The following is a 127,983-nucleotide window of genomic DNA, read 5'->3' on the forward strand; positions in this document are numbered from 1 at the left end:
ATTGATGGAACTCATGTTCGAATAAAGGCGCCATCAGAAGATGAAGCAGTGTATGTGAATCGAAAAGGTTTTCACAGTATAAATGTTCAAATTGTCATTGATGCTTTTGACAAAATAACAAATATTGTTGCACGTTGGCCTGGAAGTGTGCATGACAGTAGAATTCTTAATAACAGTGGTCTACGCCAGATGTTTGCGGACGGGCATATTCCCTTTAGAGGCAGATATCACATTCTGGGCGACAGTGGATATGCATGTTCAGAATGGCTGCTTACACCATATCTGAATCCACAGCCAGGTAGTCAGAGTGCCTACAACAGGTATCCATTTATAAAAAAATAATTAAAAAAAAAATGTTTGTCTAAAAATTTAACTTATATAAACAGTTTATAGCATGAATGACGAACACATTATAACAATATAATTAATTTAAGTGTGCATACAATTTATTGACAAAACAGTTAGTTCTAACACATCTGCATGAATAATTTTATATATCGCAATAAAAAGCAGATGAATTTTCTTAGCAATGTGAAGATTGAAAGTTTAAATTAATTAGTGCTTCAATGTGTAAATATTAAATCAAATCAATAGGTTGTAATGGTAAAGTATCTTGATGAAGAAAAAAACAGTACCTACCAATAAAGGAGTTTAATTAGTTTTTTTTACATATGTATTTTGCTCTGTTTACAAAAACATAAGTTTTATAACCATGTTAAGCAGATTTATAGTACATTTGTAACTTGCTTCTTTACATGTGTACATACAGATTAATTTATATTACTTTCTAGACATACATAAGTTAAGTAATTAAAACTATTTTATTTTCAATATTATGTTGAAACAGATCATTGAAGATTACACGGGCAAAAGTAGAAAGAGGAATCGGACAACTGAAAAGAAGGTGGGGTGTGTTACATGGTGAAGTTAGAATGAAACCAGAAAGAGTCTGCAGGTAAGAAGCTGTGAAATGAACTAAAATAAATATTGTATAGCCAAAAGCTAGAAGAAAACATTTAAAATAAGTTTTGTAACTTAAGTAAATACTGCTAATACATAATATACTTAGTGCTGGATATGTGACAACAACACTGTTCACATGTTAAAAATGCAAGGAAAAAATAAATACATCAGTTAAATATCTTTTTGTATACACAGCCAACAAGTTTGTAATGCACACACTGTGCTTACTGTAAACTATTGCAACATGGCAAATAATCAGTTGTTTTTTTAATTAATTTAAGGATTATCATCTCCTGTGCAGTGTTGCATAACATCTGCAAAGACCTGAACATTCCGATACCTGATGATTATCCAGTAATACAGGAAGATGATCAGAACGATGATAACAACAATATGAATGCAGGAGTTGCACAAAATGGACTGCGTTACCGGGATCAAATTGCTAATACATACTTTTAGATATTATTTGAAGTTTCATGTGAGGCTTAGAAAACTAGACACACAAGCCTTGGCCACTATTAAATAAAAATATAACAGGTTCTTGGTAACAAATATACAGCAGCAAATAATAACATAATGGTAACATCTTAAACAGTTTATTTTTTTATGCTGTATTAAAGGGGCATATCTTCAGTATTTTTCTTTATAGTTAAATTTTTAAGTTCCTTTTTTAATGATTATAAATCGTGAGGAACAATACTTGCTTGGTGAAATTGTTAAGAAAAAATATAGCTACAGAAACTTATAACTCACAAGCTTGGATGAGTTTTTTCTACTCTGACGTACTGTGAAATGTCTATTATTGTAATTGAGCATGCACATTTCATAATACTTATGTACATGGTTTTATCATAAATATTAAACTACTACAATTTTCCAGCAATTTTGAAAAGTGTCCTGGGGAAAACTGGTTACAATTATTAAAATACATAGAGAATATGTGTTACTGCAGGCTCAATGTTGTAAGAAATAAGTTTTTGTTATGTATCAATTTATTTCCGAATATGAAATACTGTTCTGGCCATTGATATGCCCCTTTAAATATCAAATTGTTCAAAACACAGTTAAAGGGGCCGTCCAACAGATTTTGACATGTATTGAAGCATGTAATTAAATGCTTTATATTGATAAATTTAAACAGTTGACCTGGAGTAAAAAGTCTCCCACCCATACCACTCCACCATCCATGCTCATGCTTAGAGCGCATGTAGTTTTTACCTATATTATAAGCAATCCTCGTAATTACCCAAAATATAACTACAACAACAGAACTTTCCAAATTATTCAATTGTTTCGCGTCGCACAACACTTTATAATTTTCAGGTTTTCAAATAGTCAAAAGATGCATATAATGGATATTTAAGAGCATGGTAAATGGTTAGTATTACTATTTCCTCCAAAAATATTACAACAAAAACGAAAATGTGCGAATCTGAAACAACTTTTTAAATTTTGTCAAATTACCAATCTGTTGGACGGCCCCTTTAATAAATTCAACTTCATTCCTCATAATTTAACTGCCTCTTTAGAAGTTTTATTTGGAGTGTTAGCTTTTCTTCTTTGAGTTTTTGAACTCTAGTATGGCAACCGCAACTGCAGCAGACAGTTTCTATTGTTGCATTACTGTAATTAAAATCAGAACAAGTGCCTGAGGGATTTCATTAAATTTTAACGAGGAGAACAATTTCACAATGTTTTGTTGTTTTCAAATATAGGGGACAAAATTAAAATATCTATGGTAAAGTTATTGTGTCTTAGAGCTTGATTAATGTTTTGGAATAGTTTGTTAAGCATAATAATTGTTAAAACTAGTTTTAAAAAGCATTATTACTAGCAATTAATAGGTGTGACAGACTTATAGAACTTGTCATTCCAAACACATCTTTGTCAGACTGGCTAAGCAAAAAGAAAGAATTGCCAAACACTATAATATTGAGAAGCTATAAAGATGTATTGTATTGTTCATTTAGTGAATTATGTTTTGTTTATGCACATTTACATTAATACAACAACTGATATAATGGCATCATATCAGCTTTCAGTCAATCAAAGGACATATGAAAACATCCCTGTCAATCACACTGATAATCTCTCTGCTTGTCAGTCATGCACATAATTTGTCAGTCATGATAGAATGAATGACCATTTTTGTGAACACTGGTAGAATAACTTATCATTTATCTCTTGACATTTCAAAGTTTGGTTATGCAAAACATATGTTAAACTAATTCAAGGCTATTTTATTGCTGGAATTTATTATAGACATTTTATGCCCCAGGATCGATAGATTGGGGGTATATTGTTGTTGTCCTGTCTTTCCTGCCTGCCTGCCTGCCTGTCTGTCATTCTGTCCCCAAACTTTAACCTTGGTTAAAGTTTGATAACTTTTGCAATATTGAAGATAGCCACTTCATATTTGGCATGCATATCTATCTCATGGAGCTGCACATTTTGAGTGGTGAAAAGTAAAGGTCAAGGTCATCCTTTAAGGTCAAAGTTCAAATATCAATGCATTTTTACGCCCCCAGTAGGGTGGTATATAGCAGTTGAACTGTCTGTCAGTCAGTAGTCCGTCTGAAAACTTTAATGGCCATAACTTTTTCAATATTGAACATAGCAACTTGATATTTGGCATGCATTTGCATCTCATGGAGTTGCACATTTTTAGTGGTGAAAGGTCAAGGTAATCCTTCAAGGTCAAAGGTCAAATATATGGCTTCAAAGCTGTGCAATAGGGGGCATTGTGTTTCTGACAAAAACATATCTTGTTTATTTGATGTCATCAAAATGAATGAGTGTGTTTTAATTGAAACCTGTTAAATTTAAATTATGTTTAATTAAAGTACATGTATCCATTTTGTTTGGTTGATCATTATTTTATATATTTTTTTAAAACAATTCTTGTGCACCAATTTATACCCATAATGTGATAAGTACCTTGCGGCATCATTGGCAATTGCAGCCGGTCCACTACCAGTAACTGGCAAAGCACGATTGAACCTGTTTGGTGCTGCAGTCGGCAGATGGATTGCAGTAGCTGTTTGAAGTCCTTGTGATGCCCCAGGGCTTTGATTGACCAATTTAAAAAAAATAATTATAATTAATTGCTTTGTCAACATACTGCATATAAAAAATTAGGCATTTTTTTCTCTGTTGGGGGGAAAAAGAACATAGGTGCATAAGGGATTTTTAATGCTATTCAATTTGTTTTGTATACTAGGGTAATTGTATAGTAAATATAATTATGTATTACACATTAATAGATATGATCTCAGAATTTATCTGTTTAATCTTTTTGGATATGATAGAGACTGAAGAATAGTGTTGTTTATGACTTGTGTGCTATTATTCTAGAATTGGGATTTTTTAAACAAGTTGGAAATAAATGGGAATGGGTTAGATATTCTAACATGCAAAAACTGTAGAAAAACGTCTGACAAAATGAAATTGTATAACTGTTACCCCCCCCCCCCCCCTCAATTTTTAAAGAAATAAATTACCTATCGCTAAATGCATCAAATGCATCAAGCTGTAGAAACCCGCTGTCAAATGTTGTTTCAACTATTCCGACAGTGTTGGAAGAACTTCTACCAACCACGTCCATAATTGCCTCTGTAATTGGCCCTAGCACAGTGGTGACAGCTCCACCACCTGCAGTATAGCAATTTTTTTGGATATTGGGTGACAAATTGAGGGTTTTATGGCATATTTTATATATGTTTAATATTTTTGTACAAATATTTGATATTTTATCAATTACACTGAAACAAAAAATGTTGAATAATATAATGGTTACTTAATAAAAAAACAATTGAATAATTGCTCATAAGACAGATATTTTAGGTAGACAATAAGGACCAAACAATTTTTCCGTTAAACAAAAAATAATAATTTAACCCATTATATTACATTAACCAATCTTGAGGATTGGAAGCTTTCATTCAGTTTATTTAAATTCATTATTAATACAAGTGCAAACCTGTTTTGTTTTGCGCAAATAGGTGGTCCTGATATTTTGACCTGTGGGTTTGGATCAGGTTGTCCCACTTTTTCTGTAGGACCACAACATCTCTAGGGTACTCTGCCCTCATGTTGAAAAGTGTACCTACTTTTTCCCACATCAACTTTTTTGAAGTTGAAGTAATTGCTGAAAATATGATATTTGCATATCAAACTGTAATAGAGTTTTATTTCAAATATATGTATGTATTTAAACAAAATCAAACATGACAGTTGTACCGATACATAATTTCCTTAGTGACATAATTTCAGGTAAATGCCACTTTCGACTTTGTGTGCTACAATATAGTCCAACTGACTTAAGCTGTACAAATATTAAACTACTTTTTATATTGGTAGTATTAAGAGCCAAAGAATTAAGCCCTATATATTGGTAGTATTAAGAGCCAAAGAATTAAGCCCTAACTCCAAATTCTTTGCTGGTCTTATGAATAAGACTATCGTCAAGTGCCCTAAAGTGACGCTGTCCTATTTTGACGCCTTGTATCTTGTATCTTCTTTTCACTCCTTCGTAGGAGAACCATGCAGGTGCACGTAGAGTTGTGATATCGTTAACACCGTCCACCAATACTTTGTACACAATGAATGAGTAAGCACAATATTCGCACTAAATTAACACTTATGTTATTTTTGCAGACATCTATTTACACTTTTTCTGTTCAGCTTATTTTCTGAGTAATTTTCTGCTTAGAGGAAGATCTACTGGTATGGTACTTGTTTGTTATTCATTTTTTTCAGATACAGAGCATGAACATAGATATCATTCTTATATCTATTACATCAAACACACAAAAAAATGGCTTACAAGACATAAACTTGAGGTTAGGCTAGAGAATATAAAATTAAACTAACTTAACCAGGAATAAATATACTTTAGTCATGCTAAAAAATAGCTGACATTTGTCAACTCATTTATTCCACAATATGCCTGTAAGCAAAACTGGTTTGTGTCTGTTTGTCATAAAAATATTTACTATCATCTGTCAAATAACCTTATTGTAACATATTTTAGTTAACCAGTTTAAAAATCAATTTTTATTTGTGTATATTTAATAAAAAAAGTAAGTGTAAATGCATGATCGTGTCAAATTTATTAACTATGTCGACTTGAAAAAAAATATATGTACAAAACAAGAGCGCAAATATGTCAAACTACTTCACACTATGATAGCTACACCGTAACGAATAATGATATATAACGTTTGTTAATACTTACATGGGTTGAATCTGCTTTTCAGGTAAGCATAGCGCGTCAAAATAGATCCTTCTTGAGCTGGCTCATTCATAATATGAGCCAGCAACAAGCAGTCATTAGGACTGAAATTTGCCGATCGCTTTTTATCGATGTCGGCCATATTTGTTGACATTATCGTCTGGCAACAAATGTTTACGCTTGCGCATATGAAACTTCCGTTACTTTATTTAGAACGGTAAAAACCGAAAATTTATGCAAATTAGCATTCGTTCCGCTTGAGGATAAAAATAGATTAAGGCAAATCTTAATAAAGATTAACTTAAGATTTTCCTCGGAATACCACTTAAGAAATATCTCAATTTTATCCTTAGTTAAGAAAAAAAATAAGATAAGATTATTTCTTATCCTCATCTTTTAAGAAGCTACTGGAATACCACCCCTGATGCATTTGTTAATAAATAAATTAATGTAATGCAAAGCACGCTTAATAAGGATGTGTTTTGAAAAAAAGGAATACTGTTTTAAGAATTAATTCAAAAATGGCTTATTATGCGAAATAAAATGATTGATGGCTAATTCCTGATTGTAAATTATTATTCAACCTGTCAAGAAGTAAACCTGAAGCTTATAATTCCTATTTGTGTGGAGTATAGCTCAGTTCATTTATTATTTTAGACTGAAACGAGCTGTGTTTGTGAAACACAATGCCCCTATTGCGCGGCTTTGAAGCCATATATTTTACCATAGACCTTGAAGGATAACATTGACCTTTCACCACTCAAAATGTGCAGCTCCATGAGATACACATGCATGCCAAAAATAAGTTGATATCTTCAATATTGCAAAAGTTGTGACCAAGGTTAAGTTTTTGAACAGACACACACATTGACAGACAGACAGACGGACGGACGGACGGACAGACAGACCAAAACAATATACCCCCGATCATTCAATCCTGGGGCATAAAAATGAGGTAATATGCCACTTGTTTAAATTTGAACAAGTGCATAAAGTGAGTTAATCAGTCAAGTATTGTTTCTTTGTCTCTTTAACATGAATAAAAGACTTTGAAGAGATGAGTAAATTAGTCATGTTCTTGCGTAAGTGTGAATGCCATCAAAACCCATATGTCTGCTGTGTTATTGCAGGTCCGTCTGTGTCCAATGTTGCTTGCCAAGGTTCTAAACATGCGTTTAGGGCGATGCTGATCTTCTTAAATGTTAAACCAAGGCCCTGGTGTCGTTTAGGGGGCTCCATCCAGCAATCACTCCAATGGTGGATTCAGGACACCCTTTATGACCAAGGTGAGTGCATATCTTGTATGTTTGTTTGTTTTTAAAGTTTATGAGGTTTTGTCATGACAATGCGGCATTGAGTGATGATAACCTAAGTACGCATTCAATATACCACTGCAATATCAGAACATCCGCATCCAGCTATTCTTGTGAAAACAATAATGTTAAAATGCATCTATAGACTAGCCCTTAAATATTACGAACGATTCCTCTACTATAAGTGCATCTGATTTTGAATTTCTTGTAGTTTTTTGGTTTATTTTCCCTTTAATAGTATATTTTACCACATTTCAAACAAGTTATAAACAATATAAACCAGCTTGTTATCTTTTAGATTTTGATCACAAAAATGTCTAAAGGACAAATTTACTTCAGAAACTCATGCAAAAATGGGTCTTATGACATATCAGCGAGGTGCTGCAGATATGCCTCTGCCATCCGTACACTCTGATAAGGAGTCATAATGTCCCCTTATGAGACCACGAAACCTTGCGTGACTTTATGACAGACAGGTAGGCAGATGCACAGGCTGGTCTGCAGTGTTTCTGGTAGCATCTGTTGAAGTTAGATTATAAGATCCATTTGCACGACAAGGCTCATAAACATTCATGTTCAACATTGTAGGACCTGGATCTTGCTCAAAACGCAGTGATGGCAGTGAAGTGACCGACACCATATGAGTCTCTTTTTCATCAGATTTACCGCATCATGACTAATCACGGGTTTGGTGGAAAAGACCTCTCGTCTGCTTTTATATATTGCTTGATTAGAAAAGAAAAATACAAAACAAATAACATCATTATGAATTTTTATTAATTCCTAAATGTATATACTAAAAATCATGTAAATACATGAATGAGCGTTATTAGAAAACTATTGTTAATGATTCAAGAAATTTGAAAAATGTATTTTAAAATGAATTTGTTTTATAGATTGTACAAGATTTTTTTACACTGTAGGTAATGATTTGTAAAAAACAACAACATTTTCTAAGATATAACTTAAAATATAATTGTTGATATTTACCTGGTGAAATATGTTTTGTTAAGCCAGAAATGTCTTAGATAAAAGATTATTTTAATGTAATTTTCAACTGTATAAAGTGTGTTTCAGCTGATAAACAAACTGCGTGTCATTAGAATGAGTTTGTGTTTATTTTGTATGTACCAATATATTTTGAAGGAGTCGAACTGGTACTGTAATTTTCTATCTTGATGACTAAAAAAGTGCATTTTAAGAAAGAGCTTTATATGACAGTGCCTCTTCAAGTCTACATTTTGTTTCCAAGATAGGTTGTGTTTTGAAATAGCATTTAAAATACTTGTACCTTTAAAAGATGCAAATGGGATGTTGTTTATGTAGCTGTTCTTGAATGCAATATGAATTGTTATGAATAGAATAGTGAGAACTGTATGTGCTTCTTTAGTATGGTATTGTTTAATAAATACCAGTTAAATTTATCATATAGTGTGTACAGCCTTTTAAAGTTTACATGAAATGCCAATTGTGTTGTTGTTTTGGAAAGATAATTGCATCGTAGTGTAAATAATAATTAATCTTTTTATTTGATACAATTATTAGATTTTCAATAAATTGCAAACCAATATTGCTGCCTTCATTGGACATATTCTTAATAGTGCATTGCTTAAACATTTGAGTCTGGCTCTGGGAAAATTGGACTCAATGCATGTGCTCAACATGTTTTCTCAGATTAGCCTGTACCGTCAGCACAGGCTTATCAGGGACAACACTTTCTGCCAGAGACTTTTGTATCGAAAAAATTACATTTAGGTAAAATTTCATCGCTGATTTGCCCTGATTAACACTTGACACACATGCATTAAGACCCATTTTCCCAGACCATGGCTCAATTATGTTGTTGCTGTGTGTTTTGTAATGACTGTGGATGAAGCATCCATCATGAAATAGCGTGTCAACATAATCTTTATACTGAATAACCTTTTTTACAATTTTATTAGGAAATATATGTATTACATGGTATACTGGTTAAATAAATATTAGGATGAAACACACATTACATAAACATAATCTGAAAACAAATGATCTCTCTGGTCCTGTTGCTAGTGTATCCCACACATACTGCTTATGGCTAGACATATGCAACTTTTAACAATTATCATACAAATATTTTCAAAACAATCTATACAGTGGTGCAATATAAGTTAACAAGAGGCCCATGAGGGCCTGAATCGCTCTACTGGCTATTTGAGTCCTCATTGATACAAAGACACTGTGCAAGTTTGCCAAGAATTGGATGAAAATTATGGACTTAATCACATACAAAAACTGAATTTTCGCTTTTTTTTCAAATTCAAGGGGAGATAATGATGGACTTATAAGTCCGATATTGCTCATTTTCAATAGGGTTTGACTCATCATTCAGATAAAGACACTGTGAAAGTTGGGTAATGATCTTGATGAAAACTGTGGAATTTATTGCGTAATCAAGCCTTATTCCACAATTTTCTCTAATTCAAGGGGAGATAATTCTGGACTTTTTACTCTGATGTAACCCATTTTCAATAGGGTTCGAGTCCTCATTAATATAAAGACACTGAACAAGTTTGAAAGAATCAGATGAAAACTGTGGACTTTATCGCCGTAAACAAAAAAAAACTAACGCACGGACGGACGGACGACGGAAACCATGCCATGATATAAGCTCTTCAGGCCTTCTGCCAGTTGGGCTAAAAAACCTACTATACATGTGAGATTGCACTACTGTCTGGTTATATGTAAATGCCTGGATGCACATATAAATACCTGATTTATATGTGTTCATTAATATACTCATCATGGTTTATCAATTTGGTGTAAAATAAATGCATAAAACCACACACAATTAATACCCGTCATTTTGTTTGCTAACTTTTTTTTACACAGGTTAACTTCATTACATGTAAAAGAAGTAATATATTTGGAAAACATTTTTGGTAGCAAAGTATATTGTTGCTAGTGTACACCTTCTACTTATAAAAGACATAGAATAAGTGTGGAAAAGCACATAACCTCATTAAATGCTAGAATTCAGGGTCCTGTTTTAACAAAAATCTTATGACACTTTTTGGTTATGACTAAATATTCAGCTTACAATAAATAGGCATTTAGAATCTGTATGATCCTAAAATAAGTGCATGTGAATATTGAAGGAAATAAATACAATGACCCTTGCTATGGGAAAATGGGGTTAATGCATGTTCCTTAAGTGTTGTCGCAGATTAACTTGTACGGTCCCGCACAGGCTAATCAGGAAAGACACTTTCTGGTTTTATGAGATTTTGAAAAAAAAAAATCCAGTCTAGGCCGAAAGTGTTGTCCAAGATAAGCATGTGTGGACCACATAAGCTTATCTGGGACGACACTCCACCACAATTGCATAAAGCCATTTCCCCAGAACGCGGCTCAATTTGATTAATGCATGTACCAGGTCTACTTAACCTAGGCTGTTCACTGCAAACAAATTAAAATTTATGTCTAAATGTCAGCACAACAAAATAGAAAGGTAAGAAATTTTTACTAAAAACTACACCATTGAAATCTAGCAAGAACATATCTGCTTACCAATCTTCAAGATGTGTGAAACGATGCTTGTAAAATCATTGCAAGATAAGTAAAATAATGTGAAATAAATCAATTTCTCTAATACTATGTTGAGCTTAAGCATGCCAAATGCTCAAATGGTAAACAACAAAATGCTGCATGATTGAATAAACAGTTCAATATGTTCCAACTAGCAGAATATTTCTTATTAAGATTGGCCTTATTTTTTTCTTAATCTTAATAAAATACCACCTTAGATATTGGATACAGAGTAGCAAAAATTCTTAGCAATAAAACACATAACACACTCTATTATCATTATCAGAACATTTAGACTGGTCCCTGAAGGTTTTTCTTAAGCTGCTTGTAGCTCCAGTTAGTTTGATTCACCTTTGTGCTAGTGTTTCTTCCTGGTAACGTCCAGCTCTTTCAAACAGGTGGTCATTAGTTGTAACCAGGAGCCTGAAGTTACAGTAGGAAGTGAATGCAACACATTTGTCTTGTCAAGGTTGAAATCATTTAATATTTAGCTTGATTTATGCAAGAGCTTAGGCCGTATTAAGAAACATTAAGAATATGCAATTGTATAACTGATAACTTATTATGGTTATTACCTTGGATTTAAGGCAAAAAACACATTTTAATTCTATAACTGATACCAGCAGAGTTACCGGTATAACCTGTGCAGTTTGAACCTGACTCAACTTGATACACATGTTAATTTGTATACAATACTTATAAGTTGCTGTGTTGTGGAATCTGATTTTCTGTATTGCAGCGATGTCTTCGCCAAATTGGAAAAAGGACGGGTACACTTGGGAATTATTTTTTTTTAATTCAAAAGTGTTTGAAATATCCTAAGCTATGGACATCATTCCACAAACCTTTTTAGAGTTAGATACTAAAAGCATTTTTCCTCTCATAAATTATGCAAATTGAAAGTTATTTATACAGGAAGGTCTTGTAAACAATATTTAGGAAGTTTTCAATAATGAATGACTTCTTTAAGTTTGCACAGTAAAATAAGATGTATATGCATTAATATTATGAAACAATAGAAATCTTTACATTAAAAAAGAATTAGTGTGGTATTGATTGTTCCAAAATATCTAGCACAGGCCTCTTTAGTGATGCCTACCTGATAACACCTGGTGTAACAGTCCAGTGCTGACACTGCCACAGTTCCTGTATTTGCATGTCCATGCCTCCTTCTTTTACTGTCGGGTGCAAAAATTGCCTTTGCAGCACCAGTGCTACTGACAGAGGTTACTGGTGTTGGTATTGTGTACTCCTGTCACATGTGTTGACATTCAACAAATCTGCTTCCTGCCTTAAAAGAGCAGCTGCTCTTTGTTGTTGGCTCATATCTGCAAATGTATTCATGTACATTATTTTTTATTTATAAAAAGTAGTCACCATTATGTAGTATAATCATAGATTCGAGAGATAATAACTGTTACGTAGTCAGATATTACGCTTGCTGATCTAAGTTTCCATACATTTTTCACAGAAATATGATCTTATCTGCTTTGCTCATCCAGGGCATGACGTAATTGTGCATACTTTTTTTCTCACATTGCTTTCCATTTTAATTAGCTCTTTGTATGAATTCCCATGCCGTATTGGGGATAAACTAGTAAAAAAACAATTACAAATAATCATTTGAATAATATACAATTTTGCCAACCTAGGTATCAACCGATTTGATTAGATAAATGACAGTCTTACGAAGATATGCGATGAAACCGGAATGTAATTAATAGTTAAATTCAAACAAGCCAACAGTTAGACTTTTTGATCATCGTAACCCACTTTCGTTACAATTATACGTTTGACGTGTTTACAAATGAAAACAAGATTACGTCCATTAACTTCAAATAGACCTTAATCACAAACCAAACGACAACTCAACGTTCGAAATGGGGAATACAATCGTATGCAATTAACATAATAAACACGTACAATAAACAAGTAACCTTTACCTAAATAAGAACAGTGGAGAATACGTTCGAAACGACGCGGTAGAGTAGTTAATCTGATAGATATATAATACAACACCGTTCTAATATTAACCTTTTACGAAAACTACCGTAAACGACCGCAACTCTGGTTCTCCGTGTGTGTATGAATTCAGTATTACTAACGCATTCGTCTAAATGCTTTCGGCATTCGGCTTACTTCATGTGAGCTGCTGCCTTGTGCTTATTCGTTTCGCTTAGTAGAACTTACAAGAAAATGCCATTTTCTAGAAATACTAAGTATTGAAATGATAATATTTCATCGACAAGAAGATAGCCACACGAACAATTTAACAGAAATAATTATTTTGTCAATTTACTCGAGAGAATACATGATTAACATACATCGAGTAAACATTAAAAGAAGTATGCAAGCACTATTTCACTTACTGATAGAACAAGCATACAGGCGCAAGGAAGTCGCAGTTATTTTGTAACAAATAAAATAAAGCAAATGCAATTGTAATTTAGCAGTATGCAATTGTCATTTAGGATGATTTAGCAGTATGCAATTGTCATATAGCAATATGTAATTGTCATTTGGCAACATGATGGACTGGCGGATATTCCCTTCCATAGTAGAAATGGTTGTCGTGTTTCATGCACTGATCCAGTTGGTAGGAACTTAAACATAATTTTGGTTTTGTTATAAACTCCTAACAAAGAAAACAGCAATTATATCGCATCGCGTAGTATTAAAATAGCATTACCACTTCAAAAGAAAACATGGAATATCGATTATTCAATAATTAATTATCTGATCAATAAATATTTCTTACCCTAATATAGTAAAAACATGTGCTCAAATGTGTTACTTATCCACGCTTATTACGAGTCACAATTCAAATGAACTGCTTTTGTATGTTGACATGTAAAGAATAACTCTGTTATTCTTTTGTATTAACAACGTAGTATAAACAGACTTCAAGCAAAAATTAACTCATCTTGGAACAATTTAAATTATGATAAAATTATTTGGGTGTTAGTTGTTCACAAATGGCTTTCTGGTCATGTGTATTATATGTTTAATAAACACAATACTATTTGCCTTTCTGGGGTTTCCCTTTTGTGCAGTTGCAGTTTGAATGGGCGTGTTTTTGTTGATATACAATTGGTTTGATACATAAAATGTATGGTGTTTTCAGTCCAAACGATCTAGGATTATATGTTCATGGCTTACACAGCTGACCTCAAAATATATTTTCATAATAATTGATGCTTTCTTTTACCTTTACTGGTAAAGAAAAACGTTAATAAAATGGCGCATATTACTATCTAAATTAATCCAAAAATGTGTTTCATTTTAGGTATATAATTATATATATTTCTAAATAAGTATTTCGCGTTCTGTGGTGTGTGTCATATATTAGCAGATGTTACATAAAATAATTGTGTTAAGGAAATCTTTAGTTCATGTGAGTAACGCGGCATTTTATCTGCGCTTTTGCATTTAAAGTGGAATTGTTTAGAATAAGATCCAACGATGAGTGAAAATATGTGTTATAAAAACAGCAATTGCTTAAAAAGAGAACTTTTACGGATTTAATGTCAGCAAAGTGGAAAATTCGAATGTCATCTGTTCGTCTGGTGATCGGCAGCATTTCCGTAACGGGAAGTAAAGCATAACCTTTGTTAATCAGCAGCTATATTCAATTAAATAGGGTCGATAAAAAGATACATGTAAAATCGTCATTTGATATAAATAAGTTAAGTATGGTTAATAACATAACCTAATTGCATATACACCATGAGCAGAAGGATTAGAAATATTCTTTCTTATAGTCATTTTCTGCATTCTTCTAAATAAGTTTGTGCTTTAACTTTCGTATATTTGGTCATATTATCTTTCAGAAGATTCTTTGACATAATTTAACCTGGGCTTTTAAACGGACATTTCACAGAGCATTGCGGTTAATGATATGTTTCAGAATATAACTTATAAATCGTATCTTTAAAATATTAGCAAAAGAAAAACCAGGTGAGTGCCCAGCTCTGCAACCGCACATGGCAGGGATTTGCCTTATGGGGTGTGTATCAGACTATGCCTGTCCTGGGGACGAAAATGCTGCACCAACAGATGCGGGTACAGTTGCACAAGGCCCAAGGTTACAGGTAAATATGTCATGGCAAATGGTGCATAACAGAAACCAAAAGTGACCTTATAGTAAAATGTCGATACTTTAAATCAGCATGACGTATAATTTCGATCATTGATATACTGACGCATTAATATGATTCGCTGCGTTTAGCATGGTCAACGGGCTATGGTTTGATTGAAAGAACTGTTCAAGTATGGGACACATATCTAAATATAAAATGATTTGTAATAAAGGTTGAAGCATCCGCATGTACTTATAAAGGAAATGTTTCCACAAAATGTGACAGCTTTACAGATAAGTGTAATACCTGAAGGTGTTCAAAAGGAAACGCTTATCTTATGTCGAGATAAACTATGTATTTGATGATACGTATGTTGTCTGTTCGTCTTTTCATTGTATTATGTATGGCAATTTTTAATATTGTCCTTTGTATTGGTATTACAAGTTATGTTTGCAAACATAACTTTTTTTTAATTAATGGTCCAGTATATAATAGTTTACCAACGTACACGTGGGCTGTGTTTATCTGTTCCATTTAAAGTTTCCATAGATTTTCATAATAATAGTATTTTTTTACAGGAAAGCCGTGTGTTTACAATGGAACGACACATCGAAATGGGTAAAGCTTCAAAGTTAACTGCAACACGTGCACGTGCAATAATGGGACAGTTGGCTGCACACGAATGGCCTGCACAAGTAAATTTATGTTTTATCAGCTCAAAATAAAATTTCCCATAAATATTTTGTCATGCAAGTATTTCAATTTTTTTTACTCCTGCTAATTTAATTACAAATTATTTTCGTTTGAAATATTGCCTTAATAAAATAAGTATTATTTGTGAAAGTCTTGTATAAATAATTCATTTTGGTGATGTATGCGATATTTTACTTTAATAAAATGAGAAAGTTTAACACAATTTAAGTGTCTTTTCAAAAAAAAATATAAGATTATTGATTGCTATTAACATTTTAAAAACTGTTACCGTCTTTAAAATTGTATGGCAGCGGTCAGACCGCTCTGTAGTTCGCGCCATGTATGTTTGACTCAATCGGTTCTTCAACATCAGCCATTCTGTTTTATTAAACTAATTGCCGTCCTCTGTCTCTATTTAAGGCGCTGTCAGACCAAAACATGTGGATAACAGCGTTGATCTATAACGAAATAGATTTATATCACTCAAATTATTGTTAATTATTTTTGCGAGTATAACGATTGTAATGTAATCCTTTTTGTTGAATATTCTAGAAGCAATTTTAAATCCTTTTCATACAAGTGTTGTCCTTTTTCCCAATATTACAATGACTAAGCTTATACCAATAAACAAGTTTCGCAGATATTTGGAAGTTTTTATATGTCTTTGTTGGTGGCAGCGTTAGGTTCGAATCAGCAATGCTCATTGAAGGCTCAAATTAAAAAAAAATGAAGTCAAAAATCCCCTGTAAGTTTTTAAGTAGTTTTTCTCAAAGTGATAACCATGAGACAAAGGGTTACATGGTAAAGAAAGAAAAAAGCAAAAAATGTATTATGCCTACAAAAGATATGTTTAGATATTATAATAGACAAGAGACTACAGAGCAGCACATTCTAAACAGAAAAGTAAGATAAGCATATTACACATTTTAAAAATAACATAAAGCTCTGAAAAACTGCTTGTGTAAATTAATTAATATATATCTATAAACGTGCCCCATGCAATTTTAATGAAATCGTGCTATACGATAACATTAATCCTTAAATGTATGTGTATATTTTATTGCATATCAGAAGCACTTATCACGTAAAAGATAAACTATTACTGCGCATTAATACGTATGTGTATTCTCGTTTCGGTTAGCTTTATTAGTTTTGTTTTGAAATTGTTAACCCTTACATTTAATTTAGTAGTATAGTTATAAAATGTGTTATTTCCAGTAAAAGTAAAAACATCGCATATATGAGGCAATTGTACAATGATTTGTTACCAAGGTCTTTGAAATCGCAATATAAATTTACATTTATTAGGATTAAATAGTGGCGACCGTCAGGTAGTGATTGCGTCCGTTCCCCGAACAGTTTGTTAAATGGATCTTTTGAAACGTACTTAATACGTCTTATATGTTCACAGCAGGGAATCCTGGTCGATGCCCTCCATCAGACCCGAACGCTATCACGATCTGTCTAGTAGAGTGTGGTGATGAAAATGGTTGTCCAGAAAACCAATTATGCTGTACCAACTGATGTCGTGCTTCGTGCACTAATCCTGTTGGTAGGAAATTAAACATTGATAATATAAAAATTAACTATATGATAATATATTCTAAAATATTTTTTTCTGAAAGAAGGGATATAGTTGACACGTGTTCGTAATTTCATTTCATCGTTCCTCAAACAGTTGTAATCCTGTTGCTCTGGTCTCTTTCCTGCCATTGAGTAATTAAATGGTAATTAAATTGAATGCGTTTTAATTCCCTTATAAGTTATATTATTGTTAAATTTGAGTTGCAATAATCTGAGGTTAAATTTACACTTATATGTATCATGAACATTGCTGGGCCAAGTTTGATGTTGAGCGCTCTAACACCGATTTAAACCCCCATGCTTTGCATTGACCGTTCCAAGGCGGTGACCCCAGCCTTATTCTTCTATGTATGTATGTTGTTTCGTATTGTGCTATTTTGTACTGTTTTGGCAATTGGTCACTTCCCTTAAATAAAAGACCAACTCATTGTTTATAATGAGAATGCAATACTGCTCAAGCAGCTGGAGTTTCTCGTTATATTGTTAAAGCATGCTACCATGGAACACAGCAATCACATATATTACAATAAAATTATCATCACCATATAAGCAGGGTCAATGAATGGCATATAAATGTGTTAAGATGTATGGACCTAATCGAATATTTTACCCATACATATATCTGACCCAAAATTATCAAAACATCTTCAAAATTGTATAAGTAACTTACCAACGCTCCTAAAAACATGTCCCGTTTTAATCAGTTTATTATTTGTCGGTAGAATAATATCGAATAGTTGTCGTATACACATGTATAAGCAGTATTGTATCGAAACAACATATTTACGCATTCTTGTTAAATTAAAATGTGCGATGAAAATTTATTTGTGGAGTAAGAGAATGACGATTGACTGTTTGGTCTGTATTTATCACATTTTTCTTAACGCGGTTTTTCTTTTGTGAATGTATGTGGGATAGGGCAGCCGTGTGTAGCAAATGGCAAAATATACCAAGATGGTGAAACGTTCAATATCGATTGCAATGGCTGTTCATGTCAGAATGGTTCAGCAGTTTGCATTCTTATATTATGTGAAGGTAGGGATAATTCGATCACACAATACTCTGTATCATAACTATGAAAGTATAGATTAGTGCTCTATAATATGCTCTAATGTAAGTCGCACATGCACGGATCATATTATGTGAATACCGTAAACCTGTCGATGCTGTTTAAATGGAATCACTGCGAAGCTATAACATTTACTTCAGGTTGTCGATATTGATATCACCTCTATAAATTATACTTTAATCATAACATTATGTAATAAAATGATTAAGGAGTCTGGAAAAAAGCAGTACTGAACGGTGTAGTTTTAAATATGTTCACTCAGCAGTACAAGTACTAAATTGTCTTAATAATTATGCAGAGACACGTTTTTCAAAAATCCTATATGTATTATTTGATAATTCATTTTTATTTTTTCTAAAGCTGTAATATATGCAGAAAAGTTTGATAACTCCAGATAACAGAGGTCTGTGAGAAAACGCGAGATCACCCACACTCTTAAGTTTCATTCATGTTTCAAATCTTTGTATAGCTCTTACTGCTGATATGTCATACTTTTCATGATTCTAGTAATTTAATTCTGGTATTAAACAATGCGTTGTCATTGCATGAAATTTCAATATACCGTTGTTGTTGGAAATATTGTCATGATTTTATATGTTCATTAAATTTCAATAAAATGTGCCTTAATACAAACCTATTGCACACAAAGGCCACACTCGATATTTTGGATGATACCATTTCTTGGTATTGTGTAAAATGTGCATGTACACTTAGTCAATAAATATGTATTTATTTTTCAGAAAAATCATGCAATTATAAAGGACAAGTGTACAAAGAAGGAGAAAGCTTCAAAGACGACTGTAATACATGTAAATGTTCGAATGGCAATGCTGCCTGCACACGCATTGCATGTCCACGTAAGTGCATTCGCATATCGGGCTGGGTAATAAAAAAGTGAAAACCAATAACTAATTAAGGATTGTATATGTGCAGTTCCTTTTAAAAGTGATTGTGTACCTTGTAGTACAACGGCGATAGGTCAAGTGTATCCTGTTTGTCAACCAGATAATGATTCATATATAAAGGTGTTCATAAAGAAAGAACATATGAACGATCCTTCCAAAATTATGTCGTTTACTGTACGTATAGAAAAAAACTAAAATTTGATTTGCTACTAAGACTCAAAACGGTCATTTTCAAAGGTTTATTCATCGTTTTATTACATGTATACCTGTTCATATTGATTCTGTATTTTTTTAACAATTATAAGACAAATATGAATTGTTGGTTTTGATGCATTGTGTGCACCATTTCGATTTAGTTCCTGACAAATGTGCTAGTATAGCGTGTCTTGCAATCTTCTGCGAGGGTCAGTATAAACCACCAGGGGAGTGCTGCTTCGTATGTCCTTGCTTTTATAAGGGGAAAAATTACAAAGAGGGTATAAGCTTCATGGAAGATTGTAACAACTGCACATGCGGTTTTAATGGAGAAGTTACCTGTACTAAGAAAGTCTGTGGTGGCTCTAGTAAGAAATGGCTTGTTATATATCTGCCGACTGTTATGCACTTTATTGTTACTGTTTTTATTTATTTGCATGATTAAAAAGAATATAATTGACGTATTTGTCAAGAATTGTTTGATAAACGCCTGTGGTGTTTTAGAGTGGTCGGCATTGAAAAGGATTACATTTAAATCTTACTATTTTTTTATCCTCTTGTGACATTGTCAAATGGTAAAAATCTTTTGTTCCTGAAACAAAAACTGTTTATTTAAGACCATAATTTTGACTGTATTGAATTTACTAAATAAGTGAAGGTTAACTGACTATTATTATTTTTTATTTTGTACTTCAAATTGCTACTTTATTTTGAATTAAAATCAGTTTAGGCAATACATAAAATGCCGGCACGGTTTAAGTTAAAATCAAGTTCATAGGTACAGGTATTAACTGAAATACATATTAAAGGCGATGGAAGAAAATTCGATGAAAACGTCTGTTTTTCCTGAATTGTTTTTGAAATGTCGGTAATGAATATCTCCGGAACCGTTTCTGTTAAAGTCACAACATGTATCTGCGGGTTTAGCTTTTTATATAAACTTGTTATGAAAAAATGTTATAAAAACAGAACAGCGGTGAAATATTTGGTGGCAATGTTATAGACGACGATATATAGTGTTTTTATGAATTCCGACAAGCTTCAATGTTGTGTTGAAGATCCAATCAAAACAATACATATTTAACAATATTGAGATTGCACAATAGCTCCAAAACCGTTAAATGAAAACCAAAATATCAAAACAAACTAGAACACATATATTTTTTAATATTATTGTATGAATTATTTGATATTATAAAAAGCCATGTTAACACATTTTAGTGTTGTGGGTTATTTCCAATTGAGTTTTGAGATTTAGTTTCCTTGTAACTATATGCTCATGCTATTGGTGTTTGTCGAATTTACAATTTCAAAACAATGCATTTACAGGCGGAAAACCTTGTATTTCTAATGGCAGAACATACCAAGATGGAGAGAGCTTCACAGGTGACTGCAATACGTGCACATGCAGAAATGGAATACCACTATGTACTCTTATTGCCTGTCAAGGTTGTTTGAATTGTACTCTTAATATATTGTTTACTAATTTATTTATTTAATCTAAATTACGCTTCCTTTCACTATCCTTCCTTTGCGGTTTTCTTTTATGAAACATAGTAAGTGCCAGTGTCCTACATTGGTGTTGACAGATAAGCCAGGAACATGCCCAAAATATCCTTCCGGAAACCTGTTGCCATGCGTTACATTGTGCGATTCAGACTTTGATTGCCCTGGGCAGGAGAAATGTTGCTCAACCGGATGTGGCCGCAGCTGTTCTATTCCAGACGTTAAGACGGGGCTTTAATCCAATCAATTTCATAGTTGGAACTCTCTGTAAGCTACCTATCATATAATATTTACATGAATGCGTTATGTAAATATTTATTTAAAAAGAGATAAATTTAAGTAATAAATACATTTATTATTCCAGGTAGCTTCGCTGGTTGTGTAATTGACGGCAAAAAGTACAAATAAGGTAATGTAAACGTTATTATGCAAGTATTCGATGCAGAAATACATATATTGACGACTAATATAATTTCTTACATTCATATCCTTTTTTGCCGAAAATGATAAGTATGTCACAAGAACTCGCTGATGATGCTAATAATTTAATACTTAAGTACTAAGGATGACTATATCTCGTCGTACAATATAACCATTGTCAATTGAATTTTCGATTAACAACGATAAACCCTATCAATAATGGTATTCTTCAAACAATCTACTTATCGAATGCGTTATCATTTACAATGTGTGAAGACTTAACGTAACTGTAGTTATACAAGCGATTCTGTCGTGCAAAACACATATTTCACTTATGTATATTACAGCAAAACGTACGGACGATCCCTTTATCAATACAGTATACATTAAAATAATGATAGCTTGAAATTTCTGATTGCTGTTAAAGTAATATGCACATTTAGAAAACAGTATTGCTTAATAAGCAATAAGCACATATAAAATGCATACATGAGTTAAGGATCTAGTATTTCTGTATAAAAATAGGTCGAGGAACTGGTATGACTAGGTTTATGATAAGCCGCCAGAAAAATAGTTTATTTAGAATAGAATATGTATAATTTTTATAACTGTTCGTTATGAGGTAAGCAAAACCTATGTTAAACTTTTTCCAACAGGATAAGATCCACGAAACATACACGGACCTCCAGATCCCTGTAAGCGCTGCACTTGTACAAGCGGACAAGTGAAATGTGACTCGACCGTATGTCCAGCCTGCGCGGGTTTCAGGCCGCTAGGTGCATGCTGTAATATTTCTGGCGCCAAACCGCCGTACTAATTATTTATACGGATAAAAAATCCATCTCCTGAAAACCGAATCCTCATCTGTTCGACTGACCTATAACAAACGAGTTATTCAACAAAGGCTGAATGACATTTCATGATACAAAATCCAACTGTTAGCATGCCGTGTGTGCAAATAAAATTACATGCTTAAATGGGATGACCTTCCTGTATATTCTGGCGAATAGCTTCATACATTAATGTAGAAATGTATTCAATTTTCTGTTTTATTGAAGGTATTAAACTGCAAAGACATTATTGCGTTGTTTACTTTTTGAAAATTTTAAGTTTACGTGCTTTAGAAAAAATGCGAATACTTAATGTTCATTGACAGGTTAACATCGAGCATATTACAAAATTGCAGTGAAACATATATTTCTTCATTAAGCAACAATAGAGTCATCAATTCCAGTATCTTTTGTACCAAACAGTTTGTATGTTGTTGTTAAATGAAAAAACCTTAAACATGAAAAGTAGAGCTTGCTATATTAAATTATTAACAAAAAACAACAACTGGAAAATGTTTGTTTAATGATAAAATTGACTCAACACAATACAGCACACAATCGGATGTGTCAGCATGTCGATGCCACTTAATTAGTAACATTTTGGACAAACGTGCCAATATGCATTGACCGTCACATACAGGACACAACATTATCTAGCACGTGGGGGAACTCTGTCTACAGTCGCAATTCTTGCATGGCTGACAGAAACTCGTTTACCTGTTAAACAAACACGGACTTGACTTTGTTTATAGTTTTATAGCTTTCTAAGCTATAACGACACGATCTAAGCATGCATTTACATCGACATACACATACTAGAACCATTACTTAAAAAATGTTTTAAACATAAATACCACACTAACCATTTAGTTATAGGAACACAATTTTTCACCTTTAGTTCATTCATCAATTCATTATGAGTTTTTTCTTCAACAATGAAAATACAAAATGTATACATAAAAATAAAATATGATTTTGCCTTTTGTAAGCCACAGATTTTAAATCCAGCATAAATATAATTATTGTGCATATTGAGACACATTTTAGAATTGTATAGTGGTATATTCCATTACATTCCATTTATGTTGCAAGCGATGTCTCGGTCTGCAAACAAATGAAAATTATGGTATAAAATGTTCTTGCCTATTGCTTAAATTGTTTCAACGATGTTGTGAATCTGAATTAAATTTTAGTATAATAGCTTATGCTGAAGCACGAAAATTATAATTGATGGGATTAATTAACATATCTTAAAGTATACAATATAATAATGAAACTTCATAAATGGTAATCAGAAATAATAATGCGAGTAATTGTCAAATAATGATGAGAAATTGGGTGAACTATTTGGGTTTTCTTTATGTACGAAATATTGACAAGTATATCAGTAGCGAGTATGCATGACGGTCAAAAGTTTAAATATTTGGATCTGGTGTGTGTTTAACAACAAAGGGGTTACAATGCTGTTGACACAAGCCTTAGGCTGTATTTGCATTATTTATTATTTGTACCACAACGCTCATTAACGTGTACATACTTGAATAGTGACTTCTCCTGTAGGTTGAAATTCAGCCAATCAGGAACAAGCACGTATAGAACACTGACCAATGGGATTCATAACTGAGTTTCACGGGCCAGATGTTAGAGGGAAACAAGGTAGTTAGCGTTTAGACTTGGAGACGTACGGATCGAAAGACACAATCATGTAGCAATCACAACGTATTTGTATAACTGAAAATATTAAGTATGTTAGACATTAAATTGGACTAGAAACTGATATGTGGTGTTGTTGAATATTTTATCTTATATTATGCAGAGAAATTAACATAAATAGAGAGGGACCGACTTGTCCCATGCGCGGCACGATAAAATGGTAGTTAATGCAAAACTCGTCATCTTGGCATTATGCGCATGACGAGATATCGAATGATAGGCTACACACTGGTAATTTAAAAGATTGAACATTGTTAGTAACGATGTGTCGTCAATGAACTATGAACGATTACGCGACACAGGACGTTAAATGCTGCTCGTGAAACAAGGATTCGAACAAAGAAATACTACCACTTACGATTACGAAGCCATGAAAAACAACGCGACGAAACTCCGTTTCGGCAACTTCTGTAACCAGTAGCAACGACCGTGAGCCGGGAACAACGACATCATACCGCACATATTCTGCAACTTCCGGTGAGTGACTGTTTTATTTCCTAACGCTTGTATCAAAATGGCAAATCAAATAATCCCTGAATTATTTCAAAATTTAAATGAACAAATTAAAGATGTTAAAACGGCCATAAGCACTCAGACTATTTCAAAGGTTGTACAATCATTTGATGGAAATTCAAAAGAATTTAAAAATTGGATTTAAAATGTAGACAAATATGGAACGCTTACCAATTTAGATGAGAATAAATTTAAATTTGTTGCTAACCAATCTATTAAAGGGCTTGTTAGTGATTACATACATCGTTTTTTGACTGATGATCCGACAGGGACGTGGACAGATTTAAAGAAACAGCTTAAATTAAGATTTGCAGAAATTCAAGACCCACAATACGCTTTCTCATTATTAAAGACGACTAAACAAAAGACCTACGAAAATGTTCAAATATAATCTGAGCGACTTTTATCTCTTGCGACTGATGCATACGGAAATATTGAAGGTAATTCAGACATTATAGAAAAACAGTTAGTAGAAATTTTTATCGACGGATTATCGCACGATTATTTGAGACTTAAATTAATGCGCGAAGATCATGCAACACTATCAAATGCTTTAAAAAAGCGCTATACATGAGCAAAGTGTCAGAGCTAGATTTGAGTTGCGATCACAGGTAAATAGACTTAATAACATTACGACCGATAATATTCAGACAGATATCGATTATATTAGGTAATCTATTGTTTGCACATATTGCAAGAAACACGGTCATTCTATTGAAATCTGTCGCCGTAGGCAACGCGAGATAAGTGCATATACGGTAGGGCGAAACAGTCATACGATAGATCAAAACGGTATCAGGCGCAAGAACGAATATGACAAAAATTGGAAAGATAAAATTGATTGTTGGAATTGTGGTAAATTAGAACACTTTAGTAGAGAATTTACTCAAAGAAAAACGTACATTAATCGAAAAAACTAGGAAATTCTTACCAAAAAGGGGTCTATGGTAAGAATGAAAAAGTCGAGACATATAATATCGCTTTGTGTGGTAGTCCAAATTCTTGTGTTATTTCAACAGGTGGGTTTCAATTTAGAAGACTCCGGCGCTGAAGTTTCCTTGATAAATAAACGTACTTATGATATGTTAAAACAAAAACCAGCACTGATAATTAAAAAAGTAAATCTTAAGTCGGTAAATGGAAATTCATTACATGTCCACGGAAGTGTAAAATTGAGATTCAAAATAGGGAGCATATATAAAGAGCACATGTTTTTTGTAGTAAGTAACGTTAATAGAAATGTTATTTTAGGAAGAGACTTTTTACAAGATAATGGTGTCCGTTTATACTTTGATTTAGGATGTTTGAGGATTGATAACTGTTATGTACCTCTAGAAGAAGATGTACACCTTTCAACGATAGCGAGATTAACTAGACATACTGTGTTAAAACCACAAACTGCATATAGACTCTTTGCTCAAGCTAAAAGAAACTGCATACGTTCAAATACAAATTATGAATACAATGGAATAAGCAATTCCTTCTTTGATAATGAACCTGGTTTAACAATTGTTAATTCAGTAGTCAAGACAACGCGTGATAGACAATTTCCCATTTTAGTTATAAACAATACACACAAAACAATAAGGCTTAGACGACACTGTGCCATAGAGCGAATAAAATCGGTAAATGATAATGAAATATGCTCAGTACAAGAAGTTATCAAAAATAATCAGCCGAAATCAGGTTTATCTAATGATGAAATCTTATCAGATTTACGTGTAGATGAAAATCAAAAAGAAAATAATCTACCGATAATCTTAAAACACAGAACTCTCTTCGCAAGAAATAATTTAGAATTAACACCAACTTCAGCGATAGAATTTACCATAGATACAGGGGATCATCCACCCATTAAATTAAGGCCGTATCGAACACCATTAAACAATAAGGTATTCATAGATAAAGCCATCGACGAAATGCTAGACGCAAACATAATAAGTCCATCAAGAAGTCCGTGGAGCTTCCCTATTGTTTTAGTAGATAAAAAGAAAAATAACCATGACTCAAACAAAGATAATAAAGACGAGAAAAGGTTTTGTGTTGATTTTAGACATTAAACAAAATTACAAAACCAATTGCCTATCCATTACCATTAATAGTTGATATATTGGCATTATTAGGTAAAAGTAAATATTTCACCAGTTTAGATTTGATATCGGGATATTGGCAAATACCTATAAAAGAAGAAGACAGAGAAAAAACGGCTTTTGCTTCAGGGTTCAGGGGTCTATTTCACTTAAACGTCATGCCATTCGGTGCGTCTGGGGCGGGATCAATATTTCAAGAATTAGCTAATAAAGTACTTAAGGGTTGTGAAGGATTCGCCGTAGCATATTTGGATGATATTCTAATATTTTCACCTGACTTACAATCTCATCTATCACACGTAGATACATTACTGCAAAGTCTCAGTAAGCATAACCTAAAGCTTAAACTATCGAAATGTTAATAATTGTTTTTTTTTTTTTTTTTTTTTTTTTTTTTTAACTTTATTTTTTTTTTTTTTTTTTTTAAATATATATATTTATTCATCAATACACAATACACTTACACGCATGGAGTTATAACAGAAAAAAAAACAAAGAAAAAACAATACTACAAACATCTGTCGAGAGTCTTACAAGAGACTGTAGCAAAAAATAATTTAATACAATTCGACAAAATATATCGAAGCATAAAGATGCATATTCAGACTACAATTTTAAATGAATTATCTTAAAAAACTATTCCAAGTTGTTCTAAAAGTTTCTTTTTGATTTTTATTGAAAGCAATTATCTCCTCAATTTTGAGCCTATTCTGAAGAAATGTTATAAAATGATTAATATTGGGTATATTGTTCTGGCACTTACTTCTAAAAATATATAATTTTGCCAACAATGTGATAAAATTAACAATCTGTGACATGTTCGAATGACCTGTTGAAACGTAACAGAAGCTTATATGTTCATAATCAAAATATGAAATAAACGGCAAGTTCGCTGTTTGTTCGATATACACTTTAACACCGTTCCAAAAATGTTGAATTACAGGACATTCCCAAAACATATGCACATTCGAATCTACTGACATACTACAAAAATCACAAATATTGGATTGTGTTAAACCACATAACAATAGATAGCTATTGTTTGGAATAATTTGCATAATATATTTATACTGGAATGATCTTAGCTTGGTATCATGTGTCAGTCTAAATGGTTGAATAAACAATTTATTCGTTTGCATTTCTTTGTTAAAATATAGTTCCCATTTAGCAATTGCCTTAATTGGATTGATCTGCTTTGACAGTACGAGTTTTTGATATACTAATTTACAAATTTTAGTTGACTCTGAAATTGATGAGAGAAAATATTCTTGCGGTTGATTACTAATGTTTTCAGATTTCAGCTTTTCTTTCCATTCTAGTGGCACACTTTTTATAAGACTAAAGTATTTTAGAAAATCTCTGGTACTTAACCCGTACAAGTTTTGTAATTGCTCAAAACTATAAAATTGCCTTGTTCCATAGTCGTATATTTGTTCTATATGGTTGATTCCTTTAATATGCCATTCTTTATAGAAAAATAAACCGTTTGAATTTTTTATAAATGAATTATTCCAAATAATTTCTTTTCCGATTTGTGCGATTTTATTTTGTGCGTTAACCTTATTCCGGACCTTTAATATGTCCTTTAAAAATACTGAACGAATGTTTAGTGTGTTTATATCGTCAGGTTTGATGCGATTCTTTAAAATAAAGTAATTACCATAATTTTCTAGAAAAATACTGTATAATTTGGTTATTTTTGATTCAGGTTGATGTATAAATCGTTTAATCCAAGTAGATTTGAGACCATCCACAAAGCTATCTATATCAATCATTTTCAAACCGCCGTTTTCATATTCCTGTATAATTTGATCACGTTTTATTCTGTCGGGTTTATCATTCCACAAAAATGTGAACATATTTGTTTTTAAGGTTTTCATTTTATTTTCGTCTGGTCTTTCTAAAACTGTAAATGGATATATTAGTTTTGGTAATGCAAAAGTTTTGATTACTGTGATTTTTCCTATCAGTGAAAGATTCCACTTTCTCCATTTATGTAAACAGTTTTCAAATTCTTGAATTTTATTACATATATTGTGTTCAGCCGTTAAATAAGTATTATTGTATATTGTTATTCCCAGTGTGGTCGCGCTTTCACAGTTCCAATCAAATTTTGTATGTGGACAAAATGTTACATTTTTGTTTATAAGTGCACCTAATTTCATTACAGAGCATTTATTGTTATTTAATTTTAAGCCGGATATAGCGGAGAATTTGTCAAGGGTAATAATTAAAAATTCAAATGACCTTTGACTGCCATCGAGAAGAAAACAGGCATCATCTGCGAATAATGTTTGTTTGAGTTCGATGTTACCAATGTGAATTCCTTTTATATTTGTATTATGTCGTATATAGTTAGCTAGTAATTCAATGCATATGATAAAACGATAAGGTGAGAGGGGACAACCTTGCCGTACTCCCTTTTTTATGTCGAAGAATTCAGAGAAATATCCATTATTAATTACACAAGATTTTGCATTATTATAAAACAGTTTCACCCACTGTATTAAAGACTGGCTAAAGCCCATGCCATCTAAACATTTGTACATAAAATTATGGTCTAAGCTATCAAAAGCTTTCTGAAAATCGGAGAAAAATATCAATCCTGTTTCATTTAAATCGTTCACTTTATCAATTACTTCATTCAAAATTCTTATGTTTTCTCCAATATATCTCCCTTTTATGAATCCTGTTTGATCTGAGTTAATAAGTGTTTGAAGAAAAGGTTTAATTCTATTAGCTATAGATTTACTTGCAATTTTATAGTCAACGTTTAACAAAGAGACTGGTCGCCAATTATTGATAGATAGAATATCTTTATCTTTTTTTGGCAAAAGTGAAATAAGCCCTTGTGTTTGTAGTTCAGTTAAATGTCCGGTATCAAAAGAATAATTTATCGAGCTGATTAAGTATTTTTTATGTCAGTCCAAAAGAGTTTATAAAATTCTGTTGTTAGTCCATCTGAGCCTGGGCTTTTGTTATTTTTCATGTCTTTTAGTGCCTGGAAGCATTCGTTTTCGGATAAATGGTCGGGGTATTGTTCTCTATCTTCGTTTGATAATTTCGTAAGATCTTGAAAAAATGGGTCACTGTTTTCTTGATCCAGAGTTACGTCTATTTTATAGAGTGAGGCGAAATATTGCTTAACGTGTTCTAAAATTTTTGCATGATCATGTTCTATTTCATCATTAATTTTAAGCTGTTTAAGTACTTTTTGTTCCGATCTTTTTGATTCCAAATTGGAGAAATATTTAGTATTTTTCTCGGCTCCCTCAATACCGTCTGCTTTTGCCCTTATTAGAATGCCTTTGATTTTCTCTTCATTTATAGCATTAAAATTATCTTTTTCTGTTTGATATGTTTGTTGTAATATTACGTCATTAGGGTTCTTTTTTAATTGTTCTTCAATATCATGTAATTTTGCTTCGATTTCTGATTCTTTTTTTAAACTAAGTTTCTTTTTATATGTTGAGTATTTTATGCTCTCATCCCTTATCCTACCCTTAATTAATTCCCATAAAATATTAGGAGTCGTTTCTTTATTAAAATCAACTACCTCTTTTATTGAATTTTTAATTGAAGTTTTATAATCTTGATCAAATAGAAGTGAGCTATTTAGCTTAAAATAACCTGGGCCTCGTGTTAGCGTATCAAATAGAATGCTGAGTAAAACAATTGAGTGATCCGATTTGAAGCCAGGATTGATAGTGCATTTTTTCGCATTACTAACCAGTGAAGATGCAAACAGAAAATAATCGAGTCTGCAAAATATTGGCGGGTCTGAATTCGAATGCCATGTATATTCCTTTGCATTTGGGTTAACATATTTCTGTAAATATCCACTAAATCGTGTATTTCCTTTATATCATTAATTTTATCAGAACTTTTTTTATTGGTGTCATTTCTACCATTTAATTTGTCTTTTAAAAGGTTTTGCACGGCATTGAAGTCACCACCCACTATCGGCAAGAATTCATCTAGGTCAGCAATAGTATTTTCAAGTGTATTAAAAAACGTAATGTCATCATTATTTGGTGCATAAAGGTTTATTATAGCTATTTTGTTATTGTTGACCAATAGTTTTAACACCTGGAGTCTTCCTACTATAATTTCATTATGTTCTATAAATTGTATTTCACTTTTTCTATTTATCAAAATTCCTACTCCTAAACTGTTGGTACTTTGGCCACTTAAAAACGTATCCCCTGCCCAATCTTTGCCCCAGGCCGAATTATCGAGTTTGTTATCATAATGAATTTCTTGCAGCAGTGCTATGTCAATTGATTTTGATTTTATATAAGTTATAACTTGTTCACGTTTATTTTTACAATTAAGACCCTTGACATTAAAGGTGCACATATTAAGACTCGTCATGTTTTCCAGTGAAATAATTGGACTATGTTCTCATTATATTTATCATTGTGTTCGCGATACAATATCCTGATTTTTAGTTTTAAATATGCTTTCTTACATGAAGTAGATGAATTATATGTAGACCCGTATGCATTTTTTGTAAGAAATGTAAATAATAAAGTTTTGCATTTTGTATGTAGAAAAAAAAAGGTGAAGTGTCAAGGTTATTTGAGATGTACTCACAACAGCAATTTGACGTTAACAGAAATTCATATAAGTCAAAATATTATTTACATAGGGTTTGACAAAAACGCACGTATTTACATTCGTTATGTAAATAAAGGAAAATATAACTTATTATAAAAAAATTTGAGGGATACAAAGTTCTCCAACAATAAAAAATTCATTATTGTAAAAACAAAAATTTACAATTGTTCTTAGACAGATAGACCGCCAAAAAAAACACTTTGTAATATGTGTTAAAAGTGTTGTTGTATTGCATTTCTGAAGCATTTAAAAGAGACGTCGTCTCTTACTACAGTATCATACAATATATAAGGGGAAACACATATGCATATAGACACGCATACAAATACATCTTAAAAAACATATGTACACATACATACACAGACATTAACGGCAGTTGCATGAAAGATGCAACAATGTTTTCTTTAATTGTTTAAAAAGTAAATGTGTTAATATTATCTACGTTTCATTTTTTTTTACTAAAATTGTCCTTATTAATTAAACCTCCTACATTACCTAAACCTCATACTATATGTAGAAATAATCATTTGGGTCTATTATTTGTGCTTTTAAATTCCATCTCGCAAAGTCACTTTTAAACATGCGAAAACGAAATTACAGATCATAATTTTGCATAATTTTTTTTAGCAATTATTGTTGTGTACCTTGATGAAGTTAAGGGCAATATATTAAATGTTAAAACGTGTTTGAATATAACAGTTTGTAACCATATTACTTATATTGCATACTTTACACGCCGTCCAATAGCTATGAATACATTATAAGTACGTAATAATGTTGTATCGCAATAAATTCTAAAACTTTATTTTGTATCTATATTGTATGAAAAACCTATGTGTTGATCTCACTTAACCCCATACTATAATCTTACATGGATATAAGAAAAACGATGGGGTCGGCGACTTTAAGCTGTACATTTCAATAATGCTAAGTAATCTTAGATTTGCGAAAGCGAAATTTTCTAAGATTATTTTAGGCATTCATTCTTAGTTCCTTTTTGATCGAATGTTAACATAAAAATATGCTTTCTTAACAATATATTTTATATTTAAATGTTTATTTCTGAATGTGTCTATCTAAGTAACTCTTTGTATTCCTGTGCTCATATAACATATCGCGTAATATTTTGTTTTTAAAAGCACACACGTATAACCATCCTATTGCAAAAACCAATACACTAGAACCTTATTTTAAAACACATAATGTGTACACAATTCGTCCTACTGTTATTCATACAAGACAGAGATATCTTTTTTCACATACTATAAACAAAATATTGCCATAATTTCAATTAAAAAGGCCTGCACACATATCACCGCTTATAAACATACTTATAGCACACACTAATATATATAATAGACAAAAAAGCAACTGTGATGCTATAAAGATAAAGAATAAGATAAAGATAATCGCATCAACCTCGGGAGCATGTCATGCATCATTAATTTTATTCAATAGATTGTCCGATTTACATTGTAACGTGTTGTGAATATCACCGTTAGAAAATGGCTGCATTACAAGATTCAATGACTTATCATCATTTCGGGCTTTACAGTGTATAACAAAGAATAACGTTTTTGAATACAACAGTTTGTAGCCATATTACTCCTATTGCATACTTTACACACCGTCCAATAGCTATGAATACATTATAAGTACGTAATAATGTTATATCGCAATAAATTCTAAAACTTTATTTTGTATCTATATTGTATGAAAAACCTATGTGTTGATCTCACTTAACCCCATACTATAATCTTACATGGATATAAGAAAACGATGGGGTCTGCGACTTTTAGCTGTAAATTTCAATAATGCTAAGTAATCTTAAATTTGCAAAAGCGAAATTATCTAAGATTATTTTAGGCATTCATTCTTAGTTCCTTTTTGATCGAATGTTAACATAAAAATATGCTTTCCTAACAATAGTTTTTATATTTGAATGTTTATTGCTGAATGTATCTATCTAAGTAACTCTTTGTATTCCTGTGCTCATATAACATATCGCGTAATATTTTGTTTTTAGAAACACACACGTATAACCATCCTATTGCAAAACCAATAGACTACATTATTATTTTAAAGCACATAATGTGTACACAATTCGTCCTACTGTTATTCATACAAGACAGAGATATCTTTTTTTATATACTATAAACAAAATATTGCCATAATTTCAGTTAAAAGGGCCTGCACATATATCACCGCTTATAAACATACTTATAGCACACACTAATATATATAATACACAAAAAGGCAACTGTGATGCTATCGTCGCATCAACCTCGGGAGCATGTCATGCATCATTAATTTTATTCAATAGATTGTCCGATTTACATTGTAACGTGTTGTGAATATCACCGTTAGAAAATGGCTTCATTACAAGATTCAATGACTTATCATCATTTCGGGCTTTACAGTGTATAACAAAGAATAACGTTTTTGAATACAACAGTTTGTAACCATATTACTCATATTGCATACTTTACACACCGTCCAATAGCTATGAATACATTATAAGTACGTAATAATGTTATATCGCAATAAATTCTAAAACTTTATTTTGTATCTATATTGTATGAAAAACCTATATGTTGATCTAACTTAACCCTATACTATAATCTTATATGGATATAAGAAAACGATGGAGTCGGCGACTTTTAGCTGTAAATTTCAATAATGCTAAGTAATCTTAAATTTGCGAAAGCGAAATTATCTAAGATTATTTTAGGCATTCATTCTTAGTTCCTTTTTGATCGAGTGTTAACTTAAAAATATGCTTTCCTAACAATAGTTTTTATATTTGAATGTTTATTGCTCAATGTATCTATCTAAGAAACTCTTTGTATTCCTGTGCTCATATAACATATCGCGTAATATTTTGTTTTTAGAAACACACAGGTGTAACCATCCTATTGCAAAACCAATAGACTAGATTCTTATTTTTAAGCACATAATGTGTACACAATTCGTCCTACTGATATTCATACAAGACAGAGACATATTTTTTTACATAGTATAAACCAAATTTTTACATAATTTCAATTAAAAAGGCCTGCACATATATCACCGCTTATAAACATACTTATAGCACACATAAATATATATAATAGACAAAAAAGCAACTGTGATGCTATCATCGCATCGACCTCGGGAGCATGTCATGCATCATTAATTTTATTCAATAGATTGTACGATTTACATTATAACGTGTTGTGAATATCACCGTTAGAAAATGATTGCATTACAAGTTTCAATGACTTATAATCATTGCGGACTTTACAGTGTATAACAAAGAAAAGGCGGTTTATTTTTTTAAATACTATTAATATGTGTACGAGCATTTAATATAGTATAACAGTAGTGTTCGTAGTACATGTAAATAATTCTGTATCTATAACAACATTTTTATTTTTTATCTAGAAATTTACATTTTTATTTATTTATGTAGATCTATTTATTTATTTATTTATTAACTTATTTTTTGTTTACACGTGTGAACTTTTATGATTATTCCCGATGTCTAGGATATTTATGGCCATGGTAAATCAATCCATTCTTGGTAATCTTCATACCGAACCACTATGATCTTTCCGGCCTTGTCTTTATAACGAATAGAGCCGTTGACCGTCCAGGCATCTTGAACCTCGTCCTTCATTTTTTTCTTAATGCACATCAAGACGTGGAGATTGATGCGCGTTAAGTCTTCATTTATAAAAATGAAATGTTAATTCTTACAAAGAGAGTCTAGATACCTAGGCTTCATTATAGATCAAAACGGTATAAGGCCAGATTCGTTAAAAGTAGAAGCGATCCGACAAATCCCAAGGCCAAAGTGCGTACGCGATGTACGATCTATCTTAGGTGCAGCGGGATTTTATAGGAGATTCTGTCCTTCGTATTCAGAAGTAGTCGAGCCTCTCATTAATCTCACGAGAAAGAATGTCCCATTTACATGGTCAAAACAATGTGAAGATTGTTTCATACAATTAAAAGACTCATTTACGCAAATTCCTTACCTTTCTTATCCGGACCCAAATAAAGGTTATATTCTGTATACTGATGCATCTGATAAATGCATAGGAGCCTGTTTTACTCAAAAATGCGACAATAACGAGACCGGGGATTATGTGGGCGAAAAGCCGATATTTTTCATATCGCTCAGATTAAGCCCCACGCAATGCAAATATAGTACCATTGAAAAAGAATGTTATAGCATATTTTACAGTCTTAGTAAATTGCACCATTATTTACACAACGCCGAATTTGTTATCAAGACGGATCATAGGCCGTTGAAATTTCTTTTGGAAAGTCCGATGCAAAACAAGAAAATACAATTATGGGCCTTAAGCATAGCGGGTTACAACTGCAAAATTGAATATATACCGGGAAAAAAGAATATTATTGCCGACTTTCTAAGCCGACCTCCAAAAACCAAAATAAAGAATAATCAATGCGATCAGACAGAACTAGAATTAGATATTAACGATAAACATTTTACGATCAATTCGCAAATAAATAAACAAGACCAAACACGCGAAATTAACGTAATCGACTCTACAAACATTGACAACAAGCAAATAATTGATAATATTATTACCCCGCAGCCACTCCCAGTTGACGACACAGCGTCGAATGATAACATATCAGGGCTTAATATGCAAATAGAACAAGAAAAAGACCCTCATATATCTGAGATTAAAGCGAGATTAAGATTAGGGAAACAGAACAAGCGTGAAGATGATAGATATTTAACGGTTGATGGCATACTGTACTACATATCAAACGTAGATGAGGAACCTACTCTCAGGCTTTTTGTACCTAAACACCTGACTGGTTCAGTTGTCAAACAATATCATGATGAAAACGGGCATCCTGGGTCACAAAGGCTTTTTCAGACACTAAAAGAGAAATATTACTGGCCTAAAATGTTCAAAGAATTAAATGATTATGTATCTAAGTGCATTATATGTCAAAGTAGAAACTTAAAAGCAATCAAAGCTCCCATATCGTCGGATACCTCAATACCGCCGTTTCCGTTTTCAGTTGTTTCCATGGATATATGCGGGCCATATCCGAAAACGCTTTCCGGAAATAGATATATAATATGTTTCGTAGATCAATACTCCGGATACATAGAAGGGTTTCCATCGCCAGATAAATCTTCCGATAGCGTAATACACCTGTTAGTGAACGAGATTTATTGCCGTCATAGTTGTCCTATAAGAATTATAACTGATAACGGAAAAGAATTCACAAGCACAGCTTTCACTGAAACATTAAAATCAATGAACATTGCCCACGTAAAGACGACAATATATCATCCCGCAGCTAATGGCATGAACGAACGTTCACATGGGACTATGAACAATATACTATCAAAACGGGTTCAAGAAAATGTACAACAATGGGACGTACATTTAAACATGTCTTTAGCGGCAATGAGATTTAGTACATCCGAGACTTCGAAGCACACACCGTTCTTCTTACTTTTTAATAGAGACCCTATTCTTCCAATAGACAACTTGTTAAAACCTAGACGTAAATATCACGGTGAAGATTATCATAAAATAATATTAGAAGAACAACACAAATCATTTAAAAAGGTATGTGCCCAAATTCAAAAATCGAAACGTAGACAAGCTGATTATGCGAATAAAAATACGAAAGATATTAAATTCGAAATCAATGACCCCGTTTACTACAAAAACTTTCAACGTACGAATAAATTAGACAGTAAATGGAGGCCATATTATCGTATCATCGAACAAAAGTCGCCGTTAACATACGTAATAAAGAATCAGTTAGACAACTCAACTATTAAAGTTCACGCTGATCAAATAAGGCACGCAAATATCGATGAATGGCCAGTGATAAATCAACCTTTCGCGCGCCCGATTAGAAAAGCAAATTTAGCCTTTGCGGACGACACATTATCTTCTGATAGCGATTCAAATACGTCAGTACATGGGTTACCTGTAATTACGCAACAGACCCGACAGATTAGAGATAACACGGATGACGAGAAAAACATTCCGCTTGCTGAATTGCAGAAACATTTGAGAAACAAACAATTCGCGGATATACAGTCAAGCTCCAGTGAATCAGATACGATGCATTCCGATAACAGTAATTCACAAAACTCACCTGTACGTAGAGTTGAAAATGATTCTTCAGATGATCAGATGCAAATTGACGCGGTAGCGTTAAGAAACAAAAAACGAAAATTAACTAAAAAGACTTCACGTTTAAATAACGTCATGAAGAAAGCAATTTTCACTTGCCTTCAGACAATGGCTGAACACATGTGAATGAATGGACTACCGTGCCTTCAGACAATGGCTGAACACATGTGAATGAATGGACTACAAAATAAAGCGAGATAGATGTCGAGACTTAAAGACCCCAGATTTTTGTATATAGAGAAATATGTTTTGAATGTATATGTAGTAAATATGTAAAAACAGGATTATAGAAGACGGTATCGTCCGATTTTGATAATGTATCGTCATTAGCATTGATTTACGGGTTTAGAATGAAATGAAAATGTCATATTTAAGTCTACGGGTGATATATTAGATATATTTCAGTAATATGGAACGAACAGAAAATATAAGAATCGTGACTCGCAAAATGCACATAAACAATTAGTAGGTACATTAAGAGGGAAGAAACGCGACATTCCGATGCGTAACATATAAGAATCGTGACTCGCCAAATGCATATAAACAATTAGTAAGTACATTAAGCGGGAAAGAGCGACATTCCGATACGTTTTTCAGGTGTGAATACAAATTGGCTTGTCAAATTAAATGGAGACCCGCGAGTACAGAGGGCGTACAATCCGTAGGAATGGTATGTCATCTTTCTATGAACGCCAAGATACACACGTTCGACGCCCATTACTTGATGACAGGCGTGGGTCACGAATTAGGCGAGTACGTAACGAAATTGGTATAAATTATGACAACGCACTTGACAACGACATTAACCAACGCTAGCTTATGCCCTACAGCGCTCAGGTAAACACCATTTTAGGCATAAATAACATTTTAATACAGTTTGTAAATATCCTTAAAAGCAAAGCAGTGGACCTTTTATTAGTACAATGTAAAAGATACAACTATATTGCTATGATTCATTAAAAATTTGATACTGTTCGAATATGTAGTTTATTCTTTTTCGTTTCTTTATAAGAATAACTACATTAAGACAAGGGATTTTGTTTGTAAATTTTTGTTCTCAAAGTAAATAAAACATAATAAAGCACAATGCATTTCATTGAATAGACAAACGCGTATAGTTTTTCCTTTAGCACATTAATTTTATTTGGGTATATCTTATCATAGGTGTGAATAGTAATCCGAGTGCTTCTATAGCAAATTCCTTTAATATGTAAATAAAAGGCCCGTTTATCATTTCATGTAAATTGACCCTATAAGATTTGCCAATGCGATACAAGTTAAGGAGAAAAGCAGCGCTCCTGACATCGTTGGCGTGGGTTGCCTGTAGCAACATGCGTTCATAACGCATTTGAGATCGTGATCAGATCTTAACACCCCGACAAAGATAAAGAATATGTCATCGACATACAGATATCTTCGACGACGATGTATCCGTCGAGAATCAGATGACGTAACAGACGACTTCAATTAGGATCAACATTGTCGACATTGATCCAAATTGTGAACCAGCATCAGTACCATACAACGAGTGGACTGTTAATGGACATTTCACGCGTCGTCGAAAATGATTTTTAAAGATACGATGATATGAAAGGACTTGATGTTTTAAATCGCGCGTACGTTGTACATATATTAGGTGAACATTTTATCGTCTATGAACTTATATATATATATATGTGTATTACCTTAATTACGTGTACATAAACAATTAGTATAATACTACAGTCATGAGCGCAGTCATTCTGCAGAACTCTTTATAATAAACGTTTGAAGTATTCTAAATCGTGCAACAGCCGAGGACCAACAGCTTCTTCGACCGACCATAATCGTCTTCATTCGGAAGCCGACGTCTTCAATCGACTGCATGTTACCATCTACAACCAGATGTCACATACTCTCCAACCGGACGTCTCATCTCTTCACCTAGACGCCACATCGCCTCCAGCAAAGATGTCAAAAATGGACACTATTCGTATCGGATTTCCCAAATCAGTGACGCATTCCACGTCATTGTGATTGACATTGACTATTTAAATATTCCGACGTTTTATTATTTCAGCAGAAACATTCGATAAAAATTTCATTAATAATATGCAGATTTTCATCATATATATGTTTTAGTCACTTATGTTTTCATGTTTGCGTGTTTGATTTTCTACATCGTATGTATTAATATGTTTTCGTTTACTTCCATACTTACATTCTTAAAGATTTTTCTGTATCCTAAAATACATAAAAATCCAATTGAGAGGATAAGTTGTGTCAAATAATGATGAGAAATTGGGTGAAATATTTGGGTTTTCTTTATGTACGAAATATTGACAAGTATATCAGTAGCGAGTATGCATGACGGTCAAAAGATTAAATATTTGGATCTGGTGTGTGTTTAACAACAAAGGGGTTACAATGCTGTTGACACAAGCCTTAGGCTGTATTTGCATTATTTATTATTTGTACCACAACGCTCATTAACGTGTGCATACTTGAATAGTGGCTTCTCCAGTAGGTTGAAATTCAGCCAATCAGGAACAAGCACGTATAGAACACTGACCAATGGGATTCATAACTGAGTTTCACGGGCCAGATGTTAGAGGGAAATAAGGTAGTTAGCGTTTAGACTTGGAGACGTACGGATCGAGAAAGACACAATCATGTAGCAATCACAACGTATTTGTATAACTGAAAATATTAAGTATGTTAGACATTAAATTGGACTAGAAACTGATATGTGGTGTTGTTGAATATTTTATCTTATATTATGCAGAGAAATTAACATAAATAGAGATGGACCGACTTGTCCCATGCGCGGCACGAGAAAATGGTAGTTAATGCAAAACTCGTCATCTTGGCATTATGCGCATGACGAGATATCGAATGATAGGCTACACACTGGTAATTTAAAAGATTGAACATTGTTAGTAACGATGTGTCGTCAATGAACTATGAACGATTACGCGACATAATTAGTGTTACCATTAGATAATAATATAACACACAGGACCTTACAAAAACAACAGGCTTGGTGACCACTTCGAAACAGTGACATGTATTCCAGTTGGGGTCCTATGTTAGATGACTATGTTTGGACTAGTGTTTGGTGAACCCTTGGGGAATTGAACAGACATGCCCACTGCCAATTGTAATCTTTAAACACAGGTCCACGCACTTTCTGATGGTCGTACTAAAGCGCAATCCTGTCTTGTCTACACATGTCAAGCATTGTGATTTTTCTATAGAGGCACTACTCTCTATATGGAGGCAACCACGCCGGGAACTTTGTTTCGTAACTTCAGTTGTTTTTGTTTAAATAATAATAGTGTTTATCGAATACCTGGGATTTTTCAGTATTAAGGAATATGTCTTAGCCTTCCAATTAGGTGAAAATAAGGTATCGATTAAACTGCAAAATGGATTTATCTATTCATCCGTTGATAATGGCGTAGTGAAAGCACATTATATAAGCAGGCTTACGCATACGTATACAGATGACAGTAACGAAGTAAAAAGTAGTGACGTCACAGTTTGTATACCAATAGAAAGAATGTTAAGTTTCATGTTAGATTTATAACAAGGGAAGCCACCATTGCTTTCAATATTTAAAGTATTGCGGTGCTTAACTCTCTTTTTTAAATTCGAACACAAACATCTTATTCTACAGATCTAGAAAGAAATATATTCGGGTTATTGTAACTGTATCATTATAATGTTTCTGGTTACGTAGTTACATACTTGTTTTATCACAGTATGTCCGTTATGTAAACCTATAGTAAACAAACTTCTATCACTTGTACTAATACACTAAGGAACGCCGTGGAGTTAGCTATGCTTATTTTTTTCTTTTGTAAGTGCGCTCGACATTCGAACCGCTCGTCAGGTTTTAAATTTGTATTGAAAGAAGGAGACATAAGAGACGATATGACTGCTTGTCATCTTTTGCATTTTACGTCTAGTCAATAATGCTTATTACTCGTTTTAATCAATAGTATTCGCTTGCACCTTTGTCTTACTGTGACGATAATATTTGCCGAGTTAAAAATACGAAATAATAGTGTTTTTTTGTTAAGTTTATTGTCCAAGAACTCAACGTAAGGAGTAAAAATGCGATGGAATTAAAACAAAGACGTATTATCACGTCAGTTTAATCGAAATACCACACTGACGGTAAAATGCTTATAACAACAGTTGTATTAAGTTGAACAGAACAGAACAGAAAAGAACTAATCGTTTATTTCACCTAATTATAAAAAATATATAATAAGGACAATATAACAAAGCAAGATTATTTAGTAAATTGTAAACTTCCGGGTAATATTTACAATAGGGATTTGCAAAAACATAATGAATGAAATGTGGAGATGGTTGGGGGTTGAATAGGTTGATAGTAGTAGTAGTACACAAATCTACGATAATAAGTGGCAAGTGGCCGGAGATGTGCGGTGTAGCAATGTGTTTTGCACACGGCGTTTATGCAGAGTATTTTCCAGAAAGACAGTCGTTTACTTTAGAATATCGATAACTATTTTAATTCACTAAATTCATGAAGAAAGAATAGCTGCGTATCGATGTGAACCATATGTCTATTGTTTTGGATATTTATATCCATAAACAATCATTTTTCGAGCGTGGTTGACGCATCAGTGCACCAGCACAGCAACGCATACGTACTTCATTAATATAACATTACAAAGTATAAGATTATATTGCGTTTTTGTTACACCTTGATGTACTGAAACGGGAAGTTTGTAACGATTTAATATAGAGCGTTAATGCACGTCTATTTCATTTTTCAATTTTCAGACATTTTACAAGAACTATTTTCAGAACAATTGATTCACAAAATAACTCACACCTGCTTTTGCCTATTTATAAATAAGAATTATCCCATGAACTTGAAGAATTATACTTCTTCACGATCTATATACATTTCATATTAACGAGTAATATACATGTTGCTTTTTTCGGCAAATTATTTTAATATATTTGTTTAAAGAACGCGCGCGTATAAATATTTAAAATATATATTTCGATGATTCACGATTGGCTGTTTTTGTTGCATTTTCCACATACAATTTTTGCATTTTATCTATGAATAAATAATCATTTTAAAATATAACAACGAGAAATAAATAATCAAATCTTGCTCAACACCTTGTATAAATATGGGAGTGATTCAGCTTACATTTAGAAAGGAAAAAACATCCGCGACATAAGTCAACATGATTCACTTTGATGTCCTTGATTTAAATTACTGATATATTCACCATCAAAAACGATCAATGCCGAAATTGCTTTTAATTCTTTAAAGATAAAAAACAAACAAAATAAATGAGACCCACTGTTTGAACGCTAAATATCTTAAAGCTTATAAACAACTGTGCAGCCGGATGTAACGGTTCTAATTCACATGCCCAAACAGTTTAACCTTCGCATATGTCCTGAATCGAACGCATGCAGTCGTGTCAACAGTATGCGCAACAGTCTAAAATAAATTAAACGCTGTAATGAAATTCCAACATCTACATTTGAATCTATACAGTCACTGGCGTTTAAATCTGTTAAAAATTTCATTATGGATGACTTTACCATTAGACAAATATTATTATGTTTATGTGATGCCTTAAACTGGACTACAATCTAGGCAACAAACGTCTCTAATATTTGTGCGACAATTTGACGGTAATGCACTAGTTTAACTCTTCAGCACACTTGTGTATTGTTTTCGAACTGAATATGCAATGTCTCTACCACACGCGACTTATAATGTCCACATATGTGCATGGTCGCACACTTTAAGATAATCAAGTCCAACATCATATCATGCACACGAAAAGGCTTGTTTACTTTATATAGGATTCCTTCGCTCGGTCTTTATATCCGTCGGGCAGTGTAGTTGTCTATCTCGATCATTGCCAACAATTCATATCGCGCTAAGATGAATTATTTCGAAATAATTTGATATATTTATATATCCTAACGGATACTTTATGTCGCTCAAAATATCAGATGGCGATTGTCAAGGACAAGTCATTAGGTTTGATAGAATGCATATTGTAATCGTTTAATATTCTTCTTCGTTCCTTTTAAATGCTCGATATTATTTAAACCATAAATATAAAACATTAGTTCACAAGACTTGCAATTGACATGCGCACAATCCCGATACAAAAAAACATCATCACCGAAAATCAAATGCATGAACATGTCACTAAGACAATTTTAATGTAATTAGTTTCAACACATAAACATCAAATGTTTACCGTCCTAGTTTAAAATTAAATGTTTTACATCCTAGTTTATTGAAGATGAAAAAAATCCTCAGCCAAAAATGAATTCAATTATCAGATAACATGCACGTGAAGTCCCAATCAAATTAAAATCAAATCCTAGCATCCACTCAATTATGTCTGGTTGTCAGACGGATATTATATCAGCATCAGACTTCAGCTGATTTGGAAAAGAATTGATAAATACCTTTATAACCATGGATTCGTCGAAAACAAATTATCAAAGTAAAATATTGTATCGATTATAAAATGATTGCATGTATATTTATGTAGCACATTTCTGGTTACACTTGATTTTGTTATTAGTAATTTAATGATTAGAACATATTTCCGAGAATATAATGCACTTCATACTCATCTGGCTTTTATTGATAAAAGTACGTGCACAACCAATTTTCTGACAATAAACGATGAATAAAAAAACAATAACACATAATAATTCACATCAAGTTTACTACAGGTAACTTAAATACGTGTTTCCAAAATACAGTGAAATCAATGATGATTTAATTTGAAGGCTATATATGAAACTATCAAATTTTAAATATTTGGAAATTTCGGTACCAAATGAAATTGACAAACGTTGTCCTTGCACAACTAGCTACAACTATCCGTTCCTTATTGTTGTGTTTATGATCTAATGCTTTTCAAGTTTAAAAAAACAACAACAAAGAAACCTGAACCACATATACATACATATTTAATTGACTTATGAACACATCGGCAACATATCCGCTAGTAGATTTATATCCTGTGTTGTTGTTGTTGTTTTTAATTTTGTTGTTGTTAAATGCCTTTGAAGCAGATGTTTAATATTTGGAAAATGCAAACGCTAAACAACATAAAGCTCATACTATTGCTGATCTGTATGGTGTAAATTTCCCAAATTGTTTAGAATTAGCGGGTGAAATAAATAAATCAAAGATATATAGCCACCTCTCTAGAACTAAACAAACCTAAGCACACTTTTGCTCATGATATACTGTCATTAGAATTTGATGGGTGTTCATATAATTAAATCATTCGTTTATTTGGCCAATATAATCAAGGTACAAATAAAAATGACGAGAGTAGCTCAACTCATTAAGTTGATAATCATAAAACTTCTTACACAAGAAGCTAATTATTGACTTTCAGCAGTGTAAACATTTTGTTGTTTCTCTTTAATAATACTTGTATTATGACTAATGCGTTTTTGCACGCATTAATAAGCGAACAAACAATCATACACCCTATATTTTAAGTGAATGGGGAAGTAAACATGTATTAATAACCGTGAATTATAATATTTTGTTTGGATTTGAGGTTGCATTCTAGTTGCGTTGTTTTAAGAATTAGGCCGTAATTGCACATCTTCTATCAACTTCTTCAGTCAATATTGTTTAATTTAAGCAGATCATGCAGGAGACTCTTCATGACGACCACACCTCTATCCCCATCAGTGGAAGACTCATCTCCAACCTGAGAATCGCTGATGACATTCACCTCATGGGAAGCACCAGTAAGGTCAGCATGGAGAAGTCAAATATCAGGGTGAACAGCACGACTATCACCACTGTAGACATCACCATGATCGGTGGAAAGCTAGATTAAGTGACCAGCTTGAAGTACTTGGGCGCAACCCTGTCCAAGGATGGTAAAAATACCGCTGAGGTGCAAGTAAGAATTACCCTGGCGACCGCAGCGATGGCCTGACTGAGCAGGTTGTGGACAAGCAGTTCAATCATATTCCACAGGCAACTCTGTAAGTCTACTTGGGTCGAATGCTTTCATTAGTATTGCCTTTCTGTTGAGAGGTACGATGCCATAGGCTTGAAAGCCATTCTGTATATTTACATAGTTTGCCGCGTTGTCCCATACTCGTGAAAATAGACTAGGGAAGGTATACTTCGTTACCTGATGTAATGGGTTCTCCGTTAAAAATGTTGAACATGCATCGTTGTACGCACGTGTGAGCGGACCAAATACGGTGCGGTCAAGTGGTTGAAGATAATGTGTGCAATGCGGGGGAAGGTCAAAAGGATGATGTTTTCTTCAATTGCCCTTTCAATGATAGAGAGGGTTTCATTTGAGCCATGACCATCCAGAAGGAGAAGTTGTGGTCTGTCGGGTCTACAATGTTTGAGAAAGACCCGGTTAAACCATTTTACACCGATGTCATCCGATATCCATCCATTGTTCTGCTACGTCCAGACTGAACCCTCTCGTGCATCCACTGTCCGGTATATCAGCAGGGAGAGCGAAGTATATCCTTTGGTTATAAACATAGGCGTCATTCGAGTCGCAGCAGCGTTGACACAGTCCATTACCGTCAAGTTTGACGATTTGGCGCTTACTTTGCTGACAACAGATCGTTCTCCTTTGTTAACATACACCTTGACAGGGTTATGCTCTATGTTGAACCCCGTTTCATCGCAGTTCCAGATTTGTTACGGATGCGCCAAATTAAGTTTCTCTGGTTTACGAAGAACTTAATCCGAATACCGCCGCTTTAAACCCTCAGTTCTTTTCTCCATGAACATTTGTATAGCTGGTTGTGAGCTGTGTTCTTGTGAAGAGCACATGCGTACGTCGAATTATTTGTCGCCGGCTAAGTCAAACGCCTTATTAAGCCGCCATCTTTATGCTATTGACTATTTTGGTTTCGACATGTACTGGTAAAGCGAGGATCCGACCATGTGTAGTTATGAGTGCAATCTTTCCAGATACACGATCGGCAATTGTAGACTTAGGTTCTTTGAATTGACTAGAAGCTTGTCGCACCGATAGGCCATTTTCGACTGCTTTGACTGACTTTTCTAGCGACTCCGAGAGTATCCTATAGTCTGGCCTCTCTTAGTATGCAGATACCGCTTAGGCATAGCTGTAAAGGACTGTCACTGTAGTATATAGAGTATAATATGTATTGTCCTCCTTGTGTCCAGGGGTTGCAATTATTCCTTGTGTCCAGGGGTTGCAATTATTTGACAAAGGTGCTTGACAAACATCCTTCAGGAAATCTTAATTCAGATGAAGCTGCCATATACATATAGCCTATTTAAAACGTCACCTTAAGATTATTTTGCAAGGAATATTTCTGTGCATTGATAATAAACATTGATTCAATTTGAGAAGCGTTATGTTATATTATGAGGGTAATAAGTTATTATTTTATTATTATTATTATGTTACAAAATGCACTTAGCTGTGGAATAAAATTAGTCCAATATAGTATGTCCGTGTTTTAACTACTTTGTGTATTGCAGTATGGTATACTGGGACGATTTTATTTGGATAATTGTATTTTACTTTGCAATATATATTTTTTCATAGAAAACAACATTCAATAATAGTTTCGCGCGTTTTAAACAATATTTCAGTCACAGGTATACCTTCTATCCACCGCAGATCCACGATCGTTAAAAAGTGTGATGTTTGAATGTTCGTATATGACGCAAAGAAAGTACAATGATTGTTTGATTTTTATGATGACGATTGAAGAGGCGTTTTAATAGCTTTTTACCTTCAGAACATATTGAATCGTTGATGAAAGCAAACCACAATAAATTATATCTTCAACATCGCGATTGTTGGGTAAACTGGTTATATTTTTATAGGAACAAGTTAAACAGGATATAATTTAATCAGTGTTAAGAAAATCAAATCACAACAAACTGTTTTTTTTTATTGGCGGAGAGCCTACCACGATTTATATAAAATCAGAGCTGCTGCTTATACTTGCAAAACTGAACTAAAAGATCAATATTGTGTGCTAGTTCTACCGGTTAAAAAAAGTGTGTTTTGTAAGTCAAACACATGTTTGTGTTGTTATCTTAAAGGAAAACAAACTTAAACTAAAATTACTTATACCAAAACTAATGCAGATTAATATTTATTAAGATTTTGTTGTAAACAAATACTAGTACTTCTTCATCATAAACATCAAAACAGTATATTTTAAGCATGAGTATAATGATAGAGTGATGTATTTGTTCGGTTTGCTCGAAAGTGTCCAAAGATATACTTCGTTTATGTAAATGGTTTTAATGCAACCGCGATTGAGGAAAAAAGAAAAGTTCTACAATACCGTAGTTTTCACAATTATTAGTTTATACTGATTAAAATATCACGGCTGGTATATTACTTGTCTTGAAAAAAGTTATTAAGTTTTCATGTTTTCAGTATATTGGGTAATCAATTTTCATCTCCAATATCACGTGCACTGGTGCAATCATTTTATAATTGACGTCATTTTTATCACCATATTCAACATTGCCATGATCAAAGAACAAAGCTTTGTTCTTGTTTGTTTTAAGATGAATATGCTTCTGCAACTAACCCTGGCGTATGTGTTCCTTGTGAGCTGTTTCACAAAGGTCTCTCTCATTCCTGATTGCTGCTTGGTGAAATGTATGTCACCAGCGTGCACCGATCCACACACGCAACCTTGACAGTGTTGCCCTAGTTTAAAATAATTAAAAACAAACGAGCGATGACACATGTTTATTTGATTCATAAACGCAATTTCAACAAATAGTAGTAATCAGTTCGTTCAACCGGTTTATTCCCTGTTCTCGAGTTGCTGCTTAAATGCCTTTGAAGCGCACGTCCAATGCCCAGAAAATGCGAGGATCAATTGCTAAACATTAACTAAAACTGCTTCATGTTTTCCTGATGTATATGTTCACGATTATTTAATCATTTTGATTAAAATTAGACTTTGTTAAACAATATTTAAGATGAAACAAACCGTTAGAAAAAAATATTTGCATGGCTAAACATTGTTTTGTAAAATGTACATTTCGATTTCTTCAGTTATTTAAAATAAAGAATTATAAAAAATTAAGGTAAAAGCGAATCGTACTGAATACTTAAAGGTCCGCAATCAAAAAAATTGGTGCGTCAAAATGTTTTATTATTAACCACACATCATTTACACTGCGCTAGGCCTGTATACAAAAAAAGCAACAAAATAAAAGAAAATCTTTTGAATGGACTACTGTTCATTAATGAACTACACATTGTTCCTCAAAATCAAATTGATCGCATCATCTACTGTTTCTGAACGTCGGGGACAATCCGCCAGGACTTTGTTGTCCCATAGCTGATTGATTACAGAAAATGATTCCGATGGTCGTACGACAACCACACAATACCATTGAACTTAGAATTTTAAGAAAATTTAAATTGATGGTCACATATTGTCTAAAATAAATTAAAATATACCAAATAAATACATTTAATAACAATCTTTATATATTTCCAAGTAAAATTAAACATATGCCGATGCATTTACTTAAGACAGTATATAGCCAAATGTATTGGTGCCTAGATTTGTTCTTTTTCAAAAATGATTGTTTTAATCTTATTCTATTTCTTTCGAAATTGGATACGACGGGAAACACACCAACTAAATAAACTTAAAACATTAAGTAAACATATTTCTGCTGATTAGAATGGCTATTGTATCGTACTTTTGTATTTTCCATACACAATTTGATATAGATATATATTCCGATGTATGCTAAGTTCCTTGGTGCTAAATGCATTAACAGAAACTTTAAATTAAAATTTAAAACGCTATAGTTTGCTTTCACATATCGCATTACATTCATTATTGTGTCAAAATTAAAACAGCAAATTGCACCCATGTGTCTTTCCATTGATTGCCTGGTTGGGAGTGTGTGCAGTAGATTTGTATTGAGAAAACCGGGATTCTGCTATATGGATACGACCAAATACAGCTTTATAAATGTGTCACGTGGATTTTGCGAGATACATGACACGCCCCGATCCAGAAACGCTCTGGTGTCATTCAGTGCCCGATATTAAGCACCTTGTTTTGCATATCGGGATGCTGTCTCTGTGACTCCATGCTGTTGTTTTGCCACAGGACGAGTTATCCTCTAATTCGTTGTGGGGCTGAACCTAACACTGCAATAATTAAATATACTTGTCCATAAATTGTACCTTTCCCCCGAATCTGTTGCCAATCAGTTTACAAATCAATTAAAAGTGCATGCACACATTTAAACATAAAATAGCATTTTCTTTATTGGTAATTATCATGTGAAATGGAAAGTATTATCAATCGTTTTGTAAATAAATGTGGACTTCTGTGGTGGTCAAGGCATTTTTATTGCAAATGTCCTTGGTTAAAAACTCTTTTTAAACACCCTTTCTTGCTATATGATCGTGTGCGTATTATGTCGAATAAAGTGTAAGGTATACATAATGAGCTAATTGAAATTAAAAAAGCATGTTTGCAAGTTTGTATAAGAGAGAGACTGTTAATTTTCAATTCATCTTTCAAAGTATGTAACTTAAAAAAGGCCTCATCAAATTATTTAAACACGCCTAAAGTAATGGTTTCGTAAAACAAATTACGTCAACGATGTGTATCTTTACACACTTTGTAGCAAACCGGAAAAATGAATAAACATTTCGTGATACTCATTCTGATTCCATTTTAAGATGAAGGCCGTAAAATAAAATTATATGTAAAGGCGTTTTAATGGCTTGTAGTTTTCAAATATTGATTACATCTATACAATTAGTTGATCAAAGCTTTTTCTAGATGTTGCTTGTTCTTAGATGACATTTTGCTTTTGCACAAGTTGGGTAAATTAGCTCAGGCTGGGTTGTATTTGCATGCAAAAAAGGTTAAACAGGATACAATTTAATGAGTTTTATGCAAAGCTTATCACAACACAATGTTTTATATTGGCGTAAAGCCTATCACTATTCATATAAAATCAGAACTACTGCTTATATTTGCATAACCGAAGTTATCGCGCAATATTGTGTGATAGTTATACCGGGTAGTCATCATCATCATCATCATCATCATCATTATCATCATCATCATCATCATCATCATCATCATCATCATCATCATCATCATCATCATCATCATCATCATCATCATCATCATCATCATCATCATCATCATCATCATCATCATCATCATCATCATCATCATCATCATCATCATCATCATCATCATCATCATCATCATCATCATCATCATCATCATCATCATCATCATCATCATCATCATCATCATCATCATCATCATCATCATCATCATCATCATCATCATCATCATCATCATCATCATCATCATCATCAATATCATCATCATCATCATCATCATCATCATCATCATCATCATCATCATCATCATCATAATTAGCATCAGCATCAGCATCAAAGTCATCAGCATCAGCATCATCATAAAGAATACTTTAATACTCTACGTTTGCAATGGCGGTACATACTTTAAATACTAATCCATATAATAATTTCGTGTTTGTTTAATATAGCAATTTCGCGAAGTGTAATGATATCATCTGTGTTTCCATGTATTGATAGGGCGTCATTTTGGCCAATTTTCCTTGTTAACTTGCCCATTTAATGCAAAATAATGCAACGATTAATGATGTGATATAATTATAAGTGCAAAATAACTTTATTCCCCCCCCCCCCTCGAAAAATCAGAACCACTCGCAAAGTTACGTTGTTTACAAGCAATACTTACACGCTATATGTGCTTATTACTTTTGTTTATTTATCATTAGTTGTTTAGCGAGATCAGGTAACATCGACCAAAGCCTATTTAATTGTTCAGTTAACGAGCGCTTAATCTTGAACCTGATCTTTTACTAAGACATGCTTGGTTCGATATCCATTAATCTCAGTTAAGATTCTTTAATAAACTATTAGCGTCAAATTGAGATAAATGGTACTATAAGGTTTGCAATCCATGCTGTTGTTTTTAATATACAGTTTATTACACACAATCGCTCTATGACTTTAAAGATAATAGTCAATACATTTAAAATAAATCTGCGTTGATGGTTTCTAAGTTTAGTAATTGAATTTTTTTTTTAATCGCGACGATATTTATGAATGTAACATAGCTGGTGATTCAACAGGACTTAACTTATGTGTACATCCGTGTTTACATTTGTTTTCTTCTTGTATCATTTGGTTAAGACCAAATGAATATACATGAATATTGCGTTCATTCCGCGTTTAAACTCAAATTGATTGGTTAGTTGATCAGCCAATCAGGAATTTTACTTGTGTTATTGCTGTGTTCATTTCGCAATACCCTAACCACACATGTAAACCGCACGTTTTGCATCGTTAGGTTTGAACTAGTTACGGTTGCTCTAGTATAACAAGCTTATAGCGCAGTATGTAAACATTTAAGCCGATGCGTTTGAATTTAAATGTCATCGGAAATAAGATAAATACGTTTGAGCAATTTATAGAAATACATTTTGTCATTGTTTAAATATTCACTCAAATTGTTTCTATACATTTTTTTATTGCATTTATATTCGTAAATTGTCAAACAATGGATACCGTTCATTATTTTGCATTTATTTGCTGTGCGATTTGTGTTGTTTCGGCGGTAGAAAATGTAAAAAGCGTGCTTCCACTGGATTGTGCCCTAGTTCTATGCGCTGCACCCGAATGCGATGACTCATTCATCCCACCAGGAGAATGCTGTCCGGCTTGCAAAGGCAGTAAGTATCGTTAAATATATTGAGATAGTCCGGGTTTATATTTGTAAAGTTGTTTTGTTAGTTTGTCGTAATGAACCTGATTGGCTCATGATTATGGTTTAAAGGTAGATAAACATTCGAACAACCTTATACAATGTTTCGTCATTTATTGCTATTTTCAAAGATACTAAAATATATTTCAACTAATTACTTGCTATAGTTTTGTTTATAAATTCGATATACTATAACGATGGTAAATCCTTTATATAAAGGCGCATACGAGACAGTTGTTAACTATCAATGTGTATTGTTTATGCAACGTGTCGGTAATGAATATCGCCGGAACCGTTTCTGTTAAAGTCACAACATGTATCTCCGGGTTTAGCTTTTTATATAAACTTGTTATGAAAAAATGTTATAAAAACATAACAGCGGTGAAATATTTGGCGGTTATGTTATAGACGACGATATATAGTGTTTTTATGAATTCCGACAAGCTTCAATGTAGTGTTGAAGATCCAATCAAAACAATACATATTTAACAATATTCAGATTGCACAATAGCTCCAAAATCGTTGAATGAAAACCAACATATCAAAACAAACTAGAACACATATATTTTTTAATATTATTGTATGAAAAATTTGATAATATAATAAGCCATGTTAATACATTTGAGTGTTGTCGTTTATTTCCGATTTAGTTTTAAGATTTAGTTTCCTTGTAACTATATGCTCATGCTATTGGTGTTTGTCGAATTTACAATTTCAAAACAATGCATTTACAGGCGGAAAACCTTGTATTTCTAATGGCAGAACATACCAAGATGGAGAGAGCTTCACAGGTGACTGCAATACGTGCACATGCAGAAATGGAATACCACTATGTACTCTTATTGCCTGTCAAGGTTGTTTGAATTGTACTCTTTATATATTGTTTACTAAATTATTTATTAAATGTAAATTACGCTTCCTTTTGCTATCCTTCCTGTGCGGTTTTCTTTTATGAAACATAGTAAGTGCCAGTGTCCTACATTCGTGTTGACAGATAAGCCAGGAACGTGCCCAAAATATCCTCCCGGAAACTTCTTGCCATGCGTTACATTGTGCGATTCAGACTTTGATTGCCCTGGGCAAGAGAAATGTTGCTCAACCGGATGTGGCCGCAGCTGTTCTGTTCCAGACGGTAAAATGGGGCTTTAATCCAATCAATTTCTTAGTTTGAACTCTCTGTAAGCTACCAATCATATAATATTTACATGAATGCATTATGTACATATTTATTTAAAAAGAGATAAATTTAAGTAATAAATACATTTACTATTCCAGGTAGCTTCGCTGGTTGTGTAGTTAACGGCAAAAAGTACAAAGCAGGTAATGTAAACGTTATTATGCAAGTATTCGATGCAGAAATACATATATTGACGACTAATGTAATTTGTTACATTCATATCCTTTTTTGCCGAAAATGATAAGTGTGTCACAAGAACTCGCTGGTGATGCTAATAATTTAATACTGAAGTACTAAGTATGACTATATCTCGTCGTACAATATAACCATAGTCAATTGACTTTTCGATTAACAACGATAAACCCTATCAATAATGGTATTTTTTAAACAATCTACTTATCAAATGCGTAATCATTCACAGTGTGTGAAGACTTAACGTTACTGAAGTTATACAAGCGATTCTGTCGTGCAAAACACATATTTTATTTATGTATATTACAGCGAAACGTACGGACGATCCCTTTATGAATACAGTATACATTAAAATAATGATAGCTGGAAACTTCTGATTGCTGTTAAAGTAATATGCATATTTAGAAAACATTATTGCTTAATAAGCAATAAGTACATATAAAATGCATACATGAGTTAAGGATCTAGTATTTCTGTATAAAAATAGGTCGACGAACTGGTATGACTAGGTTTATGATAAGCCACCAGAAAAATAGTTGTATTTAGAATAGAATATGTATAACTTTTATAACTGTTCGTTATGAGGTAAGCAAAACCTATTTTAAACTTTTTCCAACAGGAGAAGAACTACCAACCGACCCTAAAGATCCCTGTAAGCGATGCACTTGTACGGGCGGAAAAGAGACATGTGACTCGATCGTATGTCCAGCCTGCGAAGGTTACAGGCCGCCAGGTGCATGCTGTAATATTTGTGGCGCCAAACCACCTTACTAATTATATAAACGGATACAATCCATTACCGAATCCTTCTCTTGCAATATGTCAGACTGACCTATAACAGACGATTTACCCAACAAAGGCTGAATGGCATTTTATTATATCAAAACCAACTGTTAACAATTTCGTGTGTGCAAATAAAATAAATATTTTAATGGAATGACTAAACTGAAATTAATGGCGAATAGCTTCATTTGATTTATGTAGAAATGTATTCATTTTTCTGTTAAATTAAAGATATTAAATTGCAAAGACAATATTGCGTTGTTTACTTCTTGCAAAATGATAAATGTACGTGCATTAGAAAAAATGCGAATACTTTATGTTCATTGACAGGTTAACATAGAGCATATTACACAATTGCAGTAATACATATATTTCTTTATTCTAGCCAAAAAAGAATCATCAATTTAAGAAACTTTTTTTACCAAACAATCTGCATGTTGATATCAAATATCCATTGACATTAAAAAGTAGCAGATGTTTTTGTAATGATAAATTTGACTTCAGCACAAATTCAGATGTGTCAGCATGTGGGTGCTATTTAATTAGTAGCATCTTTGCCATACGTGCCAATATGCAGTTGACCGTCACATACAAGACACAACATCATCTAAAACGTGGAGGATACCTGTCTACGGTCGCAAACCTCGCATGGAGGACAGAAACTCTTTCACCTGTTTAACAAAAAAGGACTTGCCTTTCTTTATCGTTCTATATCTTTCTAAGCCATAACCACACGACCTAAGCATGCGTTAAAATCGACATACACATACTAGAATATTGCTTAAATAAACTGTTTTAAACATAAATAATTACTACACTAATTCTTAAGTTATTGGAAAAAAGATATATTTTACTCGCAACCCATACTTCAATAAATTATGCTCCATATCAACATCAATGAAAATTCCAATTTTTATACAAGCCACGCATTTAAAATTTAGCATTAATTTAATATAATTCGTGTGCATTGAAACACATATAAGATATGCATAGTTGTGTATTCCTTTCAATTACATTTGTGTTGCATTCGGTGTCTCGGTCTGCAAACAAATGAAAATTATGTTATGAAAGGTTCTTGTCTATAGCTTAAATTGTTTCGACGCTGTTTTGAATCTGAATTTATTTTAATTGAATATAATGGCTAATGCTGACGCGCGAAATAATATTGAATGGACATTAATTAACATGGCTGAATCCTTACAATGTAATAATTAAACTTCATAAATGGTTATCAGAAATAATCAGGCGAGAAATGAGTGTTACCATCAGGTAATAATACAACACACAGGGCCTTACATAAACAATTTAGGCTTTGTCACCACTTCGAAACAGTGACATGTATTCCACCAGTGGTCCTATGTTAGATGACACTGTTTGTGCAATGGTTTGGTGAACCCTTGGAAAATCGAACAGACGTGCCCACAGCCCCTTGAGCATCGCGTTTCTTCGCATTGTAAACCTTAAATACGTGCCCATGCACTTTCTTATGGTCGGACTGGAGCGCAATCCTGTCTTGTCTACACATGTCAATCATTGCGATTTCAAAGCCTAATAGTGTTTTTTTCTATAGAGGCACTACTCTCTATATGGAGGCAACCACGCCGGGAATTTTGTTTCGTAACTTTGGTTGTCCTTTTTTTTAAATTGTTATAGTGTTTATCGAATACCTGGGTTATGTCAGTATCTGTGATTATGTCTTAGCCTTCCATTTAGGTGAAAATAAGGTATCGACTTAACTGCGCAATGGATTTATGTTTTCTTCCTTTTATAATGGCGTGGTGAATGTACATTAGATTAGTGCGCTTAGGCATCCGTATACAGATGACAGTAACGTAATAAAACGTAGTGACGTCACGTTATGTATACCAATAGAAGGCATGTTAAGTTTAATGATAGAACGAAAGACAAGGGAAGCCACCATTGCTTTCAATGATTAAAATATTGCGGTGCTTAACTCCCTTTGTTAACTTTGAACAAAAACATCTTATTCTACTGATCTAGAAAGAAATAATTTCGGGTAATTGTTACTTTATCAGTATAATATTTAAAAAATATTCTGGTTATGTAGTTACATACTTGTTGTATCACAGTTTATCCGTTCTGTAAATCTATAGTAAACAACTCCTATCACTTGTGCTGATACACTAAGGAACGCCGTGGAGTTAGATATGTTTATTTTATATAGTCATTTGATTCTTTTGTAAGTGCGCTCGACCTTTGAACCCTCGCCTGGTTTAACATTTGTAATGAAAGCAGTAGACATAAAGGACGATACGACTGCTTGTCAACTTTTGCTTTTTACGTCAATAATGATCCTTTAAATCAGAAGTATTTGCTTGAACCTTTGTCTTACTGTAATGATAGCTGTATCATATTCTCCGAGTTGAAGACACGAAATAATATTGTTATATTGTTACGTTTATAGTCGAAGAACTCAATGTCAGGAGTATAGACGCGATAGAATAAAAACAAAGATGTATTATGGCGTCAGTGTAATTGATATACCGCAATAACAGTAACATGATTATATAAAACTTAATTAAAGTTTAACAACGTACACGTTTTGCATTAAAATACTTATATATAGTATAAGAATAAATTGCGTTTTTGTTACATCATTTGGTAATGAAACGGGAAGTTTGTAACGATTTTAAGATTTATGCACGTCCATTTCATTATTAAATTCCCGACATTTTACAGGACATTTTGTCCGCACTTTTTGCTCCGCAAAATAACCCATACCTGGTTTGCCTCTTTATATATAGAAGACACATTATCGACAGATAAAACGCTCATTGTGGAAATGGGTAAGTTGGTGAAAAAAAACAACAACATTTTTGTTATTTTGTGTTGTATTTATTCATATTGTTCAATGCATGTCCACGTTTCTGCGTCAAAATCGAAGTATCTGAAATTACAAAGCAACATCTATTAAAGTCAATCGTAGAGAAGATTGTCACAAAACACAAACAATAATTGTTTAAAAAACAAACAAACTATTAAACAGTTTTATTCAGCGTAAATACATTCTTCAAGTTTCTGAAATACGCATATTTTTCATCAATACTTATCAGTTCTATTAAACAATTGTAAGGTTAAATCTTCATTGCATAGGGTTGTAAACAAGCCTGTGTCAATATGTACTGATACATGCACAACGCGATCTTTTTACCGCTCAATCATTTTACGTATCAGGAAATGCCGACATTATTAATGAACACATCTGACATGATATACGTGATCTGCCTTAAGCGAAATAAGTTGGGTTGAGTTTGTTTAATGACTTTTGCAAACGTTTATTGGAAGCGTCTCGAGCACTTGTTTGCGAACAATGAAATAGTTCTACGGAATTACCTATTAAAAGTACTTCATTATTACCTGTCATACAACGCGAAGAAGCACACATTTTAGCTGAGAAGTGACGCCTGACAAGCGATAATTAAATAAAACACAACTCAAATAATACTTTTTATTGCTGATATTTTAAGTGAATTCTTGTAAAGTAAGTGAATTCAACATTACCAAACCGGGGCGTGATATGTTATGTTTGATTTATGTATAAGACTCTGCAATAAACAATCACGCTTTGATAAAAGGTATTGAATTGTGTTGGCATTTTATAGATTGAACTTACTAATAGCCTATCAATCATTACTATCGGATAGTCCTAGGCGTAGGACTTCTTGCCATGCCATTCCAATGCGCATGCGTACAGGATCCGGAAACCGATGACGACTTGATCACATTATGAGGTAAGACGAACTCGAAATAAAATTCCCACATTGCTTATTTATCATTTTTTGACAACTGTTAGCATATGCTAATCAATATTGAACTATAAGTTATATTTGAAACAGAACACATTAGTCTAAGACTAGCTGCCTCCCATTGTGAGTGTCTAGTCATCGATTGCATCATTCACACAATTATTATTTTAAGACTCATTCTGGGAAATTTGGGCGAATTGCATGTGCGTCAAAAGTCGTCGAAGATAAGCCTTTTATCACCTAAGTCTCTTCTTAACGAATGTCCAGTTAAAGGGGCCTTTTCACAGATTTTGGCATATTTTGAAGTTTGTCATTAAATGCTTTATATTGAAAAATGTAAACATTGGATCTTAAAAGCTCCAGTAAAAAATCTATACAAAAATTAAAAAAAAGAAAAAAAAAGCCGGTACCAGGGCTCGAACCAGTGACCCCCGGAGTCCTGGAATTAGTCTGAAGTAAAAACGCAATAGCCCTAACTGTTATTCCGCCGCGTACTCACAGTTTAAGTATTTTATACCTTATATAAGCAATCTAAGTAGTTTCGTAAATTTAAACGACAACAACAGAACTCTCCTAATTATTCAATCGTTTCGCGTTGCAACGCTTTATAATTTTTAGGTTTTCAAATCGTCAAAAGATACATATAATGGCTATATTGGACTATGGTAAATGTTCAGTAATACTGTTTCCTCACAAATATCATAACTAAAACGAAAATTTGCGAATCTGAAACAACTTTTTTCAATTTTGTCAATTTACAAAACCGTGAAAAGATCCCTTTAAGGTAGGTAGTGTCATTGCTGACTATCCTGAGCGAACTGCACATATTAATCTGGTACGACACTACGCATATTCATTAAGCCCAGGTGTTCAAGATCGTGGCTCGTATTGTCTAGTCATTGAATCATGCTCACAATCGTTATTTATGCTCGACTGGGCATTGTCCGCTCAGGTTCTACTTAAATATATCCCGGGTACTCTACAAGTTTATTTAAATGTACCCCGAGTACGGAAAATATACTAAAACGCACCCGGCAAATTTAGACTGTAACCGAGTTTTATTCACGCCCAAAATCCGATGTCTTAAAACGAGTTACGGAATACAAAACAAAATTCTCTTTGAACAAAAACCTGCCTCAACATGTTTTTTTGAGAAGGAGTTTCGATAATATAGAGGTCCTTATACGGAATATGGACATACAAATGAATATAATCAATTTGAAAAAAAATATGCCGAGAACGACCAATTTACCGTTAGAATTTCCGGTACTTTTCATAATATTGTCCGTACCAGTGGTATATTTTGGTATATTTAAGAGTACCCTGGGTACATTTAGGTAGTATCTGAGCCGACAATGACCAATCGAGCGTTATTTATAAAATATTTACACCAATTGCATAGTTCTTGCCATGACTACAACAAATGAACCTCGCTCTGGCAAAACGGGGCTTAATGCATGTGCGTATTGTCTCAGATTAGCCGGTGCAGTGCGCACTTGCTGATCAGGGACAGCCTTGTCTTCGTTTATGGAATTGTTCGTTGAAAGGCAGTCTTTATGCGTCGAAAATTCAGATTAGGTGGAAATATTATTGGAATATAATAATCATTATTTATGTTACATTTTAAAGTAGATTGTATGTGAGATCTATAAGAACGTTACTATCCAGGGATGATATATCAGTGTCTAAATTATTTATTGTGCTACATTTAACAATATTCAATCTTAAGCAATGTGGTTTATGTTGATTTGTATCATCATTAGCAATAATTAAACTACACTTACATTTGTGCGAGTCACATTGGTTACATACCGACGAAAGAATGTCAAATTTATTTGTGCTATATAACGATGTAGCACGTCTGTCATCAGTAACCTATTGTCTTTTGGGTAGTCTGCAGTCACGTGTAACATGATTTTGACGTCCACAGTTCATGTTGGGTCTATATAATTTAAATTAAATAGTTTTAAAATAATCTAATATGACTCCACATATTCTAGTGTCGCTTTTTATTCCTCAAATAAACACATTGTCAAGTTTAAACGTATTTACAATCCCGCACAGGCTCATTTGGACGCCACTTTCCGATTTATGGAATTTATTGTCTTAAAGAAGTCACTTCTAAATGAAAATAAAATCTAGGCGAAACGAGTCGTTTCTGATTAGTCTGTGCGGAAAGTGTCTTCCCTGATTAGCCTGTGCGGAAAGTGTGTTCCCTGGGGACGCACAGTAATTAAACCCACTTTTCGCAGAACGCGCCTCATTTTAAAACACGTCTCTTTAATACCGTTTTAAGATGTCAAAGGCTGTGTTGTCCGGGGCTACGTTTTCCGAACCGGGGCCAGATTCAGACTGGGCTGTAACACGTGCGCGTGCACGGAGGGCGTGGTCGCATGCCCCTTACGAGCATGCGCACAAAGTAAGTGGTCTTCATGTTCGAAAATAAGTTCATACACGAATTATTTAGCAAATATTATTATAATACATGTAATAATAATAATAATAATAATAATAATAATGATGATGATGATGATGATGATGATGATGATGATGATGATGATGATGATGATGATGATGATGATGATGATGAATATTATTATTATTATTATTATCATTATTATTATTATTATTATTATTATTATAATAATAATAATAATTATTATTTTTTTATTTGTATTATTATTATTATTATTTATTATTATTATTATTATTATTATTATTATTATTATTATTATTATTATTATTATTATTATTATATAATGCGCTCATGCTATAAATGAATGCGTAAAAGCATGTATATGAAAATCGAATGGTATAATTTAAATGGGAAACGTAATAACAAATATATATGGAAAAACGTGCTGCAAAACTGAATAAAATTCAAGTACAGCTGCATTGCTACGGTAAACTTTCAATTTTAGGAGCCGCAACAACAGTGTGCAGACGTGACGGACGAGGATACGTTTTAGGTATTCATTGAGTCGCGTTCTGAGAAAACTGAACATAATGCATGTGCGTAAAGTGTCGTCCCAGATTAGCCTGTGCAGTCCGCACAGGCTAATCAGGGACGACACTTTCCGCATTAACTTGATTTTTGGTAAGGAGGGACTTCATTGAAACTAAAGATACCATAGAAGCGGTAAGTGTCGTCCCTGATTAGCCTGTGCGGACTGCACAGGCTAATCTCGGACAAGACTTTCCGCACATGCATTATTGCCCAGTTTTCTCAGAACGCGGTTCAATAGTTTTAAATACGTTTGTCATAAGTGAACTCTGATACCTCCAATGCATCAAACACCAATGCTTTACATCGTATATTCTAATGTTTTGAGCTCAGCTTTAAACATTTGTATATGAGCCTTTCTCTCTGAACACTGGGCCTTATGGATGTGCGTTAAATGTTGTCCCAGATTAACCTGTGCATGCCGCAAAACAAATTATGGACGACACTTTACGCTTTTATTGTATTTTACATTTAAAGAAAATTTCTTCTTTGCGTAAATCCAGTTTAGGCGGAATGTTGCGTCATTGATTAGCCTGTGCGGACTGCACAGACTAATCTGGAACGACACTTTACGCACATGCATTAAGCCCTGTTTTCTCAGAGCGAGGCTCATATCCATATGTTCCGATATAAGAACATCCACACAGCTATCAAAAACTTTTCAAACGCTGCACGCATTTGAGCGAAGGACGGGCCGAGAAAATCAGTATAAAATACCGTCAACAGAGACGTTTGCGTTCATCCTTGTGAACGTATTAACAACTACCATAGACACTTTAGGCCAGAGCGTACAACCATGTGGTAATATTTTTTTTGAAATTATTTCATGAGCCCAATCGAAGTAATTTACGGATGCAGTATGCGTTTCACTTTATAATTTATTAATAATGTGTATAAACGATTTTATTTAAATGACATCTGTTCAATTTCTCATATTTTGAACGAAAAAGTGAGAGAACAAATATAAACGAGGAAATGTAAGCTAGAAAAAAAACTTACATATATAAGTATTTTAATGCTTACTGAATACCGTTATTTACATCGTTAGCATATTTTGTTTTTTCATCAACGTTTTATCGGTTTATTAGATTTTTTGGCATAATCTTCTCTGCAATTAAGATGAAATTATGCATAGACATTTTAAGTCACGCCCATACAAAGATAACGTCCTTTTGTTTAAAAATGAATAAAAACAAAACACACACACACACACACACACACTATATGTCACTTATTTTTCAATAAGCGTGCATAGACTGTTTTTAAATTTATTATTATACGTGCCAGTACAATAGAATTTAATTGGGAAAAGGAAATTCAAATGCAGTGAAAATAATTTCATAAGTATGATTTCAGAGCAAATCTGTGAACATATAAAACCCATAGCAACATTATCTACCGTAATTGATTTATCGTTGTTACAGTATCATTCACTTTTGATGACACATAAAATAAAGCTTGTTAAATATATAATTTTTTTAAACTTGTTTTTAGCTACACAGACGCATACATTATGTCAATTGTTCATAATATGTTTCATTCGGTTAATTATTACATAGTCCGTTATCTGTTTCTGTTTTCTATACTCATGGCTATGCCATACGGTAAATACGACATATGATAAAATATGCTTTTCTATAACCACTCATGCAATTAAATTTGATCTTGGAACAAAGTCAATAAACTTCTTTCTTTTCATTCCAATAGTACTTAAATTCCAAAGAACGAAGAAAACTTAAGTATGATCGTGAAACAATCGTATTTTCTTCTTTTAGGTCAGAGAGTCATAACTACTGATCCGTGTCAACGCTGCACGTGTAGCCGGGTGGGGATAGTGTGCGCACAGGAAGTGTGCCGGAACTGCATAGGTTACAGACCACCAGGTCGCTGTTGCTCGATTTGCGGTATTCCACCAGTTAGATCCGATAGACAAGGGAAGAAGTAATATTGAACACGCATTTGTGAAACCACTGGTGGTTCGATATGTATTAAAATTGTGATAACAACATATTATATGCTTTTTACTTTGATAATAATTTAAACGTATACAAAACTGTTATCAAAAGTGGATTGTTTGTTTTGATAATTAAACAATAACTTTATCAACGTCTTTCTGGGAAAATGGACTTGATGCATGTTCGTTAAGTGTCATCCCACATTAGCCTGTACTGTCCACATTAGTAACGACACTTCTCGCATATACTAGATTTTCTTGTAGAAAAGAATTACTTTTAACAAAAAATTGATACAAACAGAAAGTGTCGTCTTTGATTAGCCTGTGTGGACTCTAACCCGATATGCAGTATTCAGAGTTTGTCTAATACTCGTTTATGCAACTAATGTGGTAACATCACTCTTATGTTTTCAACGATATACATATTATAACAGGACATACTTGTTATTCCAGAATTATTATGCAGAATCATGTTTTGCGTGATGCTAGTAACACATATGACATAATCAGCGTGCATAATCAACAGGGACTCCCGGGTTTTACAAACGGGCTGGACAGAATCTAAACACACCGTTAAGAACTTTTATTTTTTCAATATATCAAGTTATTAAAATACATTCGCAAACATATTTAGAGCATACAAGACAGTTATTATTGCAGCTTGTGCAACATAATCCTTCTGATAAGTTTAGTCGATGTGTGTTTTTATACTCCACTAATGCACTGTAATTAAACGCTATATACTCAGTGCTCATCATTTCATATGAAAATAATAACCTGCATTGATATATTGCCAACACTGGAGAGATGGTGTTTATTATATTTACATTACTTTGAGAAGTGACATTTTTGAGCGCTTTATTGGCGTTGGTAAAGTTGACGTAATGGTTTAAACTTTATAACAAACATAATTAAATTTCGGGATGAAAACTTACTGTCGTAAACTTAGTTACTAAAAGCCAATTCATATATTCTAAAGTGCACTAATATGTAACGCTTGACCAGAACGACAAAGCTAAGTATTACAACTTTTATAGCTGAAAACAGTATGATGGTCTTGATAAATTTGATTGCATATTCGAAAATATTTGATGTGTTTTATGGTAGGTTATTTTGAAAGGCAATATCATCATTTATATCAGTTCAATATGGTTGCCATTGCAACGTGAAATATGCCATTTGCTGGTAAATTTTCCAAGTCTCTAAGCAGTAAACAAATTCAACGTAGTTTTGCATTTGACCATTGTTTAATGAAAACTGTTGATAACACATACAATACATACATAGTGAAATAATACATGTTCGGCAGCTCTTCAGCCAATAAGTGTACAATTATCTCTGTTGGCTAGGGTTATGCCTCTGAACATTAGTCCTGTATCATACATAATAAATCATAATTCAACCTGCCAGAAAGGGAGGAACACAGAAGAACACGAACGAAATATGTCTTTCAATATCACTTTAGTAGCTATAAAGACGCTTTTCAGTGGACCAGTAAGAACTATTGCAAATAATAAATATGGGGATAATAAAAATAAAGAATCCTGATCAAGAGCTACCTTCCTGTTACCATTTGCTATTAGTTTATTCAAGAGAACGGACCAGTTGCGTATACAATACAAATCAATACACAATCCACTATACGAAAAATAAACATTGATTTTAACTGGGATCACCGCCTTGAAATGGTTTAGGCCTTGTCATATGTTAAACATTTGGGGGAATAAACCGGATAAAAGAATTCCACCCATCACTGAGTATCTTTAAGAATGATATAAAATAATTGCAAATATGAACAATACAATTATACATGTCGATTGGGTATAATTAATACGTACTGATATATTCAGTTTCCAATTTTAAGAGAATACATTATTTGTTTCAAAAACGATATTGATATATATCGTAAAAGGCCTAAGTGTTTAAGCCCTGTAAACTCCCCACTATCATGAAATACACCCGATGAATTTTGTTACCGAGTCTTATAATAAATACAACTATAGCCTCTGATTATCAATACATTACAAACTATGCAACACGTTAAGATATATGTGGCGTGTTCTGAGAAAACTGGGTAAAATGCTTGTGCGTAAAGTGTCATCCCAGATTAACCTGTGCAGTCCGCACAGGCTAATCCGGGACGACACATTCCGCCTAAACTAGATTTTCGCTAAGAAGAGACATCATTTAAACCAAAAATTCCATAAAAGTGGAAATTGTCGTCCCTGATTAGCCTGTGCGGACTGCACAGGCTCATCTAGGATAACAATTTACGCACAAGCATTTTGCCCAGTTTTCTCAGAACACGCCCCAATACATTACAAACTATGCAACACGTTAAGATATATAGTCAACACAGTGCATACATATCGACTCACGTATACACGCTTATCTCATTGTTAACTGTACATTGCGCGTGCGCATGGCCGCGGATATAATGTTCATGTTCTAAATCAATCTCTTGCACGACGGATACATTACATTCACCTCTGTGTTGGGCTCAGAACGGACTATTGTTATGAAAGCGTCTCATTCATGTCATGATCATACCAAGCGTTCATCATTGAGGTTACAGTATACTAAACAATCTCTTGCACGACGGTTACATTGCATTCACTGCATTAAAGAAAACCATCTCATATCATGATATCTTATATCAGTTTTAATTCATTATTATAAAATTGATATGGTTTTTTGATGTTAAAAAACCAACATACATACACACGTCGAAGCAATTCCTAACGTCACTCAATAAACATTATGTTCAATTGTTTACATTTGTAAAGTGCGTGGAATGATTCTATCTGCGTAAATGGGCAATAAAATAGTTCCAAAGAGTTGCATTAAAACTCGCAAGTTTTTGCACGATTTATCGTACATTTAAAAGTCATATTTCTTAATTTAATGCATGCGATCTTAAATATCCAATCAAATACATTGAATGCGTTTGTTCGGTTTTAGCTATTTGGTAGACAAAATGGCGTGCTGAGCCTTTCGCAGAGTTGTATGTGAGAGCAAGGAACGACAACTCTGCGTGGAGATTGGTTCTAAATAAGGAAGTATTTATAAACTTAAGTTAACCAACCGGCCTGTAACCGTCAACGACGATCGATATAATGGCGGAGAAAAGAAATAAGAGTGCGGAAGAAAAACATAATAGTGTGGATGTAAACAATAAGGTAAATGTTTTGTTTTAGTTTTGTATCATTAAACATGAAGACTCAAATAACGCTTCACAATATTAATGTGACGTTCTCTTAGAAAACTGGGCAAAATGCTTGTGCGTAAATTGTCATCCCAGATTAGCCTGTGCAGTCCGCACAGGCTAATCAGGGACGACAATATCCGCTTTTATGGATTTTTTTTGTTTACATGATGCCTCTTCTTAGCGAAAATCCAGTTTAGGCGGAGAGTGTCGTCCCTGATTAGCCTGTGCGGACTGCACAGGCTAATCTGGGATGACACTTTACGCACAAGCATTTTGCCCAGTTTTGTCAGAACACGCCACATTTAATTCTCATGAGCTCATACTTTTAATCATACTTACAAGCAAACCTGCGTAATATTTGGTTCGCCTTTCGTGCTAAACGTTCACATACTTGTATTATACCTCGGTACTATGACGTAGTATTTAAATATAGATCGCGGTACGCTTTTATAGATAGCGCGGTATTTTTAATGTAGGCGATATAAGAGACTTTTATGAAATATGATATATCACAGAACAATCGTTATGCTGTTTAAAATGTTGTACGGTAATACTGCATGCACACAGCCGGTGGTTTTCTTTTTATGTTTGTGGTTTTGTGACTCATAATCCTTTTATCAATTCAATATTATCTTCATATATGTATGCGTTATGCTTGCTCACGCTTTCCAATTGTTATGCGATTTAGTTTTTTTAAATAGATAAAAAGAGACTAACACAGATAGTTTTTCTCGTTGGTCTTAGTTCATAGAGGAAGCAATTTCCATATTGATTGAATTGATTTATTTTCTTTTTTGGGGTCTTCCTTCTTTTTTAACAATATGTCAGTCATTCACCGCAGTCAGTTTAATAACTCACACTTACTTCGGTTTTCTATTGTATCAGTAATACGTGAACATACTTATGTCAGTAACTGGCAATTGCCCTGCTTGAATCAGAGGCACAGGTGGAAGTAACGTACCCTGGATAGTATATTCAAATAAATATATAAAATCATGTTTAATGAGAGAAAAAATGAAAAAAAAAACGAAAAAAAAAAATCCCCACCCTCTGATATTAAAATCATAACAAGGTCATTAACTAGAATTTTCATAGGCCTTTCTTCGCGGGCCGCAACAATGTCAAAAATAATAATAATCCAAAGCATCCCTTCGTCCTCTTATGGGCAATTGGACAACCTTTCAAAAAAAGTTTACTTGAAAGAAATCCGTCCAGCCGTTTACTCACAGTCGGTCGATAACCACGCAATATTTCGAGCCAAACGGTCCACAAGAATAAATGTGGGACAGACGTTCACACAATATTTTTGAGTTTTAATCGATAGCTCGCGTCCTATTCCTTTCAAACAACGAGGCATGTCATATAATGCATGCATATGCAACCACGGACACCAAAAACTTGATTCAAATCGACTTACTTGCGAGCAAATTACGCGTTTTTTATGTTTCTCATTCCGAGAAATGTCAACTGGCGCCATATGTTTTACATTCGGAAGTACTACGGATTTGACCCCAATGTTTGTGCTGGCAGCAGCTGACAACAACAACATTAGCCAGTTGACATTTCTCGGAGAGAGAAACATAAAAAAACGCGTAATTTGCTCGCAAGTGAGTCAATTTGAATCAAGTATATATATATTATTAACATTCGTTACACACGTATTATCCAGTATTACATATATGTTTAATTTTGGTAGAGTAATTAAAAACGCACATATTTTTCACTGTACTTAAATAAGCACATGTATTTATTGAAAACAGTGCGTATTGGAAAACGCAGACTATCATAACTAAAAGCCTCAATTTGCAACAAAGTTATCTTGCACATTCCGTGTTTGAGCACACGGCTCCCATGGAAACAGCATTATAACTAGATTTTGCAAAATGTTCTTGCTTTTTTCATTTGTTTGAGTATTGAAAATCGCTTTTAAAGTCTATTTGTGTTCATGTGGGTGCAAGTCTAGGGTGTGTGCAATTCCTATACATTCGGAAAGACATTTTACTTTTAATAACATTAACCCTTTTCAGGAATATTCATTTCTGCTGTATACAATTATAACATTATTACATCAATTAATGTATTTTATAATTATGTTAATATATCCATACAAAAAATAAACATGTATAGCTCTTGATATAATGTTGCTAACATGACCAGTGTTAGACTCAAATATATATTTTCAACAACGGCATTCATACAAATGAGTTACTTCCATATCAACATACCTACGTGTTTGTGATCGTGAACTGTTATCTAAATCAATGGGACATATACATTGTATTTATGAATTAAACACCAGTTAAGTATTTAACCATGTTTTCATTATTGTACAAAATGATATACTAAAACTCATGGTTCAAAGGTGGAGTACAATATAAGACATAAAACACACGGATACGGATCCAATGACGGATATTAGACCAGCCAGGTAGCAACAATCTGGATTTAGAATTATGCCAACTACAGACATTTATACCTTGATACACAAACATCTCATATCCCGAGAAAAAACATGAACATCTCAACTCCGACCCCAATAGTCTTCTTATATATCACATCTATGCACGCCCATGAAATATCTTAATGCACGGTTGTGTACGTTGTCAAGTGATTGATATGTCTTAGCGCCCCACACCGAGGCACTATATTCCAGAATTGGTGTAATACATGAGGTGTATAGTTTTTCATACGACCGGAACCGGAAGTGTTTCATTAAAGTTGAAGTGTCCTCCCTGATTAGCCTGTGCGAACTGCAGAGACTAATCTGAGACAACACTTTACGCACATACATTAAACTCCATTTTCTAGCCTGTGCACGCTGCACAGGCTAATCTGGGACGACACTTTACGCGCACACATTACACCCCGTTTTAATAAAGCGACGCTGAAATTTGAAAATAGCATTGTAAACTAAACCTTTAAAATGTAATTGACACGCGGACGTTTAGCCTGTTATCGGAGGTTGAGATCCCCTGCTACTTATATCTTGAATGCGCATCCTTGCAAAAGAAAAGTTGGGAGTTGAAATCAGTCATTGTCTCGAGTGTTGTTGATTGTGGGAACAAATGTTGAATATGTGAGCGTCACGCCCCCTTTTCACGATTCTTCGTGTATGCATACTCTAATTTTCCTGTATTAGAAAACATAAATTAATCAACAACGGCAACACACACTCAGACATTTGTTTTCTCTCACGTTTTATCTCACGTGATTATGTCTCATTTAAACGATTTCCATACTTGGCGTGATGCTATGAAGAACTTCCCGGTCGCTGCACAACGCATGCGTCACACAGGCGCTTTGATGAGAAGGGCTGATGAGACAATTTAACCGTCTAATCTCTTAGAGAGACAGAAAACCCCAAGCCTCAGTATCTTTCCTAACTATATTTTGGGGAAAGAATATGAAGTTTATTTAAGCCGCGTTCCGGAAAAAGTTTAATGCATGTGCGTAAAGTGTTTCCCCAGATTAGCCTGTGCAGTCCCCACAGGTTAATAAGGAACGACGTTTTCCGTCTAAATTAGATTTTAACTAAAACAAAATAGACTTCCTTTACACAAAAAAATAATAACAGCAAAGTGTCGTCCCTGATTATTGTGTGCGAACTGCACAGGCTAATCTGGGATGACACTTTACGCGCACACATTAAACCCCGTTTTAATAGAGCGACGCTGAAATTTGAAACTAGCATTGTAAACAGAACCTTTACAATTTAATTGACAAGCGGACGGTTAACGTGTTATCGGATATGAAGATCCCCTGCTACTTATATATTGAATGCGCATCGTTGCAAACTAAGTTGAGAGGTGAATTCAGTCAGTGTCTCGAGTGTTGTTGATTGTGGTACCAAAAGTTAAATATGTGAGCGTCACGCCCCCTTTTCACGATTCTTCGTGTATTCATACTCTAATTTTCCTGTATTGAAAAACATAAATTTATCAGCAATAACATCACATACAAATGCATTTGTTTTCTTTCACGTGATTATGTCTCATTTAAACGATTTCCGTACATGACGAGATGCTACGAAGAACTTCCTGGTCGATGCACAGTGCATGCTTCATACAGATGCTTTTATGAGACAGGCTGATGAAGCAACGAAACCGTCTACAACGTTCACAGTTTGGTTGAATGACGATTTTCAAAATTATTGTCATAGACTTAAAAAAAAGAATGTAAACATTATGCTTAAACAAGCGAGATAACACTACTGACAAAGAAACAAGTTCATAAAGTCATCATTTAAAACACTAAAGCGTTTGCAACGCTTTTCGTAGTTTATGTAGAAAATGCGGAAAATACTATAATTAAAGCCCGCGTGACTCAGTGGTAGAGCATAAACTTTTGTTATGTAAGCTCTTAGAAATCTTAAAGTTGAATATTTATCGGTCACAGTATTATCAATTTAACATTGTAAACGTAAAATCGAGCCTAAATGTCCGTATGTGCATACTGCCTCTCCAATATCTTCAAGGTGAACCATATAGCAAACATATCCTTATAATTTAAACGTGCAAACCGTGTTTAAACTAGATTCCACAAATTCGTTAATTAAAAATTTCGTCTTTAGACAACTATTGTTTTCCAACACCGAACTATGGTAACTGCCTGTTTATATAAATCAGGTCAAACACAGTTGATTAAGATCGACGGGGGATACCGATTTCCCTTGACGGCAGTTGTAAACAAATATAAACACTTGCAATACACGAGAACGGATATCGGAATGTGCGCGTATCAGTTGTCACAGCAAATTGTGATAAATGCGATAACATACTATGACTAAGGTTTATAATGTCTAAGATTATGAATACTATATATACTCACATTATCTATTGTTAAATTGTTTCTAACATTATGTTGATGTATATTATAAATGACTACATAACACTGTTTATAATGTATGAGATTACGAATATGACTATTTTGATTATGATAACGTTTCATGTTGTTGATGATGATGATGATGATGTATATGATTCTTATGTGCATGCATGATTCTTATGTGTATTATTATTGTTATTATTAGTATTGTTATTATTATTATTATTATTATTATTATTATTATTATTATTATTTTATCATTATTATTATCATTATTCTTATTCTTATTGTTATTATTATTGTTATTATTATTTTCATTATTATTATTATTATTATTATTATTATTATTATTATTATTATTATTATTATTATTATTATTATGAATATTATTATTATTATTATCATTATTATTATTTTTATTATTATTATTATTTTTATTATTATTATTATTGTTGTTGTTGTTGTTGTTGTTGTTATTATTATTATTATTATTATTATTATTATTATTATTATTATCATATTATTAATATTAATATTATTATTATTTTTTTTATTATTATCATTATTATTATTATAATTATTATTACTATTATTATTATTATTATTATTATTATTATTATTATTATCACCATTGTTATTATTATTATTATATAAGCACAAACGTTATTTTTGAAAATCAATGCTAAATTTTGATCTTAACCATTTTGTAACTGTTGTTCACACTGTTTGCATGATTTTCCCTATAACAAAATGTACCACACTTGAACCGGAGGATCATAGAGTGTAAAAATTACCTCACTGTTTTGCTGAAATATGAGTAGTTTAGTCAATGAATGGGAAGTGAGTGATGGGCATATTATAAGTGGGTTATATTACTAATGACAGAAGTTACGGGATATTCCCCTTTTGAGATTTCTTTACAAATAAATAATGTGTTTATCTTAAATACAACACCAGGAACAAAAAACAAACACAACCCGTGTGGGATGGTTTGCTTATATTAAGCGCTTTTGTAAAGGTGAGCACAGAGCAGTTAAGCATTTCGTTTTTGATAGCTTGAATATTTTATATTCAAATGGGAATAAATTAAAACATATTGACTTTGTTGAGCAATCATATCAGGCATTTTTCTGAGACAACGGAGCGTTTTTGTGTTGCATCCATATCGAGTACATGTAAGTGCGATTCTATAAATCAATCAGATTGTTTTAATAATTAAAAAATGATTATTCATCTTAAATCTTTTACTTTTTAAAGCCTATATTCCATTGTTTACCTTTTCTTCATTTTTTTTCTTTTTTTTGTATTATTCAGTTGTGAATAAGTTAATGACAGATCGATACATTTATGTATTACATTGTTGTGTTGCTGTTCTTTAAGTAAATATTTCATAAAAAGATGTTGTCATCACGAACATGTACGGGAAAACTCACGAACCTGTACACTATCAGAAACATATTTTTATATAAGCATATAAGCATGTTATTAAATTCCGTCACTTTGTTAAATTAACAATCATTTAACACAACGTGCCGTCTGAATTTATTTTCTTGTTGAACATAAAAGTTCATATAAGTTCACACTAAATGGCAATTGGTTATAATAAATCACCTTAAATTGTTATGTTAAATAAATGTGATCAATTAATAATATCATTACAGTTATGATATATTATAGACTTATTTACACGTTTACACTTCTTGAATAATTTAATGATTCTCACCAGCACAATTTTATGATTGACAATGCGAGACAATACTCTTACAGATGCCTTTTAGCGGCATACACATGTAAGCATTCAAATGTATGTGTATCGTCTAAGCACAGCCCGAAACAAAGCTCGTCAAGACAACAGTTAACGTGGGCTTAGCGCAAAACGGTCGTACCTATATATATATTATATATATAGTTACGACCGTTTTGCGCTTAGCCCACGTGTGTGTAGCATTATTAAAACACGCATTATGTTTATAAATCAACAATAACAAACCTATATAGTTTTATAATGCATCACTTATGAAAACAGATCAGCTTGCACAAGATAACGTGTTTTTATTATACGATATTTAGTTTTGAATGCTTGTCAAAACAAAGGAATGTATCTGATAATTGTATCAACTCTTTTTCCGCGTGCTTCAGTTGTTATTCTGTAATTCTGCTAAATATTAAACAATATTATTTTTGATTGCTTTTGCATTTGAATTACTATGCTATGAAGTCAATTTTTATTCAGACGTGTATGTTATGTGATTAACTCCTTATTATGTGTTAGGTTTTGGCTTTTCAATCGGTTTTTTAAAACCCCAATTTTTTTCATCGACTGATATAATGCGGTGAACCCAGGTTTTATCATGTTAATGGTGTATGTCGTGTTGTTTGCAGTGTTCTTTGAATTTATATATAAGTATTGTGGAGATCAATTATTACTATACACCAAACAGTTAATAATAGTTCACTTAAACGCGACATATTGACAAACGTTACCTGTATCTAAAACTGTTGCTATGCTATTTGAGTTAAAAAAAAGTAAATCGGGAAAAAATGGTTAAACATTCCATCCGATTGGAAAGCAGGTGCTTTTATAAATATTATCATGATCATTATTCGCTTGACCGGTATGGCCGTTGGGGAGAGAAAAGAGACGACGACACAGAAATCCTCCATCAGTCCGGTCTTTTGTGAGCTGATATGAGTACCTGGTGACATTTCCAACCCAATCCAGCTTTCGTCGTTTGACGGCCCCTAGGGAGTTTTGTGGGCCAACACGTGCTGCTGTCCTGTTCCAGACGTATTTGTTGGTCTTGTGATCCAGGAAGGAGATGAGGAGCAGTCTTCGGAGACACTTGTGTTTAAAGGCCTGTACACTGCGTTCTGTGTCCGCGTCCGGGTCTCGCAGCCGAACAATAAAATGGAGAATACGAGAAACTGGTAGAGCCTGTACTTGGTTGGAAAGCTGATGGAGCTGCTTGTCCATAATCTGCTTAGTCTAGCCATCGCTTCAGTTGCCATTGCGATTCGTATTCGTACCTCAGCAGTGTTAAATACTTGAAGGTGGTCGCTTCTTCCAGTTTCTCGCCGTTCACGGTGAAGTCTGCGCTGTAGTTGTTCGTGCTATTCACCATGATCTTCGACTTCTCCGTGCTGACCTACATTCCGTATGTTCCTGCTCTTTCGTAGAGTGTGTTGTTTAGGTCACTGCTGGTACCACCCATGAGTTAAATGTCATCAGCTAAGCGCAAGTTGGAGATGGGTCTGCCACCAAAGGAAATTAAGGTGTGGTGATCTTGGAGAGTCTCCTGCATTATCTTCTCAAGGCAAAGATAAACAGGACGGCGGAAAGCAAACAACCCTGACGAACGCCCACTGATGTCCGGAAAAAAGCCACCCATCTGCTTATTTAGAAGTACTGCGCTGCTGGCGTTTCCGTAAAGTTCTTGGATGACTTTAACCAGTCCTTCGTCATTGTTGAACCCTCTCAGAACCTGCCATAGGCCATCATGCCACACGCGGTCGAAACCTTTCTTGAAGTCGATGAAGATGTGGAAGAGCTCACGTTGGTATTGCAGGTGTTTCTCAATGATGACTCCGCGGTTGAAGATCTGTTCAACTGTGCTCCGTTCAGCTCTGAATCCAGCCCGCTCTTCTGCCAGGAGTTCCTCGGCCTTAGTAATTCTGTTCAGTCGGTTAAGGTTGATGCGGAGCATAAGTTTGCTGGGATTGCTGATGAAGCTGATGTTGCGGGAATTTTTGCACAGGTGGAGGTTGCCGTTTTAGATAGGAGGGTTACAAGAGTTGTTCAAGTCCTGGGCCACTTCTTCTCCTCTCAGATATTCTGGCATAGTACCGTCATCAGTTGAGAGTTGAGAGTCGGGTGAGAACCAGCTGTGCCCGTCCTTCCGATGAAGCTGGTACCAAGCAACAAAGTACTATCTCTACCTTAAACACCCTTAAACACTTATACATGTCGAAAAACTAAAGCGGCTAAATTTAATAAAAAAAAAACGCAAATGGAGTTTCTTTGAAACTGTCCAGGAATGCTTCCTAATTTTTGTATTGTTGTGGAAACCAAAACTCTCTGAAACTATGAATTACATTATATGGTACTAATCAATTAGCTTGCTGGAATTTCATTTAACATCTTAATAAATTCCCACTTAAACACAAAATATTATGTGTGTTTGCATGGTTGAGCAGCACATGTCCTTCATAATACAGATAGAGGAACCTTTCTGATTTCTGAGACGTTTATAATTACAAGTTACAAGTTAAGGTTCACCGTACTAGCATAATATATCAAGCTATTTACTCCCGGAGTGTGGTAATATATATATGTATATATAACTATTGTTTTCATTTCGACAGGTTTATGTTTATGTCAGTGCAAAACAAATACATAATACAACAAAAAACTTATCAAACACGTAATGTAAACTGAGGTCACCACAATGAAACGTCGCTAGGTTTGAAGGTATGCCGATCCATACACTTTGTACAGTATTAATAACATTACACGTATTAGTTATTTAACATTACTAGCACGTCATTGTCATAGCTTGTTTACCAGATTTCGAGAACAATATAAAAGTAAATGAGACAATGATGCCGTTCTATTATCGAAATAACGGATCAAATACGAATGCCAACATCGCTGAAAAGAAGATAAAATCTAAGATACGATAAGATTTCAAACCTGATTGAGGCCGGCCTAAAGTTTACTGATCTATATCACTATCTAATATGTCGCCTATAAATGTTTGTATTCAAGACAGTGTACAATGGATGGACACAGAGCGATTGGCGCCTGGCTGTTGCTCTTCGTTATGTGGACAGGTGAGCACATACATATATTTATATTTATTGATAGTTTTCATTTATATTCGATGCATATTAATCAACAATATACACCTAGCACATTATACGATATGTTGGTACTATGGAAATTGCTTGGAATCAATTACAAGGATTGTTTGAAACAGACATACTAGGTGTAGTCATGTTTAGTGTTTGTGTACACGTGTGCAACAAATTGCATAAAAAGCGATGTATTATAAAACTGTTAACAATAAAATGCTAATGTAATTTGTTCCAGGACGTACCGATGGATTTTGTAAAGACGACAATGACTGCTTTGATCTTCATTCTCCTCGATGTTACAACGACTCAATCCGGAGCTACTGCAAAAATTATGGTAATACATAAAACCATGATGAACTATTTCAGTATGAGTCCTTCATACTGCATGAGATGCACTACGGATATCTCGGAGTAGTATTTTATAATGCTACCTCTGCAAACAAGAAGTACTTTGTTGATACTTGTATTCATTGCATTCATCGTACCTCAGAAATATGCTATTCTGTTGATGTGGTTCATCTGAAAACATTTGTTTATATTGAAGTTGTTAAAACGAAATTAAATATTGTTGTAAACTTGTTTTAATTTGCATAATACTACTATGCAGTTAATTATTTTTTAAGTGTGTAAGTGATTCATTCACGGATAAGGGTAAAGTTGTGTGAAGTTCGGGGCGCCATTAAACTGGTTAAACACCCAAAGGTTTTGGCTTGACCGTTCCAACTCGATGACCTCAGCTGTAATCAGTTTTATGCTCTTTTTTGTATTTACTGCATTGTATAGGACCAGCAACCAGCGGATGTAAACATAACTGTATCTTATGATATTGTTTCTAGAGTTTTAGTTATGCAATACTATCTTTGGATATACTGGATAAATGCATTAGCGTAAACGTTGCCTCCAGGATCAGCTATTCAGTCGGATTTTGTTTTCATTTAAGCCTGTTTTAACCAAATATACCTTGGAAGTGGAGAGTGGAGTCCTGGATTTTGCAAATACGGTCTGTCCAGGTTGCCCCGGGACGCCACTCTACGCTCTTTAATTAAGCACGGTTTTCCCATGACACGACTCTGACAGTGTGTATATACATTGTGCAGGTTAGCAAATTGAGTATGCAATTATTTGGACGATATATTGTTTTCTGAGCACTGACATGATGCAAATAAGCGATAACTAATGCCAATCATTAATAACTTACTACAATACATCATTGTTTTAAACCCTCGGAAGAAAAATGAAATACAAACAAGATGCACGTTAGCTTTATACTTTACATGTCCTTGCAGATAGCTGTCAACAGGATGCTGATTGTGGATTCCCGTTGATTACTTGCACGCACGGAAATTGTCAGCCAAGTTAGTTCGTTTGTACAGCATGTAGGACTTCAACAAATATTAAACACATTTATTTATTTAAGAAATTAAACGATATAGTAGAAAAATATGCACGATAACCTCATTAAGATGTATATCCGTTCATGAATAACCTAAACCTGGGGTAATTTAGAGGCTGTATTATATATATACATATATTGGGGGCTGTCCGGCTAGCGCAGTTGTTGGTTCACTCGCTTCTCACATAGGCGGCGCGGGTTCAATTTTCGTTTCCGACAGCATGTGAGTTTGGTTGCTGGTCACCATACCGGACTTGTGGGGTTTCCTCCAGGTACTCCGGCTTCCCCCACAACACAAAAGCACACCAAACTAACAAATATCTTTCAGTAACTACGATATAGCTGGAAATTGCAGCTATAATTCAAAGTTCGTCTAACGGTCGTGAGTCTAGTAGGCAAACTAGGTGCTGAGACACACTCCAGGTCCACACATAATGTAGCCTCTGGCTAGGAAAGGACCTCTTAAGCTTCGAAATACAAAAAAATACAATATGTTATTGGTAATATAATCAAGCTTAAGATCCGTCCGTCTGTGTGTATGTCCCTTTCAAAACATTGTATTTGAATTATATACAGAATTACTGGTACTCGATTCTGAGGTATGTTACACTCTTTGTGCACTGGATGGTCAAATGAAAACATTTGCATAAATGAGAGTTTACAATGAACAATCTTTTTATACCCGCATGTATAGCTAATCACTATGATAATCAGCGTATGGTATATAATGGAACCAGCGAATGTTTTTGTTTTAGCCTGATTAAAAATACTTTAACTGATGGAAATTTAGAACTATACTTATGTGTTTTTTGTTTTGTTTCTGTAATTATCGATATTATATAACGAAATAATGAAGGATTTTCGTTTCAAGTAACACTCTAAAATAACGTTTAGATTTTAACTTTGTTCAGCTCATATTAGGTCTTAATTTGTGAACGTATTTTCATACATACCGTAATTACTCTAAGTTTTAGGACACTTTAAAATAATTAGTTTATTTCGTGTCCGAAACTCTAGATACAAAACAAATTTAAAAAAAAACAGGCGTCCGAAAATGTAGAGGCAAACGTACAGGTGTTCGAAAATTTAGAGACACTCTAACAATTCTGCATTGCAGATCAGATACGGGTATGCAATGTATATAGTATATATGTATATAGCGTCAATTGTTTCAACGAATAATAGGACGTGCATGTATGTACGTCGTATGGTATAAATTACTTTTAAATATGTTTCACCTTAATATGTTGGGTGAAACCATGATCTATTAACGGTATGCATAGTTATTTACCCAATAACGAAAATATAATGGTACATTGCCCCTAAGGCATTCGTCTGCCAGGATTTATTACCTTAATCCGGTTGTAAAAACCCATGATCGAAGTGTCCCCAGGTAAGCGCAACAGGGCATAAAACTGGTTAAATATCATTGTAAAATAAACTGTCCGAAAAACTAGAGTCCTTTATTGCGGACGAAAACCCATAAGTCGGAAAATTAAGAGTCACGATAAATAATAATTTTGGCTAAACACGGGGGTGTCCGAAAATGAATAGAGTCCGAAAACATAGAGTTATTACGGTAAACATGTCAATTTTCTAAACAAGTTAAAAAGGTGTTTAGATGTTTAGCGTTTTCCGAAGCGCATGATCGGTCTTTATTGTCCAACGTTGTTAAATTTTTAACATTTTGTTTATATTTTCACCTGTTCATAATGTTTAGATTATAAGTACATTTAGAACGAATATATGTTTAACGCCATATGTATGAATTGCCTACGTGTTTAAGTTATTACAAAAAATTACCATTTTAAAACATATGTTCATTAACATCTTCCAAAACAACAGATGTGTAATAATTTCCTTAATACGAGGAAATTGACCATTTTCAACAATGTTGTAAATACGTATGTCATATAGAGCATTATTCTGACAAAGAAAATGAACTGCATAAACTGTTGAAACCTGTTCAAAGTTTAACGAAATGGTAATTCTCCAATTGTTTTTGAAACTCATACAAATAAATAAATAAAGAGCAAATATTGCACACAATGGTTCAAAGTAACACAAAAACACACATACACATTTTAAATATACTATTTTTTTGTATGAATACTTATTATTTAAAATTCCTAATTTATAAAGACTTACCCACGCGAACAAATGGAATAATTCCGCAAAATATTTAAATTGATAGCATTTAGTGTCTTTAAAAATGCTAATATTTAGCTTATCAAGTGTTCAAATAACATAAAAGCCGATTCTAATTGACAAACTTTTATTGATTTTAGAGAAATGCTTAACGGATGAAGATTGTCATGGCGACAATTCTGCATGTTTCTATGGCGACTGCTATTGTAAATCGGGATATAGAAAAATGGACGAATCCTGTGTTTCTGGTATTTTCTGGTTGAAATTATTTGAATCGTTTAGACATGTGCATGTCCATACAGTTCCTAAAAACAAATATGTTTCCATCGATTAGTGTTTAATTGTTTCCGTCGATACTTGTATGATTTCATTGCAATTTAACGTATAACACATTGATAAACTTCATACAACAACATTTTACGGAGTCAGTTTACGGTTGATGTCGTTTGTAACAAATGCATTGTATATTAATGGCATATAGATAATTTTGTATTTGTAGATATTTGTTAATACGTCACTTTTGCACTATTACGCTTTCATATCAAGTCATTATGTTTCAGTCATTGGTTTGCAATGTCGTCAATACAATGTTGATTTGGACTGTAATCCTACGCTGTTTGAACTTACAATGAAGTTGCTGTTTGAAGTCCCGATTAGTAATGGGTCAATGCAATATAACAGCACTGACTATGTGTGTGACCAAAACTCCATCACTTGCCAATGTGATACAGATGTTCTTAAAGGAATAAATGGAGTTTGTAATTCATGTAAGTAGGTGTATGAAGTGCTTCTTTATGTAGAATTATGTTTAGTAAATAAGGTTAAATCTCAATCGGATATCATTGCACCCATATTCGATTTATAGTTTTGAAATTTCTATAAAACCTATGTTCACATCATTGTGAGAGACTGATCTGTTTACATTTGAGAAGCAAAACACTGAATAAAATTGATATCGCTGTCTTCCATACCATCATTTTTTATTTGTATTTATTTTTTGTTATATAAATATATATTTAGATCTGGGCTCTGAATGCAAATCATCATTGGAATGCGGTCGGAAATCAAACATGTCCTGCATTGAGGGCGCATGTGCGTGCAGTGCAGGCTTTGTACGGAGGGAATCAAAATGCATATGGGGTAAATATTACTCAATAAACCTGCTGAGCGGAACCTTTCTCTAAACTACATTCAAATGTACACAAATTCAACGAACAAAATATATAATTAAAATAAAGTAGTTTTATGATTTAGTGCCACATGAACAAATTCATAAATAAATTGTTATATTATTATGCAGTTATGGATGCTGGATGCAGTTCGAATGAAGACTGCTTTTATGAAGGATTTGAATGCACTACCACAGACATAGGATCGTATTGTCGCTGCCCAACTGGACATGCTGTGAAATCTCCGAATAATGCAACATGTGTGGAAGGTAGTTTCACTTTCACTATTTCACATTCGCAAGTTCGTATATTAAATGGGTAGTGAGTCACGCATTTAATTCAAAACGATTAAATCTTGATTATTGGTTTATTTAATTGTAGATATATATTTGCTTACACTTACTATAGACTAAGGTGTACATTTTAGTTTTAATTAGAACACAAAAGAGTTGTCATGCTAAACAAATACGTACACAAACCGTTCTTTAATTAAACTGGTACAATTTGCTGTTCCTGTAGCATTTACAAATGATATCAATGTAAATAAGGTAATTGAAAACATGTTAATGTCCACTTTACGATTATCCAGTTCCTTCATTTTTTGATTCACCTCAAACATTCATGTCTGTCATGTTTACATTTGTTTAGTTTACGGATCCAGCTGTGCTGACATACACATGTGTGGAAATACAGAGAGTTTCTTCTACCGTCGCTCATATTTTGAGATCCAGTACAAGTATAATGACACTTACGCCAATAAAGCTTTTCACTGTGATCTTGACAACGTGTGTTCGTGTGCACCAGGGTTCAGATGGAACCAACAAATAAAAAACTGTGAACACAGTAAGTGTCGACAAAAATAAACGACGCATAATATTAATTAATAAATAAATTAGATATACGCACAGGTCATATACTTGTATTTCAATGTTTGTACTTGGAATAAACTCAATTATTACATATGTTTTGTCAAATATACAGAAAAGTATTTTGTAGTTTGGTTTGTGCGTCTATTTCTATTCCGGACATATTCAGATGCATGCGAAATACAATCACTTTATATATGCTTCTCAGTTTACGCATCAGGAATGTAACAGCGACATTGACTGTAACTCTGAAAACCCAGACAGTGCAAGCAACGCCAGTATGCACATTTGCAATAACCAAACGCAACAATGTGAATGCGGACATCGGTTTTAGTGTTCATACTATCAACGATTTTGACGTAAACCAACATGTTACTCGTCGCGTCTGCATAAGAGGTATATATAATCATATTGTAATACATGTTAAAGCAATATTATAAGAAATATGCTTAATACATCCTCTTGTTTTATTTTCGTATTGTTTTAAATATAAGGACTTTATATTGATTTTACACATCCCATATATATTTTTTTCAGCTGAAACATTGCCGTGTAAATCCGACGCAGACTGCAATGTCGTGAGAGTCAACTCCGTTTGCAGCAGTAGTTCAATGTGCATCTGTGCTGATGATTTCATAGAACGTGATGGAGCCTGCATACTGGAAGGTATAATATTTTAATAATACTATGACGGTACCAAACACATGTATACATTTGTTTTTCGTCGTAGCAGTGTAAGATGTGTTTTGACCTTGGTTTCTTGATATAATTTAGGCAGCGGCAACAAATAACGCTTATCGAATAAGATAACGTTTGTAAATTAAAGGATTGCAAACTGTTGCGAGTTCCATCTTGGCAATAAATATACAGAATGCATCTTTAAATGTTTCGCTTTATTCAACACGACGAGGAATCTGTAAACTATAAATAATACAAGTTGCAAGACAACAGTTCTACCAAATTGGCATTATGGTTTATAATAAAGTCATGTTCCATGATATGAGACAAAAAATTCATTAGCAAAACAATTTGGTCAGCGCATATATCTGAAATGCAAACAACAAATACTGCTTAGTTTTATCATAATTATTTTCATAATATATAAAGTCATCACATTATGTCAAAGACAAATGATTTAAATTGGCATAAATACATTCGTAACTTATAAACAAGTATGTACCGAATTTCGATATTATCCGTCCTTAAATGCCTCTCAATTACAGTTTCAAAGTTGTGTTTGTTTTCAATTTTAAATATTAAATGACGTCAGAATGTTATATCAAAATTAAACGCATCACGAGTTCATACAATGACGCGGCCTGCTTAAACGGTAAAAGAAGTTAAACTTAATTAAAATCGATTTGTACTTACACAGAAATGTTTGCATTTCACACCACATCAACTGATGCAACTATAAAAATGGATTCTTATTTTTCAAAACCTACATGGTTTTTAATAAATAAAGTGATGAAATTATAATTCGAAGGATATCTAATCAACAATTTAATGATTTGTTTTTGTTGGTTTGTCATAACTTAAAGTAGCCCTCTACACAGATTTCGCAAATTATGCTTATTGATCAAAAATGCCCACGCCTAAAGGGTTACAGAAACACATGGCCAAGAGGTTTAGTGTTTGTTTAACTTACGAAACGTTATTAAAACCATTCCCCAATCTCTTCAATCGGCCGCATACAGGGGTGTTATTTTTTATATAGACTTCTGTTATCAAAACATTTGTTTAAATCTGAAACCGCAATATCGTATTTTGTATAAACCTTTGTAAAGCGTTGATGCCCCTGTTCTCAAAACTGTACTATCAAAATATCTTTTAATATCGATGTGTCAAATTTTTTAAGAGAGTGTTTGCCAAGAACATGTTCCCAAACTTCCTGATCTTTACCGCCGATCTCCGAAGTACACTCTTACTTCGACCGAACCGCCAATTAGAGACGACCGATTAAAAGACATATGGTACAACATCGGACCAGCTATGATAAGCACCGACGGGAAGCTAACTGGACGTTCACCAGGCACATGTGGGACATATTATCCGATTTATCTCGCAGGTAAAACAATCTCTAGTTTAACGCTATTGAAATCGACAAAACAGAAAATGGAATGTAAGTTAAACATATCATACTATATTTATTTCATTGAATTAAGCTATATATATTTTCAAATGTATGAGATAGTCACATTACGGAACTATGTAAAAAGCTTCCTGAACCAGCTCTCAGTTATGGTGTGTGTATGGGGCTTAAATAATAGTATTCAACTCGAATATATTAATTTACAATATTGTAAAACAAGTATTAAGGTGGTCGCAATCTTACCATAATTTCAAATTTTGTGAACCGCAATCGAACCTCTTATGAATAAACGCAATTTCAGTGCATTAAAACGTTTACAGTTTTACAATCCCATTACGTTAACCAAATCAAGATAAAATATTATATAATGTCACTTGATCTTGATGTATACTCAGCAAAACAGTTTTGGGGTAAAACTGTGAAACATATCCTAGATACGCCATGTTTCAGTGAAGCATTGAAACGATGTAGAAGACGGACTTTATATTTTACTCGAATGGAAACATTTTTAACACATTAAGACAACTCTATAACTACTTCTGGAAGCATAATAATATGACAAATTTTCAGTGCCCTTTTACAGACATGCAATCGTGTCACATTTAGTTGTATTTATTCTTAGAGCTGTAGAATTAAGAAACGTAACATATTATCGGTAGGTTCTCTCCAAATATAAGTTTATATTTTGTTACTTTGTTCTGTTTGGTAATGTATATACTTTTCCAAAGTATAATAAGAATACTTGTTTGTCCTGTCGATTTTATGACTGTACGTTAAGTTAATGCATTAAATAAATCGAGATTTCAAAGCTTCAAGAAAATGTTTACTTGTATGATAGTCAAATGACATTATGCGTTAGTGTTAGAACAAGTAATGATTAAACTAGTATTTTCAATTTGCCTGTACGGTATGTGGCACTTTTTGTGAATACATTATATGTAAAATAAGTGTATAACCATGGCTGAAAGCCTGATGTATTACACCAAAATTTATATTAAGCAGTTGCACATGCTTTTCTATGACCCTTAAAGTTATAAAGTACTTCACTGAAAAAAATGCATATTTTTAATACACTTGGTAATAAATGTCATTATTTTATTCTGTTTTCTGTTTTCTGTTTATATAGAATCTATAACAATTATGGAACAAAACGAAGTCGACTCGGGTAACAATATAACAAAACAAGCCGTGATCGGAGGATTGCAAGAATTCGGAATGTCTTACAACCTTTCTGTCCAGCTGCGAAAGTGTGGAGCGGAGTACCTGGCAAGGCTGCAGGCTCCATCCGTTGTTTTCGCCGCATATTGTTTAGGTAACGTTCATTCTATATTTAAATGTGCTCCGTATTATATTTAAATAGGTATTCAGTATTAAGGCGTAGTTTACATTTAGTACTTTAAACAATTCGTCATTTAAATCAGTCCTTTGCTGGAATAATTGGTGTTTGCTTTCGTAGCTGGTGCTTATAAACATTTAACTCAGTGTTGATCTGTTGTTGTTTTTGTTTAAGTAAGAGGTAACCTACTCTTCCTTTTTTATTTAATACACTTAACTTTATACAATGATGCATTTTGAACAGATTATCTTATTGCTTCTTACGTTGATCAACATTTACAAACCTTTACTAGATTGTTTTACCGAAAATAAACATACCCGATTAAAGCAACATATGCTTAATAAAAAAAAACTATCTTTCGAAAATATCACGAGAAACTGGTATGTTAGTTTAGAGATGTAGTACACAAATATATGTTTAATCTGCATGTCAAAGCATTCTGGTTAAACAATTAGATTATTTCGAGAAACTTGTATTTGGAATATTTTTTATTAGTAAACTCTATTCATAACCTGCAATCGGTATGTATATACAATACGTTCAAATTTGATAAATATCTAGCTAAGTTATGTTGTATTTGTAGACACTGATGCGATGTCGGTCTCTGCTGGCAACTCGACAGACAGATGGGCGCACCTTAAACAAGAGCTATCATTCCGAATTGATTTTGATAACAATACATCAACCGAAATATACAAGCCATTAGTTGCCTTCAATTGCCACCCCTTAGATAGATATTATAATACGTATTATAACAAGTATGACGTAAATTGCGCTGGATGTAACAGATACAATTATAACACAGATGGATTGTTTTATACAATTCATTGGTAAGTGATAGAAGTAAGTAATTAGAAGCAAATGCGTACAGGATAAAGAACGAACGAGCTTAATAAACATGATCGTAAATATATAATCACCACAGTAACTAAAATAAGTTATACGATTTGATTTTCTGTATGGAAACGCATATTCTATTAAACCAGCACTGTCTTAACTACAAATTGCACCTTAAAGGTACGTTAACGGACTTCACTGCAAGACAATTGGTCCTGTTGAGCGAAGTAGGCTACAGGAGACCGATTTGATTGAAAGTGAGATCAGTGATGTGTGTGGGCAGAGACAATTTGGCTTTCAAGTAGGTTATCACAATTTATTATTCGTGTTTTACATACGTATTTAATATATCATCTGAGTATTCAATAACAGCTTATTATTTACTTAACTTGCTTATCAAATTCACAGCTTCAATGTTCGTTCCAATGGTCTGAGATGAAGGTCGGAGAAAAATCAACTCCTGTTTTCAGCCAGCAAATTCAAACCGGAGTCAATGCAGTAAGTATGTTGTTTTACATGCGAAAGTTACAACAATAGTTTATATAATTTGGATTGATGTCTTGAACTTTAGAACACAAACTTTAAGACATTGTGCTTGTATAATTGCATGACTTTGTAATCTTTTTAAAGTGGACTATTGGTACATCTACTGCCGGAGATTTTATTGTACCGTCCATCCATTCAACACCTATCGGCTGTCAGTCCTCTACGAGTGATACAGCTGAAACGTGCCTGATTAAATGGGACATAAGCGCTCATGGGTCGTGTCCGTTTGGTACTGCAAAGGACGTTCCCAAACTGTGTGGTCTGTCAATTTTGGGGTTTACAAAATACGGATTGGAAAAATCTGGGATTGGGAAGTATATGATGTTAATTTTCAACGTCACCTTTAATGCTGAACTACAGACAAAAACCATGTTGACTAATGGCTTTAAAATAATAATATCGTCGTATGTTAATCTTCAATCCTCAATTATGATTGCAACCTTTGCACCACTGAAGAGCGTTCACGAATTGTGGAATGGATACAAAATCCCTAACATGCGGGTATGTGTAAATTATTTAAACCCAAAACTATCTCTCTACGAAACCATCAATGAAGCAAATGCGTAGTGCAATAAAACACATACGTTTAACGACTGACATTCATTAAAGTACCTATAACAACCATTATTCGGAAATACTACATATTTGTATGACATTCCAAATCCCTTTATCAAGTGTGTTTCAAAATAACATGTTTTGTTTTTGTTATACCTTACACATAAATAATTAATTAGCATAAGAACTTATGTTTTTATAGGTAATGACAACACATTCAGGTTCTGATGCCAAAGAAACAATCCGTATAGTATATGATCATGGTGTCGATACGTCATTACTTTCTAAGGAAACTTCAGGCGGAAACAAGTAAGTCTATATTATTATATATGGAATTTAATCATAGCTGCATGTCGTCTTCATTATAAAATAATGAGCTTGTTTATTGTTGTCATATATTTGTAATTGCATCACTCCAATATGGTTGATCATCTAATGAATATCCCTCTGTAATTTATTTCAGATTAATTGTTTAATTTGAATAGCACATAAAACGGATGGAATACAATTTTATATTTTCAATTGTCGCGTAGCTAATAAATTTCATAAAAAATTGGGATACACGTGTTTGCAAAAACATAAACTTTATATTCGCCAACTTTTTATTTAGCGACATAATTGAAAACTTTTGATGACTCACGATTTTAAAAACTCGTCGAATAAAACAAACTATCATCTTCCTTATATTTAATATTATTTCAAAACGATCGGTAACTATTATACATTTTAAATTGGAATTTTAATATGGTTTACCACGAACGAGTGTTTAAATGTTTTGATAGTAAACGGATCTTGAAGCATTGCGAAACCGTTCACGTTTAAGCTATTTCTTACCCTGCACTGCTAAATGATCAGTCAAAATGATATCAACATTAAATACAATCGTATGTCTATATATGTTTCTCAAAACATACATTTTACGTCCGTATTTCATGATTGGATTTGGTTGCCTTTTATGCATGTTCATTTACCATGTTAGAAGTGCAGTGTCTGAGTCAATTATAAATAAAAACTTAAACAATATGCGTACATAATTAACAACTGTTTGCAATACTGTGTGGTGGTGCTTAGTGGAACCTTACACGTAATTTAAATGTTGATATCTTCTATGCATTTAGAATTGTGTTCCCGGTGGAAGAAGCAGGCGAATTCCTGGTTTTTAAAAGTAGAAAACATGTCGTAGAGGTTTGTAGTTCTGTGTTTGTTTTTTCAAAACATCATGTTTGTAATGGTTAATAGATTGATTGTACATTATCATGTCACACAGAACATTCATTAAAACAAATGTGTGACTTTTCCTTATCACTACATGTAGCATTTTTCAAATTAAGCATATATTAATATATATTTACTTGTCATATCATGAAAAAAGATACATAGTCATTTTAAAAAAATCAACCGCACTACAAATAACTTATTAGCGGTATAGATATATCTCTTTTAGTGATTATATTATATTTTTTTGCACAGTTTGAACACAAAATAAACCGTCCAAACGCGATACAACAAATTGCCAATTAGGATACGGAGTTGTTCGTAATAATCGCATTTTTCGTAGTATCCCAATTTTCAGATTTTGGATAATATGCCGTAGTATTACTACTCATGTGTGGTGAAACATATTTTGCATTATTATTAAATTAATATCTTTGAATTTATAACATCTACATGCGATTTGTATTTTGATTAAATTTTTATGTTTATTTGCTATTTATATACTTTTGAAACTGCATAATATACATATATGTTGAATAAACATACATATAATATACGGTTCTACTGCAGTCATACTGATCAATTGTTTTTTGTCGTCAGCCCATGGTAATAACATATTTCTAGTATTTAATTATTAGGCTATATGTCAACACTCCATTTACAATCAAATATAGTAGACAAACACATTCAACTGCATGTTTTTTAATTAAATACATCGGGAACTCGGCTGTAACCGGCAACCTTACGTATGTCATTTTTTTGTCGCGGATCGTTGTATCATGTTTCGAAAGAAGTTGAACACTGTAATCAATGGTATTAAACTTCTATGATAATAAGCTCGTTAACAATTGTATAGGTCCATATTCAAACGGAAAATTGTTCAAAAGGCGTATGTGCGTGCGGAATTATCATTCGAAATGGCAATGAAATCTACATGAACAACATCTGCAATGGAATTACTCGCCAGGGCTTCATTTACATTGGACATGGTGAAGATGGAATACTTGATAAAGAATACAAATTTGACAAATATGCAATTGTCAATGATTACTTCACTTACTGGCCTAACAAGGTAAAATAAAAATAAAAATACAAAGGATAACAATTCTAATTACAATAACAATACAATTATTTATATATAAAATAACAATACAATAATTATATATGTTGTATAAATATTATTATTATTATTATTATTATTATTATTTTTTTTATTATTATTATTTTTTTGTTATTATTAATATTATAATAATAATAATAATAATTATTATTATTATTATTATTATTATTATTATTATTATTATTATTATTATTAGTAGTAGTAGTAGTAGTAGTAGTAGTAGTAGTAGTAGTAGTAGTAGAAGTAGTAGTAGTATTTTTTATATTTTTATTATTATTATTATTTTCTTTTTATAATAATAAAAATAATAATATGTTGTATTTTCATTCAGTATTGGATACCAGGAATAACCCCAGAACAGTTCGAAATCCGTGAAAGCCACGAGATAAGCTTGCAAAATGGAGTTCTCATAAGCATCACTCGGCATTTTGATACAAACTCTTTAGAACTTCTGATTAAAAGCAAACCCTATGTTGAGTCCTTTGATGAACTTGATGGAATTGTTTCGTTCGGATACAAACTATTCCGACACAGAGGAGGATCATCCGCTGCCGATTATCGTGGATATGTAAACAGTTGGAGGTTCGTAATATTCACTTGCAAAATACCAGCATGTACACGATCCTTAAACATATATTGATAACTAATAAAGATATGATACTTGCAATTGTATATGTTTGACATAAAGGCATAAATCTCCATTACACATATTTATATGAACATGCAGTTATGTAAGCTCCTTGTGTTTAAATCTTTAATCGCTACTAGTGTTTTGTTTTTGGTATCAAACTGGTTTTCATACACTTTTATAAAATGTCAAAACAAAAGTTCGGCAAATATCGTTTTCCTCAAGAGGTATTGTTAATTTGACAAACAATAGTTATTATTTTGTTCTGAAGAATATTATAATAATATGCCGCAATGTTATATAATAAAATGAATATAACACTAGTATTAATTCAGTCTAGTTGGTTGTGTACTGTTGCATCGCACTCGTGGCTGCGACTCTCGTGTGATATGACTTAACAGAACCAACTCGATTGATAAAATTTCTCAGAAAACTATGCTAGTGAATAATTCAATATTTATCACTAATTTGCGAAGTTAAAGTTTTTCATTTAATCTACTATATATCGGAAAGAACATACGTCTTAATATGATTATAACAATTGACCTCTAAACGATGTTAATCAGCGGATTTTGTCAATATGAACAAATAAATGCCCCAACTATGTGTTTTTGCCTGATCACATTTATGACACCTTTGCATTTCCATGTTTGAGAGAATGAAGTTTAATCAAATGCTGAAATGAATCTTTGTAAGTTAAATCGAATTAAGTGATGCCCCTGTTGTTCGTTACTTACAATGCTTGTTTTCAATTAATGTAAAACATAGTTCAAAGGCTTTGGAATTACACATAATACTCTATACTTTTCACATTTCCGTGTCAGAGTACCAACTAATGAGAGTCTTCGAAACCCAACTAATCACATGGTATTCGGCGTAAGTGAAACAGTGTACCAATGCCATTGTCCAAAAGGCAATGAATCGGCGTTGGCCGACGATATTCGGCCTACTTATTCGACGAACTACCGCAACGTCCCCCACGACAACTACCCAGCCTACGAGACAGATCACGTTCTTGGAGCTATTATGTGTTCTTTGCAAGAGCCTTGCCAAGTTCAAGTGGAAGGCCAGAAATGGCCTAATTCGACTTTTGTAACGGCTGTTATAGTCTCCAACGTTACCATCACACATACTAACACGCATTTGATGTGTTCATTTCATCCGGTTGCAGGAAAGAAACACCGAGTTCAATGGTCAGTGTGTGTATGTAAAAAGACAAGTTCATGCATTGTGTTAATTGAGCGTTATATTGTTTGCGAATAACGACTAACATACGTGCAAGTAATGGAGAGTTTGATTCTTCCTAAATTGCAAACGATTATCTAGATCCATAACTATATGATCCAAGGGTTTTCAGTAAAAAAAAACAGACGTAGTTGATATGTGTTTTGGTTGCATTTTACCGTGCCTATGGAAGTTGGTGTACTGGTTATATTGTCTTTATACAACTATTGAGTAGTAAGATCGCACTGTTTGTAGAATTAAATGTGGGGTTTGGAGCTCCATTAAACCGGTTTTAGCCCAGTGTGTTTTTGCATAAACCGTTCCAAATCGATGGTGTACATTTTGTAAATGTGTTAATTTATTGACTACCTCTGGGCATAGTGTAAAGTTTGGAGCTCAATATAACGGGTTTGCACCCCAATACTTCGATTAGACCGTTCCAAAGAGGTGACAACTATGTTTACTCAATTGTGTGTGTTTGTTTTGTACATGTTTATTTAATGTGTCATACAAAAGCACCGTGTGATATAATTCGGTTTCTGTTATGCTGGTGCAGCTGAAGGCTAAATTTGTGTATATGTTTTGAAGTTCCGTAGAACCATATATGAATAATAAAGTATTATTTTATATTAAGTGTCTAATAAACATTCCCATATGAACATTCTATGTTGAAGGTATTCCGAAGAGACAATACTCCTGAATCATACAGTTAACGCGACTTCTACAGTGTTTGCCCCCAAAGATATAGTCCCTACATCTGGGTCAGAATGCAAACTTGACAAAGAGGTAAATTTGTGGGCTCAATTGATAAAAGTGGATCAACTCAATATAGTATATGTCTGAATGAAATTATTTGATTAAGACAAATTGAAATTATATTAATCATTATGTGTTAGGTTTGGACATCGCTTAAAGTTTATTAAGTAAGTAGTTTAATGATAACATTGTAGATTCGGTGTGCCGTTACTGTATTTGAACCAAATGGCGTAAACCAATCTGGACCAGCCTCGTTTAGTGAGCCGGTTTATTTAATCCGAGACGGAATGCTAAAGGTAACATACTATGAAAGCAACACTCAATAATTGTGTTTACTGATTGGACATTTACATTAAAAGTGTGTGTCCCTAAAAACAATATTTTCACGTGTTTTTGCTAATAATTGTATTATTGTAAATTATAATAACACCAGTATACCATGTACTCGTTTGATAAGTTGCACTGTAAAGTATTTAATACATATTGTAGTATATATGTTTTATTTGAATACAGTCTATGGTTCCAAATGTGTGCGTTATAAACAAGTTTTGCTACTTTGAATACGATCATGATCCTCTGGATCAAACATTCGTCTGTTATCCTGAATTGGACCCGTTTTCATGGATACGTAACTTGACACTAGCAAGAGGTACTTTTACATATGCTCTTCTTAAGTTGCTGATAAGTTCATGTGTTTCATGTTTTGACAAACAATGGGGTCAATCTAATGACGTTTGAATTATGTACTTCGCTTTTAACACAATCGCCTAAATAAAAACCTTTTAATAACATCCCAAGATCGTATATTGGTTTACATTTCATTGCTATGTCTGTTTGCAACCAATACAAGGAAGGCAGACCCGAACGATCTAATATTAGTAATAATTCTAGGTAGAACACATGTACAACCTATGACATTTACATGTCATCATTCTTCTTTGCTTTGCTGCCTGTAGCATATCTCACGCATATGTGCAAGACAATATTGTGTTGCAATTGCCGCTTTGCATTATACGTTTACCTAGTAAACTTTATGAATCAATTCTTCAAATCAATAACGTCGACGTATTAATATTTATTAAATCCATTTAGCATTAACTAAACACAATTTATTGTGGATATTACTAATGCAATTAGAATATTTTGAAAATGAGTAACGTCCTCCGCCAATATGTTAATCAATGCACATCGGTGTTTCAGTTATTTTGAACACAATTGTGTTCATCAAGTTAATTATGTCAAAGGTTAACCCATTATCTTAGTAAATTGTGTACACTATCATGATTTGACAAGTGTTATGGAGATAAATACCAAGTTATGTTTGATAACCTTCAAAGTAAGTAACGATTCGTTTGCGTAACCATTGTTATGCAACACCATTCAAGATCAGCAACCCTAATACATTAATAACGCAACTAATACTGGCAGTAGATGTGGAAACTGTGTTTGATGTATACACAGAAGAAGCACCAAAAACTTAACTCTGGTCCACTTAACATGAGCCACCTGTTATAATGTGTATATGGACCACATACATACAATATGTTTATTTATGTCAACATCATGTCACAGATTCCCTATGTGATCGCCCCTTAAGATTAAAACAACATAAATTGCTTTACTATATCTGAGAATTTTGTCATAACCCCAATAAAAGATAACCACACTATGCATAACAACCAGCTGTCTTAATTAATATATATTCGCTAATCAATGAGATTGCCAATAGTGTCCAAACAACAGGTCAATAACCTGACCGATCAAGCATAAGTGGCGTATTTCCAGGTGTGGCTCAATTAAGATTTTCTAAGGTTTGTTTTTTTACTTTCGTGTTTCATTTAATATATTCATATAACAAATTTGAATTAATGACACTTTTAATCTAGAGTCTTACAATTCTCAAGATTGGGTTGATTTTATACAGAAGTAAAATAACACTGAGATAGAAGATGTGTGCCTCCTAATTTATTGATGTGACAACTATTTAAACTTCTAAAACATTTGGATAAATCTCTACACTACCATTAATTGCACATTGTCCACGAATGTCCACATTGGAAAAACAATGCAAGGACACAAATAGCATATTGTCCATCACATTGCAGCAACACAATTATATTTTCGCATACATATATCCAATATTCAGAGATTACGGATTACATGCACATTTTGAAACGTCTGTAACACATTTGCTTTTGTTGCTTCATTTTTGATAACATCTAAAGATCTTATAATAGTTTACAAATTATTTGTATATCAGATTATTACTAATCTTAGGAAGACAGGAAATTGCGCACACTCTTATACTTTTGCCAATACTAGCTGGAAGGCATTCAACACCTATGTCATTTACACTTGATAATTTTAGCAAATTCTGGAATATCCTCCTGATTTGATGTGGATCGTGTCTAATTCTTAAAAACAGTCTGTTAAATAAATAATTTGTTGATGTACATAACGCATTACATGCCTTCACATTATAATGGAAGATGCTTCTTATTATATTATAAGTACCCGGCGACTACTGTATTCTCGGCGAAAGTCACTGTGACAGCGTACCAGGAGTTGCCTACTGCAATTCCAATACAAAGGAATGCACATGCGCTGACACCTTTGAAGAAACAAACGGTTCCTGTTCACAAATAGGTATGCTTATTACATAACATAATAAAATAGGATGTATTTATATAGTCAACATTTCATATTATTAAATAGTGAAATTACCATTGTAAAAAAGTGAGATCTCCATTTAATTTACCAAAGAATGCGCATAAGCTATATGCTTTTATTAAACACAGTCATTATACACATTTTGGTATAGAAAAATATAAAATGTTATCATTAACCAATTTGTTACAATGTATTATTGTCAATACAAACTATTTTCGATGGCATTCTTCAGGATGTACAACGCCAGAAGAAACAGAAACATGTGTCTCTATTTCTTTTACGGAATGCAATGCCAATGTTTGCTCCTGTGCACATTATGCTGAACTGAATACCACAAAGGGAAAATGCGGCTTGAAGAGTGGGTATCTGATAAATTTAAAACAAAATTAACAATATTTACTGCTTTGCTTCATGTATGTTTATGTATTGTATATTATTGTAAATATATTACGGCAATTACAAATACAGACAAGCGATAGTAAATATGTATCTCCTGCATTGTTATCTGGATTTTCATCATTTGTCTATTTTATATTTATTTTTTGACAAAGTTCATTGTATCTTATTGAGGCAGTGATGTTAATGTGGATTGATAAAAATAAATTCATGCGAATAACAGTTATGCATATGAGATATGTATTTCAGGAATTGGTAGTAATTGCACCTCTGAAGTTGATTGCAATCATATCAATGGTGCATTATGCGATGACCAAAAAACCAACACATGCGTATGTGATAGGCAGTTTAAATTGAGTAATGGCAAATGTGCACCTAAAGGTAAGGCATGGATGTATTTATGAAGGATGTCTTATTAAGGAAACCCTAAATTGCATTTTAAACCAGTGTAAATGATGAGGCAAATAAATGATATATGCCGTTTTGTGAGATCATTTGTGTCAAATAGAAATGGTAGAATTACTGAATATGCGAATCCGCACGTCCATGTGTTGCGTAATTTGTACCTTTTAATATTATTATCATATGCCATGGGATTTCAGTTCCAGGGGACTCATGCACACCCGGTGGGGACGACTGTCGAAACATTAACGGGGACGCAATCTGCAGCCTAAAGACAAAGCAATGCAGTTGCACCGACACACGTAAAGTGGTCGGAGGACATTGTCATACGATATGTAAGTCCATGCATTTATATTACCTTCCACTACGGACTTATATAAACCAAAATGAAAACTTTCAAAGAACCAAGAACGCAGCAAAACCAATATTACAGTTAAGGTCATTAAGGAGCAATATAAGAATGATTCACATACTGAGAAATAATAAACCTTGATCAGTTTTACCATCAAAACATAATCATAAATAAACGCGTACATTCATTTAATTATGTTATTCAAGAAGAAGATGATACACACATGAAAAAAACACATTGCATTAACTTAGTCGAGGTAAAGGCAGTATTGTGTGTGTTCATGTTTATATAAAACGTAACCTAGTTTTTAAAAGTAATTGTGTAATCGTTTTACAGCATGTACATTTTCCGATCCTTCACCTTGCAAACTTATTTCCAACGGTGAATGCAGGAATGGGGTATGCGCTTGTTCATTCGCAGCGGTACTCAATACAACAACAGGGGAATGCAAGAGCAAAGGTATATTGGCCTTATCAGAATTGCCATTAACGAGTTGCTGTCAGTCTTAGTTTGGGGGGTGTGTGTGTGGGGGCGGGGGGAGACGGTAATAAAATAAATGTACCTCAAAAACATGTATGTGCATAAGACACATATTATGGTCCACTATTGTAGGAATTGGAGACACGTGTTATGTTGACGAAGCCTGTGCCTTTGTGAAGAATGCCAAATGTGACTCCGAAATGAAAATGTGTGTATGTGACGACACCAGAAAGGTTGATGGAAACGCCTGTGTTCCTAGAGGTAGTAACTTTTAATTTTTATCTCGGATATAATTATTTTATAATTTCCAAACGATTTTTGCATTACATTATTTGTTTTGTTAAATTTGTCAACAAATTGTAAGGCAAAAATGTCATGCCTAATTGTCGTTATTAAATGTTGAGGGTGAGGCAGTTAAAAAACTACATAACTAACCTTCGTAAAAGTATAAAATTATTATGCAGTGCCCGGGGATGCTTGCGAACAAGGCTCAAAGAATTGCCAGGACATTTCCGGTGATTTGTTTTGTGACGCTGTTACGAACGAGTGTTCCTGCGCAAGCACGTATACAGCTTCTAATGGCGCGTGTGTACAGAAACGTATGTATTCATTTTACATCAATCAGAACAGCTACTTACATTGTTATTTTACCGTGGGCGTAATCCATTTGAAATTAAATACTAACCAAGTACTACTTAAAACTGGATATATTAAGTATACAAAGTGTACCAGACAATACCATTTAAGATTAGGATTGATTTTCTGTAAATATCAATCTACATATTCACTCAGGCTGCACTGACGACCTTGGTTGTGGTGGTATAGCACATATAAAATGCATCAACACAGCATGCACCTGTTCGGTAACATCGGAGCTTAACAGAACAACTGGATTATGCGAAAGCAAAGGTAAGGCTGGTATTTTTTTTAATAGATTTTCTTTTGAAAACTTTCATAGGTTTCATTTAGGTAGTCAATACATTATAATGCAACTTACTTCGTTCTCTTACACGATGAATAGCTTCTATTTAAAATTAAATACATATTGTAACGTAATGTTTATAAAACAAATGACATGCTAAAATTCTGAGATAGTTGCGCTAAATTTCATAGTACAATGCTGTTGTAATTGAGTCAACACTTGAAACGATAAACATGCATTTATTCCTAACTGCGGTTAATGCATGCAATTTTTTTAAATTAAGAAATGCTTGCAGTTTTGTTAAACTTTAACTGTTGATTGGATAAAAATAGGACTCGGAAGTTCCTGTGTCACCGATATTGAATGTGGGCTGGTCACAGGTGCAATGTGTGATAACGCTCAACCGCGTGTTTGTGTTTGTGGTGAAAAGTATGAGATGAACGATGCTGAGTGTATATTAAAACGTAAGTTGTTGTTGTTGCTTTTGTCCATGTCATTTAAATTTAATTATAAATTAATGGTAGTAAATGTGTCAACTGTAATCTCAGAATTGATGTGTACTTGTATGAACTATTTTATTTTCAGAACCAGGAGTTCTATATCTCAACAGAGTTGGCATTTTTGTTGCTCAGTATATCGAACATGACGAACACTTTGCGACTTTCCGATGTGACTACAGTATAGATCATGGCTTCTATTACCAGATACAATGGTATGCCGGCACAGTTATATACGATGTATATTCATTAGTTGTACCTTAAGAGTGTCTTTGAAGAACATTAATGTATGATAAATGTAGTTAAAACTCGAATTATTTTAACATTTTTAAACCAATTTTATAAACCAAAGAACAAGCAATGTAAGACATGATTAAATCAAATATGTATACTAAAACAAAAAAGGTATCTCGATGGCGAAATGATTAATTCTACCGACATAGTAGACTCGTCCAAAGCATCGGAGGCGTCAGTATTAAAGGACGTCGAACTCTACGATTTAAACCCTATGGTCTTTCAGTTCGACTCAAAGGTAAACATGCATGTTCATTTACCCAGCATATAAATGTTTACGTAATCGATAGCACTCAGTTTTTCATGAAAAGCAATGTTCCGTTATAGTTACAAACTGCGTTTTTATCCTACATGAGGTAAACAAGGATATACGAATCTATTGTTAACACGTTATCATTTAATTTTAACTTTTGTCTGTCGTATTTTAATTAAATCTAATCGAGAATATCTTAAAATTAAATAATGTTAGTTAAAAAACTTCACTTAATCCTAACATACAATATGTTCTTGCAATTATTGTCTTCAAGTTGCGTTGCCGAGTAACTGCCTTCAACGAAAGCGGTACAATTGCAATTAAGACCGTGGAAAGCAACGAATTTACACCAATGAAAGTGGGTATATACAGTTTGATGGATTGCACGCCCTAATATTTGTTGCTAGTATTTATATGATTTAGAAATGGGAAATATATGCAAAGAGTGATTTTTCAACCATGAAGCTATCATACAATTGTAAATTGACATAAACCTATATATCACAAATATACCCGTAACAATAAGTGTGAATTATCTTGTATATAGGCACACGAACAACTGTATTTCATAGCACTGTATGTTTAACTGGATATTTTGTCTGACATGAAACCAGTTCGCAATTTCTATTTGTTTTAAGGTTGTCACTGATAATAAATTTAAAAGAAAACCCCATTATATTGATTTATTGCAGATTTCATCGAGATCTCTTACATTTACTCGAGGACAAAGTGCGTCATTCACTGTGACACTGTACGTTCCGTTTGGTTGTGGTACACACTCGGAAGACTGTCGACTGCAGTATCTTCTATATGACCCGTCGGACCTCTACGATTGCATTGATTCGACCATTGCAGTGTTGCACAGCGATACGTGCGGAGGCCGTATTAAAGGGTCAACTAAAACTGACATTGAAACGTTTTCTTTAACAAAACATGAAACAACTATAACAATAGTCGCGAAAAACAACAACAAATATAAACTGAAAAGCCAGTTTCAGTTGAAGCTTCAAACATTCTCGGATGATAATCTAAAGAATCTTTGGCAAGGGTTTACAACCACAATTGCAGTAATTTCTTTCAGTATTTTTGTTAAATGTGTTTTGCCTTTTTGATCAGAATAATTATGTTCCTTTTTGTTCTTAAGAGTTTGTTAAGGTAAACATGCAACATCAATTTCAATATTTCGGATACAGATATTTATTTGAAACTAGACATGTGTTCGGGGTCATTGTGTGAGGTCATTGACGAAATTCAATAAATCTGACCTGCAATGTAGCAGAAGTATGCCCCTGTATTGTCTATCGACAAAACACGTTCTATGATCTGCGATAAAAAGGCAAATACGTATTTCGTTTTCTATTTAATACGAATGTTTTCATTTTTAGTATAAAAATAACTACAAAAGCAACAATAACGCTAGTAAACGTCCAATGTTTATTTCAAATTTCTTGGTGAGCATTTTACGTATTGTGAGTATATTGTTTGTAGGTACATGTTACTGATGGCCATTCGATTCAAAACAGTCATTGTTATGCTCATGTCGACCCGCATATGAGGACCTTTGATGGACGGTATGTATATTTGTGTTCTTATACATATGAAAGGCTTATTCAATTTCTCCCAAATAGACTCTTTTGATGGTTTATTTAAGTGAACGGGTTTGTTCAACGCTAAATAACCGCTAATAAAGCAGACTAAAAACGCGTGATAAAGCAAAAGTTAAGAGGTCGTCTTCAATCCAGCAAGCGATAATACCCCAATGTATTTTCATTCTTTCTAATGATACAATGTCATTGCAACAAAACAAACTGATAGTATATTTGTATTATGTTAGTAGTCTTGGTTAATGTATGAACATAGTCAATCATATGTTAGTATGCACCTAAATTTGTTTTCTGTTTAGCACGTACGAAAACCAAAATACTGGCGAATTCATCCTTGTCCGTCATAAGAAATATCCCATTGAAGTAAGATCGTTTTAGTTTATACTTACATTATCACTTCGTTTATGCTTAATAATAGTAAATACTTTATAAATCATCGTTAAATGTGCATTTTTAGCGACATTTATTAATGTATACAGAGATGATTATTTTTAAATCATATACCTGTTTGTCGAAGTTGTTATTCTTCACGTGTCGGAATTAATAACAAAATAAACAGCATTTGCCTGGTGCGCACAGAGAAACGGACTGGCGAATCATCCTATTTATGCTTGCATTTTTCCACTTACAATATAACATTATTATAATCACTTGCTGTCAATAATCTTTTAAGGTCGACATGATTACACAGCCTTGTTCCATTGGGGGTTCAAAACCAACATGTGCTTGCGCCGTAAACGTAAGAGCTGGAGGTGATATATTCACCATAAACCACTGTAGCGGGCACCTAACGAAATACCTATCCGATAAGGATGGAGTACTGATAGTGTACCGGGAAAGTTCTTCGCAATATAAGGTTCGTGTAAAGAGCTGAATCATAATATTCTGAAAAATCGTTTCAGTGATCAAATCTTGGTTTTTGTGACGGAATATTTTAGTAAACGTTTTGTTTTAAGAAGAATATATGCACACGTTTAACTTGTATACAATAACGTTTTACAGCATATGACTCGAAAGCAGTTTAAATGGCAGGAACACGATTGTTATACAGCATACTTGCTTAGGAAGAAGTATGTTTATCAAACTTAAGTAAATTCGTCATTTTTTTATATCTACATATGTGTTGGTACAGTGTGATACTGTCGTTATAGTTATAAAGGTGTATTAATGAGTGTTATCCCTTATAGTTATTTCTGCATTATTTATTATGATAATTTCAATACTAGATAATACTGCCCACCGGAATGTCTGTGAACATATACTTGACGATGTGGGGTAAAAACTACTGGATGAATGTGGACATTTATCCATCACCACATGACATCAATCAGGTTGAAGGATTGTGTGGAAATTATAACGGCGATCCAGAAGATGATTTTATCATGCGAAACAGTGGAACTTTGTTGACACCAAGTTCTGATAACTCAAAAATGATCTGGCCATGGGGAGTCTACCCGGATGAATTTTCTTTTTCATGGGAGTAAGTTGTTCTATCTCTCCATTAAAAATGTCCAGCAAAATAAATTGATATTTTCGAAAATGGTGTTTAATTGTCCTTTTGTATACGTATGTCCCAATAAGGTAAACATAGGAGCAATATATTTAGCTGTCCCTGCTTAAATAAATTCTGGAGATAATAATAAATACTAATTTTTAAACGTTTGTATTTATTATTATCTCCCGAATTTATTTTAGCAGGTAGAGCGATTTGTTTTTCCCGCGTCTGTTTACAAGTGATCTTTTATGTTTCAAGCCTTACTCACAAATGGAAGGAGAGCTTGCTTAACCCAGTTGTCTACGAGAACACGTTGCCGTGGAATCGGAATCAAACGTTTTGCATTTGTCCTGGTATACCAGCAAACAACTTTCAGTCCGTCTGCTCCAAGCACGAGGACGATTCGTGTAACAAAACTGTTGTGAGACGAGGAACCCTGATTCCCGGTACCCTATTCAGAGATAAGAGAGAAGCGGCTAGTTCAGTTAAGAAACACAGAGTCGAAAGTCATGTGAAGCAGCGACTCAATAAAATGACAAACTCCTGGCATAATAAGGTTCTACATATACGCAACAAGGTAATATGAGTTCTACTTCAGATTTAACTTGCTTTTATCTAAACTATCTTTCAGGATGTTAATTCAAGTTACAACATAGATTTTCAACCTCTTTTAAACGAAGTAAATTCTAATGAATCTTTTTAAACGACAATTTTAACAGCGAGAGTCTACGTCAGACCCTGCGAATATGAGCTCCGAGGAAGCACGTGCATATTGTTCAGATGCATTTCTAAGCTGTGCAAGTGTGCAGGCTGCAAAGGATCAGATTGATACGGACCTAAATAAAACCCTAGAAGACTGTGCATTTGACATGGTGGTACGGACGTTTATATTTAAATAACATTGTTTGCTTGTTTGTCTTTTTATCGTAGCAAACATTTTCATTGTTTGCTATAAGAAGCAACACACAAAACTACAGTCAGTGTATTTGCAATTCTCTTTTAAATGATACTTCACAGGGTTTTATGGTTGCACTTTTAATAACTCGTCTCTCACTTTGTACATTGTTTGAAAATATTGTTTAATGAATTGCTTCAGATGACAGGGAATTCACAGTGGGTTACTGCTCATTGCGATGCGCAGACACAGGCACTTCAGATGGAAATTCAGAAAAATGAGACAATAGCTGAAGTTTTTCCAGACATAGTCAAAATTGTGACGGATAATTCTTGTCCGTCTAATTGTAGCAGTAATGGGAAATGCGTGTCAGGTAGTATAATAGTTACAATCAAATTAAGTGGAATCTAAATAGAGGTCATGGCTATACTATTGCCTTACATATAGAAATATAAGAATCATTATATTCATGCCAATAATGTTTCAGGTACATGCCAGTGCTTTGACGGTTATGGGACGGATCTCTGCCTTATTGAGCTCTCAAAACCACCTCAGTTGCAAGAACTCGGCACCAAAGGGACTTGTGATATCGGCAAAGGAGATATTTGTGACTGCATCCCAATAGTTGGTGACGGCTTTGTCGAGACCGCCATTTGTAACGTGACCGTATATGAGGTATTTCATTTACATATTGTATATCAAATATGACGGATGAGTGTGTTATAAATACTACTTTTTTCACTTTTTACATCATTTTACATACCAATGATTATGTTTTTCCAGACGAATGAAAAAAATGTCTTCACAATGTCAAAAGCGTTAAGCCGTTCATGCAAATAAGACAACCTCAACGAAATATGCGCACCTGTGCAGGATGTCAAACGAAGACGTAAGAGGTCGAAAAAAACGATCTTCGCAACCATGTATCAGATTTCCGTCAGCAATGATGCAATACACTTTTGCAGCCCGTCTAAAGTTATTGTTTTGGATGGCACATGTCAAGACTCTTTCGTAGATTCCGCTGGAGACACAGTCATGATTTTGAAACATGGGTACTGTTACATCGAGGGCAGATGTGTTTTGGAAGCGACAACTGGAGATGATTCGTGCACGGAATGCAAACCTGCGTCCGCTACATTTGAGTGGACAAACGGTAGGAATGAATGTAGTATGTGTCAGTAAAAGTGTTAGTACATTATAATTAGTATAATTGAAATATATAGCAAAGCAGTATATATATAATATGTGTATAATATTTTGTCGATTTTACAAACTCTGCGATCTTCTTTCCGCAAGTGTGCCATGGAAGCAGTAAACACGAGAAACCAAACATGTTAGGCATCGCAATCGGTATTCCTGTCGGAATATTGGTGCTCCTTGGAGTAATACTCGTTAGTGTTCTGGTGGCGAAGAAACAAATGCAAAACAGAACCGTTCAAGCAAGGTATTATGATTAAATATGATATTTAAATATATATTTAATTCTGTGTAAAACATTCGAAATATTAGTACATATACAATTGTGTCTTTAAATATTTCGTTTAAACTTTGGAATAAAACATTTGTCTGAAACTGTTTTGTTCCAAGACAGGTGTAAATTTGAAAATTATATTGAAATCCCCAACTCAAGTATCGTCATTTGTTTTAGAAGTAAGAAATATAATTATGTCTGGTTGTAGTTTAACTATTTATTCGTATTGTTTATTTATCTGCATCAAACTAGCATATCGTCTTAATTTGTTTTAATAGTCATTGGTTATACTCATCATAGCACTAACAACACTCAATGAACACGTTGTTTTGTACACACATACAACGCTTATAAGAGTGTAACATGGAATTTTCTTCAAACAGGGTTGATGTCGGTCTTTATGATTCTACTGCTTCCAACAAGACGTTACAGCTGCGTGAAGACCATGATTTGTTTAAAAACACGGTTGAACCCATGCATATTGATGGCGATGGATTCCAATTGGAATTGCCAGAAGAGCAAGGGAGGAGTCCAACTAGTGCTTCAACGTCAAGAACATGAACGACCTGTCAAATCTAAAAAAAGGTCGGAAACAACTCAAACGAATACCATTATTGGATGGCCAGTAACAGCTTGGTCGAATTCCACAATTCAAAGGATGACTCATAACAATTATAGAAACGTCAATTTAAGCTTAGAACCTATTTGGTTTATGGATATTTATTTTCCAAATATAAAACACATTTATATCGGAATGTGTCAATTATAAGTAAAACATTTACGTGTTAAGTTTATGATACTACAGAGACTGAACAGAGAAGTATTTATTATAAATGATACAGTTACACTCAATACATGTATATGATATCATGTTTGAGATTTGTTAATATTATGAGTTATTATTGCAGTGGATAGTTTGTCTTAAATAAACGTCTTTAATGAAAAAATATACAAAGTAGCACGTTCAATCTAGAAGTAGGCATGTAAAATAGCGTTGCCATTGTTTATTTGTTATATTATATATTGGTTTTGTTTTTTTGGTGTGTTTTTTTTTCGTTTTGTAGATGTGCCTTTATTTTTGTTTTCGATATGTGTCTTGTTGTTTTATCCTTTTTTAAATTTGACATTTTCCTACGATAAATGATGCTTTAGTATTCCGACTCCTGTTTAAACAGACTTGATAATTAAACTGATATATCCGGATATCTCGTACAAGCATGCACTTTATATTCAAAACGGTTCCGTTATTTTCACAAAACAACAACATTCTGTACAAAGTAGATTTGCTTACTAACTTTCACGTACTAAAATGTTGTTAATAGTTGGTAAATAATAACAATAACCATGCATATAAGCTTAGGACAAGCGATGTACCAAATGCACCATGATACTATCTTAAACCGTGTATATTTGGTTTGCAGATATAAATTACATTTATTTAGTTTAAACATATTTGTTTAAGCTCGATTGCGTAGAAAGTACTTTCTGCTTATTTGAAACGCTCTCGAGTCCGTTTTCTGGGCCTAAACCAGTACTTGGTGTCTTTGGAGGAGATCGAAAAAACGCTCCCACAATTGGATTACATAACATTTATTTAAAGTTATATCGGAAGGTGTCAATATAATTTGAAACATTTACGTGTTGAGATCTTAATATAACACAGATTGAACAGACAAGTATGTTTTATACATAATACAGTAACACAAAATGTTACATATCATGTTTAAGATGTGTTAATATTATGAGTTAAAATTGCAGTGGATAGTGTGTCTTAAATAATCGTCTTTAATGAAAACATTTAAATACATAACACGTTTAATTTAGAAGTAGGCATGTACAATAGCCGTGACATTGTTTTTTTTAAATTATATATTTGTTGTTTTGATTTTTTTGTTTTGTAGATGTGCCTTTATTTTAGTTTTCGATTTGTGTGAGTGCACTTTATATTCCAAACGGTTCCGTTTTTTACAGAACAAAAACATACTGTACATAGTAGATTTGCATTCAAACTGTATTTTAATAATGCTGTCATCTTAACATTTAAACAATTAATCCAGATAACTGGAAAACGGATGTTTTATTTTGTGGGTTATATAATTTTACCGTTTAATTATTTGTATTTTCCAATTTAAGTAATAGTATTTCAGTCCCACGTATTGTATGTACAAGCTTAGCGATAAACCGGTAATAATTGAACATGTCTCTATGGCTAATTATTGGTATTCTTAAATCAATCTACGGGAAAAGGGTGAAAGAAATTATTATACGTCAAATACATTCACTTTGTTATATTTCACCTTAATGAAGATACCGGTTTGTCTTGTTGTTGTTTTTAATAATTAAATTAGTTTCCTTTAAAACGTTTCAATACTTTCATGCGTTATTGTGAATTTTGACATTCATGTCTGTTAACATGTGGCCATTTGTTTATAATGTTTTTTGTTGCAATTATGTGCATTTTACTAACTTATACAAACCATTTGTTAACAATTACCCGCATGTCCCTTGAGTTTGTTTCCTCACTTTTTACGTAATCAAAAATAAAATTCTAACATTTACAACTGAAGTTGTCTTATATTGCATCCGTGTACGAGAGTAAACAAGAATGGCAATGCTGCGATTCTTTTCAGTTCGATACATATTTAATCATAATAAAACAAAGAAAAGCATAGCACAGCAATATATATATATATATATATATATATATATATATATATATATATATATATATATATATATATATATATATATATATATATATATATATATATATATATATATATATATATATATATACACACACACACACACATCATACTGTTTATGTATTTTGTTAACGTTTCAAAGAATATAAACCATATGGCAAAAGTAAGATTTTGAGTATATAAGATTTTGACTATTGATTGATTGAATGACTATCTAAATTAATGTTTGAATGACTTATTCATTTATTCAGTCATTTACTTTTTTATTCATCGTCCATTCCATTCTAATTCAATGTTCATGCAAAACACGTAGAACATTAAGACGACAGTATACATGTACATTTCTGATATGTGATTAGTACACCTGAATTTACGAAAAGTATTTGACCTTAGTATTTTGTAAAAACGCTCTTACAAGCTAAATTCGAAATAGTCTTCGAATAAAAATCTTTATCTATTTGCTTCAGACATTTAAAAAGGAAAAAAAATCGTAACTCGATACTTCATTTGCATATTGTTTGCTTTGTAAATGTAATGGAAGTACGCCAAGATGTTACAAAACACAAATAAGAGAACATAACAGATACATTTTTGCGACTTAAGCATATACATCTCGTGTCAATGAACTTACATGCATAACTTTAAACAACATATAAAGGTAATTTGCATTTATTATAAATGGCTATAATTAGTTTTCATGCTACACTTTATATGCACATATCATATTATTAAAACAATGTTTGGATACAATACGAGTAAAGGTCAACGTCCCTGCAGATGTCGTCCTCCTTCGCTGCAGAGTAATCGATATATCATTAAGGAGATAAATATAAAAATATCCGTTAAATTTAGTTTAAACCTAGTTATTTCAGCTCCATTGCATCGAAATCCTAAGGCTTATTTGAAGCGCTTTCGAGTTCGTTTCCTGGGTTTAGAACCAGTACTTGGTGTCTTTGGGGGGATCTATAAATAGGTTTAAACTAATATCTACCCAGAATATAACGTCTAATGATAATTCTTATTGCGCACACACTATTTAATCTGATGCACATAAATTCGATTCAGCAACACAAATAACAAAATGTTATAATGTGGAGAGGAGTGCGAACAAAAACGTTAATAATATAAGGATGATTTATATAAATATTACACAATTAACAACGATAACAATCGCCAGTCAGTATTAGACAACAAAACGAAGACAGATTTTAATCGAATGTTCGAACGCAAGGTGAACAGCATAAAATCCAAATCAACTTAAGAATTTTGGAAAATGTGAAAAATTATTCCCGATTCCGAACGGAAAAACAATTAAATTCGATGGGTTTGTTGAACACTTTAAAACCTTGCTAAAATGAAGGTTATATTAATAATGAAAACCGTATAAATATAGTTTTATTTCGACCGTAACCATAACTCCGGCAGTTCGTTCAAAGATCTCGATAGATACATATGAATGGGCGAAATCGTTATGGCCAAGAAACGATAAGGTAGTATTCAGGCCTGTTCTTCGGATAATATAATATACGAATATATTTGTTTAAGTGTCCATTTAACAGGTCGCGCATTGGAACTGTTATTTAATGATCAAGCCCGTGACATTTTCACACAGCTGGTAAACAGGCCTGATTATTCCCCTTAAAAAAAAGGCGATCTATCAATATACAACCATTATCTTGGTACAACCATTGTGAGTTATTCATTAGCATACTAAACGAACGCTTTACAAAACGGGCTATTGATGATGACATTTTAACTGGCGCACAGTTCGGGTTCAAACCGGGCTAAAGTACAGTCGACGCAATATTGCTTCTTTAATTATATAGAAAGCCGTATACATCATAAACAGACAACTATATTGATGTGTGTCGATTATTTAAAGGTTTGTGACTTAACGGATCGTACTTATATCTGGTTTAAGCTCATTCGGTCTGGTATCGATGACAAATTGTTGTCCATTTTTCGATCTTTGTATTATCATATAACATTGGGTGTTAACATATGAATAGTATTTCTAAATGTTTTGAATCCGCCATCACTTAACACAAAGGAGAGATGTGTTCGCCGAAAGTGTTTTCAATGTTCGTAAATGGCACTGAGTTGAACATAAAAGCCGACATAAATGCGGTCATTACTATTTATTAATTATCAATATACCTTCTTTTACTCGCCGACGACGCAAAACTTATCTAAAAATCCGAACAGGGCTTACACTCTTACCTGAACCATTGTCTCGAGCATTACATGAAATTGAATATAACGGTCAATGTCGACAATTCAAAAAGTGCTTTCATAATGCAGATTTGAGATGGAATAAAGTTGGGTGTATAGCAATAAACCAATTGAAATCGTGAAGAATTTGAATTATCAAGGAATACTTATGTCAAGGAACGGCGCATTTAAACAAGCCACACATATTGTATCCACAGAAGCGCTGATGTTTAAATTAATGTTTACTCTGTTTGATGCCTCGATTCTTAATTATGGGAGCGATGTGAGGGAGTTAACAAAAGCTGAACATATTGAAGGATCCCAACGCAAATCCTGCAAATGGCTTTTAAATGAGAAAGCTTCCACACATTAAAATGCTTTGTGTGCCGCAGTAGATAGATACCCGATGTATAATATATAATATGTAAATGTCGATATATACGAGTAGTTAAATATTTCTTATGATATTTGAACGAAAAATCGTCCAACTGTATTTTGAGCAATATAATTCGTACATTATTCACTGTTTCATACAGGCCCAGAATGAATTATTGTCATTCACAACTTTAACATTGGAAAGCACATCAATTGGAAAGACATTGTCAACATATCGAATTGATCATTCAAACGGATGTTAAAAATTATATCGGCATGGCCATGATAGTAGATCGATAGATAAGGACCAGTTACCATTGTACAAGTATATATATCATCATTTTATTACAAGTGAATTATTATATTATATTGTATTTATATTTTCCAACAGTTTAAGAAGCGTTGTTGTTCGTTTTTGACTCCAAATATTACGACCATGGTTTTGGCATCGGTTGCCTTTTAGTTGTATGTGTTTTTATCTTATATTTATTCGGTCACTGTCCAGGTCAGCAAAAGCGTTTTTGAGAAATGATCAACTTTACCGTTGAGTGTCGAGCCTTGTATTTTGTATAATCGGTACTGTTATAGTTTAATATTGAACGGTTCGATTGTGTGAAGGTTATGTATCCGTTATACACTCCCGCGATTTTCGACATGCATCGAAGTGCGTATTCTAGTGTTCATGGTTATATTCGGTAAGGTCTGATCTACGTCTTTTTCATGTAAAATGGATGTTTGTTTTTGAAAATATTCAAGTTTATACATACAATCATTGATCACTGGTTGTTAAACAAAAGGGTAAATTATACCGTTACATGAAAACACGTTGTAATACATAACCTTTGTATCACATAGCGTTCAGTAAATATCGAATTGTAATGGTAACGGTCGCAATGTATTATTATCATTCGTAAAATAATTGTGTTCAACTAAAAAGGCGTATATGTACACTTGTTATACTAACATACATAGTTGTAAAAACTTAACAACATTATTTTTTTCCGTATATAATCAGAACAGAACAGAACATATTTTGGTTTGGAACAATTTTGTCAAGAAAATGTATGATACATCAAATTCTTACATCCGTGATATTGCATACTTTAATTTGCAAATTTACGAACAAATAACTTGTACAATAAGATTGATATGTTTCAATATGTTACACATACACAATAAGATTGTTTAAACTACACGTGTCTGACTTGGGGTCAGGTTTGAATTTAATACACACTGTATACAATAAAGCGGTTCTTACAGCGGCCTTGTAACAGCTATGAAAAAAGCATATATGCATATTTTTATAAGATTCAGATACTAATGATAGTAATGTTCTTGTTTTGAATTTCCAAATAGTGATTGTGTATAATGTTACAAACGCGTATGTCGTTAATATTATTGCATTGTTTATATCACATTTAACATATCGGGGTAAAATATGTCACAATTGCACAACGGTTTAATAATTACTTAATAAACTACTTGTTCGTGTTATTTGGTATATCAATCTCTAAAACAATGCTGATGACGGAAGTAAAATGATTAAGGTTTGGAAATAATTGTGCATGGGTACACTACCTTGAAAGAAAGAGGCATTATTCGATTTTATTAGAACTTATCGTTCTGTAACTGCCAACAAACGAAATTAAGACAGTGAACAGCAGCGACTTTTGCTAATAAATGTAAGTAAATGCATATAGTCACTTGTCTTAAATAAAAGACAAATGCATGTTAACACGAACTATAATGCTGATAATGTTTCTTGAGTAATATTACTGAATATGTAGTAACGATTTAGTGCTTTTAATTTATTATTCTATCTGACATTGCAAGGGAATAATTTTTTATACTTTATAAAGCTACAAATTCAAAATAGAAGGTTTAAGTACGATTCATAAACTTGAAATTTCGACCACTCTATATTCTACCACTTGCATTAATTTACACATCGTTCATTTGATTAACACTAAATGATACTGCAGGTGCATGTCATATATGAAGAATCGCTGTACCAAAGTTACCGTAAACATCGTCATGCACTCGTATCTATCCCCATATGCAAACCTTTGATTGCAAGTACGTATCGAAGTTGACATGAACGTTGACAAGAGAACAAATTATACACGCTCTCAGCAAAAGCATTGTTTTTTTACTTTGACTTTATCACTTATACATAGTTTCCCACCCTTTTCAATGATATTATTCTTTATCATTTAGTATGAAAACCAGAATTCCGGAGAATGTGTTTTAGATCACCACAAGACGGGTTCAATAAAAGTAAGTATCATATGTTATGTCAAATTTGACTTAACGTTTGCCATTCAAGTATTAGACATAAAGCATAAAGTGTTTGGATATTTAACAAGTCTCTATCCTGTGTAAAGTTTAATATTTTATCTTATTGAACCCCACATTTGTAATTATTGTAAACTGGATACATTTGCAAATTGACTTGATAACACAAACCTGCTCACCACGCTGGGGACCGGAACCAACTTGTGTGTGCGCAGTTAATATGTGTGCGGGTGGTTATATATTCACCATAAACCATTGCCGAGACCATCTAACAAAATACCTTTCAAACTTAGACGGCACACTTTAAGTGCACCGCAACAGCTCTTCACTATATCAGGTTAATATCTTCATCACATGCAACGTTATTTTTCATTACATTTGAAAAGTATAACGTTGGTAGAAAGAATTGCAGCAATCAATTTAAACCGTCAATCTAGCTATGTTACTGTGTTTATAACAACAATATTAAAAAATGACACATATTGCAAGAAACAATCCCTCATAAAACTACATGCGCATGCACAATGATCCAATTGAAGTGCTTTTTTTTAAATAAAAAAAACTGTAATAATAATTGTATATACTATCCATTTCCTAATAATACGTGCCATAATTAAAGTGCAACGAGACCAACACATAACACATTTCACCTACATTGGGATTATAGAAATTCATGTGCGAAATTATAATTGACCATCTGTTAAGTTGTTACTGTTTGTTAATATTCTGCACGTGGTTATTGGATGTTTCATCGTTTGTTTAAGCTTTACGTATGATAATTGGCTATTTCCGTTGGTTCTTAAACATAAGCACAAGAATTTTTTTGTATTTGTGTTTTGCTCTATTTCCAAAAGAAAGCAGTCACTATGCATATAAAGTATCGAGTAACAAGTTTCTCCATTTTTAAAGGTTAAAGAATATTAATTTACGTCAACGAGCAACAGTTGGTTTTATTTCGAATCAAATCTGTTTCAGTGTTTGTTCAATAAACTAAGGCCTTTAGGTTTTTGTTCATTCAGATTAATTTATTAGATATCAGCAATCAAAATGTATACTGCTTTTTAATTTTCTTTTGTAAGACTGAATTGGAAGATGAATCATTTAATTGATAAATTAATTAGTCAACCAATCATTTATTTAGACAGTCATTCAATCAATCTATGCAGGTAAGATGTTATATACATACTGCCTTACTTTTGCTATAATGTTTACACTTTTGCAGCTTAAACAAAATACATTAGCATGGGAATGTGTATATATCTATATGTGCTTTGGTTTTCTTCGTTTCATTATTACTAAAAATGTATCGAACTCAATAGAATCGCAACATTAACAACTGTTTTATTCACTCTGGCAAACGTATGCAAACGTATGCAATATAAGACAATTCTAATTGTATATGTTAGGAATTTATTTCTGATTTCTTGAAAAGTGCAAAAAAACAACAACTAGGGTGTACACATCTGATTGTTAAAATATGATGCGTTTCATATAACAGTAAAAATGGGTTAAGTGCGTATAATTTATAAAAAAACTACATCTATATTAATAATACATAATCCCAAGACATTATGGTATCTTCATATAGATGACATATAACATAGTGTAAGAATGGACTTTTACGAATGTCTACCGCCTTTCTCCCGACGTTTGATCCAAGTAGATAAATTATGAGTCATATTAGCATGTGCAATAAGTGTTGGTTGATCGCTTATATTTGGATAAGCTTTGCTTGATTTGAAACTAAATCTAGTATTATTTAAATTTGATTATTTTAATTGCAGACTTTTTTTATTAACCCCAATTAATGTGTACGCAACGTTTCTTTTATTTAAATCGCTGAGTACGAAGCATCAAGCTATTTTTTAATTAATTGACAGTGATCTTTAATGTATGTCATAATATAAATTGAAATCAATCTTAATTAAAGCGTGAGTGGTTGGTTTGTAATAAGTTTTGTAAATGTTGCTGTAGGATTAGTATGCACAATAAATACTAACGCTCTGGCATATTGTGATAGTGATATGATTATATATTGCACAATGAATATGTGATGATGTTCCTGTGATAATAATGAGGCTATAATTAGTTTTTGAATTAAGCTAGCTAATTTCAAATAAGATACAAATACATCCCAATCCTAAAATTATCAGTAAGTTATAGTATTGTTTGCCTCTAGGCGCATAATTAATTAAAGGCCTAGTTTATCCGTTAATCCTCGCCCCATGTGGTGTCCCAGTGGGTACACTGATATTAATACATGTACACGATGTATTGGTCCACAATTAAATCTCTTATAAAAACATGTCTCTCAGGTGACTGAAAAATGGCTGTGTAGATACAACAAATACTACTACAACGGAGACTAAGATAACACATGTTACAATTAATTTGTCTTCCTTGCGTTCTTCTTATACGACAAACACTTCTAAAACAAAAAAGGAAAAAGCCGCTACTGCTACTGCTTCGGCTACTCTTACTGCTACTGCTACTGCTGCTGCTGCCGCTGCCGCTGCCACTGCCGCTGCCGCTGCCACTGCCGCTGCCGCTGCCGCTGCCACTGCCACTGCCGCTGCCACTGCCTCTGCCACTGCCGCTGCCACTGCCACTGCCGCTGCCAGTGCTGCTGCTGCTGCTTCTGCTACTGATAGTGCTACTGCTACTGTCACTGCTACTGCTACTGCTACTGCCACTGCCACTGCCGCTGCTGCTGCTGCTACTGCTACTGATAGTGCTACTGCTACTGATAGTGCTACTGCTACTGCTGCTGCTGCTGCTTCTGCTGCTGTTGCTACTGCTACTGTTACTGCTACTTATTGATACGGCTACTGCTACTGCTACTGCTACTGCTACTGCTACTGCTACTTCTACTTCTACTTCTACTGCTACTGCTAGTGCTACTGCTACTGCTACTGCTACTGATTCTGCTACTGCTACTGCTGCTGCTGCTACTGCTGCTACTGCTACTAATTATAATAATTCTCCTTCTACTTGTCTTTCTACTATTGCTAGCGATGCTTTATAATTTATTTTTAAATGTATCATTTTGTTAAAACAGGAAAGAACTGTTATATATATTTTCTTAAAGGTGTAAAGAATCTAAACTTTTCTGCGATTACAGTTTTATTTAACTGGATTAGTATAGGCCACATAACAGACGCTATTGTACTGATTTGTACTAAACAACATTTTGTCATAATCAACAGTTTTAACATGCCGCAGTTTCCTTGGAAGTTAACCTTTGATTGGACTTATGTATAAAACATTAACAAGGTATTTGTTGACAGTTTGTCCTGTCACAATTATATATTAGTTGAGCCAAACGTGTGATAAAGATCCCTTTTGGGGTGGCGATAAATACTATTTATATTGTTCAACAGTGGGAGACTGAGAAAACATATGTTACAATTAATTTGTCTACTTTGCCTGCTTCTTCTTTATATATTTTTCTTGCTAATCGTTTAAGTTTAGTTTTAGTTAAGTAGGTATATCAATTTACATTTTTTGATAGATATTTATTTGGATAGTAATAGTATGTTTTATTTGACTTGATATCATTGAACCGGTTTATTCATTGATAAGATCGGGATCTCCACAGGTGTTTAATCTCGATTGTTAGGTGGGGAGAAGGGTCCGAATGATAATGTTGTCGTCGGCTTACGAATCACATTTCACAAGTTTTAGACAAATATGCATACGTTATAAACCTAATTTAAGTATTACATAGATAATAACTTATCTTTATTTTGATGAACTACGTTTAAGGTATAAAACTATAGTTATCTATTTGTTGTGTGCCGCATACATACCATCTTGCTTTTTTAAATTTGATCACAACGGTCCGAAGTCATAAACATTCATTATGCATGGTTGCTAAAGCACAGTGTATACTAACTAACCTATGTTTATTGTTGTTTGCTAGGGTTATTATTATTATTTAATTTTTTTATTTGGGGGGGGGGGGGGGGGGGGGGGAGGGCTTTTATAGAAGATTTCAACTAGTCCTTCAATTAACGAAAAAAAAATATTGGTATAGGAAATATAAAAGAGTAATAGACAGCTTCATTCATGCTGTTCTATTATGGTGTTTAAACGCATATAATGATGTATGGTTGATGAAGCACATTGTATGCTACCGATGTTTATTGTTGTTTGATGATGATGTTAAGTTGGTGTTGCTGTTGTTGTTAATGATGATGATGAGGAGGAGGAGGAGGAAGAAGAAGAAGAAGAAGAAGATGATGATGATGATGGTGGTGGTGGTAGTAGTGACGACGACGACGATGATGATGATTTTGATTATGATAATGAGATTTGAATTAAATTAATGCGCAAAGATTTTTCTTTTTAGCGGCCAAGTGCAGATATCTGCGCTCGGCCGCTGTAAGGGTTATGTAATATTTGCAATCTACATAGGAGTCAATAGCAGATACCAAGCAGCATATGCTTATGAGAAACAAAAGCAAAATATTGGCAATCGCTGAAATCTCGAATATGACTTAATCATTTTATTAAATGAAAACCGGTAACTATTTTAAACTGTTATTATATTGCAACAACATAGCGTTGTTTATCCAAAATACCATTGTTATAATTACAGGGACGTCAATAGGCCAAACTATTCAGGAAATATGATTTGAGTCGTCAAGGATAGATTTTGAGATCAATGTACGTCCGATGAGATTTTAAGGGAGTTGGAGGCGTAAGGACAGATTCGTTCGAGTACGCGATCATTTGAGAACAAATAATGCTGAAGCTTTATCGGAATTCCGGAAATTTGCGATCGGTACCGATTTTTCCTGGTTTATTTTTTTATATTTTTTTAATTGATTCTGATAAGTTAGCGGTACCGACATGAATATTAACTGACGAAAACCTCTTCGCTACTTTCCGAAGATCTTCGACATGTTGCAAATATCCGTAATATTCCGCATTGTACTCACCAGAAATTGCAACTAGAAAGACTACAATATATCAATTAGCTACGGCTCGGGCGGGGATTTACCTTTTATCCCTGTAAGGAACCTAATGCCCCAGACTACCGGCTATTTTTTCCGGAATTCGAACTTGATACACTTGATATCCCTGAATTAAATATTAATATCCGCAATTTTGATCTCTAGAGTGCTGACTGTTAGTATTGTATTTGACTGGAATGACTGTCGATTAAAACAAGCTTACGAAGAACTTTGTGTTTGCTTTTTTGTACGCTTTCTTTTTAAAAATGTATTGTCCGCCACGGACGCAACAATTGACCAAATGTACCAGATTGTGGTCTCTTTAAAGTGCTATGTTTCTACTGCCGTGATATCTTTAACGAACTACACATTATTGATCGTGGACGTTTTATACTCTTATTGAATCTGTTTCCCCAAAATATGCTCTTCTATTAGTAGATGTTTAGGTGACGATGTTCTAATTATAGATCTTACACGGCCAAGAAACACTAGATAGGTCTTTGCAAAGAGAGCTGTTGGATATCGTGAATGCGTTCAATGTGGCCTGTTTAGTTCAGAAAGCTATGTGCAATGTTTTATGGGGATTTCTATCAAATTGCCAATTGCAAAATTTGATTTAATTCATTCGGACCTACAAGCGGGAAACTTCTTCATTAAAATTCAATGGGCTTTTAAGAAGTTCGTTGAAAGGCCAAATTTGACGTTAAACAGCAACGCCGAAAAAATTGCTACTCAGTCTTATTTATCACTTTTTTTGTAAGATTTACCAGTAGACGTTCTTCAGTGAAATTAAGCAAACACACAGTATGGAAGGGTATTTAGGTAAAAATTACATCCTTCTTTGTGTCTGTGTCATGATTCTTGATGGTACTTTCAATTAGTATGTAGACACCTTTTCATGCTTGATGACACATCTTGCCTGATGTCCAATGTCTATTAACATTCTGCTTTATGGTATCATGCATGTGTACAGATGCAACATTCTTGTTCGTTAATTGCATGCTGCATATGTGTATGTTGGTTTGTGCAGAGAGACTTGTGCAATAGGCGCAGTGCATAATGGAATCAAATATTAATGCGTTTAATAAATTAACGCGATGGCAAGATGTGAGTTTCACCCAAGCACAAAGCAACATACTATCATGCATGATACAATGATGTCAATTGACAGTCATTCCGAAATGCTACGGAGGACTACGGAAATTTACGGCGTATAACGGAAATTTTATGTTATAGGAGAAGTTGCGCACCTTTGTAAGATATTTGCTACTGAACCGAAATTAACCGCGTGTTTGTAGACTTAACTTTATTTTGGTTAATGACTAACCATATTTTTTGTACAGTAATTTACCTTCAATAACCAAAGAAAGTCTATGGATATATTTCGATATATGCTACTAATGCATGTATGCAGAGCTCCAGATAAGACGCTTAAAGTCGTAAAAAATTGAATTAAATTTAGTAAAAAAGTAGACTTAAATTCTGTGCGTACGGTTACACATTGGAAAAATGAAATAAGAATTCAAAATGTGTGATCATGCGTAAAACTCAATATCAATGCATATAATGTAAACACTTTATCAATGAGTTCCCACTCGTCTAGGCCCTCATTACAATTATGAAATCAACAGCACTTTAACGTTATTATGAATAACAGACCATCTTTACAACAGTCGAAAAGCCGAACGTTTTCCATTATCTGGTCCTTTTATCGCAAAAAGTCTACTGTAACCCGGCAATTGTCATGAGCTCTTCTTAGACTATAAACCTAAATGCGGATGTGCCAAAAATTATACTTACCTGAAAAAAAGAATTAATAATAGACTTTAAGGCTGGATTTTTTATAGAGTGTAAACCAAGATTTTGCTGAAAAAGTTATCTGGAACTATGCATGTATGTTGAGAGGAAATCGATTACATAATTTTAAATTTACTAGAGTACTTTTATATTGCACCACATAAAATGCTATAAAACTATAATATTGAAGTGGACATATAAACATTATTATAGATGGGTAGGTATTTCGTGTCAATCTCTTTCACACATGAAAGAGCTGTTGGTCATGCTGCTTTAAGTACATATAGATGCATGACACAATTTAGATTAAGCAAAATAAAACACTAGGTATTTGCCAAGAGTCTAATATATACGAGCAGTAAGAGCGTAATCGTGCACAGCGACACTTACTCATGTAGAATTGAAACTCATATTGCTTTCTTTCGAAATAATTTCATGTGTCCGATCTAATATGCAATATGCCCGGTGTTTTTTTGCGGATTAATGTTCCGTTTTAGATCCATAATTAACGAATGCCTCAATATTTTCAAAAATTAACACCGGAATAATGTTCACCGACATTTTTTCATACAGATTGGATATAAATATTATAGAGCTTAACAAAAAATACATTAAGCCCTGTTCTCCCGGCACACGTGCTGGACACACAGGTGGTTAGCGTGTGGCTATGATAATAATTAGTGAAAACATCTTTTTGAATGATAAATAATCATATTAAAACGAAAAATCAAATTTTCTATAAAAAAAATTCACTATCGTTTTATATATAACAAGGTATCCAACTCGAAATCATCCGAAAATGGAGTGCATCGTTTTGAGCAGCCATTACTAAATTAATTTTGCAGCGATTTTCATGACCCGGTCTTATTCAACGCAGAAATGAATTTCCTTTTAGGAAATGTATATATCTTGTTATATTTCTACACATGCTGGGTCAAATTTTAAGAAATAAAGCTATACATAATTCGCATGACCCAGTTGTGATCGATCAGACCGTATTTATGAATGAAATCTCCAGTTGTAAAGACACAACTCCGCATTGGAGCAATGAAATCACTCTTGTGTTTAAAATGTCAGTTGGTTGAAATGTATGTAAACAAAGGTTTCAAAATGCGCTGGACAGTTAGTTTTGATGGATAATGCAACGGCAAGCACGGTAAGAATGTTTTTTCATACGTTTTATTGAATTATGGTATCGAGGTTCGTGAACTTTGCAGGGAAAATGCCCTTTTCCCCGTGAAGATTTCAGTCATGAATACTGTCTGATCGATCACAGCTGGGTTACGCGAGTTGTGTATCGTGTTATTTCTTAAAAGTTGACCCAGTATTTGTAAAAATATTGCAAGACATATACATTTCCAGAAAGGAAATTTATTTCTGCGTTGAATAAGACCAAGATCGTGAAAATCGCTGCAAATTGATGAAGAAATGGCTGTTTAAAACGATGCATCCCGTTTTCGGATGATTTCGAGTTGGATACCTTGTTGAATATATATTTAACTTATTTTTTTAAAGAAAAGTTGATTTTTCGGTATAATATGATTACTTATCATTCCAAAATATGTTTTCACTAATTAGTATTATAGCCACACGCTAACCACCTGTGGCTGGACATACACCTTTAAAAAACACTATACAAATTCAAGTACTTATGCACTTAATTGATTGTAAACAATGACGGTTGAAATCCGTGCGTGGGAATTTTTCTGGTAACCAAGAGCGACGTCAACGTTCATGACAAACCTGTTTATACGACATTTATTAATTGATTTTTTCCAACTTGATTGAAAATTAAGTTTTATGATATTTTAATACATGTAGATGAAGTAGTTGTTTTCTCAACGAGGAGTACAATAGTTGTACAGTACTAGACACGAGTACTTGTTACTTTCAGGTTTCTCTTTATACCACAGACATTATATTGTCATAAAATGATAAATATGTGTTTATAGAAATTGTAATTATAGCATGGTAAACAGACTAGAGAAATCTGAAAGTTTCACGCACAGGTCTGTGGCAATGGGGGTTTGGGCTACTTTATAAATATGAGGTCGATATGCAATGCACATCGGTAGATTACGTCTACTGTAATTATTTGGACTAGGGAAGGGCCACAATTCCAACACATCAGCCCCGTTATGTCCTGAATAAAATACATGTATATTATCTTGAGTGCCAATTGCATCTTACAAATATCAAAAACATTCACGGCAGTCAATTCATTGTGTAAACCTACTGGTCTTCATGGCAATAATGAACGTATTTAGTTTAATGGGGATTATATAACAAAGGGAACTAATTCAGCTTATTCAGTTACCTAGTCAAAATGATTCGGATGTTTTCGCTTTTTTTTCCGAAAAGTAATTTATTCAACATACGAAAAATAAACGCGCGCCACCTGTTGTCATAATTTAGTAACTTGCATTCTGCGTACTGCCTGTTGCTAACTGCCGTTGTTAATGACGCTTAGTGGCAAAACCGATTATGACTGGTTTCAGGAATAATGAACACACAAACATTGGATAGTCACCAAGCATGTTGAAACAATCATCAAGTATAACCGATAGAGAACAAGCATGTTGGAACTGTCATGAAGCATGTTAGAATAAACATCACGCATAATGTAAATATTCATCATGAATGATGTAATGTTGCAGCAATCATCAAGTATAAACGAATAGACAACAAGCATGTTGGAATTGTCATAAAGCAAATTAGAATAAGCATCAGTCATAATGTAAATATTCACCACGAATGATGTAATTTTTACCTAAATATCCTTCCATAGACATGTGTTGTTACTAAAATAGACATGTGTTTATAGAAATTGTAATTATAGCATGGTAAACAGACTAGAGAAATCTGAAAGTTTCACGCACAGGTCTGTGGCAATGGGGGTTTGGGCTACTTTATAAATATGAGGTCGATATGCAATGCACATCGGTAGATTACGTCTACTGTAATTATTTGGACTAGGAAAGGGCCACAATTCCAACACATCAGCCCCGTTATGTCCTGAATAAAATACATGTATAATATCTTGAGTGCCAATTGCATCTTACAAATATCAAAAACATTCACGGCAGTCAATTCATTGTGTAAACCTACTGGTCTTCATGGCAATAATGAACGTATTTAGTTTAATGGAGATTATATAACAAAGGGAACTAATTCAGCTTATTCAGTTAACTAGTCAAAATGATTCGGATGTTTTCGCTTTTTTTTCCGAAAAGTAATTTATTCAACATACGGAAAATAAACGCGCGCCATCTGTTGTCATAATTTAGTAACTTGCATTCTGCGTACTGCCTGTTGCTTACTGCCGTTTTTAATGACGCTTAGTGGCAAAACCGATTATGAATGGTTTCAGGAATAATGAACACACAAACATTGGATAGTCAGCAAGCATGTTGAAACAATCATCAAGTATAACCGATAGAGAACAAGCATGTTGGAACTGTCATGAAGCATGTTAGAATAAACATCACGCATAATGTAAATATTTATCATGAATTATGTAATGTTGCAGCAATCATCAAGTATAAACGAATAGACAACAAGCATGTAGGAATTGTCATAAAGCAAATTAGAATAAGCATCAGTCATAATGTAAATATTCACCACGAATGATGTAATTTTTACCTAAATATCCTTCCATAGACATGTGTTGTTACTAAAATAGACATAGAGATTTGAGCATCGGGAGTGACCTAATCATACTGTGCTTTAGCAGTATTACGGAATACCGTTAGTGCCATCGTGGTTACACATTAAAATCCAGAGGGCGAGAACGCGAGAACGCGATAGTACGATGGCGACAATGTGGCAATACGATGATGACAGGGTGACAAAACGATGGCAACAATGCGATAGTACGATGGCGACAATGCGAGAAGGCGATAATACGATGACGACAATCAGACAGTGCGATGACGACAGTGCGACAATACGATGGCGACAGTGAGATAGTACGATGGCGAAAATACTACAGTTCGATAGTGCGATAATACGATGACGACAGTGCGAAAATACGATGACGACAGTGCGACAATACGATGGCGATAGCCGACATTTCGATAGTACGATGGTGCCAATGCGATAACGCGATAGTATGATGGCGGCAATTCGAAAATGCGATGGCGACAGTGCGACAATACGATGGCGACAATGCGATAGAACGATGGCGACATTGCGATGATACCACGGCGACAGTACGATATGACTATCGCATTGTCGCTCCCGTACTATCGCACTGCCGCCATTGTATTGTCGCACTGTCGTCATCGTACTAGCGCGTTTTCACAATCGTACGAACGCATTGTCGCCATCGTATTGTCGCACTGTCGTCATCGTACTTTCGCGTTTTCGCATTCTCGCCCTCTGGATTTTAATGAGTAACCACGGTGGCCCTAACGGTATTTTGTACAGTAAAGTGCGTAAAATCTGGTTTGGAATAACAATTAATATGCCGAAAACAAACAGATGTTGAAAACCCGACTTTGTTTTATAAGTAGTAGTCTAAATATACAATGAGTTTTCCGAGCATTAAATAAACATATTAAAATAAAATTCATGTTCGTATCGGTTGAAGTTCTTGTTAATAGTAGAAGCAAAGAACACAATAAAACGCTGATTGGGCTCACTAATTTGAGGCAAGAAAAACACATCGCGCTATTATATATAACATATAACGCGCATCCGCAATTTTCGAGCGCCCGTCTCGGAGCCGTCATTTCTAGTGAAAGTTTCACACAGGAGCTACCGAGTTTGGATATGAGATCACGAATCATGGCTTGACTTTATATATCAGTCAGCGTAGAACCTGGTCAGACTGCGCGGTTGGACAAGCTAGGATGGACCAACTTTGGCCGCATATGACATAAGACCCATTTTCGCATGACGCGGGCCATCTGACCTTTATAATGTGTATATAGCTTTGAATGGAATTTGCACATAGTTTTTGGCATGGACTTATTGTTATGTTAATGTGTTGCACGCTTTCAAAAGCAGAGGGCATATGTAAGATCAATTATACTACGGAGTTCATTTTCTGTTGCAAAATGAAATGCAATAAAGATTGTTACTCAGCGGTGTGTACAATATGACAGCGTTGTCTGTCTGCGATGCATTTATACTGGTTCTAAGCTGGCATACTCACCAATTGGACTCAACTATCTGCTCGAACAAGAAATGATAAGTTCTACTAGCATAAACCTTTAATTGTAACTTATTTTATAAATATTCATGTTATTTATATTATTCAATTTATTATTCATAATTATAATTATTGTTTCCTTTATTGTTGTTTTTCGCATTAAGAAACTAATTCGGCTTACGAAACTGAAAAATCCCATTGGAAAAAAAAATCCCATAGGATAAAAAATCCCATGGGATTTTTTTATTACTATATATTTATATATATTATTGGCATAAAACCAATATACAGTCCTTAAATAACGTTAAAATACTTGCAAACGCAAATAAAACACGTTTTTTAAAATGTTCAAAATCCCATGGGATTTTTCTCCCATTTGCAAATTATGGGAGAAAAAAAATCCCATGGGAGAAAAAATCATATGGGAAAATCGAAAATCCCATGGGAAAATGCAAAATCCCATGGGAACCACAACTTTGCTTATAAATTTCATAGTGAAGAAAACGCGTTTTTTGAGTGAAAATAACCAATTATTAATCAACGATAAGACTTTTATCGCATAATATGTCTCAAAGTCGCAAATCTTTAAGAAAAAGGGTACTTAAGTTTGCGAAATTTCGGTTTCGCAAAGTTTTTCCGGTGGCCGTTCATGAATGATTTATACCGATTAAGCATACATTTATATCAATTGAGATAATTTTTCGAGCTAAGTGTATGTATAACTGGACCCTTTGTGATTGTCTTTTCAAGCTCTTCGTTGTATTATTAAGTTACATTCGCTGATTGTATATTTCATCCAAATGTTTATTTATGAGCTTAATTAGGTAGCGCATGGCTGGCAATTTAGTTGTCGTTACGATAGTAAATCGGGAAGACACGGATTTAGAACATGAACAATGAGTCTATTATATATAATATATAAAGCACAATAACCACATAACATCAATTTTTATTTCGCATATTGCGGAATAAATACCTATATAACTGATGCCAATTAAAGCAATGCTTTGAATTTAAATTAATTGATGTTATTAAAAAACAAGTACATCAGTACATCAAATACAAATTCAAAAGTATCCTATATTTATACTATATTTTAAAGCGATAAATCATTCTCAATCGGTTGAAACGATTTCCAGATTTGGAATATTACTACATAATATCAACCAAATTGTGTGTCGATAAACCATTATTAGATGCACTATTACATAAGTATCAATCATGTAGCATTAAGCAATCTTATTATTAAATTATTAATAAGCGAAACATCGCCACGTGTTTTGAAGTAACAACATTGAACGTGCGCTTAGTGTGAACTTGTTTGAATGTTTATTACGTTTATCCAACTTCGAGTATAACGCAGATGTACGCTTATTTAAAGATATTTGGAAAAAAATAAGAAAGATATGGACATAATAATATAGAAAAAAAATCTATGCATAGGCAATGTAAGTTAAAGTAGTAAATGATTAAAACATGCATATAAACCCCAGGAAACCCGATACCTTGTGAGCAGTGTAATACCATTGGAGCAGTGCTTGTTATTTTAGCATGAACTAACATAGGGTAAGTAGATTGGAAAATATTTAAAAAAAGTCTAATTTGAAAAAACAGTGCATTAAATTTGATAAAAAAGGTATTGACCTACATGTAGAAAAAATCCTTATAAATTGTCTTAATCAATGAGCGAAAAGTGGTTATCTGAAGTAGAAGATCGGGCAAAATGGGCCATGTTCAGGCATTTAGGGGAGACAAACTGCTTTACTTTTCAAGCCACTACAATAACTAAAGGATTTATACAAACTTACAAATGTCTGCAATAACCTCTCAGCAGGGTTTCTCCAGAAAACTATTTCTTGTGGAGAAATTTGCGTCTTTAATGGCCATGTTGAGAAAACATTGATACCATCTGGAGATAAATAGGAAACCTTTTATGAGCAGTGACTTTATAATTCTTTTTGGTGACAACAAACCTAATTTCCAGCCATTTTGTTGCAATGTCTTTGCTTTGTAGAGGCATAGAGTAAGTGTTAGTGGGAACACATGCATACAAATGTACTTTTAATGCTTTAAAATACATTCTATGATATTCTTTGCATTTCGTCTAACATCATTTCAGAAACATGAGTTCTTTGCGTGATATATAATGTGGTTAGACTGTCCACTTTAGATATAAAAATCTGTATAGAATATAAAATGAAACTTAAACTGTTGCGTAATTTGCATTTCAATGTCGTAACATTCACCTTAATTTTCTCTCGACTCCATACAATTTTATAGGACAACCATTTTAACCGTTTTTGGATAGTATTAACTTAGGAAACAACCGGGTTAAATGCGTGTGCGTTACGTGTCGTACCAGATTATTTTGTTCAATCTGCAGAGGATAATCCGGGACGATACTTGGCGATTTCGTTTAAAAGTACTTCATTTACGATTCCTTTTCTTTATTTTAAAGCGGGATGTGCCGTCTCTGATAAGCCTGTGTTGACTGCACATGCTAATATTTGGCGAAAGTATACGCACACGTTAAGGGTCAGGTTTTCTTAGAGAGGATATACATTATGTAATATTTTGAGTTGCATGTGGTTTCCAAACCTTGCAAACTTACAGGAAAAAGCACACATCACTGGTGTTACCTTCTAAATGATGAATGTATGGTGTTCTGATAACGTGTATCAGTGTATGATGTTTTGTTTATGTCGAAACAAACGACATACGCAGCAACGAATTTGTTCATAGGGATTATTTGTGTTGCTAGTAGGGTCTATGCTTGTGAGCTAAGATGTTATATGGAACTTAAACACACACTGAAAACCGAAGTTTGCTCGATCGTTTTGTGAAAATTTTCAAAATATCCGGAATGCTATATTTTTTTGTATAGTGATTAATGGATCTGTATCTGAAATAAATATAAAATAAAAAAGGGAGGTCACCGTGAATAATTTTGAGATAACGAAGGTTTTTAAATGCCATGTGCGTTTGAAAAAATGTCATTTTTGCGGGGCATAAATTGAGGGTACGGTAAAATATTTGTGTTTAATACATTTAAAATGGCATAGTAATATTGAGATTGTATTAGATTAGCAACTGTAACATTTGTACTATCATACTGAATACTTTTAAAACCAAAAATATTGGAAATCGTACAAAATAATGAGAAATAAGTATGACTAGTTTTTTGTTTATTTTGAATTTTTTATTGCACAGTTCAAAATAGATAACATGCAATACAGATACATATTTCTGTTGATGTAATATTCATGTTCATTTGAAGTTCTCAATAATTAAAGGAAACTAGCTTAGCATTAAAATGAAGTAAAGACATTGATAGGTCACCGTGGATTTTTTTTTGCTACAGACATTTTAATATGGACTTAATTTAAAAAATATAATGACTAACATTTTAATAGTAATTAAAACATATCTTTATAATAACTGCTCCATAACAATCAAATTATCAACTGAAATGTGATACACGTAGAAATATTTAGAATGTACATTGTTATGAAAATATTTCAGATGTAACAAATGAAAAAACAATGTTGATGTTCAAATAAACATCTTAAATTACCCCACCCACCTGTTACCCACGTTGTGGGTTGTCAATTGAACATATGTATTATTTTAAAATTATTCTTTTTAGAACTGTGTGATGTGTATTAAAAGACAAGAGAGACATGATGGCCCTGTATCGATCCACTGCTGAAAAAAAGGCTGAAACAAATATTATCGGCATGTGCAAATAATTAAATATAGGTCCTATTTAAGCACATGTTCTCTTTTGTGACCCCCTGGGGTGGGTCAACTTTAACCCCAGAGGCATAATTTGAGTAAACTTTGTAGAGGACTACTATATCTCACTACATACAAAATGTGGTAGCCCTAAGTCCTAGAGTTAAGGAGAAGAATATTTTAAAAGTTTTCACAAAATAAGCAAGATATAAATGTATATAATGTTCAATTTTGTGACCCACGGGTCAGGATCAAATTTGACCCAAAGGACATTATTTGAACAAACTTGGTAGAGGACTATAAGATGTTACTGCATACCAAATTTGGTAGCCATAGTCCGAATGGTTTTCGACAAGAAGATTTTTCAAAATAGGCGCTTTATTAGCGTTTATTAAATTGTGTGACCCCCGGGGCAGGGTCAAAGTTGACCCCCGAGGCAGTATTTAAACAAATTTGGTAGAGGTTTATTAGATGTCACTACATACAAAATTTGGTAGCCCTAGGACCAATGGATATGGACAATTTTTTTTTAAGTTTTCACAAAATAAGCACCTTATAAGCATATGTTTAGTTTTGTGCCCTCCGGGGCAGTTTCAAATTTGGCCCAAGGGGCATAATTTGAACAAACTTGGTAGAGAACTATTACATGTCATTAGATACCAAATTTGGTAGCCCTATGCCATACTGTTATGGACAAGAAGATTTTTTAAGTTTTCACAAAAAAGGCCTTGTATAAGCATATGTTCAATTTTGTGATCCTCGGGGCAGGGTCAAACTTGACCCCAGGGACATAATTTGAACAAACTTGGTAGAGGACTATTAGATGCCAATACATACAAAAGTTGGTAGCCCTAGGCAAATTGGTTATGGACGAGTAGATTTGTAAAGTTTTCACAAAATAGACCCTATATAAGCATATGTTCAATTTTGTGACCCCCGGGGCGGGTCAAATTTGACCCCAGGAGCATAATTTGAACAAATTTGGTAGAGGACTATTAGATGTATCTACATACCAAATGTGATAGCCCTAGGCCCAATGGTTATTGACGAGAGGATTTTGAAAGTT

General features: G+C 33.4%; 6 protein-coding genes across 7 annotated transcripts in view; 4 read left to right on the plus strand and 2 right to left on the minus strand.

Moving 5' to 3' along the window:
- LOC127875221 (putative nuclease HARBI1) overlaps nt 1-1,497 on the plus strand; it is a 2,332-nt gene extending 835 nt beyond the window's left edge. Inside the window, exons 1-3 of the mRNA XM_052420084.1 lie at nt 1-320; nt 848-955; nt 1,245-1,497. The exon at nt 1-320 is cut by the window's left edge and continues 835 nt beyond it. Coding sequence (XP_052276044.1) covers nt 1-320; nt 848-955; nt 1,245-1,422 — 606 coding nt within the window. The 3' untranslated portion in view covers nt 1,423-1,497. The remainder of the gene's footprint in view (nt 321-847; nt 956-1,244) is intronic.
- Nucleotides 1,469-6,614, minus strand: LOC127875222 (uncharacterized). Its single transcript, XM_052420085.1, has 5 exons — nt 6,200-6,614; nt 4,943-5,110; nt 4,464-4,614; nt 3,901-4,029; nt 1,469-2,586 (listed from the first exon to the last, which is right to left on the minus strand). The coding sequence occupies exons 1-5, from the start codon at nt 6,348-6,350 to the stop codon at nt 2,463-2,465; spliced, it is 723 nt and encodes a 240-aa protein (XP_052276045.1). The 5' UTR covers nt 6,351-6,614; the 3' UTR covers nt 1,469-2,462.
- A 13,252-nt stretch (nt 6,615-19,866) lies between these two features.
- LOC127873934 (kielin/chordin-like protein) lies at nt 19,867-54,710 on the plus strand. Of its 2 annotated transcripts, none has more exons than XM_052418041.1 (5): nt 19,867-19,966; nt 20,928-21,047; nt 53,302-53,439; nt 53,583-53,627; nt 54,296-54,710. In XM_052418041.1, exons 1-5 carry the CDS (start codon nt 19,891-19,893, stop codon nt 54,448-54,450), a joined length of 534 nt encoding a protein of 177 aa, XP_052274001.1. In that variant the 5' UTR covers nt 19,867-19,890; the 3' UTR covers nt 54,451-54,710. The 2 variants fall into 2 exon arrangements, with proteins under 2 accessions (XP_052274001.1, XP_052274000.1); XM_052418040.1 differs by lacking the exons at nt 19,867-19,966; nt 20,928-21,047 and adding exons at nt 51,968-52,275; nt 53,042-53,161.
- A 19,487-nt stretch (nt 54,711-74,197) lies between these two features.
- Nucleotides 74,198-74,920, minus strand: LOC127872048 (uncharacterized). Its single transcript, XM_052415384.1, has 2 exons — nt 74,624-74,920; nt 74,198-74,362 (listed from the first exon to the last, which is right to left on the minus strand). Exons 1-2 carry the CDS (start codon nt 74,918-74,920, stop codon nt 74,198-74,200), a joined length of 462 nt encoding a protein of 153 aa, XP_052271344.1.
- Nucleotides 74,921-75,987: 1,067 nt separating this feature from the next.
- LOC127872049 (prion-like-(Q/N-rich) domain-bearing protein 25) lies at nt 75,988-81,643 on the plus strand. The gene is made up of 8 exons (XM_052415385.1): nt 75,988-76,046; nt 76,306-76,404; nt 77,357-77,425; nt 79,752-79,859; nt 80,172-80,378; nt 80,632-80,751; nt 80,912-81,049; nt 81,429-81,643. The coding sequence occupies exons 1-8, from the start codon at nt 75,992-75,994 to the stop codon at nt 81,641-81,643; spliced, it is 1,011 nt and encodes a 336-aa protein (XP_052271345.1). The 5' UTR covers nt 75,988-75,991.
- Nucleotides 81,644-82,210: 567 nt separating this feature from the next.
- Nucleotides 82,211-106,102, plus strand: LOC127875009 (uncharacterized). The gene is made up of 39 exons (XM_052419738.1): nt 82,211-82,312; nt 83,505-83,714; nt 84,865-85,050; nt 85,658-85,904; nt 86,092-86,212; nt 86,320-86,409; nt 86,542-86,958; nt 87,215-87,321; nt 88,131-88,197; nt 89,084-89,299; nt 89,679-89,929; nt 90,800-91,168; nt 91,874-91,985; nt 92,150-92,251; nt 92,469-92,604; nt 94,467-94,601; nt 94,858-94,983; nt 95,271-95,402; nt 95,624-95,758; nt 96,112-96,234; nt 96,388-96,516; nt 96,720-96,854; nt 97,048-97,164; nt 97,510-97,641; nt 97,763-97,889; nt 98,080-98,206; nt 98,496-98,579; nt 98,914-99,288; nt 99,710-99,792; nt 100,125-100,188; nt 100,499-100,681; nt 101,052-101,305; nt 101,579-101,897; nt 102,040-102,195; nt 102,417-102,588; nt 102,703-102,890; nt 102,999-103,368; nt 103,512-103,659; nt 104,070-106,102. Exons 1-37 carry the CDS (start codon nt 82,258-82,260, stop codon nt 103,053-103,055), a joined length of 6,039 nt encoding a protein of 2,012 aa, XP_052275698.1. The 5' UTR covers nt 82,211-82,257; the 3' UTR covers nt 103,056-103,368; nt 103,512-103,659; nt 104,070-106,102.
- Nucleotides 106,103-127,983: the final 21,881 nt, after the last annotated feature.

The sequence above is a fragment of the Dreissena polymorpha genome, chromosome 3 (assembly GCF_020536995.1).
Source record: "Dreissena polymorpha isolate Duluth1 chromosome 3, UMN_Dpol_1.0, whole genome shotgun sequence".
NCBI classification, from domain to species: domain Eukaryota; kingdom Metazoa; phylum Mollusca; class Bivalvia; order Myida; family Dreissenidae; genus Dreissena; species Dreissena polymorpha.

Coding starts and splice junctions, on each gene's coding strand:
- LOC127875222 (XM_052420085.1), bottom strand. CDS start 6,350: ATGTCAACAAATATGGCCGACATCGATAAAAAGCGATCGGCAAATTTC. Junction 5,111..6,199: donor GAAAAGCAGATTCAACCCAT/GTAAGTATTAAC, acceptor TCATATTTTCAG/CAATTACTTCAACTTCAAAA. Junction 2,587..3,900: donor ATTGCCAATGATGCCGCAAG/GTACTTATCACA, acceptor TTTTAATTACAG/TAATGCAACAATAGAAACTG.
- LOC127873934 (XM_052418040.1), top strand. CDS start 52,104: ATGGATACCGTTCATTATTTTGCATTTATTTGCTGTGCGATTTGTGTT. Junction 52,276..53,041: donor CTGTCCGGCTTGCAAAGGCA/GTAAGTATCGTT, acceptor ATGCATTTACAG/GCGGAAAACCTTGTATTTCT. Junction 53,440..53,582: donor CAGCTGTTCTGTTCCAGACG/GTAAAATGGGGC, acceptor TTACTATTCCAG/GTAGCTTCGCTGGTTGTGTA.
- LOC127872048 (XM_052415384.1), bottom strand. CDS start 74,920: ATGCTCCGCATCAACCTTAACCGACTGAACAGAATTACTAAGGCCGAG. Junction 74,363..74,623: donor ACGGAAACGCCAGCAGCGCA/GTACTTCTAAAT, acceptor TACGGAATGTAG/GTCAGCACGGAGAAGTCGAA.
- LOC127872049 (XM_052415385.1), top strand. CDS start 75,992: ATGGATGGACACAGAGCGATTGGCGCCTGGCTGTTGCTCTTCGTTATG. Junction 80,379..80,631: donor AAATGGAGTTTGTAATTCAT/GTAAGTAGGTGT, acceptor ATATATATTTAG/ATCTGGGCTCTGAATGCAAA. Junction 81,050..81,428: donor TAATGCAACATGTGTGGAAG/GTAGTTTCACTT, acceptor ACATTTGTTTAG/TTTACGGATCCAGCTGTGCT.
- LOC127875009 (XM_052419738.1), top strand. CDS start 82,258: ATGTGCATCTGTGCTGATGATTTCATAGAACGTGATGGAGCCTGCATA. Junction 91,169..91,873: donor AAGAAACACCGAGTTCAATG/GTCAGTGTGTGT, acceptor TCTATGTTGAAG/GTATTCCGAAGAGACAATAC. Junction 98,580..98,913: donor ACGAATTTACACCAATGAAA/GTGGGTATATAC, acceptor GATTTATTGCAG/ATTTCATCGAGATCTCTTAC.